Here is a 121522-nt window from a genome sequence, read left to right as displayed (position 1 = left end):
AAAACATTATTTGTCTGGGATAGTTATGTAACTATCTGTAAACAATATTCTTGTAACCCATTTCACCCATTCAATTCTTTGAGCAATAGAATAACTAAAGTTTCTTAAGCTTTATTCAAATAATCCGTAATCCGTAAATAAATAAATTAATAAATAGTTATATATATGTATACATATACATAAATGCGAAAGTAACTCTGTCTGTCTGTCTGTTACGCTTTCCCGCTTAAACCTCTCAACCGATTTTGATGAAATTTGGCACAGACAATCTTTAGACCCTGAGAAAGAACATGGGCTACCTTTTATCAAAACACCACGCGGGAGAAGCTGCGGGCGGAAGCTAGTTGCGAATAAAGCTGTTGAACAGATAATCTTCATTCAAGAAATAACGAGATAAGTTCTTTGGTTGTACATTGTTAGAGATTTCTATGCCGCTGCTTCACTTTAAATGGTGTGAATAACTGAATTTTATCGGAATTTTTAAGAGGATTTTCAATCGTTAGATGTAAATTGAAGAATGTTTTTATTATAGTGTTTACAAGTTAAGTTTATTGGGATTTTATTATTTCATAGTAATTACACAAAATAACATACTGTAAAGTTGGATATACTTTACAATAAAGTATTATTGAGGATACGTACGACAAAATTAGTGTTTCGTACTACTAGCTTTTATATCGTTGAATATCGTTGTATCTGATTGTTTCGATAATATTTTTTCTAATTATTGGTATTTAATGAATTTTATTTCACTACAACAATTCATTAACATTACAAGGAACATCAGAGCCAACAGTTCCAGAATCAATCAAATCACTGTAAGCTATTACCCAAAACCATACTGCATTTGCGCAGTTGGTTGATTGCGTCCAGCGACAAATACTTCAAAAGGCGGTTCCACACAGAGCAAGCAGCCCCGCGAGGCAATTGCTGCGCGAAGCAAACTTTGTACACTTACCAAGGCGGTGACAATAAAATAATTTCAAGAGTATAGATAGCTGCTTCGCGTAGCGATTGCCTCGCGTTCAACGCACATGCTTTTGTCAACTGTGCAAATGTGGGTTTGGGTAATTGCAATCACGGTAATTCTGAAACTGTTAGTAGAGAGAAAAGAGAAGGTGATGCTTCTTGTAATGTCATTTATTTGTTGGGTAGGAATAACATTCATATTACATCATTTAGAATTATTGGCGGTTATTCGCAAGACTGCTCGCTGTGTTGACTGTTGACCCGCCTAATGGCAACTTCAAACGTAGTAGCAATGAACACCAAACGAGCCCCATAACGACATTGAAACAAAGGGTTCCGGAGAAACTTTTTAATGAATCATTCAATTTGACCCAGGGTGTAACATGCTAAATCAATTTGCGTAATAAACTTGTTTTTTTTGTTTGATTTGCGTGTATACTTCATTTTTTTGATACGTAACAATAAACCTAATTGTAAAATAGATTTATTTATTTTCTTTTCTTGCCCAATTTGCTGTGTGTTCATAGTAATGTGTTATTATATCGTAGTCACTACATAGTATAAAACAAAGTCGCTTTCCCTGTCCCTATGTCCCTATGTCCCTTTGTACGCTTAAATCTTTGAAACTACGCAACGGATTTTGATGCGGTTTTTTTTAATAGATAGAGTGATTCAAGAGGAAGGTTTATATATGTATAATAACATCCATTAAATAGTGGAGAAGTACTGTTATTTTTGAGGTTTCTAATGTGATGTCGTAAATTTTTACATTGTTTCCGCTTACATTGCAAACGCAGGCTGAACCCTACGAGTTTTATCAAAATAATGTACTAAGTATTATACACATTGAAAAGGTCTACAGAAAAGTCCGCGATGGTATATGTCTATCTCTTATGGATAACCCACATTACCTTTTTTTTGTCATTTACTTTTTACGACAAATAATGGCTAATTTTCGATGCGATTTTAACCAATACAGCATTAATCCTTAACCAATTAAATACCTTGAATACATTGTTCATTTAATATAGATCTATCCCTTTACACCGTATGATTTAAGTGAATATTTTCGAAGATATTACAGATTTAAAAATTGCGGGACGTAGCGTTTGCGGCGGTACCGGCCGGCCGCGCCGCCCGGCTATCGGGCGAGTCGAGCGGGCCGCTATGTTTTTAATTTTATATATATAGGTACAACGTTCACAGTTTTTCTGTAGTGTATTTAGTATCAGCATTGCACCCGAGCGAAGCCGGGGCGGGTCGCTAGTATTTAATAAATAGCATTTAACTATATTCTATACATTTTATATTGCATATTTTACCCCAATTGTATAAATTCTTATTGATTATTTTTCCGACCCAAATATCGACCAATAGAATTGCACCATTCGACGTCACGTGGTACAACCTGATAATATTTGAAAATTTTCTCTGGTAGTTGACGTCAAACTGACAGGTTGAATTCAATTGTGAAATTATTGGCCGACATTTGGGACGGAAAAATAATGCCCCGAATACCACACGAGCTTCAAAATTATCTGGCATTTCCCTCAAGGTCATTTGCAGGGATGCAAACAAATAAAAAATAATAAGCTCTTGTGGTATTATAAGTGAATACTTATTACTTTCGCACTATTCACAGAATTCTCAACTCACACCTCCATTTCGCATTATTTCTAACTTCTAGAAAAACTATACGAGAAATAACAAGATTGTCTTCCATTGAGAAAGATATATCTCTTATTCCTAGAAGAAATAATTCATTCTAAATGCAATTTATACTGAATGCAGAATGGGACCATTCTGCAAGGGAAGTTATTGTTAGTGCCCGCTCTATTTCGAAGTAGAGCTACAATTGTGGTTGAAAAACGTTTAATATGTTGCTATCGTTTATTTTTCTATTGCAATGAGTATAGAAATGTTGTGAAAGATAGTGTTTTCATATCTAATTAGAATGTATTGTAATGTATTGCTTAGTTAAATTATTTCTTTACATTTTCCTATATGTTATTAATATGTGGTGAAAGATAAATAAATAAAATAAAAATCATTTATTGATCAATTTGTGGGTTAGGTACAAACATGTAACATCAGAAAACAGAATACAGGCTGACCCCAAACTAGGACAGCCTGTATTTTGGGGTCCACCTTCCTTAATGACACAATAATAACAAAACTATAGCATAATATTAACTTAAATAATGATTTAGGTAATTTAGCTATTTTTTTTATACAAAATAATACAAAATAAATTTAAATTATACATTTTAAATCAAGTTTAGTAGATATACTCATATGTTGTGCGTGATTCAAAGATAGAATGTATCTTCATTTTTAAATAAGAAGCAATTCTAAAGTATGACTTAGTTATTTTTTTTCAATGTGTTATTAGTACGTTAATGCATAGTCCTATATATGTTAGTTAAATTCTGTGATGATTTTGGTGAAGAGAATTCACTTTATCCGTTATCCTTCCGCGAATTCCGTAACACTTTTACAAGTATTATCATGAGTAAAGAAAACATATCCTATTTGAGATACGGTACTAACAAAATATATTATACTTCTTAAAGAGACACCAAAAAATCTCAATTAAAATCCGCTTTTTTACAAAATTCACAACTAATTATTCATACAAATTCACTTCATTATTTCAGTGCAAACTAATTGAATTCTTTACCTTGGAGACCTGACCTGCCGAACACGGAAAATGCGGGTAGAATTTAAAGAGCATTTTACTTCCTGCTGTCTCGGCGTAACCTAGAAACCGACTGCCATATATTTCGATAAAAGTTTTAAAAATAATACCGATAAAAATGTTTTTTGACATATTTCATTTTAATTGCTTTGGATTTAGAGAATAAGGGTGCACTCACACACATCAGTCACCGTCAAGTCACCGATGACTGATCGGTGACGGTTCGTGTACGTATCCACAAACACCAGTCACCGTCATGTTGTCCGTCAGTCACGTCGCCGGTTTGACTGAATCATTGAACACATACATCAGGTTAGTCAGTGATTAGACGTGTGTCACGCTAGAGAACATGTAGCAATTGACGGTAGCATGACGCTGACTGAACTGAGACGTGACGGCACCGGGTGAGTGGGGATAAAAGTATGATACATGTATGGAAAGATTATTTGACGTGCCTGACCGGTGACGTCACTGATAGATTTCGTGCCGGCGACTGTCGTGTGGGAACAGAGTCATACTAGAACTATTGATACATATTTTTTTAAAATCCTGTCCGGTGACGTGCCGTGACGGTGACTGATGTGTGTGAGTGCACCCTCCTCGTAACTATTGAGAGAGAAATGTCTTTTAAATTCCGCATTTACTGCATTGCTGTTTAGGGTGCACTCACACACATCAGTCACCGTCACGGCACGTCACCGGACAGGATTTTAAAAAAATATGTATCAATAGTTCTAGTATGACTCTGTTCCCACACGACAGTCGCCGGCACGAAATCTATCAGTGACGTCACCGGTCAGGCACGTCAAATAATCTTTCCATACATGTATCATACTTTTATCCCCACTCACCCGGTGCCGTCACGTCTCAGTTCAGTCAGCGTCATGCTACCGTCAATTGCTACATGTTCTCTAGCGTGACACACGTCTAATCACTGACTAACCTGATGTATGTGTTCAATGATTCAGTCAAACCGGCGACGTGACTGACGGACAACATGACGGTGACTGGTGTTTGTGGATACGTACACGAACCGTCACCGATCAGTCATCGGTGACTTGACGGTGACTGATGTGTGTGAGTGCACCCAGACTTATAAATCTATTTTGAACTTCTATCTAGTAGATAACACATAAATAAGGTACATTTATTTATTTACATGGATGCAATTCAATTCCTTAAACAAAAAATATGTACCAAAAAGGTATTTTAAATGTATAAAAATTGTCTTTTATGTGCAAATGTGTAATTCAATTATACAACATATCAATGTATCAGTCAATTAATTATGACAAACTAGCTTTCCGCCCTCGGCTTCGCCGCGTTTTGAAAGAAAAACCCGCATAGTCCCGTTCCCGTGGTGTTTCCGGGATGAAACCTATCCTATGTGTTAATCAGAGTTACCCTCTTTATGTGTGCTAAATTTCATTGTAATTGGTTCAGTAGTATTTTCGTGAAAGAGTAACAAACACACACACATCCTAACAAACTTTCGCATTTATAATATTAGTAGGATACGACCCAAAACTATTAATTCCCCAACTAACGAAACATGTTGACAGTATAATTACAACAAAAAAAGCGTACAAAAATAGTGACCTAAAAAGTTGTTTGTAATTGTCTAGAGGGTTCTTTCAATTCTGTGAAACCTAGATTCTATTGAAGTCTCTTAAAGACAAACATTGGAGCGTAGCTTCAGAATAGATAGCCTCGGAAGGTGCATTGCATTATAATTGGATTTTACAGGTATGAATGGAGTTGGATTTAGTTCCTGGTTCTGAGCAAAAGTTGATCTATTGCCAGTTGTTATATGATAAAAGTTCTTGAAAGCTGTCTGATTAAAAATATGAAACATAAATGTTATGGTAAATCCTACTAATATTATAAATGCGAAAGTTTGTGAGGATGTGTGTGTGTGTTTGTTACTCTTTCACGCAATTACTACTGAACCGATTACAATGAAATTTAGCACATATATAGAGCGTAACTTGGATTAACACATAGGATAGGTTTTATCTCGGAAATCCCACGGGAACGGGAACTATGAGGGTTTTCCTTTGAAAACGCGGGCGAAGCCGCGGGCGGAAATCTAGCATTAAAATATGTTAACATGTGTTATCTTTTAGTTACTAGCATAATTGTATGAATCATCTTTAAAATAAAGGTTGCAAATCATAGCCTGATAACAAGAGTGAAAAGTAAGAATACGAAATTTGTGAGTACAGAGAGAAATGCAATAAACGGATATTTGGTGATTTAAATGAACCTAAATGAACTTATAAAACAACCATAACGATAAGATCTCTAACGTCGTTACAATTACGTACACTACAGAGGTCAAACTAAACTGGTTGTCTTTACATGCCAAAGAAGCTAGTCTTAAAATGCCTTTTTGCGTTGGACTTAAGATTTACGAGGACATCTCAATAAGGAAGGTCTGGTTCCCGGAATACCGGTGGCTGTGAGTATATAAATTACAGTCTTGTTACATAAAAATGAAATATCTGTACCAGAGATTGTGAGGACCGATCATAATTTTAATAGCTAGTTCAAAGCTTGTAGGTGTGTTCTGTTTAGGTTATCTATTAGTTAAACAGGTATTTAAATATATAGAAACAACATACTAACAATTTATATACTACTAGAGATCCGCCCCGGCTTCGCCCGTGGTACATATTTCGCAATAAAAAGTAGCCTATGTCCTTTCTCGGGTATCAAAATATATCCATACCAAATTTCGTGTAAATTGGTTCAGTAGTTTAGGCGTGATTGAGTAACAGACAGACAGACAGAGTTACTTTCGCATTTATAATATTAGTATGGATGTGTAAAATTTACTAATATTGACATAGAGATTTTGTAAAGCTTATGTGAAGTTATGACAGTTACTATCTACGGTAGTTGGTTAAAATATATCTCCTATTATAAAAACAATAGCTATAACCAGATATAAGTAACTCAAAATTATATAAAAAGATACAGGAATACATAGCATAAAAATATTTTGTGAATTTAACTCAATACTGCACGCACTTCATCTTTATTTTCCTTTTCAATTTTAACGAACTGATATAAAGTTTGTTATATTTATTGGACTTAGAAAGTGAAATACAAGTATGTTGGAAACATCCTTCCGTCACAACAAAATTTCATCAAGATCCGAATCTTAACGTCATCGAAAGGAAACAACCCCACTAACTTTTATTTATTTATTTTATTTTATTTAACACTTTATTAGTTGTACAATCAGGAAAACTTAAAATTACTTACAGCTAAAAAACAGAGTACAACTAACTTGGCGGCCTTATCACTACGTAGTGATCTCTTCCAGGCAACCACGGTAAAAGGTAACGAGCAAAAAGGTACTTTTTAAGAACTTATAAGAAAAACATTTGTATTTTCCAGCTGCTATTGACCTTTTCTGGGAAATTTATCAAAATTAAGAACAAGAAACTTTAGAAACCCATAAATCTATTAAAAGTTCCGATTAATTTATGCTTCAAGTAAAGTTGTGTATTTATAAGAAAAAGGAAGAAAAAAGCTTTTGCTATGGTTTTATGATAAAAAAAATTGAATGAACATAATCTTCAAAAAATATTGATATTTCACCTATAACCATGATGGAACCATTTATAGAAGAAAGACCTATTTCTTCTCGCGTCCTACATCCAATACGAACTCTAAAAGTGGTAGTTCTAGTGCCAAAAGCTCTTATCTAAAAATGCCCTAAAATCTAAGCTCTGTGCAAATTTCAATAGTCTGGTGATATTTCTGATACCGCCTTTCTAAGGTCTGACGTAACAATGACAACGTATCACGTCTTCAAATATAAGGTGGCCTAAAATTCTAAAATGAGCCGCGGCTTCATGTCAAGGCTTGCTTCTATCGCGCGTATGGGGTCATGTTTTGTTATCAGAAACTTTAAGCGGGTGCCTGGATATTTCTGGATGTAAATTTACAGTTAAGATGTCGAGATATCGAACTATATGAACATAATTTTCAAATTTTATAGAGTATTAGAATTAGAATACCTACATAAGGGTAAAAATCTACCAAATATATTTAGTTTTCTTTTTAATAAAATGCTTCCTTAAACCATTTCTCTTCTTTAAACTAAATCTGGGACTAACTAACTGAAAATACTAACTAACAAATATATTCAATATTTTTACCGAATGTATAATATTCCTTTATATAATGCCTATAAAATGCCTTATCAATTTATCATAGATTTTTTTTTCACAATTCTTTTGAGTCACATTCTTTTTTATAATCAGTAAAAAATTATAGCCAATTCAGATATAATTCACAATCGTTTGACAGGTTAGCCGTGATAAGGGTCAAGATTTGGGTTATATTTTAAGAAATATTAACGATTGTAAGGTCTGAAAGAGAAGTATGACTTCGCAGAATAAGGAAATATAGGGCATTTATCATGGTAATATGTCAAATGTGATAATCTTGTAGATTTGTGACGAGATTTGCCTTTATTTGTGGTAATAAAACCGAACCGGCACATGTTTGATTTTACTTTTATTCAAGCAGATGTTTCCAATTGTCTACAAATGTATCTCAAGGGAAGAATTTATAAGCCAATAAAATAAAAATCCCTCGTCCCGTTATGTTAAAAGAGGTGAAGCTTCATCAGTTTTTGGGAATTACAAAGAATTCAGTGGACTAAAGTCCATATGAAAATTACAATTATCATTGATTCACATAAACAATCCTGCCTTAAAACAGTATTGAATATGTGATTGAAGTTGACATACCAAATTCCAAGTTTTATTCCGATATACACTTTTTAAAAGGTTTCGAATCGTAATGGGATTCTCTATTTTAATACTACCTATTTAATAAAAAGAAATCTAACGGCTCTATCACTATTTAGATGACAATTTTTTTTTCAAATTTAGTGATCAAATTGTTATCCCTAAACACATCCATGCATTTAATTCAATCCTTTTTTATTAGACTTAACACTGAGAGCTTGACAAAAATAGCTCCAACTTTTCAATAGCTGTAAAATCGGTAACGATTTTCAGGAACCTCGTACACAGGTTTAAGCTGCAAATTGATCTAGACAGATGTCACAGGCACGAAGGAAAAACGCGTTAACACAAGCTTTTAGCGTTGCTTTCAGAATGTGGGATTCTGTTTGATTTTATTGATAGAGTAAATGCAACCTTATTTCAAAGATTACTGGGTTTAAACTGTAATGGCCATTTTAATTGATAATACATTGATTCATTGATAGTATTACATGGTATTCTGTTTAATTTTTAAAGACATAATAGGTATATTCAAATATAATAATACAACCGCGTCACTTAATGTTCCTTTTCATATGTGTGGAGGCTCCACACTGATGAAGAAGTTAAGTTAAATAAATTGTTTATTATTTATGCAGAATAAACATCTTCATCTTGTTACCTTTATTGTTACATAAAGTAGTTTAATTTTTATTGTCATATGCGATCGTATATACCATTAAGAACTAGCAATGCAAAGTATAAATTAAATTATTTTGACTAAGTATATTCTTATGTTATTTTGGGCATTATTATAAAACTTAGTAATGGTTATATAAAACATAAAAATAAAAACAGAACCAAGCTATAGTATGTAACGGCCGTGACCCACACATTAGTACCACAAAGTGAAAGATCTTGGCTTCACACTTCGATGGTTTTCTTGATACGATCGCTTTTATACTTGAGCTTCCATTGAATAATCTTAAACTATGATGGTTTAATGTGTTTGGAATTTAAAAAAGAATGTTATTCAAACTCAAACATTTATTCATTCAACGAATAATCAAATCATTCATTGAATTATCAAATAGTTTAATTGTTACCACCGGTTCTAAAAGAGTAGTCGGAAAGATACTTTGTAGCTGCCCTTTTAAAATCATATCAATCATTTTTAAAAGCATTGTAGAAAGCGTTCTACTATAGTAGATAGTTCTAGGTCGTTGAACTTGTTATTACATAACGACTGTCACCTGCGTTCCCCTGCACTACGATAAATGTACAATACCTTTGACAAATTTGCACTGAACTTCGCAAACATAGTGTAAAATAGCGATATGCAGAGAAATCTTTTAAATTATACGTGAAAACAATATTAATAAAATAATTTTTATTCCATTTCATGAATATTTCATTGTATTCTTCTTTTTATAAAAAGAAGTTAAATCTAAAATTTTAATATATACTTATATCATAATTGTTTATTTTTTTGAACACACTAATCTCAGGAACTACTGGTCCGATTTGAAAAATTGTTTCGGTGTTAGATAGCCCATATTACTGGAGCGGAACAATGCGGGTAAAACCGCAGGGCACAGCTAGTGTTATATAAACTCGTACAACCTCAAACACAATAAAGTTTTGTGGATCGAACGTGCCGCAGGATTTCGGAACTTGTTAAAAATTTCCACCCGAAAACAAACTTCGAATGTTATTCTTTGAGCAATCGTAGAAGTTTTGATATATTGCAAACATATACTGCATTATTGAGCAAAGAATTAAAAGTAGTTTCTGTTATAGTTTAAAATAAAAAACTATACTTAACAGAAATGAATTTAGAAGAAGCATTAGAAAAGAGATTTTATTTGTTCTTCACGACTATGTTAAAAAGAAGAAATGCCCATCGGAATGACATAAAAGCCTGTATATAAGAACAGACAAAAACCCGAAAAACATATAATTAGAGCATCTATAGATATAGGCTGTCTTACAAATCGACTCGGTCGTGAAATCAAACGGTCCTATTCACGAACAAAAAGCGTCATTCCTTCAAGAGTGCTTCAAAACACAAATCTGACTTTGATTATTGTCATCTTAGTTGAGGACGCTTCAAGTGACATAAACATATGGGTGTCGTAAAGTTGACGTATCGTAAAAAGGCTTTTCGTGAACCATATACGTTAATGGCGCAATTTCATTGGTTCAAGAGATTTCTGAAACGCATGGTACATGGTACATGGAACCGTTTTTATAGTTGATAGGGCCTCTTAGGGCGGCTATTGGGGACCTCAAGTCAGATGCAAGAGATTTCTTGCATTCTTTTTAAACAAAGAAACACTCCCGAATGAAATGAAAAAGTATTTATTTAGCTGTATATCGATTTATTTCATTAGTCGATGTCACGATCGATACGTCACCGTCGATTGATCGACTATACGAATGACTAGCGCGTCCATTGAATGACGACATTTAATTGAATGACTAGGCTGAACGTTGATTTAACAAGCATCACTCAACACTACAACTAGTTAGTAGATTGTAACAAAGCGGTTATAATGCTCGGTATACTGTTGAATGACTGGTGCCTTCATTTGACGACAGTTCTTGAGATTTGACTTTTTCCAAAAATCACACAAAAATGGATGATTGCAAGCCGAAGCTTGTAACTTTCATTGTTTGCTATCCCTCCTGCGGGGACTCCTCGCATATTATACATATAACGAACAAATTAACGACCAATGAAATTGCGCCTTAATACATATTATAGTCTGTAGGTAGGTATCTTGTTTTGAGTCGCGGCTGTGATCAAAAGTTTAAATGGTATTTTTTATTGCCTCGCTTAGATAAAAGGCTTTTGTGTGTAAAGTTTATTCGAAGGATTTATAGCTGATATGAATTTTATTACCAATGACCTAATGTTGTTTGTTTATGCAATATTGCCCGGTTTTACTAGCCATAAAGCAGGGAGAATAAGTAATCATGTATTTATTTGTGTACTTTTAATGAATATATTAATTTCTTGTTCCCTATACAGAGGAAATATTCCGTTTTGACGTCACTTTTACAATTAAAAAAAAAAGACGGGTTGCACTCCGGGAGTGCCGGCAGAAATGAAAACTTGATTATTAACGTTGAGCATGTTTGATATCCATCCGTCTTACGCTTTTTCGATCAGGTCACGTGTCCTGACGCGAGTTTAAGAATTTATACCCAACTCCGCTAAAGAAGTTTTCACTTCAAAAATAATAATTTTCAATAGTATGCACTGAAACAAACTGGTATTTGATATTAACAACTATCGCAAAATAATGCATTGAATTTTAAATTGTTTTCTCAATTTTTCACAGTTCATAACTTCTAAAAACAATGACTGTGATTTCTGTTAAATTTACCATAACAATTAGAACAATGTTTTAACGTGATCCTTATGACCTGATTCCATCAGATTGACCTAAAATCACCGCAAATTTATCAAGCATAATACATTTGAGAGATTAATGGGGCGGTTCTCTAAAATATATCTTGTGCCAATGATAAATCTCAATGACGTACAGCTTCCCTAATGAAAACCACCTTGGGAAGATTCGAGATTAATTCAACTTGAACGTCTAATCTTTAATTAAATTTGTAATTTCTAATTAGCATAAACACGACTGAAATGCTAAATATATCAAGAATTTACGAAGTTGTTTAGAAGGTTATTCGAACAAACTTAGAACGAATTTTGTAAGAGAACGATTTGAATATTTATATATAGAAAAAATAATGAGAGAACATGTTCATAACTTTTTTTGCTTCGGGCGTTTTTGGTATTTTTCATTATGCTAAAAAATATAACAAGTACAATTCTACGTATTTTGATGATATTTTTATAAAAGCCTTTTTTTAGATTTTAGTAAGTTAATAATACAAGTCTAGATATTGCAGAATAATATGGAAATCTGGAAATCAATAAAAAATATCTAAGAAATCAATACAATATTTACTTTAATTCTGAAGAACTGCTTCGGAAGTGTTTGGTTATGCAGCTTAATCGATTTTTAGGACATTTTTGTGTACATTTAGATTATGAAAAATGATCCAAAATCGCTTGATTTCTCTATATACGGATTTCATAGCATTTATTCAAATGTCGGTACGGGTTAAGCTGCAAATAAAAAGGCTCTAAGTCGCTACATGGACCCCGGGTGACTGTAACAAACGGCTAGCGGTTTCCCCTGTGTGCCCTCACTGTACTTGCCTTATTTTCTTGTAGGATTGAAGGTAGATTTGTAAGTAGATTTTGTATATAGCCTTTTACGTTTTAGTAAAGATGCAAGGAGATTTTTTTTCAATTCATTATTTTTTTTATTAGTTACGAAACATATAGGTATATATGTTTTTTATAAAGTGGATGGCGACGATTGAGAGGTTTTGCAACAATAAAACACAGTATATTAGGCAATAACAAAAAAAAGATCATAACAAATTGAAATCATTATTTGTGGATATATTAGGAGTTTGTGTCCTTTGTGCTAGTGCATATAAAGTGTTTCATTCATTCATTAAATTGATTCATTCAAAAATAATTGTAAACAAATTTACATCCTCATTCAGAAAAAAAATAAACAACAACGATATATTCCATAAGGGCTAATTTTTCAATCCTTAACCAAGGACCTTAACTTATTAGGGCCGATTTTTCAATGCTTGGATAAAACTTATTCGTCGAATAATGTATAAAACTACCATTTTAAAAACGTATTCAAATTGCCCGTATTTGACAGTTTACGTGACATTTGAATATTATCGTGTAATAGTTTATTGAACGGATAAGTTTTATCCAAGCATTGAAAAATCGGCCCTTAGTCGAATAATGTATAAAACTACCATTTTAAAAACGTATTCTAATTGCCCGTATTTGACAGTTTACGTGACATTTTAATATTATCGTGTAATACCTATACTTTATTGGACGGATAAGTTTTATCCAAGCATTGAAAAATCGGCCCTAAATTTCAAAAGAAAACGACACATTTTAAACATCAAACTCAGGTATAAGCCACGTATAAACTTTACAGAATAGTACCTATATTTTTTCAAGAATTAACAAGAAAGAAAAACAACAGATAACTAGTCGGGAATTTCATGCTGAAATTTATCTTGTTACCTCAACTCTATCTTTGTGTGTTCATTGTTAGCACTTATTCGGTTTCAAATAGTTGAACTTATGTTCAATTATTTATAATTTAATTCCTTCCACGAAGGTACATTTTCACGAATTTGGAAGCTTAAGACGGCGTTAATTTTAAAATGTGCGTACATAAATTTCCATATTTCGACATAATATGTATTTATAAAAATACGCACAAAATAAAAAAAATCATTTGATAAGCCCAACCTAATATCATAAATTTTAAGGAACCTATCTATGAAAATAAAAAATAGTTCGTAAAACTACTCATATTTAAAATTTCTTTTGATAAAAAAAATAATAAGTAACACCGATACATAACTTCTCGTCTTAACTAAGCTAGATTAACTTTTTAAGAGCGTCAAAACATCAATTACCCATGCAATTAAAACCACTAAAAACCAGACACAACACATCCTGTGAAACAAACGTTCAAAAACAAGGACATACTTCAGAATTCCCTTTAATCTCCACGTTACAAAGGATACAGGACAGAGTCAGAAAAATTTCCATTTCAGTACATTTCTTACGAATGTTGTACGTACGTGTGACACGCCTGTATATTTATGCTATTATAGTATCTGTGGTATTAATATCGTAGAAATGCTCGAGAACAGAATTAGGAAGCTGATTTTTTCAATTAAACTTCTTTAGGCGCGTTGAGAGTTTCATGGCCGCGTCATGACAATACCGTCACGTCATTGAGTAAGACGACGATTTTGGTATCTTTGAATCTTGCCAAAGAAGTTTCACTTCTGACGCTATTTTTGTTAAATACAGATATGTTTTAGTGTGTAGTATGTAGGATATTAGGCATTTCTGTGACGAGAGAAATACAGTTGAAAATATATGATACATAGACGTTTTAATAAGCTTATTATGTGTACTTGTTCAATTTTTTTATAATCTTTACGTTATTTCTTTGTATTTATATAATGTAATAAATGTAATTACGTAATATAAATACAAAGGTTGTGGTTGTCGAATCAATTAGAGTACGTTTGAGTATAAAACCAATTCGATATTGGAATAAAATTAAGGAGTAAATCCACAAAGCAATTTAATTAAAATGTTCGAAACAAATTGCGACAAAAAATAAATACATCGCAGTATTACAAATCACAATTCGCTTTGATAAAAAGAAACGGAAAATAAGAGGCAATCAGAAAAATAAACATTGCTTGTAGTATTAATGTCTTAAGTTGCTCGGCGTTTGTTTTTATAAAAGTTACATTGTTGATTTCAGAAAAGAATCGTTTTATGTATAAATCAAAATATAATCTGGAGATATCGCTCATTTCATTTACCTTTGATTACCATTTCATATAAAAAAATGCTTTCTTAACAAGTATTTATATTGATAAACACCTACGAACCAAATTTACGATCCGATTTTGAAAATAATAAACTTATAAAAATTCATTTTACCAGAAAAGTGCTATTTTATTTCTAAGGCATAATCTATTTTCAATCCTTTGAGAAACAAAAGCGGCGTATAACTTTAAAAATAAATTCCCAAGTCATTAATTATGATATTAAAATACAGTTAATTAATCTGTCAAAATTCTCGCAAAGATAAACGAAACAAAATTTAGAGGTGTTTTTTAAGCTATTGCATAGCTTCTATCGCGGGCCTTGAGCGCGGGGACCGAATCCAGAAATTCCGCAACGAAAAAACCTCACGCTCAAAAGTCTCCGATGGACACGGAGGTGTGGCTTGAAGGCATGCTATGCAATAGCTTTACCGCGGCAGTCCCCGAGTGCCACACGTCTTTTTTTTTACTTTATTTTATTCAAAACTTTTTCAGTTTCTATCTTATACAATATCTAGGTTATATTTGTCTATGACAATATTAACTTTCCACGTAAAACTTGAATAATTCATATAACATACATGCTGCTCGAAAATACAGACTTGCTATCATACATAATGTAGGTCTGTACGCCGCGCTGTAACGTTCGATATAGATTTTCTAGTTCCCGCTATTTTAGGTTAAAAATCTGTCAGTTTAAAAGGAAGTAGTTCAAAGTTCTCTCTATGTTTTAAATACATATTAAATGTGTATGATACGACGTCATAATTTTGCAGAGTGGTATTTCTTTCTTTTGTAATAATAATTAAGTGAAAGTATTTTTCTGTTTCAATATTATCATATAATAATTATTGTCCACGCATATACTTGTAAAAAAAATTACGGTTTCTTTAAAAAACTTGTTGATTAATAAATAAAAAGGTACGTAAGTATTTTTGTTGTAAGTATAATATAACTTTGCTATAAATTTAAATATTCAATAATACACAAAACTGTGCGACGATGAGCAGTGTGCGAAAAATATATGAGATGTCACCCATCGTACCCATTAAGGCTTTTACATGCGCTAATAACCTTGACCATACTTGACGGATCTCAAACCTCTCCCGCTGCACCTTCTTTTTTCCTCGCATTTTGTATTTAAAAAGATACTAATCAGTGAAACAAAATATCCTCGTCAGGGACTGTTGTGCAACTGATAATTTATTAAACATAAAATTTTCAGAGCTCTAAGTCAGCAGGTTACGAAGTTTATAGAGTATTTGCGGAAAAATCGATGACCACGGCACATTTTTTTTCTAGAAATCTATTAACTTTGGAAAAAAGTCCTCGCGAGCAATTAAAGATCAAAGACCATCCTATTTTATATATTTTTTTCGGTATTGTGCTTTATGTTGTACCAGACTTTATAGAGGTTGAACATAGTCGAAATTGCCGGGTAACGCCTTAATTAGCGAACTATCAATGTTTTTACACAGATGCAATGCACTCGTCTCTACGATGTATCATTTACAACGACCCTTCATAATCTTTTATTTTCTACACATTGTAGCATGTCTGTTATTTAACTAATCTGTGTCTAGATTCTAGAATAAATGGTTTATGGGAAATAGATTTTGACTAGAAATTATGGAATCTTAATTACATGAATAGCATACTAATTTATTAATGTTGTATACCTACTTAGAAGATTGTATGTGAAGTGAAAAATAATGCAAGATTTATATAACTATAGCCAGATCTAAAAATAGATGCCCTAGTCAATAATATTTCGTATAAAAACTATATTGATTAATTTTATTACGTTTTATATCAATCCGATAACAGTTAACACATACAGAGAACCTAACTCCGTGTATTTCTTGTATCTTATTCTAAGCCGTCGATATTTTAAGTTTAGCACTTATTTAGAACACGGCTAGGTCTGCTATTTTTGCCTAACCTAAATTGATGTAGACTTTTACAAACATACAGTTACAAACTGCTCAAACTCTTATTCGAACTGAAAAATATCGCAAACTGAAATACTATATTTAGAACCTTCCAGGAATATTTCATGTGAGAAACAAAGTTTACATTGATTGATTGATAAATAGAAAAGTATAGTCAAATTGATTGATTGATAAATAGTGAAGTAACTAGTTAATATTTTATAATCTTTTACACTTAAGAAAGCTCTGCAGAAACAAGTGTCTCACAGCGACCAAGATTTTAATATTTTATGAAGTTCTTTAATATACAAAATGAATTTGAATAAAGAAAACTTTTAGCAAAGGCATCCCAAAACAACGAGTATAGTATTTTTCAAAATAAAATAAATATCTAATTAATAAGTTCTTCATTTAGTAAGATTTCTTTAATTTCAATTGATCAACTATATTGCAAAACAGTAAAATTAAACAATTGAAGTCACGGATCTTGAATATGTTTCGTTATTATAATAGGCAAGAGAATATTTGAACAGCTCTAGAAAGTTCGAGCACATTTCAATAAGACACGTAACTCCATATAAAGGCGCCATTTATCAAATATTTCATATAATATTTGTATAACGGATTCGATGTTACATACGCAGCATAAATATGAGGATATAACGAGGGACAATTTATTATGGCTCTTCAGACGAGCGTCAATAGCTACCTATTAAGAGCGTCAATCTCATACTAAATGTATGGGAGTGTTTAATGCAACTTTTTTGGATATTTCCTGTTTTATTTTTTAAAAGTTATTATTGTAATTTTACTCATTAGGTAAAGGGCTTTCGATATCAGTTTAAAGTTTTTTTATATGTGCAATAGTTACGAAATAATCGCCTGTGCACACTTAACGATTACACCCTGTATATTATCATCACGCTAAGACCAACCAACAGGAGCGGCAACTTATATTTCATTATATAAGTTTTTTGCATCATCATGTTATAAATTATCACGTAGTAGTTAAAACTTTTTAACGGATTTTAAACACGATTCAACGTTTTGAACACTACAGCGAGTGAGGTCATGAGGAGATAAATTATTATTATCAGTTAGGTTCCTCGGCTTCGATTGTAGTCAAAATACGAACTTAAATCTATGCAATTGTTTAAAATATCGGAAAGACTGCCCCAATTCTTACAAAGCCAAAATGAAGTCCATTTCCAAACACAAGACATTTGATTAACATCCATATGTAAATCGGAACAAGACTGCGAACTAATTCACCCTATTCTTCGCATCAAAAGAAGCCATTGTTCCTGATTTATTATAATTATAACCGATTCCCTCCAGGCACTCGTTTCCCGCACACAAATCTTATGAAAACTCCACAAAACGTAGCACTCTAAGAGCCATTCGCAGCATCTGGGTTCTTCCCGCGGTATTCAATTTCTAAATTTACTCACAGATACTATAAGGCTTTGCCAGATGGAACGCGAACTTAGTGCGCATCAGAGCGTCGTCGCTCTGTTTGACAGTAGGTATATCGCGCGACATAGCGCTAACCTGACGGCCCGCTATGACGCCAAATAGTGTTGTACTACGCGCTTTCAGTTAGAACTTAGAACGCGTACATAGTGCGAGTACATAGTACGCGTACGCGTACAGAGCGTTGGCACTTTGTGCGACAGAAGATAAGCATGTCATACAACACAGTTCGGTGTCAGGTTACCGCTCTGACGCGTGCTATGACGCCGACAGTTATTAAGTCTTTGTCAGATAGAACGCGAACTTAGTGCGCGTCAGAGCGTCGTCGTCGCTCTGTTTGACAGTAGCAGAGCGACGGGGATGTTAGCGGGTACTACAACAGAAATCGGCAACATAGCGTGACATCAAGTTAGCGCTCTACCACGCGCTAAGAACGCGTTCTATTTGACAAAGCTATAAGTCGGCATAAGGCCGATCGTTCAATATGTATTACTATATTATACTATCTGTATTCTGTTTTCGTAACAAAAGAATTTCTTTCAGTAACAATCATCGATATACAATGGAAGTTTGTTTTGTTCGAATGGTTTTGGGTGAAACTTTGACGGCTGATTTTCGATTTGTGCGAACCACTTTTGTTTGTTATAATGGCGGTATATGATACTTTGTTATTAGTTTCATGTCCTTGAATTGAAGAAATAGTTTGTACTTATTATTGTAAAATGCTACGACGACGTTTCTTGTGAAGAAATTTATAATTTTAACGAACGTCCAAATACCTAATTAAAAAAAAAAAGAATCAATAGAGCTTATTGACAACGTAATCTTCTATAATATAAAAATGAATCCCAAAATATGTTGGTAAGCGCATAACTTGAGAACGGCTGAACCGATTTCGAAAATTCTTTTTTTATTATATTCCTTGAAGTACGAGGATGGTTCTTATGTAGAGGAAACGTAAATATGTACCACGGGCGAAGCCGGGGCGGACCGCTAGTTTTTAATAAAATCACATTACGAATTTTATAATGCCAATGTCATATATAAAACCCATCCGCAAGTATAAATACATTGACGTACCTAAATTTTAATTTATTAATTATTTGCCCTAGGAAGAAATCTTATAGCTTTGCGACCACATCCTTATTTTCTTCCGACGTCTTATTTGCAAACTATTGTTTTAATTATACAATAAACCAGAGATAATACTAATGAACCGCTATATCTGTGTCTATTATCTGGCTTGCGACCAAAAGCTATGAATTTAATGCTTCTACAGAGTTCTGTGTGACAGTTTCGTAACCTTAATCTTATAATAATGATGTGTCACTGATGTGTGTAATATACTAGAAACCTAACCACTTAATTATTCTGGTTAGATTTGTAATATATTATGTATCAAATACTACTTTTGAATATATTTTAAACGATTTAATAATGAAGCTTTTAATGGGTGGAACAATTTTAAAAATACCATAGTTTGTTAACAAAAAACAACCAATATTTTATCATGATTTTATCTTAATGATCTTATTTTAAAAACGTTTTACATACTACGTATAAGTAGACAAGTGTCGTCATAACAAAAATAGATTTAAAACAGATATTTAAATATGAAATGCTAAAATAATTGAGAGTGAGTTTACTTATATTATTTGAAAACATGAATGAAAGAATGATAAGACTTGTAAGAATTAAGAATATTGTAAGCGAAGAGATACCTTTCGAAAAATATATCCAAAACCTGACATATTCTAATACATTCTTTTCACTTTATTCACATTCGCGAAAACAAATCGCAAAATCGGCCATCTTGAAAAGATTGAGGTATACAGATGAGAAAGTTAAAAAGGATTTCCAATACTACCCGCGGAATAAAGAAATATGAAGTCAAATGCTTTCTTTTAGGCTTTAGGCTGCTTTCAGAAATGAATTTAGGTTGTAAGGAGGATTCGACCGGTGAATCTTTGGTACCTTTGACACAGAAATATTTTATCACTTAAATAAATATATAAATGAGAAAAGAGTTTTTATGACGATTTAAAACTTACTTTTAACACTTTCATCTTATACTAAAAGCCTGTTTCAATAAGTATTACAATTTATTATTTAATTAAATTGTAATACTGACATTATTAAAAAGAGCAACTATGGAGTTTCTTGCGGGTTCTTCTCCATGCTTTCCGAATCGAGGGTAAATGTTAAAAATATGTAAAAATATGACGTATCAAAAGTGCTTCTCGAAGAAGTCTAATTGAATCACAGACATGTATCAAAAATAAATGTTTGAGTTTGAGTTCAATTGTCTACTAAGTTAAGAAATATGAGCAATCCAGTGTGACTTGTAGGTAATATACTCCTCTAATTGTAAGCCTAAACTTTATTAGAGTACAGAATTCTAACTACGCCATGTAACTGCATTCAGTTCATCCGTACATTTTATTTCCGCGACCTCTCAAGTTAAACGCTTGACTCTTTAAGTGCCAGCACAAGGCGCCGAGCTGTAATTACGAAGAACAATTACTTTTGTAAGGGTATTCTGCCTTGTAGGACAAAATCTTTGCTTAGAGCTTTGAGTTCAGACTTTTTGGCGGTGTCGGATGTTACGCTCGACTGTTTTGAGGTTAATTTAAGTGGAATAAAACATGTGGACTGAACATTTTTAAAAAGAATGTTAAAAAATCGCTATTGATAGTATTAATAATTTAAAAAAAAAGACTCAAAAACTCGATGATTATGAACGATGCTCTTTTTAACCTCCCCTTGAATGATTCGGCTTTCGTAGCGTATTTTTGGTTATTGATTCATAGTGTGTCCTATTTTTTCTTTGTTGTTTCGTTTACTGTCTTTAATAGGATAATTATGATTATCTTTAAGGACCCGATAAATTTTTGGTTAGGCTTCTGTTTTAAACTGTAATTATTTAGGAGCCTTCTTGTGTCAATGTGCCTTTATAAAAATAAAAAAACACACCATCCGTGTATTAATATCCTATTTATAAAAACCTTATACTATTATATTTTAATCCTGAGCTTCTATAAAACCTACTACTATAAAATATATACGCTAATACTTGTTCAAGCTATTCTTTCCCAGATAATCCCTTTGAGGGCAACACCTTCACAAAGTGTTGCGGACGTTTAAGAGCTACTTGTGTTTAAACCGTTCGCTCGGTTGCCTTCCTGTTCATGTATAAAATATAGTAATAGAACTTTGATTAAAATTATAATTATAGACTAAAGCGCGTCACACACGGTGAAGATGATATTTTGTCTTAAGAGGCCATATCGATTTTAGAGTGATTTTGACTTGTTTCTGTAATTCTTTAGGCGCTCGTTTAACAAAACTAAATTAGTAACAATGTGTTTTATTATCTTAAATTAAAGATTCATTCAATATCTAAAATATGTTCCAGACAATTTATTGATATTCATTGTCCAGTTTGTTTAATAGCCAATAACCTGAGGCGTGTTTCAATTTTTTCCATGCGGGACGTTCGTGTCTTTGTAGTTTACACGGAATTTAAAAGAAGAAGTTTTCATATAAAATATACAACAGTAAAGACACTGAGACATCCTAAAATATGCTCGAGGCAATTTAAATACTTTTATTCAAAAATTCAAAGAAAATCTAAGTTAAAATAGCCTTAAGTACTTTGATGAAATTTTATGTGTATTTGGCGTCGAATTTCTAAAACATACAACAGAGTAAAAAATAAATAAAAAATACACATTAAATGATAGATTTATGCTTAAAAATTTGCAATCAAAAAAATACATATTATATGATTTATGAAAGTAATGGAATATTTTAAAGTTCTCTAGAATTTTCGATTATATACGGGAGCGCAAACGCTGTTACGGCAGACCGCGCTCCTCGCTTTAGGGAGTAGGACGTGTTGCGCTGCTCCGTCAGACACAAAATTACTAAAGTACGTTTTTCCCGCGCGTAGTAGGCGGGAAGCCCACGATATTAGATTAGAATTGGTGGAGTAGACGATAACGAGATAATAAGGTCCTATAATGTTTCCACTTTGAGCGCTTTCAGCCTTTGCTACTCGACTACACCATGATCGCGTTAAAACGTAAAAATACTAGCTTTCGTCCAGCGCAATTTTGTATTAGGACTCTTAAGATACTGTTATATTTTATATTACAGTATCTTAACGCATCCGGTATCAGCGTTCGGACAATCATTTATATATTTTTTTCTATTTTCCAGGAAAAGTTTCAAATTTATTTTCCATCAAAACCTAATTCGAATTTTACTTAGAGCATTAAACCAACAATTGGGAAAAATGAATTGATAAGACGATAAGACGAAGTTAGAGCACGTAATTTTCATAATTACACATTTTTATTTTTCATATTTTTATTCAACCATCGAGAAATGTAATAATTGCCAACAAACGTTTATTACCATTGCTATTATTAAATGTATTAAATAAAAAATGAGAATGTCAATAAGGCTTGCATATAAGTGTTTCTGAACTAAAACGGGGTCTGGGTTCTGAATGAGTTTTAAGCCTTGTACGTCACATACAAATTAGATGACATCTATTTGCTTAAAACGTGTGTAATTGTAATAATAATTCAATCTAAATATTATATCTATACATACTTTAATACATTTCAAATATAAATCTTAATTGTTACGATTTGGGGATCATTGTAACGTTACAATTTGCTTTTGTTTCAATTCAAAAATAGAATAAAGCATATAAAATATACAAATAAACCTAATTAATATGTAAATATTTGATTCGATGCCGAGTTAATGTTAATTAATCAAAATGGGGCTGTGTTTTCTGAAAATCACCAAATTTTATGTACTTGTTAAACAATATTGATGTAACATTAATTTAATTCTGTTTTAAAACATTGAGATAATATTATATGTATATCTCAATGTTTTAGAACAGTCTTTTCATTTTATACACCTGTTAGTTCATTGGAATGTATGTTTGTTTTACAATCACCTAGGTACATACTTATGATCACTGTTTGCTACAGAAATATGTTGAAAGCTAGCACATCGCCTTTTTATCACGCAAGTAACGCCGCGGACTCCAACAAGTTTTGTGATAAAGGTATATCGTTCTTTCAAAAATAAAGAATCTGGTAAGAATGATATACAACTCCATAGAATATATTAGCATATTTAAGACGGAGCTTTTGTCTCGCTTTTTATATTCAAGTATTCAGAATAAGAAATTAAGAAGAGCGAACGAAGGTAAGACTGATAAGAAAGGTAAAATATAAACAAAAATAGAATAATATGTACATCTTTTGAAAACTAAGGATATTAGAAGAGATTTATTTTTCTATTTATGTAATGTAAATTATATCTCACACCATCTGAAATCGCAACTTCCTATCGAAAATATCCTATCCTACTAATATTATAAATGCGAAAGTTTGTGAGGATGTGTGTGTGTGTGTGTTTGTTACTCTTTCACGCAAATACTACTGAATCGATTACAATGAAATTTAGCACACATATAGAGGGTAACTTGGATTAACACATAGGATAGGTTTTATCCCGGAAATCCCACGGAAACGGGAACTATGCGAGTTTTTCTTTGAGAACGCGGGCGAAGCCGCGGGCGGAAATCTAGTCTAAAATATAAAGCACGGTATTTATGTATTAAGAAATAATCAAATCAATTATTAAAGATGATTAACGTGTGGTTGATAATAGATAGAATACCTATAACAAATTCAATTAAATTTACTAATCCTTAGTGTTTCATGTCAAAATGTATCTCGTTAATTATTAATAAGAGTATTTGTATCATGTTCGCGTAGTCCTCTTATGGAAATTAATAATTTATCTGAATTTACTCGCATAATTATACGTTATAATGATGAAAATATAAATTAATATCGTATCTACTTTAACAGATTTAGAATTTTTCATAATCACTAAGTATAATAATTCTTCTCTGTTTTTAATATTTATACACAGCATATTTAATTTAACTTTCTGAAAAAAAAAGTCAATTTTGTAGTAGAAAATATTCAGCATTATCTAAAAAATATTAAATATCATTTTCATACATACGTCCTCTGCACGAATTGCAACACTCAAAGCTTTGCACGAATACCAACTTTAACGCATTACTCGCAAATCGCGATATGTTCGGAATTTGACAAATTAACTCATACCTACGCTACGTTCTCAATTTAAAATAATTTAATAATATTTTTTATCTGTGACACTCTTTATTGCAACCTTTTTGGCACTGGTAAGATGCTGGCCGAAAAGAAAGACACGAAAAAAAAATTTAAAAATCGAATGTGTCAAATTCAGGCGCGCTTCGCGCGTTGATTTCCCGAACGCGCGAGCGGTCTTCACGGATGTAGGGCGGGCACTGCCTTTGCGGCAGGAGCCTGCGTCATAGTAAATGGACCTTGGCGCCTTTTTGTGGTATCCTAATTAATGGCCAAGCGTGACGTGGACGCAGATGATGTCAAATATCACAGAAAAACGATTTATTTTAGTGAATTAATGAGCCGCCTCCTTGCTGAAATTGCTGAGATAAATATTTTATCTTCTAAGCATATTGGCGTAAACACTGACGTAAGTTTTTTTTAAAATCTCGTAGCTTATATAATAATACATGTATATATACAGGGTGTACCAAAAAGTAGTGATGAACGGAAGCTGAGAGGTAGAGGACCTAAAGGGCTATCCGAATCACCCCCATGTATGTTATGCGATTTTTCGTATTTTCGGAGTTATGACGTTTTTTTCAATTTTTCACCTATCGCCGAGTACGATGATATTTTCACTCATGCTGACGTCAATGATTGCGGAAGATGCTTGATTTTTTTTGTGTGCTAAGCTGAAAGATAGGCCAATTCAGTATGGTAACATTTACTATCGTTAGATCTTTGAATGGAATAAAAAAAAGAATTAAATGGCAAGAAAGATAAAATTACCCAGTATGTTCACCACTTCAAGGGCCCGTAAAAAAATAAAATCACATAAAAAAAGTTTTCCGTTTGACTTTTAAAAACTTGCTCTATCTATCAGATAGCTACCCTGAAAATTTCATTTAATTATTCAGAAGGCTTCAATCGAAAAATTTAAATCTAAATGTGGTAAGTGCAAAAATTGAATTAACTTGATGATCATTAAAACCAATAAATAGGTGTTTAATTACCAGAAATTTTTAAAATAACCCCGCTGTTGCTCAATGCAAGTGCGACATCACCGTAAAAAGTTGTCTTTTAAATGTCTGAATGCCCTTTTATCATTTTTAATGGTTTCTTCTGCTACTATGAATTTCCGGGTTATTTCGTCCAAATTGTGACATTTTCTCAAGTAGCCGAGGTCTTTTTAGTATTCTCATTGAAACAAATCAATGGGGTTTAGGTCGAGGGACCGTGGAGGCCAGGCTTTAAGGCAGGCATCACCGGCGCATGCGCAGGCTGCAACGACCAATCCATCTTTCAGGGTATCTTTGCCCTTTAGCCTGGCCTGCACGGTCCCCGGACATAAACCCTATTGATTTTTTTCCTTGGGGATACTACAAAGACGAGAGACTGCCACAATTTGGACGAAATAACCCGGAAATTCATAGTAGCAGAAGAAACCATTAAAAATGATAAAAGGGCATTCAGACATTCAAAAGACAACTTTTTACGGTGATGTCGCACTTGCATTGAGCAACAGCGGGGTTATTTTAAAAATTTCTGGTAATTAAACACCTATTTATTGGTTTTAATGATCATCAAGTTAATTCAATTTTTGCACTTACCACATTTAGATTTAAATTTTTCGATTGAAGCCTTCTGAATAATTAAATGAAATTTTCAGGGTAGCTATCTGATAGATAGAGCAAGTTTTTAAAAGTCAAACGGAAAACTTTTTTTATGTGATTTTATTTTTTTACGGGCCCTTGAAGTGGTGAACATACTGGGTAATTTTATCTTTCTTGCCATTTAATTCTTTTTTTTATTCCATTCAAAGATCTAACGATAGTAAATGTTACCATACTGAATTGGCCTATCTTTCAGCTTAGCACACAAAAAAAATCAAGCATCTTCCGCAATCATTGACGTCAGCATGAGTGAAAATATCATCGTACTCGGCGATAGGTGAAAAATTGAAAAAAACGTCATAACTCCGAAAATACGAAAAATCGCATAACATACATGGGGGTGATTCGGATAGCCCTTTAGGTCCTCTACCTCTCAGCTTCCGTTCATCACTACTTTTTGGTACACCCTGTATAACTAGTATGTTCAAATACAAAAAGAAATATAATTCACAACAATGCAAAATACGAGACAACACGTAGGCCGTAGTCATTTGATTTATTGCGTACATGTAAACGACGTATATTGTTTTAGAGCCAAAAAGAATGAACTACTTATACTATGATAACTATTTAGTAATATGCGGTACTACTTAAGTCCCTTTTAACCGTAAGAGTATTTTATGGGATACTCTAATAACTAAGTTAAAAGGAGAGATCCTCTACCTATATTTATTATTACATATAATGATAGCTTTTACTTTATATACTATCTTAATATATATAAATCTTAATATATATAAATCTCGTGTCACAATGTTTGTCCTCAATGGACTCCTAAACCACTTAACCGATTATAATAAAATTCGCACACCATGTGCAATTCGATCCAACTTGAGGATAGTTAAACATGTAGGTACTACGGGCGAAGCCGGGGCGGACCGCTAGTAATATTATAAAGCTGGGAGTTTGTTTGTTTGTATGTTTGTTTGAACGCGCTAATCTCAGGAACTACTGGTCCGATTTGAAAAATTCTTTCAGTGTTAGATAGCCCATTCATCGAGGAAGGCTATAGGCTATATATCATCACGCTAAGACCAACAGGAACGGAGCACTGCGGGTAAACTCGCAGAGCACAGCTTGTCTGTGATACTACTAAGGTCCCTATTAATCGTTGGAACATTTTATAGGTTAGGTTTTGCAGACTGGCAACACTAGCAGACGAGGATCGTGCCAATGAATCTGATACTTGTTACATTTCACCGAGTTTATTGCACTGCCTGTAAGTTTTATAGTTTTACTTGACCCCGTAAGATTTTATGGTAAAATAGATCTTATATAAATGGTATAACGTTTATTTTAGCGCTGTAATGTTGTGGACATTTAGCTTCGTAAAAAAGTGTTGGAAAGATTATGTTGTTATTAATAGCGTTTATTTTCAACTATTCATTCTTAACTTTTTCAGGATATATTGCTTCTGATATCCTAGAGCTTGTGAGATATAATTAATTAATAAAAGCTCTATGTTAAATCTTATATATAAAAATGAATCGCAAAATGTGTTGGTAAGCGCATAACTCGAGAACGGCTGAACCGATTTCGATAATTCTTTTTTTATTATATTCCTTGAAGTACGAGGATGATTTTTATGTAGAGAAAACGGAAATATGTACCACGGGCGAAGCCGGGGCGGACCGCTAGTGGTGAATAATTTTTTCAGTTTAAATATGACTTTTTGGAATATATTCAAGCAATTAAAACAACATAAAATGCTGACTGATTTGTATGTATAATTTAAATATTTCTTTTTTTTTCTAGAATACAAACATTCCAAGAAAGAAATCAAGAGTAAGAAAAATTAACAAGGAAGATAGTATAAAAATATGAAGATCACTATAAAAGTTGAAAAATTGTGTTTTTGTATGGAAGAGGGAAAGGCGGACGTGTCAGCTATGATAGATGTAAGGACTGTGAAATATTACTTTTGTCTTACGTTACAGTTTTCTTAGTGCATTTCTTATATGCTGTTATTTTTATATAGTAACTCAACCATACCATATTGTTCTTATTATAATGTTATAGCGTGTTACTATTATATTCCATATAGATACTTATTTGTTTCTACACATCAGATTTTAACTTATTAGGTAGTTATTAGTAAAATATACATTATGTATTTGATACACTCAAGTAACATGCCATTTTAAATTAGGTACTAAGCAGTACTAAGTGCATAATTGAATAAAGTATCTAATATTAATAATATATTATTAATAATACATTAGCTCAAGAGAATACTTTAACACATTCAATGTAATCCTGCAAGATCAATACTTCCCTCCGTCGGGAACAAACCCAAGACTGTTTGTTTACACCAAGTTGTAACACTTACACCAAACGCTTACAACACGAAATAAATGAAAAGCCATTTGACTGCCACAATTCTGTGAAGTTAATTTCAGCAGTTCAGCACGTAGTTCCCTGTTGTTTTGTAACAGTCTTACAAACTCACCTTAATTATTGTTCTCTTTAGTTTACTAAATATACAGTTTAGTTAGGATACACATAAATGAGAAATATAATTTCTCTTCATTCGAACCGCAAGGGACTGGAACGCGCTTCCTGAATCTGTTTTCCCCGACGAGTACAATATGGGGGTCTTCAAGCGTTGAGTGAACCGGTACCTACTAGGGAAGCGCGTACCATCTTAGACCGCATCTTAGCTTTCCATCAGGCGAGATTGTGGTCAAGCGCTTCCCTATCTAGTGTAAAAAAAAATTAAGGAATAGAAAAGAATCGATCACGAGGCGGGATTCGAACGCGCGTCTTTGCATTACCGGGGCGACAGCGACTCGTGATCACGCCAGAGCAATCGAATTTATTCCATCATTTCGTTTTATACATCTTAACGAATACCCCAAAAAATTCTCATTTTTAAAGCATTTGAATTTTATACGAAACTAGCTTACCACCCGCGACTTCGCCCGCTTTGTCTAAAAACTTCCTCTTGAATTACTATATCTATAAAAAAAACTGCATTTAAATCCGTTGTGTTTTTTTAAAGATTTAAGCATACATAGGAACATAAAGACAGAGAAAGCGACTTTGTTTTATACTATATTGTAATGATATCAAGGATACACATAGTTAAGTATTCCTTTTACACACATTTTTAGTCAGTACTAAAACTACTGGGTAAAGTGTACTTATAGTTTGGCAAATTTATAGCTATTACGCTTACGGCTTACGTGTACAGATTTTTGACTAGACTGAAGGCTATCCGCTGAATTCCTCAAATGTATATCACTAAAAATAAAATCTTGTAGGTACGAGGTAAAAATAAGACGATTATGACATGTTTCCATTGAAAAAATATGAATTCCAAAAACTAAATTTAAAAGTAGGAAAATAAGTACTTACCTACTGTACATTTTAATTATTAATGAGACAGAGGATAGAAATAAATTATCAATAAGAAATAAAGTATCAAAAGGAATAAAAAAAAAACTATGCACAATATTAGCTCTTATTTTAAAAATTCAAAAACACGTACATATTTTGTCTACTCAATAGATTTTTATGCTCAAAGAGATGTTTCGTTACATAATACAATAGCTTCTTACCAACATCAATTTTCCGCCCGATTATACATAAGTTGGTCAATTTCGGAACCAATTCCACCAAATAACTTATCTATATTGGAAAATTGAAGGGCTTTTTGAACAAAGATTAAACGTAGCAGTCTAGTTTTCTAAGAAAAAAATTCTTCCTCTCCTTTAGAATGAAACATAAGTAATAACAACGTGAAATAAGAAATAAATTTCAAATTATGTAGATTTAATCATCAGCATATAAAATAAATTTAATCAGCATCACTACATAGTATAAAACAAAGTCGCTTTCTCTGTCCCTATGTCCCTATCTTTAAAACTACGCAACGGATTTTGATGCGGTCTTTTGACGTGACAACGTCTTATAATTCGATAGAGCCGGCTGCACGCACGAAAAAACATGACTCATGCGGCGTTACCTCGCTCTGAGGCGTTCCATGTAAGGCTTGAAGTGCAAGCGAGAGCGCGGAACGAGCGACAAAGAAGCACAATCGGCCAGACGTTGTCACGTTCAACCATCGTCAGTAAACCGACTTTACAGACAACCAATTTTTTTAATAGATAGAGTGATTCAAGAGGAAGGTTTTAGTATATAATTTATAATGTTTTAGACAAAGCGGGCGAAGCCGCGGGCGGAAAGCTAGTCTAAAATAAACTCATTTGGATCATTTTCCATACATTTACTTTCCAAAGTCAAGCTAAACTGAGCTTTTGCCAGGAAATATGAAAAATTTTCAATATCAATAAACAGATTAAAATGTCAATAGGTTAGACCATAATTTACGTTTTTACGACTATAAGTCATGATATAAAAACGACATCATATTTTACGACGAATAGGAAGTTACCAACTTGAGCATTAGAACACATGCTTATAAATTTTGTCAATTTTGAGGACAATTCCAAATAAATTTTTGTAAATAACATGCCCCAAAATTTCAAAATAAAAATAGGAAAATTATTTTTACTTTGACGCCCATTGTAGTTTAAAATTAGAACAAAACTCTCTTTATGGATTAAAACAAGGAACCCTAGTTATTTTCTGAAATTCTCTTGTGTTGAATAAAATGAAGCCAGATTAGATCTACCGAGGTAGTACTGTAAAAAAATATAGTTGAACTATAGAAAACAATAAAATACGCTGCGTATAAACCTATGGTTAATTTTAAACAGCTCAAGTAACGCAATAAACAATGTTTAAAATAAAAGGCAATCGCTGGAGAGGAATTAATTATGGACTACTAAACTAATGAAAACGAATGAACTAGATCCTTTGTACACGGCGTGCGATTAATATATTTTATTTAGAGGTAATTTTCTTGTACTACGAGATAGAACTTTGTATAACTAAAGTCTCAGAGAAAGTTATAGTACTTCTACCTTCTTTATGAACATGAGATTTGTAGTTATACTAATATTATAAAGCTGAAGAGTTTGTTTGTTTGAACGCGCTAATCTCAGGAACTACTGGTCCCATTTGAAAAATTCTTTCAGTGTTACATAGCCCATTTATCGAGGAAGGCAATTGTATAATCACGCTAAGACGAACAGGAGCGGAGCAATGCGGGTGAAACCGCGGAGCGCAGCTAGTATCAAATAAAAAGAAAACATTTCGCTAAAAATGAATTAAAACTTTTTTATATTATAATTTTTATTACTACTAACACACAATACATGCAAAAACATGATACAAAAATTTTCGTACAAACAACAGTTTCTTAAATATTATTCTAATTTAATTTTACCCTAAAGTGTACCTAGTTTCTGCATTGTCAGCGAAGTTATATAATGTACGGGGAATTCTTGTTGCCAGCAAGTGCTTCAAAATTAATAAATATAAATGTGGCACTAATTTGTAGGAAAATGACTAGCAAAGTAAAATTACGTTAACCATATTTTAATTGCTTTATTAAAATATAATTGTTTGTTACATTTAGAGGAATATAATAGGACTGTAATTAATAATTAATGAAACAATGTAAACAAACGTTGGTATTTCTAATAAACTAGCTTTCCGCCTGCGGCTTCGCCCGCGTTTTCAAAAAAAAACCCGCATAGTTCCCGTTCCCGTGGGATTTCCGGGATAAAACCTAGCCTATGTCACTCAGAAATGATGTAGCTTTCCAACAGTGAAAGAATTTTTCAAATCTGCCAAGTAGTTTCGGAGCCTATTCAATTCATACAAACAAACAAACAAACAAAAAATCAAACCTTTCCTCTTTATAATATTTGTATAGATGTATAGATAAATAAATAAATTCATAAAATATCATAATTATTCTTTACCATTATTTGTATTACAATTCTGTAGAGTACGCTAAAAAAAATATTAGTAACGAAAGAAAGGAAACATAAAAAGGCTTGAAAATTGAAACATATTCATTATGCAGATACATGGAAATTTATAGTGAAACATAAGTTACTTTTTGTAACAAAAATAAAACTGCAAGCATAGAATTTGAATGGAATTTTAATTTGTAGTATCTCGCTCAAAGATTTATCTTTAAAAGTGAATCGTTTGAAATGTCTATTTTCTACACTTCTAGCAAAAGAGAAATCTTTTACTAAAGATAGAAAACACATTAATCACCAATGAAGGACTTATCAATGTGACCTTTTATATTTTACGTACAAAAACTTGTCTAATGTTATTTAAGGCAAATTGATGATATGGAAAAGGGATAATGTATAACATTTTACATTGTGATTTGTGAAACATTTGTGTGTATTTCTACAGATTGATACAATTTTCTGTATAGCCATTATTTGTATTATTCACTAGCTTTCCGCCCGCGGCTTCGCCCGCGTTTTCAAAGAAAAACTCGTTCCCGTAGGATTTTCGGGATAAAACCTAGCCTATGTCCTTTCTCGGGTATCAAAATATCTCTATACCGAATTTCATGCAAATTGGTTCAGTAGTTAAGGCGTGATTGAGTAACAGACAGACAGACAGAGTTACTTTCGCATTTATAATATTAGTATGGATTGCATGATGTCGTAGAGTCAAAGTCGAATGCCCATTTTCTTCAAAATAATCCTAAAATTATCATATTTTATTTAGATCCAATGTCCATACATACGCAAAAATAACAATAAAAAAATGTTGAAGTTGGTCGCCTGGAAGATATCACTTGTAAGTGATAAGGCCGCCTTCTGTACTATTTTAGTATAAGTTTTATTGTACTTAATCTTTCTTATATTGGCAGGACCATAGAGTTTGAAATAAAATAAATACCTGTATACCTAATCTTTTAGTTTGTTTTCTAGATATTATATTATCTACATCTACATCTACACTAATATTATAAAGAGGAAAACTTTGTTTGTTTGTATGTTTGATTGTAATGAATAGGCTCATAAACTACTGGACCGATTTTAAAAATTCTTTCACCATTCGAAAGCTACATTATCCACGAGTAACATAGGCTAGGTTTTATCCCGGAAATCCCACGGGAACGGGAACTATGCGGGTTTTTCTTCTCCGAAAATGCGGGCGAAGCCGCGGGCGGAAAGCTAGTTATATTATAGTTTATAAATTAGCCTCTGCCGATACTATTGGATATATTTGGCAGCACTTAACAAGTTTGAAACTTGGCCATTTGGGAGCCAGCGGTTAATTAGTTTACTGAAGTTAGAAGTGGGCTGACTTACCGTGGATCAAAACTGCCAACTTGCTTCGTTACTTGGACTACTAATATGTGATCTATTGAATATTAATGTTGAGAATCTTTTGATTATTGTAAGCAAGAAATACCTTCTCGGAAAACTATATGTTAAATATATAATATTAATCTTGGTGTGTGACATGATGACTATTAAGAAAATAATGTTAACTGTGATTTAACTTTAAGAAGACTATGTAGATTATCAACTCGTATCGCCTATTATTTATTATTTACAAATTACAATACTGGCTCTTATAATAGAGTTATTACTTGAATACTGATTGCTAAATTGCAAGTTTTAATTCTATCAAATCACTAAGGCGATAAATGCTCATTTGTATTGACTATAGATAATTAAAGAAGGTTCGTACCTATGTTCTTTTGTTGTAATATTCTATTCTTAATGTGTATTACTTTCGACGAAGGATGGTTACAAATAAAATAGTAAACATAAATTGTATCGTACTTTTAAGACGAAGTTACTCCAAACGCAAAGTCAAACATTTACTTATTCAACTAGTAGACTTCTTTTAGAAACTCTTTTAGAATTCCAATCGACATGTTACATACATATAATTATATATCGGTTACAAACAATGAAAATAGAGCCTTATATAAACACTAGCTGTGCCCCGCGGTTTTACCTGCAGTGCTCCGCTCCTGTTGGTCTTAGCGTGATGATATATAACCTTCCTCGATAAATGGGCCATATAAAACTGAAATAATTTTTAAAATCGGACCAGTAGTTCCTGAGATTATCGCGTTCAAACAAAAAACAAACTCTATTATTAGTATAGAATATAGATAGAAACAATACAAAGAATGCCAATGCATTCTAAGTTACATGTAACATGAAATTCAACTTTAAAAATTTCCAGTCTGCTTATAAATGGTGCATTTTGGATATCTGAATGGAACCACTTGCTAAAAATACGCTCACAAAAATGTATCGATCGTAATTATTAAAATTGCAGTCTTGTGTACAAAATCGTTGGAAATATATTTGAATGCCCAGAGCTATTCGTGTTCACTCATATTATGTGGATTTTATGTTATTTATAGAATTTTAAGTGTTTCAATCTGTATATGTGTGTATGCAACGTTGTTTTGTAGGAGCTTATTTATCTACCTAATACCTATGTATTTGTTTGTTATATTCGGTCTCTAACATATAAAGGGAAATTCTGTCAGATTTTTGTCGACTCTCGTGTATTGCAAGCGAATTTTCGGTTGAATGTTATTTCTTTCCTTTAAAAAATAAGTAATGCATTTTTTGGAACGTTTTCTATATGGTATTACGAACAATTTCCCTTCAGGTAGCATTATTGAATTACGCCCTATTTTCCTTCATTAGCAAGAAAGAATTCTCTCGCTCTAGCTCTGTTCTCGTTTGATGTAAATGCACCGTTTAATGTAATTAAACGAATGGTTTGTAGATGTCACATATCGTAAAACTAGCTGCGCCCCGCGGTTTCACCCGCAGTGCTCCGCTCCTGTTGGTCTTAGCGTGATGATATATAGCCTATAGCCTTCCTCGATGAATAGAATAGGCTATCCAACACCGAAAGAATTTTTCAAATCGGACCAGTAGTTCCTGAGATTAGCGCGTTCAAACAAACAAACTCTTCAGCTTTATAATATTAGTATAGATTTGCTTGTAACAATAGATTCTTTTATCGATTTGAGCCGTTATTTGAATATAGTAGGTATACAAATTGAAAACATTTATTTGATTTTTCACTCGCCTAGTCTCAGACCCTCATGATTTGATTAAAGTGAAGGGTCACTGTTAAGAAACTATTCCATTTGCTAACGGTCTGTTGACTTTACATAAAGTGGAAAATCTAATATGAAAATTCAGTCATTCGTAAGAAAGGCAAATAGTTTTTTTGTTACAAAGTACGAACATTAATCAAATATTTGTCTGGCAGACCAATGTATCGATTTCAATTCATTCAGGCTTATTGTATTTGATAAAAACTAGCAATGCCCCGCGGTTATACCCGCATTGTTCCGCTCCTGTTGGTCTTAGCGTGTTGATATAGTGCCTATAGCCTTCCCCGATAAATAGGCTACCTAACACCGAAATAATTTTTCAAATCGGACCAGTAGTTCCTGAGATTAGCGCGTTCAGACAAACAAACATACTATTCAGCTTTATAATATTAGTATAGATATTAAAATCATTATATCTACACCTTCAGTCCTTACACACTAATCTGATGGAGATATGATATTGTTTATTATACTCTAAATGTAAATTTTTGCAAAAAACATCGCTTGAAAATTTCAAAGTCAAAGTCACATCACTAATAAAACTTTAGCGTTTGTCCTTCCCCATAATATAGATAGTAATCTATACTAATATTATAAAGAGGAAAGGTTTGTAATTATGTATGTATGTATGGTTTTCACGCATAAACTACTGGACCGATTTCAAAAATTCTTTCACCATTAGAAAGCTGCATCTTCACTGAGCAACAATATTGCATTTTCAAAAAAATTAGAGATCTTTACCAAAAATGCAATACATTATTGCATTTTTGGTAAGGATAAGGAAGGTTACACCTACTGCGGAATCTATTCCTTGAAGTACGAGGATGGTTCTTATGAAAAAAAAAGACGGGTTACACTCCGGGAGTGCCGGCAGAAGTGAACTTGATTATTAACGTTGAGCATGTTTGATATCCATCCGTCTTATTTCGCTTTTTCGATCAGGTCACGTGTCCTGACGCGAGTTTGAGATTTTCAGGCTTTGTCAGACAGGACGCGTACTTAGCGCGCGTCAGAGCGTTAAGTTGACGCCGCGATATGACGCTAAGATGTGTTCTACTACCATCGTAGAATACCGTCAAACAGAGCGCCGGCGCTAGCAGTACGCAACGCTCTGTCGCGGCGTTAGGACGCTTTAACGTCGGGTGTTGTATTTTTTTACAAATTTTATTTTAGCGTCGGCGTTAATAGGCGTAAAATAATAATAAAATACTGCATAATGACCGAAAATTTGATAGAATTGGTTAGAAAATATCCATGCTTATATAATACGAAGGATAGTTCATATAAACTATAAAGATATATCAATGAAGGCAAAATTGTGGGCACAAATCGGAGAAGAAATTAATGAAACTGGTAAGTAAAAAATTCTTCCGACTCCGGAGTTAATATCGCTGTACCTTGTTTTGTTCGTAAGTAATAATTATGTAAACAACATGCAGCTTTAATAATATCAATTACTGTGTCCTAACGCGCGCTAAAGCGTTCTGTTTGACGAAGCCTCGCGCGACGTTAAAACAGGACGCTGCAGCGCTACTACGCAGCGCTAAAATACGCGTCCTATCTGACAAAGCCTTAATACCCAACGCCGCTAAAGAAGTTTTCACTTCAAAAACGTAAACATGTAGGTACCACGGGCGAAGCCGGGGCTGACCGCTAGTTCTATATAAAACTAAAATTTTATCAAAAACAAGCCAAATCGTAAAGGCATAAAAAATTCCTTGTGATCAATCTAAATAATATTTTTTGACATAGAGCTTTTAATATCCCTTTTATAAAATAACGTTGCTCAGAAAAATACCTAACTAATCGAGATAAAATTTCTTTAGAACCATTTCTAAAGGTTCTTTGAGAACGTATAATAAATCTTTAAATGTTAGCCTTGGGTTGATAAATTAAAGATAATTTGGGACTGAGTTTCCACTTTGTGAAACTTGCTTGAGAGAATTATCGTGTTACTACCCTAAACAATTTTCTTATTACCAATTCAATACAAATATTGTGTAATCCTACTTTCTACTAGTAATATTATAAATGCGAAAGTTTGTGAGGAAGAATGTATATGTATGTATGTTTGTTACTCTTTTACACAAATAGTAAAAATACTAAACCGATTACAATGAAATTTAGCACACATGTAGAGGGTAACTTGGATTGAGACATAGGATAGGTTTTATCCCGGAAATCCCACGGGAACGGGAACTATGCAGGTTTTTCTTTGAAAACGCGGGCGAAGCCGCGGCCGGATAGCTAGTATCATTATATACACAAATATGAAATGCATTGTTGCTATACATTGAATCGAATACTTATGTCCTTTTGCTTTCGCTGTACTCACATACTTTCTTCAATATCAATTTTCATAATAAAACTAGAAGTCAAATTATTAAACACAACTCCTTACTTCTATATTAATTCCCATTAAACATCCCTTTGAACATTACTTACCTTCCTTCCTCAATTATCTTAGTACATAATTAATGAAGCTGCTAAGATCTTTCTAGAAATAAACACAACACGGCAACATTAATACGCTTTCGTATAAAAGATTCGTGTGACTATCGCTACAAAAATATATGATGCCAATCCCGAAGAGACCCTTTCAATTTTGATGCTTAGGGTAGATGCACACTTGTCAGCTTATAAATTCAGCTAGAAATAAATACATATTATATTGATTTTTCATAGATTCATCATTCACATGATAACTGCTGTGCTCGATCCTACTGATGTATAAATGCGAAAGTTTGTATGTTTGTTTGTTACTCCTTGATTCAGAAACTGCAGAACCGATTTGGATGAAATTCGCTACAGAGACAGCTGAGAAAAAACAGGAAAAGTTTTATGCCGGAAATCCCACGGAACGGGAACTATGCGCGTTTTCTTTACTTTATATAACCTACACATTATTAACCTTAATGTCGCTTTTCAAAGTTTTATTATCAATTAAAATGTTAATAAGTTTTAATTGATAATAATTGTTTCTTCTTGTTTCTAAATGGTTTCACATTGAGTTTGTAACTACATTACTGTCCTAAACTTAACTGACAGTCCTCTGAACTGTTGCACAATTCAAGTTTATTAAACTATGCTTAATGCTTTTTCCAATACAATTTAGATAGAAATGACGTTCACCTAGTTTAGTTTTAGCTTTTCATTAAAGAATTCTTGTATAAACATTAAATTTAAGACAAAACAAACATCTCTTCCTGCTTCCATTTATAAGATTCACATTTACGCTCAAAACAGAAAACACTCAGTGAGCGATAAAATAACAGCAACAACGTGAAAATCGTGTTGTGATTCTAAAAAACCGGACACAACTTACATAGAGCATAACTATCATACCAAGTCGACGCACACCCTTTAACGGATAGCACTATTAACGTTTTCCTTTTCAATTCCTTTGAGGAGGACTAAAGCGAATATTTATTGGATATTTTTATTTAACAGGAAACAAACGAAATCCTGGTGTATTGCGCTATACATTACGGTTGATGTGTTTAATGTGTTTGTTAGTGCTTTTTGTGTGATAGGAATAGTTTTTGCTTTTTGTTTTTACACTAACTGATATATTTTCGTAACGCTTCATTATTATATTTTTTTTTTTATTTAAACTAAATAAAAAATATTCAAGATCTCAATAAGTTTCTGAGTCCATTGGCAACAAACACCCTCTTAAATATTCAGTTATCTATGCCTTAAACTAAAAAACGAGTTTTAAAACCCAATTCGTGTGGCTGATAAATCGATTATAACAAAGCATAGTTAAATCGATTTACATATTTCACTAGTATTCAAAACAAAATTTTATATTTTGCATTTTTTATTGATTCATTGGTTCGGTTAGAATTTGGAGCTATTCGTCCGTGTTTACAAATGAAATGAGATGTTTCAACTTTCAGCGCAGTAAAAAGTAGACGATTTATTTTTTAAGACTACCTACAGTCCCCAGACACAAAAATCAGTTATGGCGTGAAAGTCAAACAAACACACTTTCGCATGTAAAACATTATAAATTATTTATGATATAATATTTAATTATATAATAGGAAAGATATTATATTTTATTATATCATAATAACTGTATAATTGATACATGCGCAATGCGCATGCAGTTCACCTATATTTCATTAGTTATAACTTCCAACTCATAGCTGTTAATAACTCTATTGCTATAATCCGGATTCAATTTGAAACTTCGCGCACCTTCACAGAAATTACATACAAATACTCTAGAATTAAACATTTAAAAAAAATTGTTTGTCTGTAAAGTCGGTTTACTGACGATAGTTGAACGTGACAACGTCCGATTGTGCTTCTTTGTCGCTCGTTCCGCGCTCTCGCTTGCACTTCAAGCCTTACATGGAACGCCTCAGAGCGAGGTAACGCCGCATGAGTCATATTTTTCGTGCGTGCAGCCGGCTCTATCGAATTATAAGACGTTGTCACATCAAAAACAATTACAAACATATATTTATCTGCAGGTAACTATGGGCGTATTCAGAAAGAAAGCTTGAAACTTATAAGCGCTTATCGGCGCGTGTCATGTTCATATATTTTCCCGCGCGGGTTACCAGCACTGACAGGAAAATATATGAACATGACAAGCGCCGATAAGCGCTTATAAGTTTCAAGCTTTCTTTCTGAATACGCCCTATGAAACTGAAACTGACTGAGGTAAACATCATCACGGCTCGTATCGGTAAAGTAAATCATCATGATAAATTGACATGCCGTAAAACTTACGTAAAACTGTTCGACGACATACATAATTGTGACATCAACCATGAACCAACCCGCACATGACAGTTCACTGTAGGAATGAATTAGTAGTAGAAAAACCCGGCCTATTTTATATATCATTGAGAAAACACACAATAATAGCACAAAATAGAGAGACATAAAAGGATACAACACATTGTTACAAGTTACAACACAATACATTGAATATGTAGTTGGTCTTTTATCTGAATTCAAACAAATATAATAAAGCATTAAGGCTGCAGTCTAGCAAAATTGCGTTTTCAACAAGTTATTTGACAATTTTTTCCCGGCTAATGAAATGATAAACTGAATTTTTTTTTCTTGTTTATCAATTAGTGTTATATACGCAATGCGCGTGAATTTTTTCACATTTATAAAGTTACTTTATGTTACGTTAATCAGGCCTTCAAGATAAGTCTCTTTCCCCCAAAGACATTTCGATCTAAGTTTGTGCACTCACTACGTTGCAACCGATTACAATTTACACAATCTGATCAGCGCATTATTATCCTTATATAGTCGTTATTAAAAACTGCTGAATACAATTGCCGAAAAACTTATGATTTTCTTAATTAGAACGTTATAAATTCATTAAATTTCCCATTTTTTGCCTTACAAAATCTATTGATAAAAACTGCTAAAAGTTATTTTTTCCATTAATTTATTCGAGTTGGTTGAAGACCAATGAGTATTAATCCTTTAAAAAAATTTTTTTTTTGAATTTTGATAATTCTTTAAATATTAAAAAATATTTAAAATAATTAGGAAAAATCCTAGCGAATTTCTTTAGTCGCGCTCCTTGGGCCGGAGCGTTCTGACGTGTGCTCTACGCTCGATTTTCCTTCATACCGAAGTGAAAGTTGCTCTACTTCATTAAATTTAATATTTTTGTTAATTGATTATTTTTATCTTAGTTTTGTGGAAATATTCGTATTTTTAAACATTTGATTTCGATATGGAAAATAAACGAAAAAAATACGCGTGTAACTACTAGAAAAAAAATTATCTTCGAACATAAAGTTAATGAAACCAAATAGATTGCAAAGGTGATTGGCAACAATTTCTTTATTTTACGGGGTGTCAGTAAAGGGATGTATATTTCTTTAAAACTAAAGTAAGCTCATAAATTTTCTTATAATACCATTTCTAGTTTAGTCTACCAACTCTAAGTACCAATATTAAAACGAATGGATTATCATCACATCATCAAAACTCAGATGTGATGGAAGATCACAATAACATAGAAAATTCAGTGGGTGTTGAGAACTAAACAAACAGAAGTAACAGAGGCGCGAAGAATAAAAAAAGAGGACGAAAACGATAATTCGTTGATGCTTTCCCTTTTCGACGTATTGTTAGGGTACATCACCAATCTGCAAAAAACAAAACTGATGATTCCCAATTGCTGGTAAAAATTTGCTGATCACAATAAAACATCCTTCAGTGGTAGCAGATTTACTTATTTAAAATGTATCGGTGAACAGCGTAAAGGAGAGGAGGACAGGAAAACATTATGAATGTGGATGGTGGATTGTATACAGGGTGTAATCGTTAAGTATGTGCAGGCGATTTGACGTTATTATTGCAGGTATCAAAAAACTTAAAACTGATATCGAAATTACTTTGCCTAGTGAGCAAAATGACAATAATAACTTTTTAAAAGTATAACGAGAAATATCTAAAAAATTTACTTTATACACTCCCATATCAAAAAGGGAAAATGGGACTAGTAGAAGTTAAATGTCTAATTCCGGCAAAAGACATGAATGCGGAAGATGCGGTTAAAAAAAAATTTAATATTTGAAATACAATGCAAAAAATAACACTTTTGTCATAGATAAGAATCATGACTATTTTTTCCAAATTCAGGGACAACTTAACGTTGCAGAAGCAGAAGTCTGCTTATTTGCTGTTTGGACTGGAGTGAATCATTCGTTAAAAATAGAATATATAAAAAAGTATGTAACGTTTAGGCAAAATAAAATTATGGACCATTATCAAGATTTTACATAAATTGCCTAATGTCAGAATTGATTGATTCGAGACTTCAGCATTCGATGCCCATCAAGGACCCATCCTATATCATTCAAGCGATAGAAAAAAAAGAGATAAATCCAGTGCAACCGATAAAGCATCAGAATGCTAGCAAAAGATTTATTAGGTTTATAAATATAAATCTATATATTATACATAATATAATAAATCTGTAGAAGACGCGAAGACTGACATCCGCGCGGACGGAGTCGCGGGCGGAAGCTAGTCAGAATATCTTTTGTTTTCATTTGCGTATTTTTCTATTTTATAATTTTTTAACACAAACATTACATTTTTCTTATTATATACAAAATTTGTTTATCCGTTTTATTAGTTAAACTGAACAACTTTCACTAAGAAACTTAGGTCGAAAAAAATGTATAGAGTTATGCATTTTGTATGGAAAGCTTATTTTTTTTTATATTTCGTCCAAATTTCTTTGTAAAAGTTGATCAGTTATATAAACATGAAGTTGAAGATATCAATAGAAAGTATTCGCAAATTTTGTGTACTGATAAAAAAAATCACCCGGTGTAATTTTCACGAAAATTGTTTCAAATTGTCATTTTTGGTACTTATTACGAATATTAAATTATACGAATGATTTAATTTTTAAAAATTAAGTGGAGCAACTTTCCCTTAGTACATTTGTATTATTTACATATAGGATGACAGGATGCATTTGTTTGCACTACTAGACCAAGCCCTTAAACAAGTATAAAAAATATACGAAACACTAAAGACTATTACCATCCCGTTCTCTTATTATGTCCAAGTTTCGTTTCCCAAATACTCAAGGAAAATTAGAAGATTTTAAAATTCTCTTCGAGTAAAATAGGTAGAGTCACATGCACTCCGCATACAGCTGGGGATTTGCTTACGTCAGCGTTTTATAAAATCCTCTTGGATTCAATCCAAATTTTTCTATGCAGCCCACTGCCCACCGCAGTAGGAACGTAACGTTATTTATCACTGTGATTGCTTCCCTGCGACTGTTATAAATAACTTGATCGAAAATGAAACTCTAAATGTGGTAAAATATTATTGTTAAACATATAGGTACATAAACTTCCTCAAAAATACAAGTTGTAAGTAACGAAAATCAAGATGTACGAAAAATTGTATTCATATCAGTAGAATATAATTTCATACTTTAATTAGATAAGACAATACTATTATTGTTAACGTTAAAAATTAAGAAAATACTAATGAAAAGTTGCACAAAAATTAATATATTAGATTGATAAGGAGAATAAAATGATAACTGCCATTACCGTAGTTTTATTGTTCTGCCATATTTGAAACCTACGTAGCCTAATACAACTACTTACACATTTTTATTGTAATTATAATATTATATAACTTTTGTAATTATATAAACGTATAATAAACTCAACATGAATAACAGTTCGTTAATTAATAACAGAAAAATCACTGTTACTAAAAATAGCAGTGATTATTGCACACTGTTATACACTCAACCGCAGTAGATTGGTCGAAGGCTTTCAACAACCATATGGGAATTAAGTCTTTGTTACGATGCACATATTATAAGTCTGTAATAAAACGTTCTTACAATGGATCTTTCAGCTTTTGTACCTGCTTTTTTAATATAACGTCATACAAGGTAAGGAATGCAGTAGTTTGTTTATTTTATTATACAAAAGATAAAATGAATTCTATGAAACGTTATGTTAATATTTGTGAAGTACAATGAACTCTTTATGTCTATAAATGTATGTCTATGTTAGGACGATTCTTTGTGCTTAGTTTTCCAAAAATCCCTTTGAAGAAACACATTACATATAATATCTATACTAATCTATACTAATATTATAAAGCTGAAGAGTTTGTTTGAAAGCGCTAATCTCGGGAACTACTGATCTGATTTGAAAAATTCTTTCGGTGTAAGATAGCCCCTTTTACCGAAGAAGGCTATAGGCTATATATCATCACGCTAAGAACAACAGGAGCGGAGTTATAATTGTGACCGTCACTATGGTACAGTGGTTTATACGTGAGAACCGTAGGTCCTGGGTTCGATTCACGGTGTTAATTAAAAAAATGACCACAAACCTCGATCTATAATATGACAACGTATGTTATGTAGTTATATTTTTTTCTATTGATACAGATAAATATTTTCTATTCAACAAATTATTATTTATCTCGTTCTATCGTACACGGTCTTCTAAGCTCCCTGTAATTATAATCAACTAGCAAACCGGGCGAACTCCGTTTCGGCACCAGAGACACCTTTTCTTTGCTATAAACCTCACGGAGCCCGAGACCTTTTCAACGAATGCAAAACCGTGGAAATCGGTTCATGCGTTCTGGAGTTATAGCGTCAGGAAGAAAAACCCGACTTATTTTTATATTATAATCAATGTATGTCATACGTTTTAGGTGCATCGTGGCTTAGAAACCATAATAATATCCGTAATGCAACTTCTATCAGGCGTACTTCAGAAACATCTAGAATAAAACAATATTAAGGGAAAATTATGTAAATTTGCAGTATAATGTTTATTTTTTGAAACTGAAATTACTTAATTTGCGTGAAATAAAAATTTGCAAAACAAAAGAAATAACTACGCACAAGATAGATCACTTATTCGTCTCAGAAACTTGACATAATAATGTTTGTTCAATTGTTTTTCACAGTCCTATTGTTATCGCCAATGACAACGACTCAACAATTCAACATATTATGCTTTTTCAATTATAGGAAATAAAGTTTAACATAATGTTTTGTCAGACTTATTTTTTGTGCATAAACAGAATAGCACATTCATAAAACGGCCTACTTTGTGCCAATTAAATACAATATAACAACATACCATAGCTCTCGAATATTTAAAAAACTTTTCAGCCAATTTAGACAATGTTTCAACAACTTCTCAAACAAGTAAAGTCGTAGAATTTTCAAATTCTAAAAACGTAACGATATAACATATGAAAAGAGTTATGTAGATAAACAGTATTAAAAGTGATAGATATAACTTTTCATACGACATTTCAGAAAAAATCTTTTGACTATAGTACCTTCAAACTCATTAAATCATATACACTTTTGACTTGCTCTATATTTCTCACGTAACATTCACAGAAACACGTGTACTATAAATATGTCATTCAATAAAACACCTTGTACTCAGAAACGATTGTGCTCATTTTAATAAAGTGTAACCCTTGGGAGACACTTGAGCTACAAAGCGACGCACAAGTCAGCACTAAAAGCTCTCAGTGAACGTGTCATGTTACTAATTAGAGTTTATTTTGTGCTCCAAATGGATTGTACCAAAAAGGGTACAAGAGCAGGTATCCTATTTTAAGTGTTGCCAAGATATACCTTGGGCATACCGTAAATCATCGAAATGTTTTATCACTACATAGTATAAAACAAAGTCGCTTTTTCTGTCCCTATGTCCCTATGTATGCTTAAATCTTTAAAACTACGCAACGGATTTTGATGCGGTTTTTTTAATAGATAGAGTGATTCAAGAGGAAGGTTTTAGTATTTATTATGTTTTAGACAAAGCGGGCGAAGCCGCGGGCGGAAAGCTAACTACTAGTTAATATTATAGAGATTTCTGTCTTTGTTTATTGGTTTTTGCCGAAACTACTGACCTGTATTAAAAGTACTCTTACTACTATAAAATTCATTATTTCGGAAAAAATAAATCTTACTTTTATGTAGATTGTACCGCGATGCGGCTGGTATAGTAAATATCATATTAAGAGTTATGACACGAATATACAGGGTGTCCCACTGTTGGTATACTAAGCTCAAAGGAGGTTATAGTTTTGCATACGCTGAGTACGTAAAAAATAATTAAAAAATTCCAGACGCATTTTTTTTTCAAATAGATGAATTCTTAAAACTCTATGTGTACACCCATAACAAGCGAGCCGCCCAACTTTGCCACCAGCACGTGAGCTATCGTTTAAAATTATGTTTTCATAGATAAAATGCTCATATTAGAGAAGCGGTATATGCCGGCTACGCAAAGCTAGAGAAGAAAACATGGATTTTCAGGAAAAATTTAGCAAAAAATTTTGGACGTAATTTTTTTTTTAAGTATTTTTTACGTGATCAGTGTATGAAAAACTACAAGTTCCTTCGCGCTTAGTATACCAATAGTGGGACACCCTGTATAATCAACAACTATAGAGGAACATGCTTTCCTTCAACATGCTTTGCTTTTCGAACATGAAACTAGCTTAAATCCGTACTTTGGACACATTATACTGTATAGAGTCTATTAACAATAATGAAGGAGCATTCTATGAAACTTTAAATCGCGGCTTATACTATATTATGACGTCATACTCTTCTTTAATATATGAGAACATATTTGCACTATAAAATGAAACTCAGATCTTAGCTATCAACTTTTATTTAAATCTTCATCATTCGCGTGTGTTATTATTGTTGTCACGACTGGTTTGGATCCTGCAAAAAAATAGTTATTTTCAGTATTGTTTTAAATTTAAATGTACATATTTTATAAAATCGAAATAAGTTCAGTTTCATGCCTTAATTCATTGAAATCACTATCAGTGTACACTATGCAGTTATTGTAAAATGTCTGTAATACTCGAGAATCTTAATACTTTTCAAACTGACCTTCAGTATTAATAACTTTGAGGTCCCTTAATCTCTAATTAAATATCGTCTAGATTGTTCAGATCTGACTTGAAGTTTGAGTCAATATAACTTAGCAAGTACCTATAATTAACCGTCGTGTAAAATAATATGATAGATGTATAAACTATGGAAGAAACTTTGAAATTTATAAACAAGTTTCAAGCTAACTTCATGAAGTTGAAGCTAGAATTTCATATGGAAGCAATAATTTCACCTCGAATAATAAGTAATTAGTTTTCAAATATGTTCTATTGACTTCCCAGTTTCCAGTACTTGCGGAAACCTGACTAAAGTCTGTTTCATACTCAATTAGTTGGTAAGTTAGGTGTTCTCAATATATTTTAAATGAAACATAAAAACAAGAGTTTAATCAGAGATTGAAACATAAAACCTTATTACTTACGAGCTATAAAATCAGTAAAAAGGTATATTTCTTTACGCGTAATAAAATTTACTTTAATGTCTACGGGAAGCTATGGGCAAGAGGCAATTTTTGAAATAGAAAACATTAAAGTACTTATTCAATACATATTTTAAATAAGAATCGTCTGATTACATAAATATATTATTATAAAAACACAGAAATATTGCCATAAGTATGCGTACTAAATAATGGCACTCGGGGACTGCCGCGGTAAAGCTATTGCGTAATGCGTAGCATGCCTTCAAGCCACACCTCCGCGCCCGTCGGAGTGGGGAGCGTGAGGTTTTTCGTTACGCAATTTCTGGATTCGGTCCCCGCGCTCAAGGCCCGCGAGAAGCTATGCAATAGCTTAAAATGAATGAAAACAAATTTTATGTACCATCATTCTTTACCACTCTTGTCTCTTCAATCCTTGTTCCGTTGGGGTAAATAGTGATCGTTGTATTTTTTTCCAAATTTACTTTCGGTATAAAGAAGAAAACTGTATTTTTGTCTTTCAGTAACCTTTCTACTAGGAACCTTTCGTCTGATTGAAACCAGAATGATGATTCCGTATCATTATCAGGTAGTAGAGCAATGTTTGGAATATCTGAAAGATAAATTAATAATTATTTATGAACATTATCTTAGTACATATTTTATTTTCGCATTTTTTTCTTTACACTAAAAATTGTAACCGAATGTTATATCATTTTCTAAACAACTATACTTCAAAAACTTACTATTTTGCAACATACTTCTAAATAATTAACCCTTAAGCGAATATTATAAAAAATTACAATACCAACCAATTTTTGTATCTTCATCACACTTCTTAGTTTCAATTGGAGTATCTATACTGTCTATTAATTTTGAATCTGTTGTTTCATCTTTTGTGTCATTTTCTAATGCTATTTCTATGGTATAAATATCATTCAATGGAATAATAGCAGCTTCATCATTATTTTCAAAGTCTGGTGTAATATCTATAGTTACGACGGCATTATTTTCTGCTTTAGATTCATTAAGTTCATTCAATGGAATAATATCTGGTTTAATATCATCTTTTACATCTGGTTTCACTTCTATATTTTCCTCTGTATTATATTCAGCTTCAGATACATTAAGTTCATGAGGAATTGTATCATTTAATGGAATTATGTCGGGTATTAAATTATCTTGTAAGTCTGGTGTAATGTCAATTATTTCTTCGGCATTTTCTGTGTTAGTTTCATTCATTTCTTGAGGAATTGAGATTTCAGTAGTTTTCTTCGTTATTTCTATTAATATGTCACTTTGTGAATCCCAGTTCGGCATCTTAACACTTTGTGGTTCACTTTCTGTTTTGATACTTTTCACGTCACCTGTGTTATCGTTTTCTTTTGTACTGAAATTCGAATTTACTTTGTTCAGATCAAGTACAATGTTCGAGATATTTTTTTTATTTAATGGATTCCCATGGGCATTTGGATTAGCAGTGTTTGGAAGCAATAGATCAGTTATTATATCTGGCGACGATATAGGCTCAAAATCTTTGAGCGTGTTTGTATAAAGAATTTCACGTTCATTATCTTTCGGTAAAGCTGTTGGTACAGGTACATCAAACAGGGGTACTAATGTTGGATTAGCTATTGGATTCTTTGCATAAGCTTGTTGAGGTTTTATTGTTGCAGGATGTTGATCAATTGGCAACAAGTTTCTGTTGAATTCACTCGCTTTGACAATGGTATGAATTGGATACATTCTAATTATTTCTTCTAAATTATCAGCCTCTTCTGTTGTTCCATTTGGATGAATAATTGTGAAGGACTTCTTTTTTATTTGTTGACCAGTATTATGCAAGTAATTTGTTATGGGTTTTTGAGGAACATTTCTATCTGTAATACGACAATTAATCGAGATATTAAACTGCTAGTATATAAAATAAATACAGAAAATATTGACCATAACTATATATATCAAGACATACTTTATATGTATAATGTTACCACGATATACTTACATAATGGAGGTGGATTGTTGTTGTTAGGGACAAGGTGGTTTATATCCCTATTAAATATTTGATTGGAAGGCGGTGCTTCTCTCAGCGTTGGTGATATTGGTTCTTGTATCGATGTGGGCATCAGTGGGTTATCAGCATTAAACGACTTTACCAAAATCGGCCTTGGATATTGTAATTTATCGTTTATCCCTGATCCCAAATAACTTCGGAAGTTTGTTTGGAAATTTTGCGGTGAGTTTTGAACTCTAAGCCCTTGTAGTTGTTGTATCTTTGAATTTTCTTGTTGCACAGCTCGTGTTTGGAAATTATCTCGTAAATCGTGTTCATTTTGGTAATTTACTTGTGAAAGCGGCAGTAATGATGCGGATTTTGCTGGTGGAAGCGAAACTGCAAACAGGGTAGAGACATTTTAATGAAGATTTTAAAACGGAATATCTCGGTCAACGTTGATTTTCATTTTTAAGTGACATATTAAATGGATCTTGATGAACTGACGAAAATAATAATTTAAAATTACAAAAATACGCTCAAAAGAACAAAGCAGTTTTGCAGCAGCATAAATGAAAGCTAGAATAGTAAGTAATCCCAATAGTTTTAACAAATATAAATTGGTTCTCTATAAAAAAAGACATGTCTGAAAATTTATTATCCTTTGTTAACTTAATATTATAGAAACAAATAAAGCTTAAAGAATATCCTACTAAAAATCGTATCAAATAATAACTTACTCGCAAAACAAATATAGGACACAAAAAACACAACTTTTGTAAGCAACATTTTCGTCAACCGCGACGTCCAAACTAAATAAACTTATATTAAATTCGCGTAGTGGAACACAACCTGAATAAACACCCATTGTTGTATGTGTACATTTCGTCGACGTATGAAATATTAAACTAAATCTTTATTTGAAGTGGCCCTCATTCATAAATTATAATTATTTTTAAAAAAACAACAACGTCATTGTTCCAAAACATAATATTTTCTTGGCATTATAGAGAGGCACGTCAAGTAATAAATAAATACAATATTTATGTTTCTTTGCTGAAATCTGTTATTCGAGATCATTATGAAATATTGCTTTTTCTAGTACTTAGGTGCAATGCCGGTTCTTTCGTAGACATAAGGGATTTACTTCATATAATATTTTCATCATATTTAAATACTGAAAGATTCATGACATGAAAATCTTAGTTATTCCCATTTCATGAATGCAATAAATAAAAAACATTGTTAATATTACTAAGAAGAGTAAGAATATGATAATAAAGCGTCGATGATAGGAATTCATTAGAATATTCAAAATTATGTATCTTTGCTTTCGGCTCTACCCTCGATTCGAGCTACAGCCCGTAGAGCTACAGATTAATAGTAACCTCGTCACAACCTCGTAGTGCTTAGTAGGAAATATCCCATCGAGAAGTCAAACAGCAATTTTCTATGAAAATATAATTATAAAGATCCCAAATATTCATAATTCTTATGCTCATACAATATATACATAAGATATTACTATGCTCATTCCATAAAATATACCCATTACACAAAAAATAATGTTCCACAAGAACAAAACCAGAGGACACAGCTAAAAATAAATAAAATAAATAAATAAATAAAGCTTTATTTGTTCCATAAGAATATACAATTTTAGTTACAGTTATAGTTTGAGTACATAGTAGAACAATTTAGACCCTAATCTAGTTTATATAATTTAAATTAAGTACTCGTTAGGTTCTTATGGACCCCGTACGGGTAAAAGCCTCCCCCAAAGAATGCCATTTTAACATTTTTTTTATTTTTTATTTCTTTGTTGGTAACTAAGTTTGTATATTTTTTTAAGATTTTTTTTTTTATCGGATTTAATGTAATCTCTGTCTTCAATTATCTTTTCTCCTAGGCGACGAACCTCGCACAAACCTATTACTTATATCATGGTTAATATTTTCTAGTGCTGCTTTGAGCTCTGTTAGTTTTTGATCAGAAGATAATGATCTTACATTAAGGGTGCAAATATAAAAGGTAGTTTAAAAAAATTTCATTTTTATTTGGGGGGTTTTGGTCATACTCTCCCGCGGTGACCGGCCGTACTGGGAGAGTTGAGGTTAGGAGAGGGATATGGATTGCTATTCATTGTTCCGTTTAGGTGTCGTCATTTGGCGTTGTGCTGATCCTGTCTGGGCGACGGTTAATTTGGGCTTATGAATGATGTAATTCTTCATGTTTCCCTTATTCTTCTTAGGTGGTTGTTTGTTAGTTTGTTCAAGATTTTCGTTGGTAGGTTGACTAGTCTCCGGAGATTCTGATAGGATTCTTTTGCTCGGCTGTTTATATGGATGTTGTTGGTTATTTAATATAATAATTTTATCGTATTTTATAAAAGCGATATTGCCTGCATCTTTTTCTTTCTGTACTTGAGCTTGTAGTTCTTTACGTTTATTTAAAATTTCAATTGGGTAGTCTTCTTTTAAATAGTATGAGGTATTTTGTAAGTGATGTTTATTTTTTTGTATTTTTAGTTTTAATCCCAGTGTGTTGAATGTTATAACTATCGGTCTTACTTTCTCCCCCTTTTTTCCTAGTCTTCTCACAGCTTCGATGTTGTTAGTATCGCATGAGATTTTTATGTATGTATTTATTATGTTCACTACTATTATTTCAAGTTCTTCGTATGATTTTTCTTTCTCTTCTACGCCAAATAAGACTAAATTTTTGCGTCTTAACTGTCTTTCTAGGTTGCTTACTGTTTTTGATTGATCTTCAATTTTTTTCTCCAAAATTTCATTTTTTATTTCCAAGTTGTTAAATTTTTCATTGAGACTATTGATTATAGTGCATTTAATATCTTCCTTCATTTCTAACATGTCTTGTTTTTGTTGTTTTAAATCTTGCTGCATGTTAATTAACATATTTTTTATTTCCTCCATATCCTTTTTTATTTCAGCGCCCTCTATGAGATAAGGTGGGAACTTCTTATTTTATCTTCAATTGATCGGATCGAGCGGACTAAGTGGTGTCGCTACTTTCTGATAGATGGCGTAGTGCAATTCGACTAAGGAGTTCTAATGGGTTGTAATAGATGGTGCTGCTACTTTGATCGATGATTAATTATAATTATCATCAATCGTCATATTATATTGTTTACTTTTGAGGTTATAATTTCAAATGTTTTTGTTTACGTACTGTTATGGTGTTTTCAAGTTCCTTCTAATCGTACACACACTCCACTAGTTATTTGCACTCTAATAATGATGGATTCTATGTATCCAACGGATTCCGAGTGAGTGTTGACTTACGGGTATTGATAAGTCGTTTTTTTATAAATTGTATTGTTTGCGCACTTTGATATTTATATTGATTCGAAGCAGTTTATACAGTAGTTACGATTTTAGATAGTTTCACTTAGTTTAGATCACTTAAGCAATTTTAAAATTTTATTTATTGACGAGTACAGTATTGACAGTTGGACAGACGCGCCCTCTATCTATTAGTGCATGACTTACATTTCTTGGTACTGAATTGAGGCTGTGTCAATAATTTCGTAACTGACCATGTAATACAAAAACTGTGCATACAAAAATAAGGAAATTTAAAAAATATCTTGTTATTGGTTGTGTGGAAAATTTTTCATACATATTATGTTGTCATAGATTTTGTATATTGGTTCGGGGTGCCTGCCATTTTTTTACCCTACTTAAAAATGACTCCCTATCTACTTATACAATATAGGTAGGTAATCTAGGTGCAAGACGAAGACGTATTTGTGATTTGAAATAAAATCTGAATTTCTGTGATTTCACTTTCACATTCAACTAGTAATCATGATATAAATCACAATGGCACGCAGTACCTATAGACAACCTATATTTTATTTTTTATGTAAATTACAGAAATTCTTGTCAGCTCTATAGGAACTTTGTCGAACTTGTGCTGTGTTTTGATCGAATGTAGTTAACAGTAATTCAAAAAAATTATGTAATCTTTTATTGAACTAGATATTCTTTTGGGCTGACCTTAATAATAATCTCAAAAGTAATATAAAACGTGGTCACTATAGTTTTTCAAAGCAAATTAAAACATTTTTATTATAACGACATCTGTTATCGATCGAGAAAAATAATTTAAAAGTCCGAGTAACATTCAAGTTCATAAAACTATTAGCACGTAGTTTATGACATATAGACTAGATGGCGCTATAATAAATTTACAATTTCGGGGAAAATAATATATTACGACAATTTTTCAAGAATCATCACATAGTACTAACTGTCCTAATAGATTTTACAGAATCCTTCAGTTTACATTGAGATATTGCCTTGAGATGTCGCGTTTACAAACAGTTATTATTTATTCAGTGATCCTTGGTTTGACTCTAGGTAAGAAGTTTATACTAACTATCTATATTATGAAACTATTGTAAACTAATGAACGACTTTCTTAATTAGGAAACCATTAAAAAGATAATAATCGATGCATTTTAACTGAACTCATTTACCTAGATAAGAATTTTTTCAATAGATACCTAGTACCTATATGTAGATTTTTACTTCTTCACTTCAAAATATTTTCAGGCATCAAAACTACATTAAATTTGTTCGTGCCTGATAAAAAATAATGTATCTATAAACTTTATTTTTTATTATTACTGACAATACTGACCAATGAGTAGGTAACTAACTACCTAACTATTATTTAAGTAAATTATTTCTTAAGATAAGTAATACATTTACCTAACTATGTCAAGAAATATAATAATTTAAATAAAACAACGTCTATCGTCAACTTTTTGTTCAAAAATATTGTACAGATCATGTAATTATAATTATTAAAAATTTACGGCATAATGCCACCCTAAACTTATAAGTAATGGTGCGTGACTTCAATGAAATTGGATTACGCAGATGAAAATGATATTGCATTTAAAAATAACATATTTTAAATGTACTACCTACATATATATTTACTGACAATAGCAAAATTTTACTATTGTAGTTTTAAAGTAACGCTCTTTCAATTTCCACCTTTTTAATAGGTACTGTTTACAAATAAAATATTGTCAGCATCTTATTAATGACTATGAACATTATCCTATTAAATTTGAGGAAAAACCTATACGTGCACTTCTAATCGAATCTCAATAGGTATACCTACCTAATATAATATTATGAATTGGAATTTGGGATTTACCTCTAGACAAATTGCTGATGTAATTTATGACAAAGTTTGGATGACCGACACATTAGTTAATTGTAAGCAGGTTATTGATTTAATTTAGCTCATTTATTTATGGGATGGTTATCGTTATAGCAATAAAATGATTGTTTGTTTGAACGCGCTAATCTCGGGAACTACTGGTCCGATTTGAAAAATTATTTCGGTGTTAGATAGCCCATTTATAATAACTTAATACATAATAATTTTGGTAGTTGTAACTCTACATGTTATGGAGAGATTCACATCGGTTACACATTTTGTTTTCTTTTTTGAACCCTATTATCATAAAATTTTATTATACAAACTAGGTAGTGACCTACATTCAATTTAAAGAAAAAAATCTATAAATTGTATGAGGACTTCCATAAGACATGAATAGCCAAGAATTGAGTCAACATTTTTCCACAGCTGACCCAAAATGCGGTATCAACGAGGTACAAGACGACTGCCCAGCCAACTGTTCCTACGAGAATTGTCCCACAAACAACCTCCAGGATAGTGTCCCATGCCCCAAGCCCCAGCAATGTCCCCCCGCGGGGTGCAAGTGTGGCTTCAACTATCGACGTGCAGAGAATGGGACATGCATACAGACTACAGCGTGTCGTAAGTATTTAGAAAATAATAATCATTTATTGCTTATAACTAGATTTCCGCCCGCGGCTTTACCCGCGTTTTCCGCGTTCCTGTGGGATTTTCAGTATAAAAAGTAGCCTATATCTTATTCTGGGTTTTCAGCTACCTACATACTACCACACCTTCCTACCATAGTTAATTTATTATAGGTAAGATATAATTATAAGGTATAATTCGACATAATCTATAGACCTCCTGTACCCCTCTTCTGATATCCAAGATACAGGCAACAGCCTAGTTTGGATCTCCTGTATTGATGTAAGTAATTTTTTTAGTATATAAAGACTTTTTTTATTCCAGCACCATTCCCCTGCACGGGCCCCAACGAAGTATACGACCCTTGCCCCTCATACTGCCCGGGACAGGGCTGCGACTCCGCGACCCCACACGGGGAGTGTCCCTACTTCATGCTCATAGTCGTGGAATGTACTCCGAGTTGTCGATGTGTGAAGAATTACTGGAGGAAAAATGGTGTGTGCGTGCCGTATGAGGAATGTCGTGAGTATTCGTTTTTCTCCATAGATAGTGCTTTACGAATTGGTGGTAGGTAAATGTTAAAAATATGTAATGACGATGCGAAAGTGCTTCTAAAAGAAGTCTAATTGAATAAATAAATGTTTGAGTTTGAGTTGAGTTCTTCAGAAAATATACCTGTTTTTAAAAGATATAGATCTAATTCCATTTAAGTCTTATGCTATTGACCCTTCACTACATTAGATTCCAAAACTTTCCATGCCATTTGGTTTCTAAAACACAAGTGAAAAGCGGTATGCCGTACCTATGGGATAAAATCGTGCCGTGTGTGAAAATCTTAGACCATTAGTGAAAATTAAATATTATTAATGAAAATTGTACTGAAATATTTATTTTATTTATTTACTTCACTATAACCATAGATACTGTAGTACTATTACTATTAGGTACTTTAATAATTATTATCGTAGAAAATATTTTATAAATTTTATTTTTTGTTTCAGTCAAGTAAAATTCTTGGAGATTACATCAATGAGGAGATTATCAAGAAGACAAACAATACCAAAGTTATAATATGTACCTACCTAATAAATAGGTATAAACGCAATAGTCAACTGCGTAAATAGAAGACATTACAACAAAATAAATAGAAGACGCCATTTTATATAATTTTATGTGGTGCGAAAAGCCCGTGCAGCAGAAGATTACCATTTATTTTAATAATTTAGAAAGCTAAGAACGCAACTATGTTTCTAAATATTGTACTCTTACTATAAGTAGTACATTAAGGTTGGGTCGCCTAAGATCGGACGCATATGCCGAAAATTTTATACGTACTGTATTTTTTATTTTATTTCTCCTGATTCTGGTTCTGGTTCATGGTTTTTCTGTTGCGGTCAACTGTAAATTGATGACAAGAAAATGTTGTTTAACCCCTAATTTTTTGGTTTGCGTAGATGCTATCTATCTAAGCAAATTTAGAGCCTAAAAAGCAGACTTTTTTCGACTTACCATAGTGAAGAAAATAACAGTTCGGCCGAAGATCGGACTATGTAGTATCTTCACTTCTATGCGTTTAATAATAATGTTAACATTAGGAAAACATCCGGACTTACGTCCATACATTGAGCATCAATGATTGAGTCAGGAAATTCCTTAAAAAAATTTGACAAAGAAGTTTTTTTTTTATTGCGTTTTTTTAGTCCGGTCTTCCCTCCTCATCCTAATTAAGTTTCTCAAACTTTTATCCTCCGTGTTCTAGGACTAAATAATGAAAATGTACCTAAGGTCTGATAGTCATAGCGTCATTGGATAGTTAAATATATTAAAAGTTAATAATTATTGCGCATTATTGCATAAGGCGCAGTCAAGAGCTAAACTTCGGTCCGATCTTCGGCATTGGGAGGGAAGATCGGATCTTAGGTTGTGAACGTCCTAGGCGTAATCAAAGTATACAGATGGAAAGAGGATTCGCTAATTCTGCCCCAAAATAATTAATTACATTATTTCAATGAAAGTACTCTCCACAATGAGCCATCAAAATTTTGTAGGTAAGATCGGATCGACGATTTTCGCCACAAAATACACCTTTTCTGCTGAATCACCTGTGTACACGTCCCGTCTGGTCGCTGGCCGGCCGCAGAGTGAAGAGAGCAGAGGCGGCCTTAGGGGGTGGCGAACGGGGCAATCGCCCGGGGCCTCGCTCTTGCAGGGGCCTCGCGCAACAAGCAACCACCCAAGCAAATTTAAAAAAATGAAAATGTGTGCGTGTACTGAGTATGTTCATGCGTGTGTATGAAGGAAACGACGATATTATCTCGGTGCTGAAATACATAATAGAAAACAAATTAACTGAAGTTTACCCCACTATCGAAATAGCCCTGAGAATTATTGCCACCACACCTGTGACAGTTGCGTCTGCTGAAAGGAGTTTTTCGAGGCTTAAAATTATTAAAACATATTTGAGGAATTCGATGACACAAGATCGGCTTTCAGCCCTTGCTATGCTTTCAATCGAAAGTGACGTAGCTCATTCGTTGGATTATTGTGCTTTAATTAAAGATATTAGCCTTAGGAAAAGCCGCAAACATCAATTTTAAAATTTATCATCTCTGTATTTGTTAATTTGGTAAATCTTTCTATGTATAAATATACAGGGTGTCCCAAAAAGTAGTGATATACTGAAGCTAGGAGGTAGAGGACCTAGAGGGCTATCCGAATCACCCCCATGTATGTTATGCGATTTTTCGTTATTTTCGGAGTTATGACATTTTTTTCAATTTTTCATCTATCGCTGAGTACGATGAGATTTTTATTTATGGTGACGTCAATTATTGCGAAAGATGCTTGATTTTTTTTGTGTGCTAAGCTGAAAGATAGGCCAATTCAGTTTGGCAACATTTACTATCGTTAGATCTTTGAATGGAATAAAAAAAGAATTAAATTCCAAGAAAGATAAAATTACCCAGTATGTTCACCACTTCAAGGGCCCGTAAAAAAATAAAATCACATAAAAAAAGTTTTCCGTTTGGCATTTAAAAACTTGCTCTATCAGGTAGCTACCCTGAAAATTTAATTTTTTTATTCAGAAGGCTTCAATCGAAAAATTGAAATCTAAATTTGGTAAGTGCAAAAATTGAATTAACATGATGATTAATAAAAACAAATTAAAACCAATAAAAAGGTGTTTAATTACCAGAAATTTTTAAAATGACGCCGCTGTTGCTCAGTGCAAGTGCGACATCACCGTAAAAAGTTGTCTTTTAAATGTCTGAATGCCCTTTTATCGTTTCTAATGGTTTCTTCTGCTACTATGAATTTCCGGGTTATTTCGTCCAAATTGTGGCAGTCTCTCGTCTTTGTAGTATCCCCACGGAAAAAAATCAATAGGGTTTATGTCCGGGGACCGTGGAGGCCAGGCTAAAGGGCAAAGATATCTTGAAAGATGGATTGGTCGTTGCAGCCTGCGCATGCGCCGGTGACGCCTGCCTTAAAGCCTGGCCTCCACGGTCCCTCAACCTAAACCCCATTGATTTGTATCAATGGGGATACCAAAAAGACCTCGGCTACTTGAGAGAATGCCACAATTTGGAAGAAATAACCCGGAAATAATAAAAATGATAAAAGGGCATTCAGACATTTAAAAGACAACTTTTTACGGTGATGTCGCACTTGCATTGAGCAACAGCGGGATTATTTTAAAAAAATCTGGTAAGTAATTAAACACCTATTTATTGGTTTTAATGATCACCATGTTAATAAAATTTTTGCACTTACCATATTTAGATTTCAATTTTTCGATTGAAGCCTTCTGAATAATAAAATGAAATTTTTAGGGTTGCTACCTGATAGATAGAGCAAGTTTTTAAAAGCCAAATGGAAAACTTTTTTTATGTGACTTTATTTTTTATGGGCCCTTGAAGTTGTGAACATACTGGGGAACATATTTCTTGGCATTTAATTCTTTTTTTATTCCATTCGAAGATCTAACGACAGTAAATGTTACCATACTGAATTGGCCTCTCTTTCAGCTTAGCACACATAAAAAATCAAGCATCTAGCGCAATAATTCACGTCACCATAAATAAAAATCTCATCGTACTCAGCGATAGATGAAAAATTGAAAAAAATGTCATAACTCCGAAAATACGAAAAATCGCATAACATACATGGGGGTGATTCGGATAGCCCTCTAGGTCCTCTACCTCCCAGCTTCCGTTCATCACTACTTTTTGGGACACCCTGTATAAATATTATAAAACTCAAATTTTATTCATTTGTATAACTTTATCATTTCTCCTCAAATATGAAAAATACCTAAACCAAACAACCAGACCTACTTTCGCATCACATACATTTCACAAAGAGCAAAGGGCCTCGCAAAGGGCCTGCCGCCCGGAGCCTCGCAATGGGTAAGGCCGCCGCTGGAAGAGAGGGGCAGAACAAAATGGCGGATCTAGTAGTGTTGGTAGCAGTAGAGAATATTGCCTAGTTTGCGAGTTATTCCATGCATCCGATCTTATGTCACATCCGATCTTAGGCGACCCAACCTTACTATAATATGTTATCATTTATATGACTTTTGACTAATTCCCAAATAAAATATGTGCCTACAAGTAAATTCTTAATTTCTTCTACCTATAAGTATGAAATTGCATACAATATCAAAATTACATCATAATATTCCTGAGATAAGTGCGCGATATAATATTTTTACTAGCTGCGCTCCGCGGTTTCACCCGCGTGACTTCGCTCCTGTTGGTCTTAGCGTGATGATAATTATATAGGTAGTCTTCCACGATGAATGGTCTATCTAACACCGAAATAATTTTTCAAATCGGACCAGTAGTTCCTGAGATTAGCGCGTTCAGACAAACAAACAAACAAACTCTTCAGCTTTATAATATTAGTATAGATTGAGAAATACAGATTCAAATTGTGAAAAGTGCCTAAACCTCCCTAATTTTATAAATAATAATAGTTAAAAAAAACTAAAAAACACGCTTTTTATAGAAAACCGAACTAAAAAATAGAAAATTTTATCAAATTAGTGTATTGTCATCGGTCCTCAGTAAATCTACAAAGTTTGAACGATATCTGGCCGTAAGAAGTCGGTTACAAACAAACATACAGGTGAAGCTAATATAAAGCGTGTAAAAAAACTAAAATTTTGCTATATACATATAAAATTATAAACCTACTAGATATCCGCCCACGGCTTCGCCCACGTTTTCAAAGGAAAACTCGCATGGTTCCCGTTCCCGTGGGATTTCCGGGATAAAACCTATCCCGTGTTAATCCAAGTTACCCTCTATATGAGTGCTAAATTTCATTGTAATCGGTTCAGTAGTATTTGCGTGAAAGAGTAACAAACACACACACACACACACATCCTCACAAACTTTCGCATTTATAATATTAGTAGGCTGTAGGATAGTTACATAGTATTCCTCACAGACATGTATATACATGTCTGTGGTATTCCTACTATACAAATTTCCAGTAAGAACCCATACTATCCCGAACGAACCCACATGACTACATACATAAGTGAATATGAAAAAAAACCAACACCTAGCTGTTTAAGCAATCGGAACGTCTTTTCTCACTTTTATAAAATACATACCTATTAATTTTAATGAGACACGACTCAGTACTGTAGCAGACATCATGAAGGCTTGGCTTTTATTTGTTTTCACTGTTTTTCTCCCATTGTACGCTTGTTGTGCTTGTGGTAAGTTTTTTTTTTATATTGATTGTTATTTAATGATTCTCTAATTTTTATGTTTTCAACTCTTACTTAAACTGACACATTTTATGGTAATGTGTTGAAGCAAGTGTTTTTATTAATAATCCAAGTGGAAAAATTTTTAATAGTCTTTATTTCATACAAAACAACAGTATACGGTATACCTAAGTATAACGAACGTGGTATCTAAGGTCTACCCGTGGGCCGTGACCACACTCACCTATAGGCAGTATTCCTGTACAAATAAAAGTATTTTTCTTTCTTTCTTCATAATAAAATAGATGACGCCATAGTATGCGGTGACAACGAAGTAGCAAAGCAAAACCCGGACGATTGCGTCCCTGACTGTTGCCCCGTAGGAGATGATGCCCCTTGCCCCGACCCCTGCCCCCAGGGGCCTTGCCAATGCAGCCTCATGAGTCGTAGGGCAGAAAACGGTACATGTATACCGACGAGGCAATGCCGTAAGTATAACCTAGTATAACTAGTATCATAGTGTGTTGTTATTTTCACTACAAAACAAAGTCGCTTTCTATGTCCCTATGTATGCTTAAATCTTTAAAACTACGCAACAGATTTTGATACGGTTTTTTTTAATAGATAGAGTGATACAAGCGGAAGGTTTTAGTATAATAATTTATTATGTTTTAGACAAAGCGGGCGAAGCCGCGGACGGAAAGCTAGTTTTTATAATATAGGAATTAGGAATAATAAAAAACAACAATAAAAACATGTACTAACTACGTACCTACTCACACGTGTAAAATTCATTTGTTTAAATGGACACAAAAGAAACATATTTTTATATTATTGACTTATCGCTTAGTTACGGCATGTGGATAAACATAAGACATACATAACAAAATTTAACATAGGTACTTACTACTTACCTAATATAAAAATCCATTGAAATGTTACACGAGCTTTACATTTTTTAGAGGACGTAGTTATTTGTGAACTACCTAATATTGCTTATTATCTCTAGGGACATTTAATATGGCAATTATTTTAATAGCACCATATCCATGTGGAGAGAACGAACAATACGACCCCTGCCCAGTTTGCCCAGAAGAATGTTCCAACGCTTCCCCTGACGGAGAGCGGTGCCGGTCGATATTCAAAATCGGTATTACGGTTATATGCAAACCGAAATGTCGCTGTATCGATTTCTTCTGGCGGGATGGTAACAATAACTGCGTACCGTATGAACAATGTTGTAAGTTCAATTTGATATTTTTGGTTTTATGGCATTCAAATGCTTTTAGAAAAAATTCGATCACGAGGCGGGACTCCGACTCGACCCGCATCCTTTCACGCAATCGAATTTATTCTATTCTTTATAAATTAACAATGTTTTAAGTATTATTTTATCTCATGGGCGCTCTTCACAATGGACAGCGTTGGGCGAGTAGAGGCAATCGCGATAGTGTACTGTGTAGCCATTACGATTATTTGTTGGGCCAACGCTCTCAAAAAAAAAGAATTTGAAATAGTTTGTAGCAGATTTTCATATTGGTTTTACGAACTCAACGAGCTATAACATATAATTTCCAATAGTCAAAATGGTTAATCTGGTAAATATTTATCTTTTTTTTTAATTTAATTTACATAATACAGTTTCAGCTTGACCTGGAGAATATAAGGATATGCGCTTCAAGAAGAAGGAATAGAAACAAATGAACTCTATCATTTGAAATATAATAAATATTTTATCAAATTTTATTTTGTTTCATTTTATTACAACTCCTAAATGTTTGCTATTTGAACAGGTGTATAACGTAGGTATATAAGCATATAACGTAGGTAGGTAAGTTAGGTATAACTCTTCATCCTAATTAAATATTTATTTAAATTTATAAATTGTTAGTTTAATAAAATTGCAAGTCCCATCCGTATATAATTAATATTATCATCACTACATGGTATAAAACAAAGTCGCTTTCTCTGTCCCTATGTCCCTGTATAACTAGGTACGCAACGGATTTTGATGCGGTTTTTTTTAATAGATAGGTTCAAGAGGAAGGTTTTAGTACATAATTTATTATGTTTTAGACAAAGCGGGCGAAGCCACGGGCGGAAAGCTAGTACATATTATATAGATGAGTAGAGCGATTATATACCAACAACTGAAATACTAAAGGCTTTGTCAGATAGGACGCGTATTTTAGCGCTGCGTAGTAGCGCTGCAGCGTCCTGTTTTAACGTCGCGCGAGGCTTCGTCAAACAGAACGCTTTAGCGCGCGTTAGGACACAGTAATTGATATTATTAAAGCTGCATGTTGTTTACATAATTATTACTTACGAACAAAACAAGGTACAGCGATATTAACTCCGGAGTCGGAAGAATTTTTTACTTACCAGTTTCATTAATTTCTTCTCCGATTTGTGCCCACAATTTTGCCTTCATTGATATATCTTTATAGTTTATATGAACTATCCTTCGTATTATATAAGCATGGATATTTTCTAACCAATTCTATCAAATTTTCGGTCATTATGCAGTATTTTATTATTATTTTACGCCTATTAACGCCGACGCTAAAATAAAATTTGTAAAAAAATACAACACCCGACGTTAAAGCGTCCTAACGCCGCGACAGAGCGTTGCGTACTGCTAGCGCCGGCGCTCTGTTTGACGGTATTCTACGATGGTAGTAGAACACATCTTAGCGTCATATCGCGGCGTCAACTTAACGCTCTGACGCGCGCTAAGTACGCGTCCTGTCTGACAAAGCCTTAACTTGTTATGGTCATTTGGTCAGCGTCAGTCATGATATATCTTGTTAGATTTGTCTCAAAACACATTTATATTATACTTACTTACTCAATCACCATCGCTAGAACGATGAAAGAAAACATCGTGAGGAAACCGACATGTCGAATTACCAAAAAAAGTTTGACGATCTGCCAACCCGCACTTGGCCAGCGTGGTGGATAACTTAATTTTGATAAAATAATTCCAAATATCAAATTAAAAAATTAAAAAACCTTTTAAAAGCTAACGTTAACATTGTAAAAAATATTTTATTAGTTGAAACATGGTTCAAACAGTTCTTCAACCTCCATTGATGGAATTTCGTCATCTCTTTAAAATCGAATGTGTTGAAAAGGGGAATTCCTCTGAATACATAGGTAATATAGGTAAAATACGACTTCTATAGTCATGGTCTATTCTATGATTAATTTAAATGACTGCTCAAAGCTGCTAGCTGTGCCCCGCGGTTTCACCCGCATTGCTCTGCTCCTGTTGATCTAAGCGTGATGATATATTATAACCGAAATAATTTTTCATATCGGGCGCGTAGTTCCTGAGATTAGTGCGTTCAATCAAACAAACTCTTCAGCTTTATAATATTAGTATTATAATAAGAGTATTAGTATAGCATCACCCTGAGAGGCCTGAGACCAACTCAACAGGAGCAGAGCAATGCGGGTGACACCGCGGGGCACAGCTAGTAATTAATATAAGGAGGATTCTCAACGTCCCCGTACCAAAAAGGTGACGTAACAAAAAGGTGACCAATAAGATATATATTTATTACAATCTGCAAATCTGATCAGAACCAGTTTGACATTGGCAAGAATATGAAGTCCCTCGCTGTGTTTTGCTGTATTGTTTTCCTGTATAGTGTTCAATCTATGCATGCCGGTGAGTATCCATTTTTATTATTCAATCTTCTGAATATATTAGCTACAATCCTGCTTAAGTTTGAGGATAGAATGTAGGCGTATTTTAATTTAGTTAACCCGAAGGAGGAGGTTCGATTCGTAGGGCTAAGTTTATTATTTTTTTTTTCAAAAACTCAAACATTTATTTATTCAATTAGACTTCTTCTAGAAGCACTTTTGAATCGTCAGTAGTCATTACATATTTTTATTATTTAATTGAAAGATTTTAAGGTCATGGTCATGGTAAGTCAATTGTTTTGACTTTGATTAGCCTGCTGTTGTGACGCTGGTATAATAAGAACTCTACATTTGAATTTGAGAATCTTGAGCGTAATCTTGTAATTTCAAACATAACAGATGTAAAATCTTATAGGTATAGGTAGGTATACTCTGTTTGGCTCAAATTTGACCATATATGTACATATCGTACATATTATGAAAATATGTATTTGAGTTTGACATTGACCAATATAAAGGATGTGTAACATAAAAAATGATAAACTGACCTGTTAGCATGGCTGGTACTTGGTAGCGACTAGCGACCCTGCCTCCAAGAGGTGGTGGGTTCGATTCCTACCCAGGGCAAATATTTGTGTGATCGTACATATTATGAAAATATGTATTTGAGTTTGACATTGACCAATATAAAGGATGTGTAACTTAAAAAATGATAAACTGACCTGTTAGCATGGCTGGTACTTGGTAGCGACTAGCGACCCTGCCTCCAAGAGGTGGTGGGTTCGATTCCTACCCAGTTTGCTCTGTGTCTGGGTGTTAATTATCTATAAGTATATATTCTAAATGATATATACATATTTGGTTTCCATAACACAAGCGAAAAGCTGAGTATGGGATCAGATCATGCATGAATTAATGTGTGTGAAAATTTTCCTGAAATATGTAGTTATTTATTTATAATTTTAAAAAATATGATTACGCAGATCCAATGCTATGTAACCGCCAAAATGAAATCCTCGATTGTGTCCACTTATGTCCCCCGGAGCGCAACTGCAGAAACCGTAACATAGCGTTCAATTGCTTGGAGAGCGAATCACCCTGTCGACCGAAGTGTGTCTGCAAAGAGGGATATTACAGGAATTCTATAGGAGAGTGTACTAGTGAAGAAAATTGTGGTAAGGTTATTTAAAAAGTATTAAAATTAGTAATTAGTAGATAGTTAGGTATTGTACCTACTAAGCTTTATTGAATATAATATCGCTCTAGGTACTAGTGTAGAGCCGATATTTGTTTCTTTCGTAAGACAAGATTTTAGAGTCGATGTTCGACATCTATGAATTGAATCTTAGAAATAAGGTTTACTTGAATCAATAATATTATTATATCATGTAGGTAATCTATTCTTTTTTTATATCCATACTAATATTATAAATGCGAAAGTAACTCTGTCTGTCTGTCTGTTACTCAATCACGCCTTAACTACTTAACAAATTTGCATGGGTATAGAGATATTTTGATGAGATATTTGATTGTATGTAGCTCTACCTCTTGTGCGTTGTGAGTCGTTATTTTACGTAAGTACTAATATCCTTGCAATAAGATTATTATAATATTAATACTTAACATATTGTTATCTGTACTAGAGATCAATTCATAAGCACGAACAGTTTCCTTGTTTATAATATTTCTAATAACAATGATACTTTTAGCACTATTCTGCGAACTTTATCAGTAATAAGGCATAATAATTGAGACCATGACGTAGCTGTAGCGTACTACTAGAGCCTAGAGCGCGTTATTTTAATAAATAATAGCAATTAATATTCTTTATAATTAATTAATAAACGTTTAACTATGTAAATTCCAAATAGGTAATATAGAAATATATAACTTACGTTAACGTGAGTTACTTTTCGGCTAATATTAAATACTATTAGCCGAAAAGTAACTTACGTTTGAAGACTGTGAAAGAAGTCACATTAATTAATGATTTAACACGTACCTACCTACCTATGTAATTTTATATGAAAAGTTATTTCATTTTCATTCTTTTTTTATAAATAAATTGTTACTAACTTTATTTGGCGCTCATTTGTTGTACATTCGTATCAATGGAGTTTGTAATAAACGACTTAAAATCTATATACATACAAATATATTATATTCGTCCATGATAAAACTCAAAGGTGACTGATATAGTGAATAGTGATCTATCAACGCACAGCCCAATAACCACTGGACGTATCGGGCTGAAATTTGGCATGCAGGTAGATGTCATAACGTAGGCGTCCCCGAAGAAAATTCATCCCATAAAGGGGATGATGTACCATGAAAAATTATTTCCACGCAGGCGAAGCTGCGGGCAACAGCTAGTATTTTTATATTTTTACAGATAAATGTTCCCGCCAAAACGAGTACTTCTCCTGTGGTCCAGAATGCGACAACGTGTGTTCCGATCTACACTTACAAAACCAAACTAATTGTCCCATTGTGAATATTGTGTGTAATAATAAATGTTATTGCGATCCGGATCACGCCAGAGACGAAAATGGCAACTGTATACCTATTGAAGAATGCCCCAAAGGTAAAATAGGTAATCACTAATCAATAAAAAAAATTGTGCTTATGAAATTTTTTTAAGACGGTGACGAGACCCTAGGTATTGTAGCTTATCATAATGTGACTTACAGAACTATGATTCTTCTGAAATATCAAATTAAGTAATGGAATATAAAATGAAATGAAAAATATTACAAATTATATTATCTCATAAGAATAAAACGACAAATAAATTTATTTTTACAGATGCTGCTAGAGAAAAGCGTCGTGCTTATCACCATCACCATATTGAAGAAGCTTGCGATAAACAAGGTATGTACTAACTTAATTTTCATATTCAACTTCATATGTATTTAGATATGTATTTAGATATTTAGATATATTATGTGCACCGTGAAAGCTAAAAATAGTCTCAGGATATTTTTTTTTATATTGTTACCTACATAGCTATCTGTTTCAGAGATGGTTTTAACTTTTAACATTTAAAATATTGTTACAGGCATAGAATGCGGTCTAAATGAAGAATACTCAGACTGCAAGAAGTCATGTCCCCCAGAAACATGCATGTCTATTGTGGCCAGATACAAATGTGACGCTCAAGAGAAATGCAAGCCTGGCTGTGTCTGTAAATCTGATTATAAGAGGAAAAGTGAAGATGCACCGTGCACTCCGATCAAAGAATGTCCTCAGTTACAGGGGTCACCCGATTTTAAATAAATCTAGTCGTTAATTGTTAGAAAGGTAAACCGTAAAACCGAATTTAGAAGCATTACAACAAAAGACATGATAAAATATTTTATCTGCAAAAATAAATTGCGTTTTTCATTGCCAGTTTTTATATTTTATTTGATATAAAAACCATCATCAAGGTGTTTAAAAATCCCCGCTGCCAGCTGCTAGCACCTAGAAGCCACATTCTCGGCGGGTTTTGATTTTTGAAAACAGAACTAGCAGCTGACGTGATACCACGTCGAGTTACTAGATGGCGTTGTATTAAATTACATATAGTTAAAAAAAATAATTATCAACCTTTTATAAACTTTTAATTTTTTAAGCAATCGTTACTGATTCCTAAGAACGATAGAATTATGTTATCATTTTTTAGAGCTTTTTCACATTAAAGATGTTTTAATTTATTAATTACGGCACATTACGGTTTTACGGCATTACCACAGACTAATGCATTACGGTGTTTTCTAATATGGTAATTAAAATAAAAAGTTAAATGTTGGAAATCTCTTGTTTTATTTTAAAATCTCACAATTATAATATATTACTAGCTTACCGCCCGCGGCTTCGCTCGCATTGTCTAAAACCTAATAAATTATATACTAAAACCTTCCTCTTGAATCACTTTATCTATTAAAAAAACCGCATCAAAATCCGTTGCGTAGTTTTAAAGATTGAAGCATACAAAGGGACAGGGACAGAGAAAGCGACTTTGTTTTATACTATGTAGTGATGTACATATATTTGTCTTACAAATGTACAAAATCTGTAAATTTCACAAATCAGAAATAAAAAACCAAACTAAATAAAACATAATTTTATTAACATTAATCAACAACTTGTAAATGATAATACTTTTTGTCATCTTCACTTATTGTATTAGGGGCACCCGATAAGGGGTCTTTTCCCTCGTGGCTCTTTGGAAAAGCAATAACATCTCTGATAGACTCAGCATTACATCCTATAGACACTAATCTGTCAATACCTAACGCTATACCTCCGTGGGGAGGACAACCACTTTTTAACGCATCTAAAAAGTGTTGTAACGAACTAGAATCAATGTTGAGTATCTTCAGTACTTTTTCTTGTAATGTAGCATTATGTATTCTGATAGAGCCGCCACCAACTTCGTTACCATTTAGAACTAAATCATACGCTAGTGACCGGACTTTTAAAGGCTCCGTCTCTAACAAATGTAAGTCATCCGGATTAGGTGATGTGAATGGATGATGACAGGTTTCTAAACCATTTTCTCCTTTTAGAAATAGGGGAAAATCAACCAGCCATAAAGGCTTCATTGTGTTGTCGACGATTAACAAATCTTTCGATTTTAATAAAGATGCTAGTAATTGACGAATTTCACCCAAACATAAACAAGCATTTTCACTCTCACCTAGTGCTATTATGCATGTTTCATTTGAATTCATTACATTTCTTATATTGTTGCTAATGTCTGTCCCAAAATCCTTTTGCAAATTTTCTTCAAATACAACTTTTACATTATATTTCTTTCTAATCTCTTTTATTTGATCCTTGTATTTAGTGGTTAATTTACCTAATTTACTAGAATAAGAAATAGCATATGCTGATTCTGATATTTCACCAAAGAAATTAGTAATATTCTTTAGTTTTAAATCATAAGTTAAATCTGGTTTATCACTTCCATAATTTTCAATGGCATTTTTATAAGTCATTCTTGGAAATGGAGGTTTTGGTAGATCTTTGATGAATGTTTCATACATCAAGTTTTCAATCATAGATAAAATTCCATTTAAATTTGTGAACGACAATTCAATATCCAATTGAGTAAATTCTGGCTGCCGATCAGGACGAGTGGCTTCATCTCTGTAACATCTAGCTATTTGGAAGTATCTATCAACTCCACCAGACATTAGCATTTGTTTAAACTGCTGTGGACTTTGTACAAGGGAATAGAACAGTCCAGAATGATGTGTAGGCACTACAAATTCTCTGGCACCTCCTGGAGTTCGACAAAATAACGTTGGTGTCTCAACCTCACAAAAATTGTGTTTCTCAATAAGAAACCTGCGCATATTGTGAAGCATTTGAGATCGTTGACGTAAATTATATTGCATTTCGGGAAATCTTAAATCTACATACCGGTATTGAAGTCTAAGTTGTTCTTTAGGTTTCTGATAATTACGTAAATTAAATGGTAATTTCTCAACATTATTCAATACTTCTAGACGCTCTATGACAACTTCTATCTCTCCAGTAGTCATTTCACGATTAATCATATCTTTTGGTCGAGTAATCACTGTTCCTTCAACTTTAATAATGGTTTCAAGTGGAAGACTAGATATGTCTATTAAAGAATCATTAACAACACATTGTGTGAGGCCATACAAATCTCGCAAAAGTAAAAATTTGGAAAGTCGAGCAAATTGCACCCATCCACATAAGGTTACTTTTTCACCCTCATTAATCGGTCGAAGCTCACCACAAGTGTGTGTCCTATAAGTAAAAGAGCTACTTTCTTGTACTATTCCATTGTCAATTGGAATTTGTCTGGTTTGATGACTTTCTGTGGAAAATACTCTGGAACATGTTTGTGTGTACTTTTTACGGTTACATTTTCTTAGTACTACATTGTTTACGAAAGTTTTTCTGGACGATAATACTGGTTCAATGGCAAAGGTACTTTTTACGAGCGACGGAATCTTTCTTTTCCACATATTTGCAAATTTTCATAAGAAAAATTAAATTTTTATCACAGTTCACACTGTTTTCATTTTCAAAGTGTCAATTCACAATTTGTTGTCACTTGTCAAAATGACATTACAATAGTCGTTCAAAAATTATTGACATCTAGAATCACAGTAAATGAATCAAGGACTTTATATAATATTGTGAATAATATAGTGGTATTTGTGTAGCACTGGATATTTGATCGCGTGGTCAAAATGATGTAGATATTAATGTGATTTTAATAAACCTAAAAAAAATTGAAAAATGAAATGAGAGAATATTGTTAGCTCACCGGCTATACTCTTCATATACCAATTACCAGCGCGGCGGCCTGGTTAATGGTTTCATCAGTATACATACTAGCTTTCCGCCCGCGACTTCACCCGCGTAGTCGAAGAAAAACCTGTAGTTCCCGTTAGCCCGAACATACCTACATACCTTCTACATACAGACAAAATGTTGTGTGGTTTTATGAAACCACGGTAAAAGTAAAACTTAGGCACAAAGTTATCGTATTTGTACGATAATTATCGTACGGTTCCGAACACTGCTTTATACCTACTCGGCAGCCTACCGTCACGCGACATGCGCTACACAGACCAAAAACTAAAAAGTTTGAGACGATGTAATAAAAGTTTCACTTTAAAAATTCTAACTATATTTTTGGCTTTTCTATCGACTGTAGATCACGCTCCAACAGTTTTGAATTTCCTAGATACTATTTTATTAAATTATTTATATGTCGTGGCCATATCGTAGATTTGCTCATTTCATGGAATTATTGATCATTTCGTGAAGTGGTCGCATTTCATGATGAGGCCAACAAGTTTGACCAGATCGTTAAACCTAATGTTTCACGTCTTTGTCATCCACATTTGGCCAGATCGTATAAAATATAGGCAGTTAGTTAGTCCATAAAATATTTAAAAAATTATGAATATTTTAAGAACTTGTTTATTGACATTATTTCAAGTTAGTGCCGCGGTAGTGGCTGGCGAGTACCAGAAGCGAATCGTTTTTGAAATAGGAAACAATTATAATAATATAGCAGGATATATAAAATATTGTTATAGGATTTTAGAAGCATTTTTTCTTGAATATAAAATATCCGCAGTTTCCATAGTACTCTTCGTCATAAATTCTTTACTATGACTTTTTTCATATTGTAATTTCACGAATTGTAGAGTTTTTAACTGCGAATAATAAAATTTTCGCCAGCGGCCGCCATCTTCACACGTAAACACAGCGCATGTAGCACTTCCACCAATAATTATTAATGTAACTATTTTACGATATGATCAAATAATTTTGATCATTTCATGAAAAACCCACGTTTAGTTGCCCATATAGAGAAACGATTTCTTATCATTGATCTGCTCAAACCACACCATGATATGGCCAATAGACATTCAACCATTTCATGAAATGCGACCATTTCGTGAAATGATCAATCATTTCATGAAATGAGCAAATCTACGATATGGCCACGACATATAGAAATAGCACTCTTGAGGTAGTACATTTTTTGAAATCCATTCAAGATATCAGAAATTAACGTCGAGCGGATTCAAAAATCTCTGTGGTTAAAATAGATATAAAGTGAAACTAGTAACTAACAGCCTATCATATTATGAAATTGCGTCAAAATCTGTCCAGTAATTTTTACGTGATGCATTGTTTTGTCATGAAGGTACAAACCTTAGATCATTGTACAAACACATGCATACTGCTCAGCAACTACTCTATTTAGTATATTGTATAGAAACGATCCAATTGCCGTTTTATTATATTATGTATAGAATTTGATATAAATAAAAGAAATATATAAAGAATTCACCTATTAAAAAATCTGAATTGGATGAATAGTTGGAATCATATACTTAGTGACCAGTAGCATTATGTAGGTACAAGCAAATATTGTTGTGTAGGTACAAGAAAATTCAAACAACCACAATATGTTATCAAAAGTTTATTGTCAAAAAAAGTTACAGTCTCATATAGCTAGATTTAACAATGCATTCTCTCTGAATATACAATTATAAACACAAGGAAGCATTGAGGACAGCTTTACTCAAGTAAATAACGCCTTATAAAATCTAAACAATTAACAAGTCAAAATACTATTCTAGTTCTAGTCAAGAAAGGATTTTTTTAGTCAACAAAAAATTGTCAAAAAAGAATCAACTAAATTGCTCAGTGTTGCCAGTATTCAATATTACAATTTTCACAATTGTATCAAATTGAATAGCTTACACTTAAGCTTTTTAAACAAAATACAATCTTATTTCTTCAAGAATAAGATTATATTTCGGTTATAATTATTTCTTAAGGTAACTTAAAAAATAAGGAAATAAACCAAATTGCCTAGTGCTGCCAGTATTCAATATTACAATTTTCACAATTGTATCAAATTGAATAGCTTACACTTTAGCTTTTTAAACAAAATACAATCTTATTTCTTCCAAGAATAAGATTATATTTCGGTTATAATTATTTCTTAACTAAATTACTTAAAGGTAAAAAGGAAATAAATTTTTATTGGCTCAACAATAAAAATTAAATTTGTCCGCTTAAATCTACCACATAGGTGGGATGGAGACAGGTAGAGTTGGCGGAGGCCTAGTGAATAGATGGGGATTAATATAGTCGCAGGGTACACTGATGCAACTGGGCACTGTGGGCACTACAGCCTGGTACATCTGGGTAGAAACTTGTGTGGACCGCTGTATGAGGTTGGCTCGAAGCATCTGAAATAGAAATAAAGACAATGTTTGCATATGATCATAAGTACTTTAAAAATATTAAGATTCAATTATAATACTGCAGGAATTTATTACAAAAGATGATACAATTTATATAACCAATTCCAATGGACACAGACAACTCATACATTTGTAGAATGTTTTAGGTTCTTTATACATTCAAAACTACTTTACTTAGCAAACAATAGATTTATTGTTCAAATAAAAAGAAAGTCTTTAATTTAGTATAGACTGATAGTTAAAATTGAATTACCTTAAGTGAATGTAGCGCTATTTCAGCAGCCTCAACATGAGCTTGTTGTACCGAGAAGCAAGGCCTGGTGATCAGTGGGCCCATCACCCGCGGTGGGTTCAGCAGCGGCTGGCCGACATGCGGCAACTCCACACTACCAACCCACAAGTCATCGCCAGTAGGATCTACATATTTATGGTATTTGTACAGTGGTGACACCCATGAGTACCTGGAATTTTACAAAAATAGACATTAATTTATATTATGTAACTAGTGGTCCGCCCCGGCTTCGCCCCGTGGTACATATTTCGCAATAAAAGGTAGCCTCCTTTCTCGGGTATCAAAATATCTCCATACCAAATTTCATGCAAATTGGTTCAGTAGTTTAGGCGTGATTGAGTAACTGACAGACAGACAGAGTTACTTTCGCATTTATAATATTAGTAAGGATTAAGGTTTTTTTTTACATGAGACTGAATAGGCAGACTAAAAAAGTGCAATAGGTATATTGGAGGGTAGTCTAAAATGAAAATGTACCTATATGAAATTTAAACTTATAAGTACCTTTTACACATGGAGTCAAGCTTAGCTGGAGCCATGGTGTAGCTATCTGTCTGACAAGCCGGCTTATACTCAATGGGCGAGCAACATGGAGATTCCACAGCGCAAGCCGACCCGATGCCTTCGTCGTTAGGGCTGCTAGCATATTCCTTTTTCTGCAGGTGCTGTTTATAAAGCATCAAAGTTTGAGACAAGTCCAGATTATTATTAAACTTCGCATTGCCTCTCCCTAGCTTCTGTATACGGTACAAATCGCGATCGACCGGCTTGGCCCAACGTATCTCTATATTACTTCCGTCTATCTCCGCATTTTGCAATTTCGCCATAGCAAGCTCTGCGTGTTCGCGCTCATAGAAATGTATAAACGCATAGTCGTATATTTTCTTTACCCTTTCGACTTTATTATTTATCGCAGTTTCGAATATAGCTTTTATTGTGTCTGGTAATGTCCGAATTTCAAAGTTACGAACATATAACACTTTCACCTGCAATAGATAAACTATATCAAACGTTGTTTATTCAAACCGTGATACGCATCGCATTACTATTTAATATTTATATAACAATTAACAATGATCTTGCAATATAAACTTCTATAAACAATAGATACGCCATAGGGATAATATTGTATTATTAGTCCGAAAATTAACGAATTTGGAAGAAAAACAAAATCCACCCCCTTCAACTATTAAAAAACAATTCGCAAGAAATGGCTTTGTTACATAGATAAAAAAGTACGTAAATAATTTCGCTACAGTAAAAGAAAATCGCAAAGCAAATATAATTCTACTTACAAGTCTCATCTGTTCGTCGTCAATATCTGGCTCTGGTTCAGCCCAGTCCACCTGCAGCTCGCGGTCCCACAGCTTCACGCAGCCCGGCACCAACGCGCGACGAGCCATTGCTGCCGCCCTATGCGACGTGAACTCCACAAAAGCGAACCCCCTATTTTGCCGCCGATCGAAACAATTCTTGTAAATAATCACGTCCACGATACCGGAGACCCGATTCGACAGCTCTTCAAACACTTCCTCCTTGGTTTTGTTCTTCGGAAGGTTCCCGATGAAAAGGCGGCAATTGTCCACGGACTTCACCACCCCTATGTGCTTCCGAGGCCTTATCTCGTAGTTGTTCAGCTCGTGAACTGCAGCGGTGGCATCTGCTTTCGTGGTGTACGTGACGAAGGCGTAGCCCCTGTTGGAGCCGGAGAAGTCCATCATCAGGCGTAGCTCGTAGATCTTGCCCACTGATGAGAATATAGGGATGAGCTCGTCTTCAAAGATATCTCTCGGAAGCTTTCCGATAAAGACTTCGCAGCCCTTCGGTGGTGGAGGACCAGTCCAGTCTGGAGGCGGACCGAACCTCCTCTGCCCGTTGTGTTGGACGATAGGATATCCAGTCTTCTGCATCACGCCCAATAATCTTCTAGAAATTTCGTTCTGATTACGATCAACCATTTTTACAATCAACGCGATCAACGTCTCAAATCGAAGTAACGGCGAAAGAGCGGCGCGACAAAGTGCCGCCTGCTTTTATATTTGCCGACAAACGGTTCGGCGGCTGTGACGTAGTAAGTTTGTTTTGGAAAATAATTTTGAGCGACTTTTTATTTATTAATTTAGAAAATCGTATTAAAATTTAATGCTAATATTTTAAATTATTTGTTAATATTTTGTAAGATTATAATATTTGAGAAATTGTTTATTTAAAAAGATTTATTTTATTATATGAAATTACCGAATATGATATAACGGAATTGGTTTATGTAGTTATATTATGTTTATTAATCATGCAAACAATTTACCAATATATTTAAAAAAATTATGAATAATGCAAGGTGTAGAATTTCGAATATTTTTCAAATTGAGAAAAATATTTAAATTGAAAGAGTACCATTTAAGCTTTCAATTTTTTACAAAAGATGGCGTTGATATTGATTTGAAGTTTTTGCATTTTTTTTTCATCATACAACTTTTTTGTGTTGTAAATATTTATACTTAGTTACTATAAAGACGTGTTATTATAAAGATTAAAATTTTAAATTGTTAGAAATAAAAATGAGTAATCAATAATAAACAATACGAGGTACTAACTAATGCGGATAGATGGCGTGCAAACATATTTTTGTAAATTTTATACTTATCGGTCAAGTATTTGCCAATCATTTTCTTATAATTTCGACATGCAAAAGAGTATTTTTTTCAGGGTTTTGAATAAAATAAAACAAAATTTAATTCATAAAATCTATATCATCACAGATATAATGGAATTAAAGAAATATAACAACATAAAATACAAACTTATAGACATACATTACTACAACTGCAAATACATGATTTCTATACATTTGCGAGGCTTATCAATATAATTATACAGTATATTTCCTAAAAACTAATAAGATTTTACATGTAAAAATAAAAAACAATAGTTGGGTAAATTTATTTTTGAGCTTGATTTACAACTACAAATTAAAATTCTTTCCTTGTGCATATTTTTTAGGTTCAGCAGATATTAAATACTAGCTGTGCCCCGCGGTTTTACCCGCATTTCTCCGCTCCTGTTGGTGTTAGCGTGATGATATCAATAGACTATAACTATAGCCTTTTTCTATAAATGGACAATCTAACCCTGAAAGAATTTTTCAATTCGGACCAGTAGTTCCTGAGATTAGCGCCTTAAAACAAACAAACAATAGATAGATTTGAATACAAAACCACTTTTTATGTATTTTCTCAATTTTCTTTTTCAATTCACCATGCTTTATATAGATTATCAAAATATACATAAGCTTCTAATAGTAAAATCATATAATTTGAAAAATCTACTTATCTCAATATACCTACATATTTTAAAGAATTATCTACAGTGGTTAGCCAAAAGTACATTCTTACATTAATAATATAATATGCATAGTAAATAATTAATTTCTTCTGAAGTGAAACTTCTTTGGGCGCGTTGAGAGTAATTTTTCAAGGTCGCGTCATGGCAATACGGTAACGTCATGAAGTGGCGACGAATTTGGTATCTTTGAATCTTGCCAAATAAGTTTCACTTCTGACACGTGTGCTCGGCACACACGCCCTTTTTTCTATATAAAATAAAGATCTCAAATTGAATCAACGAAATACTACTAAAACATAAATTCAGATCTCACAAAAGACAATAATTGAAAATTTGTAGAATTCTTAAACATATAAAACAGGTTAAACGTTAAAAAATTTCAAAACTCATGTTTTATTTTCTTTAATAATAATGTATCTAACCTATTTCAATTTATATATAAACACAATGGTCCTCCAAAAATTGGCTTTTTAAATCAAAGCGTCATAATGAAATTAGGTACACATTCTTTGAAAAAACATCATAATTTCAATTCGCTTCAATTAACAATACTATTAAAATCAGAACATACATTGTTACTGGTTTTAACTTATTCAATAATTTGGACAAAAAATATAGTTAAAATTATACTAATATACTGAAGAATATTACAGATTCTTAGGATTTTTTTTAATTTTCAACAAATTCAACCACTTCAAATACATTTATTTCTGAATACTTGCGACACTAGCGCCACTGTGGTGGGTTTTACAAACTATTAATTTCAACCATTCTCGTACAATAAGCGACCAGTCAACAATCAAAAACTGTCCTAGGCAAAACTCTGCTCTCTAGGGAATTAGGTAGAGTTTTTAATTAACAACAGAACTAAGGTGTTAAATTCAATAATTGTTTTATTCAACGCAACTGACATATTTGACATTTTAATTCTGAGTCTTGCTATAGTACGTCAATGGCTTAAAACAACCAACTATTTTTAAACTTTTCTTCTTTATTCCATGCTGAGTGTACACCACACTTTATTTATTGAAGTGAAACTGAAGTGAAGCAAAAAAATTTAGTGTAACATTTTTTCTGTTACGCGCCATTTTCTTATCCCTACCACGCGTGATTCGACGTATTTCTGTAAAGTTGCATATAGTAAATTTTTTAAAAATAAGGTCATAAAGAAGTTTCACTTACGTGTGTACACTAGTACACGCACACATTTTTTATTTATTTATTTATCATTAATTACATTTCAGAATGTGTATCCATAGCTTTATTATCATATCCTCTCGCAGTAGTAACGGAAGCTGCGTCTGTATCGAAACTTGCATCGTTATCAATTTCGAGGACCCACGGTTGTTTTTCCGCGGAACAAAATATGTAATAAATAATTGCTCCCAGGAGATATATAGCACTCGATATGAAGAACACTATACGCCATTGTTCTGCGGACTGTAAAGATAAATTTTTATTAGTTAATGATTTTGTTTTTTATTTTACACTAGCTTTCCGCCCGCGGCTTCGTCCGCTTTGTCTAAATCCTAATAAATTATATACTAGAACCTTCCTCTTGAATCACTCTATCTATTACAAAAAACCGCATCAAATTCCGTTGCGAAATTTTAAAGATTTAAGCATACAAAGGGACATAGGGACAGAAAAAGCGACTTTGTTTTATAGTATGTAGTGATCTATACTAATATTATAAAGCTGAAGAGTTTGTTTGAACGCGCTAATCCCAGGAACTACTGGTCCGATTTGAAAAATTCTTTCGGTGTTAGATAGACCATTTATCGAGGAAGGCTATATATCATCACGCTAAGACCAACAGCTGCGGAGCACAACTAGTTAAAAATAAATAGGGGAAAAGAAGATATTTGCCATCCTTTTGTATATTTCTTAGGAAGTTATATTACCAAGCAACGGTGAATGGTTAAATTTGAATATTATAAAGAGACAAAAGATACTAATATTCCAAATACGAAAGATATATTTTTCTGTATGTTTGTTACTGCATACACTTAATAATTTATTTATTAGTGGAAAGCTGATAATACATTTCTTAGTTACATTAGACTCTTGTGTTCTTGTCATATGATTGTTCAAATTTTTATTTTTTATATTTAGGGCCGATTTTTCAATGCTTGGATAAAACTTATCCGTCCAATAAAGTTTTACACGATAATATTAAAATGTCACGTAAACTGTCAAATACGGGCAATTAGAATACGTTTTTAAAATGGCAGTTTTATACATTATTCGACGAATAAATTTTATCCAAGCATTGAAAAATCGGCCCTTAGAATATAATTATTTTAAATAATTTACCTTATCAGTAACAATAGATCCAGCAAGTGGTGGGCTAACTATACCGGGTAAAGTCGCGATGGTATTAGACAATCCCATTAAAACGCTTGCGTGAGGCGGGGCTATGTCTAAATGGTTCACGCTGAAATAAATATATTAGTTTTAATACCAAAACACATCTTATTTATTACTATAAAACTGGCTGAAAGTAGTGAAAGGTTAAATAGTTAATTTAGTATCATGAAGCAGTTTGTAAGAAACTATAAGATGACAGATAATATTGTTTTGTATTTATTTTCACAGATAACGTAAATAAAGCAATGGATAGATAACTAAACTGATTTTTGACGTGACAACGTCTTATAATTCGATAGCGCCGGCTGCACGCACGAAAAAACATGACTCATGCGGCGTTACCTCGCTCTGAGGCGTTCCATGCAAGGCTTGAAGTGCAAGCGAGAGCGCGGAACGAGCGACAAAGAAGCACGATCGGACGTTGTCACGTTCAACTATCGTCAGTAAACCGACTTTACAGACAACCAAATTTTTTATTATTTCATTGACAGTTAATTTTCTTTGACGACGCGAGCAAAGCCACAGGCATCAACTAGCTAATATATAAGTATAATAATAAAATATATAATATTTATACCTAAATCCAGACCAGGCGAAACCTCCCAGACCTACGGCTATAGTAAGACACACGATGCAACCGATCACACTGCCTGCATACGCCGCTGCTACCATGAATATCGTCTGAAAATTTATTTAGAATAGAATAGGAAACATTTTATTTGCCACCATATAAAAAAAAAGACGGGTTGCACTGGGGGAGTGCCGGCAGAAGTGAAAACTTGATTATTAACGTTCAGCATGTTTGATATTTGGGAATGATATCCGTCTTACGCATGGAATATAAGGGCTAAAAAGAAAAAAAAAAACATCCGTCTTACGCTTTTTCGATCAAGTCACGTGTCCTGACGCGAGTTTAAGATTTTATACCCAACGCCGCTAAATAAGTTTTCACTTCAAAAATATAAATCTTAGGAATATAACACACAAAACAGAAAAAAAAGATAGCAATGGAGGCAAAAAGGACTCCCCGTCAGCAAAGCAGCAACCATTATTTAAAATGTATTGCTGCACTGATTTTCAGAGGAGACCACGTGACTGTACAGATGCAATGATTCAGTACTAAAATATGATACATATAATTTTTATGACAGTAGGATAGGTAGAGAAAAAATATAATGTGCACCTTAATTTTATTTTGGGAACAGTGGGAGAGTGTTGGATATTATATAAATACACACACTAACACATTTAAATAGTTATTAGTTTCATTATAATTTATTAAATGGATGTTAATATGAGACTTGGAAAAATTACTCCTTTTATCTATTATAAAGAGGAAAACTTTGTTTGTTTGATTGTACGCATGTGTACCTACTTAAATTGTACACTTAGTTTTAAGATTTTTTTTTGTATACTTGCTTATTTGTGTAACAATTACTGGTAAACCTAAATAAATAAATAAGGGCCGATTTTTCAATGCTTGGTTAAAACTTATCCGTCCAATAAAGTATTACACGATAACATTAAAATGTCACGTAAACTGTCAAATACTGGCAATTAGAATACGTTTTTAAAATGGTCGTTTTATACATGATTCGACGAATAAGTTTTAACCAAGGATTGAAAAATCAGCCCTAAATAAATTACTTTAACAATTCCTGACCTGGGATAAAAACGCGCCACAGTTGAACAGTTTTCGTATGTTTGTTCGCGATAATAAGCCAACTTTTAGCATCCAATCAGCCACGTGGCCCGCTATTTGGAGCACTATCGCCATAGCCACATATGGCACGGCGGACAGCCAGCCCGTTTGGGACGTTTTGAATTTGAATACGTCTGAAATTGTTAAAAATAACTTGTAAACCAAGTGTATAGAATGTTTATTTTAATATGTCTGAAATTTATTAAGAACTAGCTTACCTCCCGCGGCTTCGCCCGCTTTGTCTAAAACCTAATAAATTATATACTAAAACCTTCCTCGAGAACCACTATCTGTAAAAATTCTATCTATTAAAAAAACCCGCATCAAAATCCGTTGCATAGTTTTAAAGATTTAAGCATACAAAGGGACATAGGGACAGAGAAAGCGACTTTGTTTTATACTATGTAGTGATAGTGATATCGTGTTAAGGTTGATGTTCCGACCGTCCCTCCATACATTTTTGATTACCTCTAAACACTTAACACAGACACTATTTCTTTAAAACTAATCATTTTATCACTTCTCTATAATGAAATGTGTGCGCGTTCGACCTTTTTAATCAATAATTTACAATATTTACTTAGAAAAACAACAGTAAAATACCGGAAAAATTTGACACTTCTACAGTAGTGTGCGTGACTTTTGCCAAGCGAAACACGACATAAAGCACGACATCTAGCGCATAGACTATATACTTATTACAGATCTAGCGCGTCAATGTCTAAACGAAAGGCGATGTTTAGACATTGACGCGCTAGATGTCGTGCATTCGCGTTCGTTATCTTATGCATAATGAGCATAATTCTAATAAATCAAAGTTCTGTGTAAAATTATAAACAGACGTTCGAACTGGTGCGACCGGACCACCGTACTCGTGCGGTGCGATCGACTCGCCACACGACCGCACCGCACCTAGGGTTGCCAGTATTTAAGATGCCAGGATTTAAGGGTTAACAGCATCAAAAATACGAGTTTTAGTTATTTTTTACGGGAGATAATTAAAACAGCAATGTTAAATAGAGAAAATTTATTTTTGGCATTTATATTTGCTGTTGGAAGAAACAGCTTTTAATAGCTCTTCATTTTCTAAAGCGAATGTATAAAAATCTTTGCACGATAATTTAAAATTACATTTAATTAATTTGCAGCTTCGCCTTTACAGTTTCAATATTCAATTGGTTTCGGCTATCCGTCCAGGCATTGCCGCACAAAGAAAATATTCTTTGTTTAAAAATTATGATTAAATTTACGATTTTTAAAAAAACATTTAAAATATTGGAATTTTCGCGGCCGACTGAGCTAAATAAATTCGTATAAAAAAATAGATACACTAGTGACTAGATAATTTATTACGTTGCTAATATATGAAGTGATTAAAGGCGCAAATTATCCCTTTTTGAAATTTTCGATATTGTCGATAGAGGCGAAAGTATTGTAATTTTTACTGATTTTCGTTTTTATTTTTTTTTATTATATGCAGGCGTTAGTAGAAGCTCTGTTTAGTACCAAAAGAAACCTTGAACTGAGTTCTACATGTGACAAAAATACCACATTCTAGCCACGAAGTTATTACGAGATATAGATTTTCAAAGAATGTCAGGGTTGTCCCTAGTAAACAAAATTATATATATCATCTATCTATTACCAAGTTTTTGTTTATGTTTTAGTCGTTAGTTATAGTCGATATTTCAATATATGTAGGTACATAATCTTTATATGTAATAAATTAACTGAACAAAAAAAATATCTTAGATTTATAAGACAATTCAATAATATCAAATTAATACAAATTAATCTCCTTTTTTTGTGAATATTTCGAGCATTGATCATAGTAATCTCATTAAAAGTCAAACCGAATTCCTTGAAAATCTATTTCTCGTAATAAATTCGTGGTTAGAATGTTGTATTTTTTTAACATGTAGACCTCAGTTCAAGGCTTCTTTTGGTACAAGTACAAGTACAAGTTACAACCATTGAAAAGAAGAAAACGAAGAGAAAAGAATGGGCAAAATTATATTTAAAAGACAGGGATTCATTCAGACATATGCAGTCATATCATAAATCTTTGTAGAGTTCTAAAATTTATATTATTAATCTTTTTTCAGTATTTGCCACGTCATCCGACGCCATCGCCATTGATAACGATCGACCGACGTCCGTTTTGTTTGGCGGTAGAACTATGACTAAAGCTGTAATAAGTATATAGTCTATGACCAGCGTTGCCAACGTCCGAAGTCAGGATTCCCCAAAACTCTAACCGAAAATCCCCAATTTTGGGGAATAAAAAATCGATAATCCCTACATATTCCCCACACGTTTTCAGACAGTGAAATAAAAGCCATATTCACACGATTTCATAGAAATAAGAATTTAAATCCAAATAGGTACTTTTATGTATTCGAAATTACATTTCCGCACCCGGCTTCGCTCGCGTTTTCAAAGAAAAACCAGCATAGTCCCCGTTCCTGTGGGATTTCTGGGATAAAAAGTAGCCTGTCTTATTCTGGATTTTCAGCTACCGTCATACCGAATTTTATTGTAATCGGTTCAGTAGTAGGTACTATTTCGCATTCGTAAACTTTCGCATTTATTATATTAGAAGGATAAACGTAAACTTATGTAATTACTGCTCTGCATCTGCATCTACTTTGCGGCATATTTTTTTTGCAAGTCATTTGTTGGTTCGAATTTTAAACATCACCTTTCTTCTTTATCTCTTCTCTAGTCGACATACGTGAGACCCTTAAACTAACCCTTAAATCATTAAGTAGTCTCGTTGGACAGTCTCGTCTAAGGTATCAGGTATGTCACGTCAATATCTTACGTTGAGAAATAACCGTGCGCCTACTTGCATCGTCTACGTGCATTGTCTACATTCTGAGATGTTACATCATTTTCCAGAATCAGAAATTGCTGCAGCACTGATTTAAGTGATTTGATTTTTAGTTGCTGAGCTTCTGAAGGATTCACTATCGATATTCATAATGGAATAATGTGCCAGTAAAGTCGAAAAACTTTGTTGTGTTGTAGTCAGTTCAATATAAAAGGCTAGGCAATACTTATAAAAATATGCGATAACATAACGGGGAACATTTACTTTTATTTCTTCTATTTTCAGTTCAAGAAATGTCAAATTGTCAAAATGTCTAAATTCCCCGCATTTTCCCCACACCAACGCTCTCCCCACAAATTCCCCAATCGGGCTGAAAATCCCCACAGTTTGGGGAATTCCCCACACATTGGCAACCCTGTCTATGACTAATGCGCTGTCCGGTGCGATCGCCCGTCCACACGCGCGAATTTGGTACGGTCCGCACCAAGTTCGGATGAAAAAACCATCGAACCAACCGTACCGTCAATAATAATAATTATGTCCGGCGGACCACTGTACACACGATCGAATATGGTCCGGAGCGCACCAAGGTCACGGTGCGGTCCGTACCAAATTCGAACGTCTGTTTATAACTTAAAAATTGAGTAATTTCATTTCCAATCGTTCAAAGAAAATAACAATAAAATAAAATAAAACTAATGACCTTAGAAACTATGTTTTTTTTTATTTATTACTCATTATTGTTCGTCCGTCGTAGGTCTGTAAACTGTATTGTATAGTGCCACAAACTTATCTGACCCGGTGACAGTGTCACTGATGTCGCTTTCTTTTATATAAACAAAATATTTCGTATGAAAAGTCTGTGAAAATGTGACATTTCAAAATGGCGGCACGTAGTTCCAGTTTTTGCCACCGGGTCAGATAAGTTTGTGGCACTGTACACTGAAGGTAAATGGTACTGTAGGTACTTTAGTTCGGCGTCGTCGCTCGTCGGCTTGATATAAAATTACATTCTTGATTTCATTGACACGCGCTATGATTTGCGCGCGGAATTTCTTGTGTTGTGAATTTATTTTTGTATGCTATGCATTTTAATTGATTCAAATTGCAATGTTTCTCTAGTATGCATTTGAGACTATATTGTAAATTGTAATAATTGATCGTGGGTATAGTAATTAATTATTCTAATAACGCAATTAGTAATATATGTATTTTCGGTGGGATTCAAAACAAAAAATTGGCCCGTGATTTTTATGAAATTTCACCACATTGCAAATCACATCAATCATAGTTCATACACATGTATGACGAAAGTGATTAGTATTGTGGCTAACATTGACTCATCAGTTCATCACTGAAACCAGTGATAAATCAGTACCTATATCATATTGTGTTTGAATATTTTTAAACAATGATATAAGTATACAATTATTATAAATCGGTAAACTATCAAAGTAATCACAAACTTGCAAACATTGGTAAAATGTCCAGTACCTAGTTTATGAGCCTATTCATTACAATCAAACAAACAAACAAAGTTTTCCTCTTTATAATATTAGTGTAGACAAACACTATGAATACGATCACGAATGCAAATTCGGGGATTTTCTAATTATTGCTAAATAATAATTGAATTCGTTTTGAAATACTCTATAATTTTTAGTGTATAAATAGACATTTATAATGTGGTGCTCATTTTTTTTGTACTGCTAACGCTATTGTAGGTACCTATTTTCGTTGTTTTATTTCAAGTGAACACGGCCATACAATTTTGTCACGAGCCGCCTATGATTGTAGGTACTTTTGTTAGGCTCCTTCGTCGTCCGCGTCGGTCGGCTCGAAAGTTCTTGATTTCATTGTCACGCGCTATGATTTGCGCGCGGATTTTCTTGTGTTGTGAATTTATTTTTGTATTATTATTATTTTTTATTTTTTATTTTTATTTTATTGATTCAAATAAAATATTTCACTAGTATGCATTTGAGACTATATTGTATTATGTATAATTTATCGTAGGTATAGTTATTCTTATAACGCAGTTATATTTTCGGTGGGACAATTTGACCCGTGATTTTTCTGAAATATCACCACGTTGCAAATCACATCAATCATACACACGTATGACGAAAGTATAGTGGCTATAATTGACTCATCAGTTCATCACTGAAACCAGTGATAAATCAGTATATCATATTTTATTGTGTTTGAATATTTTTTAAACAACGATATATATACAATATTATTATAAATCGGTAAACTACCAAAGTACTTCCGAATTTTCAGACAGACAAACAAGTAGTTTGAACACGCAGTTTTCTTATACTAGTAGCAAAAATCAAAACCATAATATTATGTTTACCTACTATATTTTACTAAAAGTCGAGTGCGTCGAAATCGTAAATAATAATATGTTTTTCACCTTCCTGGTTATTTTCCCATAGTAAATAGTGTTTTAGGTTTGTTGTTGTAGGTAGGAATAATAATAATTATTCTTACATGTTGGTTATGAAATGTATATTGAAATAATTTACTTTTACAAATCATTAGTGATATAAGTTTTGAGTGAAAATGCTTGGATCAGCATAATATTATATGGTACTTCAAATACATGTTTTGATAAAAAAAACAATAGTGTAATAAAATAAAACTGCGTTTTATTGTAATCAATGTTGACAATTTTAAATTCCAAAATTATTGATCAATAAAATAGTTTACACCAACAAATATAACTTTTATTTTTATAACAATCGTTCATAATATAAACCGTAGCAGGTGGCGTTTTGAAGTTCTGTCTACTCATACAGAAAAATGGAAAACTTGTTTTTTTTGTAAACAATTTATTACTCATGTTGTTTGGCAACTCGAAGCGTGGTCGTCCGTCGTAGGTACTTTTGTTCGGCGTCGCGTCGTCGTCCGCGTCGGCTTGATATAAAACATTCTTGATTTCATTGACACGCGCTATGATTTGCGCGCGGAATTTCTTGTGTTGTGAATTTATTTTTGTATGCTATGCATTTTAATTGAATCAAATTGCAATATTTCTCTAGTATGCATTTGAGACTATATTGTAATAATTGATCGTGGGTAGGTATAGTAATTAATTATTCTAATAACGCAATTATATTTTCGGTGGGATTCAAAACAAAAAATTGGCCCGTGATTTTTATGAAATTTCACCACATTGCAAATTATATATTATACAATTACAAATTTTACAATTACATATTATAAATCGGTAAACTATCAAAGTAATTACAAACTTGCAAAATATGCTTTTCCGAATTTTCAGACAGACACACAATTTTATTAGTTTGTTTTAGCAAAGTAGGTACCTATACCTATACGCTTACGTCGCGCGTCGCGTCGTCGAAAACGGTGCGCCCAGAAACAAACATACCTAATTCAGTTACAATCCTTTTTTTGTTCCGTAATTTATTGTATTTATTCTAATACGATTTTTTTTATTCATCGGCCAGTTCTACTAGGTATAAAAAGATAAAATTGAAATATAATTATTGTAGCGACAGCCATATTATGTTACTATGTTTTCGTAAATATGTTTTTCACCTTCCTGGTTATTTTCACATAATCTTATCTTATATATAAAAATGAATTGCAAAATGTGTTGGTAAGCGCATAACTCGAGAACGGCTGAACCGATTTCGATCATTCTTTTTTTATTATATTCCTTGAAGTACGAGGATGGTTTTTATGTAGAGAAAACGTAAATATTATGTACCACGGGCGAAGCCGGGGCGGACCGCTAGTATATATATATAAATGAATCGCAAAATGTGTTGGTAAGCGCATAACTCGAGAACGGCTGAACCGATTTCGATAATTCTTTTTTTATTATATTCCTTGAAGTACGAGGATGGTTCTTATGTAGAGAAAACGTAAACATGTACCACGGGCGAAGCCGGGGCGGACCGCTAGTCTAATATAAAAATGAATCGCAAAATGTGTTGGTAAACGCATAACTCGAGAACGGCTGAACCGATTTCGATAATTCTTTTTTTATTATATCCCTTGAAGTACGAGGATGGTTCTTATAGCTAGAGAGCTAGTTAGTTTAGTTTTAGTGCAGTGGCAGTGTAAATGTTGTTGTTGAGGTTATGTAAATTTAACACTTTAGTTAACTACCAAGATATAAAGAAATGAGGATAGGACACAATAACTATTGGTTGAGGTATTTATAAACTCATAAACTTTTAAAAAAATCACGTTTTAATAAATTTCTAGAATTAAATTAGAACAGCTGATTCAAAATAGCCTAAAAAATCTTAATAATAATAATTACGCTTCACAGCAAGAAGAAATGTACCATATGTACCCGCACAAAGTCGATATTGTGTTGCCTACCGTTCGACTCAATGGCTAGGGTTGTAACTACCTTTAATAATTATTACCAAACTAATAAACCGAGTGATGCGAAATAACCATAATTCTTTTAGAGTTTGATAAAATGATCAGGCAGGTATTTTCTTTAATCCTCTGAATTCTCGGTTACTAAATTGTATCGTTGAAATTATTCTTAATCGCGTAAATTTAATAAATAATCATATGGAAAACACTTTTCATTTGTTTTTTTACTTTCACGCCCAACTACTATACAATAATTACGTTGTTTCGGTATTTTGACGAGAAAACGCAGGAAACATCCGTTGTATCATTTTAGATAGATTGTATATTTTGTATCTGTAGAATTGAAATCAAAGCTATGTATATGTTGTCTCCATTCTTTTCTTATCGGATTGTTGATCCCAATGCGAATGCGTCACTTAAATTTTATAAAAGACAATTAAGAACATCAAAAATAAAGTGATACGTAAATATTTCACAGTGCAATATATTATGTAATTAATAATAATTATATATTTATGAAAAAATAATTACATCAGATTTAATAATAGCAATTGTTTTGAATGTACATAATATGAATAAATGATTACATCATAATAGTAATAATCACAATTGTTTTATTTCCCATTTGTTGCAACCCTAGCATATTTTCATGTAGCAGCAGAAGTACCTACACTGGCGGCGCGGCGGCATCGTGCGACATCAAAGGCATTGCCTTACTAGGTAAGTTTATAATGACTCATTTCTTTTATTATATAATTTACGTTTTACTTTTACAGAATCCGATTCAATGGATTATGAAGACGAGTCACACAACGCCATACGATAGTGATGATGAATGAACATTTCAATAAATGCATGCGTGTTTTTTTATGTTGTTTTGTAATTGTTAATTGTTTCTTAAATAAAGAAATAAACTAAATATTTAAATAATGATTTGTTATTTGCAACACAACTTTATATTTGAGATTCTTTACAAATGTATATTTAGTTTTGTATCATCAAATTTATAAATTTTATTCCATAGTTTTCAAAATTAAATGTAAATGACCATAAAAACATTAATAAAGTAAATCATTGATGTAAGGTCAGGGAACGTAATACATATATACATCTGACCATGTAGAAGCTAAGTCTTGTTGACTGCTGAAGTCTGTAAAGTTTTGTTGTCTGCTGAAGTCTGTACGCAATGAAAATGTCTGCCGTTTCGAAAATAAGTTTTTAAGACCCTAATAAATAAAATATATGAATGGCAGATCTGGTCAAATACTTTCAAAATTGTATTTTTTTCAGCACTTTCATAAGTGTCTGCCAGAATGTTATCCGCGTGATAATGGTCTGCCATTGTTATTTTCCGATAGTAATAATAATCTATTTTCAAATATCAAAATGGCAGACGTGGTCAAATGGTTTCAAAGTTCGCCAAAAATTTCCACCTGTCTTACCTAAGCGCGCGCCCCGTCCACCACTCTGGGCTTAGTGACTCCTCATCTCATGTATACTGTATAGTAGGTATAGGGGAATCAACACACAAAAATCCAGGTCTGGTCAAATACATACAGGTAGCTTTGCGCTAGCTCTCTAGCTATTACTTGTTATGGAGAGAAAACGTAAACATGTACCACGGGCGAAGCCGGGGCGGACCGCTAGTAAATAATAAAATAATAAATAGTGTATTAGATTTGTTATTGTATCTTGTATACCTACGAATAATTATTCTTACGTCTTGTTGGGAAATGTTCAAATACCTACCTATTGAAATAATTTACTGTTACAAATCATTAGTGTTATTAGTTTTGAGTGAATAGGCATGGATCAGAAATTCAGAATATAATATGCTACTAACTACTCAAATACATACATGTTTACACAACAAACACCACTGACCTCTATAACTATAAGTTATAGAGGTCAGTGACCGTCAGTGACAAACACTATGGATACCTACGCTCGCGAATGCAAATTCGGTGATTTACTAATTATTGATACCTAGTCATTGAATTCGTTTTGAAATAGCCTGTACTTTGTAATTTTTAGTGTTATAGACATTTATAAAATGTGGTGCTCATTTTTTTGTAATAAATCATCCCGAACGCTATTGTATTTTCGTTGTTTTATTTCAAGTGAACACCTATACAATTTTGTCACGAGCCGCCTCTGGCCTCTGGGTGAAATAAACAAGTCAAATGATTTTTGTTCTAATTGTATTTTGGTAGTAGTTTGTTTAGAATTTACATTACCATTGTTTAATTTTTATTTTGTATTTGCAGTAAAATAAAAAGATGAAAAACTTCATTAGGTATATTGAACGACACCTCACTCTGAATCGCGCTAGCGAAATTTTTTCGTTACAGAGCACATATACAACTTTCGGACAATCTTCATTGAGGCCGGCCGGCAAATCGAGTATGTCGAGAAACTTCACTTATTCGATGGAGGTATTCTACCTTCCTTCCTCCACAGTTGTGGGACCCCGACGTGCATTGAACACGCAGCTTTCTGATACTAGTAGCTAAAATCAAAACCACAGATATGTCTGTGATCAAAACCATAATAATATTTTTACCTATTATTTTACTAAAAGTCGAGTGCATCGAAATCGTAAATATGTTTTTCACCTTCCTGGTTTTTTTTCCATAGTAAATAGTGTTTTTGATTTGTTGTTGTATGAATAATTATTCTTACTTGTTGGTTATGAAATGTATTTTGAAATAATTTACTTTTACAAATCATTAGTGATATTAGTTTTGAGTGAAAATGCTTGGATCAGCATAATATCATATTTGCTACTTCAAATACATGTTTTGAAAAAAAAAAAACAATAGTGTAATGTAGGTAATAAAATAAAACTGCGTTTTATTGTAGGTAATCAATTTTGACATTATTTATTTCCCAAAATTACAATAAAATAGTTTACGCCAACAAATATAACTTTTATTTTTATAACAATCCTACTTCCTACTAATGCGAAAGTTTGTGAGGATGTGTATGTGTGTGTTTCACGCAAATACTACTGAACCGATTACAATGAAATTTAGCACACATATAGAACGTAACTTGGACACATTGAATAGGTTTTATCCCGGAAACCCCACGGGAACGGGAACTATACGGGTTTTTTTTTGAAAATGCGGGCGGAAAGCTAATCGTTCATAATAATATAAACCGTAGCAGGTGGCGTTTTGAAGTTTTGTCTACCCATACAGAAAAATGAAAACCACAGGAGATTGCCCAAGTGACTATGGCACTTGGTATCGCAATCAAACTTATTGTGTCAAGATGAAATATAGCTCAATTTAAAGCTTGATGTTAGTACTTTTAGATATGATTAAAGTTTTTATGTAAATAAGCCGCAGTTCGCGACAATAAAAATAAAACAATAGTTTTATTCAACACTTCAAAAAACTACTTAATCGAGTTTAAACTAACGATGAACGTTAAGTTTTACATTTATTACATAGGTAATATTTTAATTTACAAGACAAATGTGAAAAGTAAATCGTAATTTAAACATTATTTCAAAATAACATCGAACAATGCGTCGAACACATTCATTTGACATTTCAAATAGAAACTATGACATATGACGTTTGCAAGAGAGATAGATATAGGTATGTGTCAAAACAAAACTTTTACTTTTATTTCTATTTATTCGGTATAATTACAACTTAATAGTGATAAATATGATCATTATAAATACAAATAGGAATTAACAATATCACGAACACGTGACACAACTAGTATTTTACCGATTCCATACGTAGTCATACATGTTTCAAAAGAAAAACTTTTACTTTTACTATTATTTCAATTTATCCGGTTTAATTAAGACTTAATATTGATACATATGATCATTATAAATACAAATAGGAATTAACAATATAACGAATACGTGGCACAACTAAAATTTTACCGATACCACCCGTGGTCATTCTCCTTTGTGGGTCATTTGTAACAGGATGGCGGTTCTACAGCGAAAAAAGAAAAAAATGATGGTCAGAACGCTGATACCGGATACCTTAAGATACTGTAATATAAAATATTACTAGATTAGATAAAATATTATAGGTAGTATCTTCACCGTGTGTGACGCGCTTTACATTCACGCCATCTAGAGTTAAATCTTTATCATTTTTGTATACGTCTGTGTGTGTAAACGACCCTGTATGCAATGACAGATGTTAAAACGCATAATTTTACCGAATTGGGTGGATTTTAAGGCAATGATATAACATATTTCAATAAAATATAATATTCAGTAACCGCCATGACTATTCCTAGGTTTGATGACTATTCCAATTACGCAAAAACTCAAATAAACTAGAAATGTAGAATTCAGCGCCATCTAGCGGGATATTGGCTGGGAACAGATCGTTGCAATCACCTTAAATAAGTTTGTACAATGTCTTTTGTAAAATTGGTAGCGGTTTCTTGTGAAAAGTGTTTTGATCCCCTAGTTCAATGCTAAAAAAAACAACTATATTTGGCATTGAACTATTTTTCAAGCTCTGGAAACGTAATAGACAGACATACTTTTGAATTTATAATGCAAATATTCAATAGTTTTATATTACTCCTTGCACAAATAATTATTGTTCATACTTTTTTACGATTTTAGTTATTATCATAATATCATATTATAAGACAATCCAATGATTTATTATTGCCTATTGGCTATAATTATAAATTCATATCACATTTTACGATAAATTCAAGAACATAATAAAATACCTTGCATAAAAGTAGGCAGAAACGTCAGTAAAGTGTAGAAACCCCAGTTTTCACTGAAATGTGCGGCGACTATTGCCCAAACGGGGCCCGAAGTGAGCATCGCCCGCCACGGGTGTCGAACCTGCGACCCCGATACTGTGGTGCCTCGGGACTCCTGGAAAATTCGGATTAAAGTTTTAAAAAGGAGATTATTATGTGTTAACAAAAAGAGCGTGTGTGCCGAGCACACGTGTCAGAAGTGAAACTTCTTTGGCTCAGACTTGCCAAAGATACCAAAATCGTCGCCTTACGTGACGTGACCTTGAAATTTTACTCTCAACGTGCCTAAAGAATTTTCACTTCAAAAATAGAGACAAATTTGATATTGATGTTTAATAATGTAACTTTTAAAAATCTATTTGTATCCTTCATCATCATATTTCTTCTAACAAAATTGATGCAAAATTGCATGAGTGTTATTCTTTTTAAGATGCTTTAAATTACATGTATATTAATTCCTTTTATTAAGCTATTCCATAGCTTCTATCGCGGGCCTTGTGCGCGGGGACCGAATCCAGAAATTCCGTAACGAAAAATCCTCACGCTCCCCTCTCCGACGGGCGCGGAGGTGTGGCTTGAAGGCATAGCATGCAATAGCTTTACCGCGGCAGTCCCCGAGTGCCACACGCCTTTTTTTATTATTTACCTGTATATATTTAAGTTCTGCAGCTGTTATATGCGGATCCTTTTCGGGTGACTCTTTGACTACGATCCACCAAATTGTGGTCCACACCAAACCCATTATTCCTGGAATATAGAAAAAAAAACAAATTAATTTTGACAATTCTTTTTTTTTTATTTCTTAGGAAAAAAAGTGTTTCTATTTCTCTATTAGGAAATAGACTTCAAGAACTATTATATGGGCATCTTATCAACTTTTTTGTTTATTTTTAACAAATAAAACTAACTGTTTGTGGCAAAAAGAGAAAACAAAGTAAAGCTTTTCAGATTCTTGCAAACGAAAACGAACCTTAAACACATGAAATACTTACCAAAAACATAACAAATCGCCTAACTATGTGTGAATTGTTTCCATGCATTTTCCATGCAAAGGAAAATAATCCATAAGAACACAAATTACTTACCAAAATCGTAAAAAATCCCCGGCCAACCAGTGCGAATTTAACATGCAATGAAAAATAACCCTTAATGACACGAAATACTTACCAAAAACGTAAAAAATCCCGGGCCAGCCGGTATAATGTGCCAACAGAGAGCACACAGGCATAGCCACTACTGTTCCTACGTAACTACCACTAAAGGCAAACCTCACAGGATTTTTTGGAGTTTTACTTACGCACAACCGAAAATGGACCTTAAAATCATCAAATACTTACCAAAAACGTAAAAAATCCCCGGCCAGCCCGTATAATGTGCCAACAGAGAGCGTACAGGCATAGCCACTACTGTTCCTACGTAACTACCTCTAAAGGCAAACCACACAGGATATTTTGGAGTTTTACTTACGCACAACCGAAAATGGACCTTAAAATCATCAAATACTTACCAAAAACGTAAAAAATCCCCGGCCAGCCGGTATAATGTGCCAACAATGAGCATACAGGCATAGCCACAACTGTTCCTACATAACTACCGCTGAAGGCAAAAGTGGCTAGCCTTGCTCTTTCACCGCTCGGTGCCCAAGATGACCATACTGCGTGTATACATGGGTATGTTACACCCTGGAAATTTATAATGATTATTTTAATTACAAATATACATTATAAAGCAAAAGAAGTTTTTTTATAAGAGTTTATCTTTATTTTAATTTATATAATAAAAAGTAATTAACAGATTTTGCCACTAATTATAAATCTGGTATTGATTCATATATTGAGAAATTATTGTTTTGGATATTTTATTTGTCGAGGGAGGTATATACCATACGTTACGACAAAATAAGCGTAAATAAGCGGAGCAGAGCGTGAATCCAAAATGTTCAAAAAATGTTGCCATGGGGACAAAATATGGTGACAATAATGCTGATAGACTTCAGCGTCCTAGTGGACTCGCAGAATCGGTCTCGAATCAAATTATAAATATTTTTTAATTTAAAAACGGATCAAATTGACATAAAAAGTTATAAAGAAGAAAAGTTCTTAATTTTCTCACCTCAAACAACCCTTCTATAACTCTAACAGCAATAAGCAGACCGGTGCTGGTGTGCGCTAGGGGTGGAGTAAAGAGAGTCAGCAGTGACGTCATACCCACGCCGATCGCGAACATTCTAGAAAAAATTTTTTTTTTAGATTTTGTCGGATTTTTTTTTAAATAAGTTATAGTTTAGTTAGTTTTTAGTGATAAAGAGTTGCCTAATTATTATTCATGGTATTGAATTGTTAAAAGGCATCTTTATCATTAGGTATTTATGACTTAATTTGTAAAAATGCTATCGTGAGTTTAAATAAAATCTACTTTTAATACAATTTTTTGAAAATGGCTACAAAAAGCCTATGAAACATTTTTTTAATAACATTATCAGATATTTTGCTTTCAATCTTAATGTTATTTTGGCGAATATTATTCTTTATTCTGAACCATAACATATTATCAGTTTATTTTTCCAATTTTTTGTGACTTTTTCATTCTCTCACACATTCATTCGTTTTACAATAAGGAACGAACCTGTTACCTCCTATTTTAGCCGCCAACCATCCACCAGGTAGCTGTGTAATGATGTAGCCATAGAAGAACGAGCTCAGCACTAGACCTTTTGTTTGGGAACTCCAGTCGAATTCTGGCACCTGAAATTATTTAATTATTTATTTGTAAGGGTGTTTATGTCGTGAAAAATGACAAAATTGTTTATTAAAAATGGTTGTATGTTTTTATTAACATAATTCTTCGACACTATTAAGACGATACACAAAAAAAAATCCACTGCTTGGCGGGCGGAGTCTAATAGCTCGCTATCGCGAACGCCGGTGTACGCGAAGTCATTCATTGCAAACTCGCCGCGCTGCCGCTGGCCGACTCGGGACAAACATGTATGGAGTCGTCATACAGTTATAATATTGTTATACATTTATTCAATTGTTGATTTATTGTTTTTATTTTCTTGCTTATAAACAAATAATCTTCTTTCCAACAACTACTTAGACATTATTAATAATTATTATTATTTCGTAATGTTTACTTTATTACAAAATAATACAGGTTATAAATAATCTTTAAAATAACAAAAAATATTGTTACTCTGAAAAAATGAAATGGTACTCAATAACTGAATTGATTTAGATAGAATTTGATGCTGACGTAGATATTACATCATGCCCAGAAATGAAAGGTACTATTTCTGAAAGAAGTTATAAACCCTAATTCTTCTCAGTCAAAGTCAAGAGTGGAAGATATCACTAATACAGTAAAACTGATGCGAAACTTTGGATGTTAATTTGAATATTTTTTTGTTAGTTGTTACTTAATCACGTCAAGACTACATTACCAATTTTGATAAAATATAGCTAATTGCCTGGATTTACACATAGGATACTTTTTATCCGAACTGAACACTTCTGTGGGATAAAACAGGATTCACGATATAACCTAATTCCACGCGGGCAAAGCCGCGGTCGGACTGATATTTTTTTAAATAAAAAAATTGTTAAAAAAAAAACACAAAATATATTGACGCATGTATTTATTTTTTGCACTCTATTATAATTGTAATTATTCATTACAAATAATCAAAATAAAATAGCCAGAACAAAGTTAGGCCCTGGTAGGGTAGGTAGGCAGGTACAGCAATGTGAGACGAACACTGGCTTATTTATACCAATAATAATGTATTATAAACATTAAATTAAGTTTACTTTCTAACAACAAAAATACATAATATTAGCTAATGTGAAAGCGAATCAACCAATCATCCCACAAAAATGAAATGTGCACACAAATATTCATCCAAATCGGTTCATGTCATTAGGAGGAGTGACTGCAGCGCCATCTTCCGGGCCCAATTGTGTTTCCAGATCACCCAGGAACTCAATTTAATATACTTATACAAAATTTTTCGAAATGAAAACTCACATTACTATGTAAATATGAATATAAACCTGTTTTATTACTAAGCAATTTCCCGCACAGGTGTAGTAAGTATAAATGAAATAAATATCAACATCAAATTCTTTATACAACATACTTATCTACCACCTTCTAAGAAATGTAATTCTTGAAATTATTTCGTATTTTTTTAAATATAATACTACTCCAATGAGCTCCTGTTCCATATTATGTCCGCCATACTTCCACTAAGTTCACCATGATTTTTTATTTCTTTGCACTTTGTTGCTTTTTGCTAAAAATGGAATCATGCGATAAAACCAGTAGAACGTTGATAACATACATTTTTGACTGAATAAAGGTACTTACGAAGGAGTGGGTTCACATTGTGAACAATCAGTGGGTTTATTTTCCTTCTGGATTCCGGAATTCTGAAAAGATTATCTATGCTATAAATGAAAAAATCTTACACATTCGTTATGTACTTAAAACAGGGGTACATATCAAACATCGTCTATAATACAATTACCATCAAATTTAAAATAAAACCAACTTACTTCATTAATTGGTTCCAATTGTAAGCATTCTTTTTCCTCCAACCTTTATGTTTCTTCTTCTTATTTTCTTTATTGTCCCCATTTGTCTCATTTTGTCTTATCGTGTTGTCACCCTTTTTTACGATTGCGCCAGCGACACAAGTTCCCCGTGTGACGGCCGTAGCGGGAATGACTCGTGCAGCGATCGGGGTAGGAAGGTACAGGGCGGCTCTCGCTATATTGGCTGGTCGCGCGTTAATTTCAAGTATTTCTTGTTTATTTCAAAACCATCGCATATTTCAAAATTCTAAATCGGTAGACGTATAGGTTGTATATTTTATAGTTAATATCCAAAAAGTCGTAACTTTACGTTTGTTATTTTGAAGATGCCAGAGATTATAAAAAAATAACAATGAGAACTTTGTATTTTTTTTCTATCGAGAAAATATCATGGAATCATGTTTCTAAAACGGTAGACGTATTGTGTTACTATTGAACTTTCTTGTCAAGAATTTTCATCACGACAACTTTAATAATATAAAAATTACGAAGGTTTAAAAAGGGCCGTAAATGTTAGAAAAATTAATTCATCACCTTAATAACAAACTGTTAACAATTAATAATTCTATTTTACGGTTCTATACTCAATGATAAGATAATAGCGCTCCGGGAGTAGCGCGTCAAATTGTGGCTACTTAGCCGCAATTTATTGTGTCTATTGTGCCATTTACTTTTACTAACCAACTTTGATGAAATCTCTATACTTCCCTTTTAATATGTCTAAAACTCCCATCTAATAAAAAAATTACCATTTATTCCCTTGGTATTCCCGCTGACACAAAACAACAACACAAGTATTCATCCTCTTATATTTACGACATAAGTATACCATAAAGTACTATTCAAATTATTCAAAATATTATTTCTTTCTTTCTTTTACATTAGGTCTTTAACAAATTTGTGATTAGAACCCTCCTAATAAGCAAATAAAATGCTTGTGTCAGGAGGTTCCGCTCTTCCTTAACACTAGTACTAACTAGAACCATTAGCATGACCACAGATAATTAAATAGTGCTCACATAAACTATAGTCCCGTTCTCGAGTTCCGTCTCCATCGGCTCCGTCATGGCCACCACAGCGACTGACAGGTTCACCCTCAGAGCGTACACGTTGAAAAAACCGAAGAACGCCAGTAGAGAGACCACCAACCGCCTCTTCCTCCAGAACCGCCATGATGTGCTTTGTTCAGTATGCTCTTTGATTCTTGGTTGATCTCTGAAAGGTAAGATAAGTACAATTTTAAAGTAAGAAACATTTATATATTTATGTATTACTAGCGGTCCGCCCCAGCTTCGCTCGTGGTACTTACATGTTTAAACTATCCTATCTCTCAAGTTGGATCGAACTGCACATGGTGTGCGAATTTTATTATAATCGGTTAAGTGGTTTAGGAGTCCATTGAGGACAAACATTGTGACACGAGATTTATATATATATATTATTAAGATAAGATGATGTGCTAAAACGGTGAAGGAAAAAATCGCGAGGAAACCAACATGTGGCCAGCGTGGAGGATTATGGCCTGTACCCACATAGGAGGCCCGTGTCCGGGTTCCCTGCAGTGGGAACGTATGTGGGCTGATCATGATGAACTTTTAAGTAATCGGTGGTATTATGTACAATACATGCGTATGTAAATGCTACTCGAAAATAAGGTTGGCTATATTTTGTTAGCTCTTTGATTGGATACAAAAAAAGATTATTTTTTAATTTATTATTTTTGAAAAGTAAATTTTTACTAACTTTACGTTTAACTACAAAAATAACATGAATATGAATAAGTTCATACATTACATTTTTTTGTCTTAAAGTTAAGTGTCTTAATTATTATTTTAACAAATGTTTGGCTAATTAAAGCGTAATGCATAGCCATAAGTTCCTTGAATTTCAATTTAAAATGAATGTAGTTGACATATAATCTTCCCAAGGGCGTCCCAGATTTACGGCCAAAAGTTTCCCATTACATTGGGGAAATATATCATAAGTCAACTCGTAAGACCATTAAAATTTTGTGACCGAAATTCCATGATCTAAAAATAGACTAGTGGTGTATATTAAAGTTATTATAGTAAAATTTAAGCATTCAAAATGCATTTGAAGTCTGAACCGATTGATCAAAAGTGTTTCATTCTTTGTAGATTGATGTTTCATTATGAATTTTGATCTTCATTCATTAATACATATATTATAGGAATTAATGATTAGGTAAGTCGATTATAGTTATATATTTAAACTAGCTTCCGCCCACGACTTTGTACGTGCATACTGCATCCCCGTTTTTCCCATCGTTCCCGCAAGAATTTCGGGAAATCCTTTCTCAGCGGATGCCTACGTACTAACATCTACCTGCAAGCCAAATTTCAGCCCGATACGTCCAGTGGTTTGGGCTGTGTGTTGATAGATCACTGTATCAGTCACCTTTGAGTTTTGTATGTATATATATATATAGATAACGATAATCGATCGATTACATGAAACTGAGTTAAAATAGGTCAATGAAATGGAAAACAAGTGCATGATTGAGCATTACAATGGCGTAATTTCACGATTGTAAATAAATATCGTAGGTATTACGATACACGCCGATACGGTTATAAGGAATTTATATCGATTTCATTTTTGCGTTTAAAAGCTCATGTTTGTGGGTAGGAAGTTGGAAATCATCGGCGTAAAAATATTAATATTGGGTATGTATAAAGTGCAAGTTGCTCCTTGCAGTTGAAAAATCACTAAGGATACAAAATTAAAATTAGTGTGTACGCGTGCGTGTAAAATTTGATGCATTTGTTTTAATTATTTTTGTTTGACATTAAAAAAAAGAAACCCTAATGACACGTCTTTATTCAAAATTTTTATTCTTTATGTGCGGCTCTACGGCTTCTCATATTATGAATATCAATAAAAATGTACGTAGTAACACTTAATTCCTAAGAACAAAAAATTACAGCTACATTTGCAACAGAATATTTAACGAGGTTTAAATATAGCGTGTGCATTGTGTCAATCTGTTGCTCCTAAGCAGGCGATCTGATTACAATGCATGTATTTCGAAGATCTTGACTTTCGAGGTTCTTAGCTATGTTCGGAGGAAATAGAAGCACTCCGTAACTCAAGAATATATTCATGTTACAGTGGAATTAACCAGGAGTTAGGTCAATACTTTAGCAAAACCAGATTAACTTCAGAGAACTTCCTTTGTCATAAAACTATTTATACTGCATTGTTTAGATCGTACGTGTCCATGTATAAATCAGTATACTTGATAAATATGTATGAAAATAATATGATTATACCTCGTTCTCACTACGTATATTATCCGAGCTTTTGTCAGCAATATTTTAGTGGGCGTGCAAATTACGATTTAGGTTTACGATTTTATTTGTGAGCCGAATATTGAATATATGAATAATTTACCAAATTACCGACTCTTTATGTTCCTGTCTAGATATTTAGGAGTTCTTAACTTCCAAGTTTGTTCATGATCGAACTTCAAAACACGTGACGCTGCGCCTTTTTAGGGTTCCGTAGCCAAAATGGCAAAAACGGAACCCTTATAGTTTCGTCATGTCCGTCTGTCCGTCTGTCCGTCTGTCCGTCTGTCACAGCCGATTTACTCGGAAACTATAAGTACTACAGTGATGAAATTTGATGGGAATATGTGTTGTATGAACCGCTACAAAAATATGACACTAAATAGTAAAAAAAAGAATTGGGGGTGGGGCCCCCCATACATGTAACTGAGGGATGAAATTTTTTTTTTCGATGTACATACCCGTGTGGGGTATCAATGGAAAGGTCTTTTAAAATGATATAAAGTTTTCTAAAAAACATTTTTCTTAAAGTGAACGGTTTTTGAGATATCAGCTCTCAAAGTCGTAAAAAGTATGTCCCCCCCCCTCTATTTTTATAACTACGGGGTATAAAATTCTAAAAAAAATAGAGGTGATGCATGCTAATTAACTCTTTCAACGATTTTTGGTTTGATCAAAGTATCTCTTATAGTTTTTGAGATAGGTTGATTTAACTGTAATTTATTATATTTGCTGCTACGGAACCCTTTGTGCGCGAGCCCGACTCGCACTTGGCCGGTTTTTTATGTAAGTTCTGGCTGGGTTCTATAAAGACTTCGAACAATATATTTAGGCGGTTTTATGTGAAGCACTTATTAATTCTGAGATGAACAAAAAAAGGATTGTACCTATGGGTACCCACACGCCAAAGCCACTGAATCGATTATAATGAAATTTGGTACATAAATAGTCATAAAGGATGAAGCATAATATTGACGACATAAAAATAAATATGTATAAACATAGGTGTATGAAATATATTAAGTAAATATTACGTACGATGTACATATACTAATAGAAAGGATCACACAAAGGTCATGTTTGTTAAGATTGTAATAATTACCATCTGAGCGATAATTTTGTACTCTAAATGAATGCAAACACACATGTCTTATAGTAAGTTATAAGTATCTATTCTCCTTCAAAATATTGAGCTTACAAATATTTAATTAATTTTTAATACGAAGCTCGATAGGTTTTATTTATTTTCATTTTGTTTTGTTGAAACCATAGGTATCTACACATATAGGTAGTAAATAGTAATCATAGATTAACACTAGTAGACTCGACAAACGTTGTTTCATCAGAACACCCTTATCACTTAAGGCAATAAAAAATAATTTACGACCTAATATCAAACCTACACAAAAAGTTATAAAAATCGGTCAATTCGTTCGAAGAGGAGGTCGTTGACACGTAAGTTATGAAAAAGATAATATTTCATAACCATTCTTACTAAATTCATCCTAAATCACGTCTCCCAGTAAATCCAAAACCTAAAGAAATACAAAAAGAAATTTCAATCAAATCCATGTAACATGGACGAAGGCGGCGAATGAATACTTTTTCTTATAGATCCCTCATGCCTACAAGTTTACGAGCAAGCTCAATAATATGGACACAATATATTTAATGTAGGGCTACATGGGTACTAGGGCTTCGCTTGTCGCTACCTAAATAAGTGTCCTAACTACAAACCAGCTGACATAAAACGTAAGTCGTAAAAATAAGGGTTCAGAGCATTAGCTTTATGTAGAGCTTTATGTAAACAACCTTTGAGTAATGAATAAAAAACATTTGATATTTTTTCTAGGAGTAAAGTTTGGTAATCAAACTCATAAATGCAAAAAAAAGTAAAATCTTTGAGACGGAAAAATACACTAACTTAGAATAAAGGTATCACTATTCGTATTTTATCACGCAAGATTAGATATACACTACGAGTAATTTATCGTCTAGCTAAAATCATACAATTATACAGTTAAAAATATTCAATCATACCAACCCAAAAAGGATCGACTAAAGTTATATAATCTGTTTTGCCAATAAGGACAGTTCAAGCGCGGATCCAGGGGGGGGGTCACGGGGTCATGACCCCCCCCTGGGCTAGGTCCACGACCTAAGTGGACCACTAATTTAATATTAACTTTTTTAAATTAACAAATTAATACTGTTCAACATGATGTTTTTATTGAATTTTGAGACATAAAAGTAATATAGAACAATGAAATCAATTACAACGGTAACGGAAGAGAATATAACAAAAATTATAGAAAAAGTTTATTAGGGTCGACCTGTGGTCGTAATTTAAGGACAAAAAACAGGTATTTCGATTTTTGAAAAAATCTATAACTGCGGAATAAAGTGTAATGGTAAAGTAAGTAATTAATTTTTTTTCTACAACTTTTGCTGTTACACTTTTCACACAAAACCTCAAATATCGAAATATCCCAGTTCGTGGATAAGACATAAAATAGAATTTTTTTTTTAAATGAACAATAGAAAATACAGTCTAATTACAACAAAAAATCGGCCAAATGCGCGTCGGACTCGCGCACCGAGGACTCCGAGCAAACATATTTTTTCATTATGTTGTATCTTACAATTTTGTTTAAAGGATTTTTTCTTTATCTGTGCTTGTAAGTGCTTAAGTCGTTGCTTTTAACCAAATTTCAAGACTGTGTTCACGGGAAGTACCTGGTAGGTTTTGATTGATGATTCCCTTGCAAGTATAGTTGCGAATAACAGAATATGCGGCTCTAATTGCTTTTTCTTCAGATTGCGTTGACATAGAATTTGAATTAAATAACAGATTTAAGTTATTATAGACTAGTTCTGATGTGAATATCAAATAAATACATGTAGACGTTCATGAGTAAAGGGATAAAAAAACTGCATCAAAATTCGTTGCGTAGTTTTAAAGATTTAATCATACATAGGGACATAGGCACAGAGACAACGACTTTGTTTACTAATTGCGAAAAGCATGAATTTTTCCTTAGATTATAATATAAAAAAATATTTTTAAATTTTTTTAACTTAGGTACAACCCTGTTACTCATGAACGCTGTATTAACTGACATGTATTAACTTGATATTCATACCAAAAACTCAAGTCTATAATACCTTTACGCTATAATAAAATCAAACTTCTATGTCAACGAATCAGAAGATACAGCCGTAGATGCCGAAAAATTTCGCAAATTTCGACATTCGCAAGGGAATCAAAACTCAAAACCTACAGGGTACTTTCCGTAAACTCAGAATCTTGAAATTTGGTACAAAGCAACATCTTATAGTACAGATACCTACAGGAATAATTGCAAAAAATATATATTTTTCAAGTTTGTCTGCCTGTCAAGACCCTTTTTCTCAGGAACGCGTGGAGGTATCAATCTGAAATTCATACCGAATACTCAAATCTACGGTTCCTTAAAGCTGTGAAAAAATCAAACTTATAAGCCAACGCAATCAAAAGATACAGCCGTTTATGCTGTAAATTATCGCAAATTTCGACATTATCGCAAGGGAATCAAAATCTATAGGTATTGTGCTACCTGTGTCAGCACAGATGGAGGAAAAATTGCTAAAACATACATTTCATGCTTATCAACATTCGCAAGTGTTGCCAGGAATCAAAACCTACAGGGTACTTCCCGTGAACACAGAATCTTGATATTTAATCTTTATTTAATAGAAACTTACGTCTTATAGCACAGATAAAGGAAAAATTGCAAAAAGCATAAATTTAATATTAAAACATATAAAAATGTTTGTACGGAACTCTTGGTTCGCGAATCCGACTCGCACTTGACCAATTTTTTTTAAATCTACGTATCAATTAAATTACCAAAATATAGCTTTTGAAAATTGCCCACGTCTATGTGACCCCCCCCTGGCACTAAGGCTGGATCCGCCCTTGGGACAGTTATGGCAGGTTAATGCACTGACTTGACCCCACGGAACCCATACACTTAGTGTTTTCGTAAGCAACTTATCGTAGAGGAATGTTTATTAGTTCATTGTCGAGTTATTCCAAGGTCCACTCCCTTTTACTATTCACTGTTACGATATGTTTTTCCATTGTTGTAAAGGCATTGTTACAGAGAGGTTCTACGCTCTGTGAATGCTGCGAACGAATCTATGTTGTATCGAAATAAATTTGATTTGAGAGCAGGGAAATACTTAAAATAAATAAAAGAAAATATGATCAATTGTTACTGAATTATTAGCTTATTGTTTAAGACGATAGGTAATTAAAAGAAAAACCAGAACATACATTACTTGTATTATTTCATGACCTATTTTTAACATCATATTTATACAAATAATGTAATTATACTTTTCTTAAAACGCAGATCTTACACAATTTCAAGAATATTAAAACTAATAAAACCCAATGCACGTTGTTTTTAACCTTTCACGTCTAACCTCCAAATTCAGAACTTTATTTGTCGGAGTGTCGTTTCAATTAAAAAAAAAAAAAATAGACGTACCACCTATACACATAAACTTTAAAAATACATTAGGGTAGTTACCTAATACCTATAATCTATATTGTAAAGGTTAAAAAGCAGGCTAATAAAACAAAGCATATTACAGGATACAAACATTCAAAATATGTGCTCCAGTTAACTCTAATTGATATAGCTTACTACAAATACTATTTCAATAAACGATATGATTATCTTAGTAGGGAACTTTGGTTTGTTTACATTGTACAAGATAACAACTCACTGTGTAGACATCAGGGAGTTACGATGATATGAATATATTCAGCTTAATGATCCATAAACGAACTAAGAGAATATAAAGGACGTATTTTCAGATTAATATGAATAACTGCAACTGTTATCTCGCCATACTATTTACAACAAAGTTCGGATGAATTGGAGTTTCTTCGGAAGTTATGATATAAGTTTGTTCGAATGCCGCCGTTGAAAGTTGTACAATGTACAGATATGCTTGGAGAATATTATATACTAGATTTCCGCCCGCGGCTTCGCCCGCGTTTTCAAAGGAAAACCCGCATAGTTCCCGTTCCCGTGGGATTTCCGGGATAAAACCTATCCTATGTGTTAATCCAAGTTACCCTCTATATGTGTGCTAAATTTCATTGTAATCGGTTCAGTAGTTTTTACGTGAAAGAGTAACAAACATCCATACATCCATACATCCATACTTACAAACTTTCGCCTTTATAATAGTATTAAGATATTTTATGTACTTATTTGTATGTGCTCTATTACACAACTATTTTTTATTTTGAAGGTTGAAAATGTTTCGATAAAGATTAGATATATGTTTAAAAGTCACCTTCTATTCAAAAATATATAGACATTTTAATTTTATATTATTTATTTTGCATAAAGTAAATGCAATTTATAACTAACTAGTCTTAAAGAATAAGTAAATTGTGATGGCCTTTTCAAAGTATTTTATTTTCAAATCGTGGACAATATAATTTAAATACGACATATAATAAACAACTCAAACCATTCAAAGAAACATACAACACATTACCTTGACAATTGACCTATGCAATATGCATTCTCTATAGTTGTAAGAAATAGTTTGGAAAATCCAAAAGTGCACGCCTCATAATTTTTTTTTTAATAATTATTTATTAATTATTATTTTTGTTTATTTAATAACAATTAAACCACATCGAATCAGACCCTGAAAAATGAAAGGGTTCTATTCCTGAGCATACTCAAGCGTAAGAGAAAAAAAAAGACTCGATTAGTAAAGTATTTCGGTCGCTATCGTGTTAACAAGAAAATCCTCCGCACATACAGACACACGGACGTCCAAGACAGAACTTTTTTAAACTGTTTTTTAACTAGTTTAAATAACAAAAATGACATCAAAAATATCATGAATGTTAAAAATAGTGTTTTTTCTTAATATGTGTGTGTATGTATTATCTTACAAGTGCAATGTATGATACATAAAGACATTTTAAGTTTGAAAAATCAGATGTTTTGCGCGAAGTGACAGTAGTACCCACCTCAACGCTTCGCTTATGAGGCGTGCAATACAGGATTCTTATTCTATCATATCTCTACTTCTTCAATATTTCATTCCAATTTGTTCAGGTATTTTAGCGTGATTGACATATAAGTATGCATAAAAACGAGTACCATAACTTTTAATTCGCCTATTATTTATCAGGTCTATTACCCTTACGTTACACTTATATACTAGTTAGGTTCCGCTCTAATTCCATTGATCAATTACAAATAAAAACTCTACCTACTGTTTTCCAATAGCACAATTAAGTTTTTTACCACATTTACGTTTTTGATGCACCTATTATTAAGTAAGGTCGTTTTAGTTTGTTTTTCGAGTGTTTTTTTTTAATTACGATCGGATTATATCATTATTATTTTAAAAATTTATCGAAGTAATCTGCACTTCTATTATAATATTACAAAGAGACCAAGTCTCAACTTTGTAAGTTTATGGAGAGATCTTTGGAATCTGATCATGAATATTATTTTTTGTTATATATCTGTTTAACTGGGATAAATGAACTCCGAATGAAAATTACATTAAAACATGAATACTTCTAGTATTATAAAATTAGTCATCCGAATATATTAAATTACTTCAAATGAAAAACTATCCGTTCCGCTTTCACAGCACAACTTTCTAACAAATTCGAAATTTGACCAAATAAACTACCACCGGTTTTCAAAGTTAAGTAGTTTTTACAAGATTGATTGACAAACAAAAATAACGTTGAGTACCTTTTTACAATAATTTTCGCATCATAGAATACGTGAAGATCAATAATTTTTGGTCTTTCTTATTATAATATTGTTTTGAAAAAGCTTTTGAACTCAAGTTATCTCGCGGTTATTGTTTTTATTCTCTGGCCATGAAACCTTCAATGTTCGGAGTCCCTATTAAATACTGTGTCACCTAGAACTTTACTTATTACTATAGTGATATTATATTATGTAGGTTTTATTATCATAATATGTTTATCAAAATATGTCTACCTAAAGAGTTAATTAAGAAGTTATCCCTCATCTGCCAAGCCGAAGGTCGTTAGAAATGCCGAGCTGAATAGCCTAGCTTGCCCTAATATTTGTGAAGGAAAAAATGATAAATCTTTTATTCAAGCTGTGTCTTCAGATTCCGTTTAATGAATAATTTAAGATAACCTTGTATTTCTCTTTGAGACTGCTATAAACAACATCAAAAAATCTTCGATTCATTCAAATGGGTATGAAATAATGTTTATAATTTACTTTCTGATTTAATTTCGGTACTATAGACTCTATTCTATTACCTAGATACCTATGTATTATGTATGTTATGTGTTGGTGAAGTCGTTAAAGTATATACGTAGTGCAAATGCAAGTAGGACCTAGTACTTTTTGTCATTTTTTTCAGTACATATTTCCAAAGTATCTCTACTCTAATCGGCATAATTCGTTATTCATTTTGAGTATCACAGGGAATGGGTCCCTTTCTGATATGTATATCTTTTATGTGCTAGCAGGTAATTTAAATTCTCATACGTGGGTCGTGTAATACAGAAGTCACGATGCTTATAGCGTCTTTGAAAATTGTATTATGTAATCATTCAATTGACATACGGAGCAATGATTGTACATATAGATATAAACCGGCCAATCGTGGATTGACTTCCCATAGTGTTCACACTTCATATATGAGGTCCTCAGTTGTTTTAGTCAAATTATATCTTTTATACTTTAGTTAATAATGGTCACCCTTTACGGTACTATTATCTCTATGGGATTTTGAAGGACAAACGAGCAAGCGTGAGAGAGAGTGAAATCCAAAGAGTATAGTAATATAGAGGAAAGTGAAACCTTTGCCCTTTGTAACAGGATTCCATTGTCACCATTGAAGTAGGTATGTGGGTGTATGGAGCTTCTAGTTTTACTATTTTTAGATATAACATTTATTTCATGGTATAAACATTTCTGTACTATATACAATAGCTACTAATATATGAAATTCTCGTGTCGTGTTTGCAGTTAAACTCCTCCGAAACGGCTTGATTATTATGTATAGAGAATCTCTTCGAAGGAGCGAAAATTGTCATCTGTAAATTGAACTAGTATTTTCTGTTGTTTCTAACAAAAATATAAAAGCCTATTCAGTTAGCGACATGTAGAAATATAGGTATACTTTAATATAATTGACTTCATTCGCGTTTCAGTAAACAAGGTTATTTCGAAATATAGCAAGCATTATGTTATGTATTTACCAAGTATTGTTACATAATATAAGTATGTCATGAATATTTTGACAAAAAATTTACGTAAGATCAATGTGTATATCAGTGCGTATGTAGAATAATAAATGTCCTATACATATATTAGCAATTGTAATGCTCCATAACACCATTGAAGTATTTTGGTCAATTACTTAAAGTATGTTCACATCTTATTCATTCACCGGATTTCCATTGTATTATTATTTATTATTTATCTGCAAAGTTTGTATTTTAATGAATGGAATTGTTTTACTTAAACTGTTTATTAGGCGTGTACCTATATTTATAAGATTATAAAAACTTCGCAAGAAAAATACAACTTCTCTATTATTTACGTAGAATGCAAATGCAAAAGCAGTCGTAAATCGTAATAAACACCGCCTCCAGAATCTACGCGTACAATGCTGAACGGCACTCAAGCGAAATTGCATTATCTCGCTTATAATACGTTGTTATGATTGAAGTATGATAACCGACTTTTTGCCCAATATAATCTGCAATGATAAAGCTCTGTGAGGGGAGATTTCGATTTAGCAACCGCAATCCTACATAGCTCGAACACGGCAGGGACTTGTAAATCGAGTGGTTTGCTCGTAACCAAGATGTCGTTAAGAAAAGCCCCCGTGGGACATTTATTGGGCCAAACATTCGTGCCGATGATGTCAACCGACCTAATTAGGTTGTGACCCAATTACTTATTTTAAGGATGTTGCATTTCTGATTTATTTGGACCAAAATTTAATAGAGATAGCCCATCAATATTTAGTGGAATAAGTAACGTACATAAAAAATCTTATCCTTATAGATGCTGTTTTTGGGATAATAATAGGTAAATACCTAGTGATAAAACAAAGAAAGAAGTAGTAACTATCGTACGTAAAAAAGCTTAGAGATGATTCATATGTATGAGGAAAGCCATTAAAATGTTATGAATTAAAATGCATACGAATATAAAACAGCCAACAATAAGGAAGTCAAACCTTTGAATAATTTAATAAACACCAAACGAGGTATACATACGAGTTTTTAAGATTCATCAAGCCATAACGTTTAATTGTGGTTGGTAAAATTAATTATAATAAATGCTTGAATTATGTTAACAACAAAATTAAGTTAACGCCAAAAAGATCTACCTATATCTCTTGAAAATGCAAAACCTTAAGCTATTTGCGTATATGGGAAGATCATAGATAATTTCATGATGGAATCGTGAATGTGTTTCAGTTTATAGCTGCAAGACCAATTCCAGAGAATGGGATAATGTAATAGACAATCGGGTACTTATACCACATGGATATACCTATGGTACATGTACCTTACGGTTTGCTTTATCTGCATTCCTTAACTTGGTGAATTTTGGGGTAATCGAAAGTAGTGTGGCTTTGTTCTGACCATATTAATTTCCGTCTCCAAACACTATCTAAGCGAAGTAATTGCATTAAATATTGTTTTGAATGGGTCGACCTTGTTATGAAAATTTAACTTATGTAAAGACCAAGTATCTGAAGTATCACATTCGAGCATTGAATTGCAAAATTATCCGTGCTTGATTTTTATTTGCTTTATTCAGTACTTCCTAGGAAGTTGATGTTTTTGTTAATTCCCGCTCTCATCTCTTCATCTCACTCAAGTCATGGCTTAAATAATAATAATAACAAATAGACAGTGCGCGCACGAGCAACTTTGTCTCCGCAACTATTTTGTCTCTCCCATCAATTTGTATGGGGAGTTGCGTCGCTACGTGCGCGCACTTTCATACTAGCCCATGGGTGGGAGAGACAAAATAGTTGCGGAGACAAAAAAGTTGCGGAGACAAAGTTGCTCGTGCGCGCACTGTCTTAGACTACAATTTGTATTTTGCTTCAATTATTCCGTTGACTACATCATTATTATATATCAAATCCGCATATTATTTCATATCCGTTGTCCGATTCACGAAGTTAGAGCGGGGGCACACGATGCGTTGCGGCGCCGCACCGCAAAGATTTCACCGTGTCAGTGGGCACACGAGCGGTGCGGCGCCGTAACGTTTTTATGTCGCAGCGGCGTCGTAGCAGCGTTGCACAGCGTGTCCTTCCTTATGATGCAAAACAACTGAGCGGTGCCGCTCCGACGTCGCACCGCATTCACCCCTCCCCGCCTCGTCTTGGTGGTTACAAGTCCGGTGCGGCGCCGGAGCGCATCGTGTGACATGCCACAGATATTTCTATGTAAGACGACGCAGCGACACCGCTCCGGCGCCGCACCGCCGCCGCAACGCATCGTGTGCCCCCGCCCTAATGGTCAAAACTTTCACTACGCAGCTAATGATTTAAGCGTTTAGTTAATAAACTCTGTTTGCCCCGGGTGAGCCTTAATAATTCTGGTCAGAAATAGTTCATTTCACAAAGCCTCCACTTATCCTTTATCCTGCAATCCCGCTATAACTCGTAGGTAAGCCTCATCTACAATGGAAACGGAATTAGGTCAAGAAATGACATTTGATGTGGCTTTCTTTATCACGGAGGGGTGCGAAATAACTATACCTAGAGAAAGCCAGAGGATTGTGCGAAATAGCACCTATAGATGGAGACAAATCAAAGGAGGATTGCTCCTTGATGCAACCTATAATTCTGCACCATATACTTGTTATATAATATCTTTTGTAGTAAAAAAAAACTTGTTTCGTCTAGGAGTGTGATATTATGTGACATTTATAAGATAAGGGCATTTGAATGCGTAACATCTTGACTTGTTTAAAATATTTGATATGCTCATTTTCTCCTATAGACCTAATATGTAGAGGTTTTCTTACGGAAACTTTTACTATCTGCGTTTCTTCGTATAGTCCATGGATAGTTATACATAGTTTGAATATATTCTCACGTGAAACTCTTTGTCATATAATATTTATCCGGATGTGCTTTTCTGGAGTTGACATTTCGAAAAATCACTAATAAAAGGAACGCTTCGTGATATTTATTTTGCTCTCTATGTCACTACGCACTGCCACCTGTTAGGTACTAGATAGAGAATCTTTTGCTGATATATTATTGCCTATTCGAAGATTACCTACCTTAATCAATATATATTTTTGTTATAACGAGTTCATTTTTGTAATTCTTATATCAGAATAAAACTAATTGAAGGGAAGTAACTACTCCCTGACCAGTTGAACCTGAATAGTTTTTTTTTTGTAAATTCAGCTACGTTTTTCATTACTCCAGTCCTCCTCCTTTTATTATTATTATTATTTGCTTATTTTTACTCGTCAATTCGTCATTTAATAGGGCCTTCTTTTTTTCTTTCTTCTTGACGATACAAGGACTATCCGATACTTAGCGTTTTTAATTAATTCTTAATTCTTCGTTTTGAACTAGTTCTTCCTGAGATTATCGCCTTCAACCAAACAAAAACGCTTTATAATATTAATCATTTCATGTAAGTATGTATAAAGTCTGTACTGGTACGTAGGTACTATGTGCATAGGTATTAACTATTAAGATACATGATTAAAGAATCGTATTGAATCGAACAATCTTATCTAACAATCTATTGTCACGGTTAATGCTTATATCAATGTGTAGATTAATGTTAAATAAGTGCTTTACATGTACAAACATTGTGAGGACATAAGTACAAACCAATTTGAAAAATAATCCTTGTGTGATGTTGAATATAGTGATAACAATAATTCGACAAAAAATGTGTTGTGGTTTGCTGTGTATGTGTAAACGACAGTCACATTTTTAACACATAACACATAAACAGTTAAATTTGACTAAACTAAAAATAGAAAAAAATAAACACTCGAAATACGAAAAATCAAGTGCAAGTTAAATCAGTCATTATGAAAATAATGAATGCTGTAATTGCAAGAAGTAATTATAGTAGAAGTCATTAAATCCTTAATTGCTGTTATGTGAAGCCATTTATATATATATTTTTATGTAACTGTATGAATAAATGTTTGTTTGAATGTTTTCAAGTTTCCTTTGACTTTTATTAATTGCGGTTTATCTTTCATACAATTTAAAATAAAATATTGAATCTCTTAAAAATATACAAGTACAAAAGTATGCAAATTGATATTATTTGTAGGTATACAAATATACTTCTTTTATTATATTTTTATGAGACTCATAAACTGCTTCGTATTTATTGTAACATTTGACGATAACTGTACGATTTTGCACAATTAATTTTGTAAATTTAAATTTTTTATAAAGAATCCAATCAGTGACCTTTATAGCAATATGGAATGTCCAAATAAATTACCTTATTGAAAAATATAACCTTGTTCTTTGTTCAGCTTCATATGTATTACTATTCAAACTATATCATAGTAGGTTCAACAATAATATAACACATTCAATTCCTTGGAAAATTTCTGCATAAAAAACACCATTAATACAAGATGTAACAAGGCGATTAATCTTAAAACTGTTATTTTACGACCGTCATAAACCGAATTAAACCGCACATATTCTTGGATCTTCATTACACAGGTATTTACATAATGATAGCATAGTTCATTTAGTTTGTTCAGAAGCAATGTTAACTTTGAGTCACTATCAAAGTTGCTCTATGAAGTTTATCGTTGTGTTAATCATGCTTGTTTTGGTATTAAAGTAACGACTTCCTGGTTAAATATTAGTTTCTTTTCGGTTTTGGAAAGTCAATTTATCCAACGATACTCTATGAATATATATATCTTATGAATTATTCAATAACTAAATCTATACTAATATTATAAAGCTGAAGAGTTTGTTTGTTTGTTTGTTTGAACGCGCTAATCTCGGGAACTACTGGTCCGATTTAAAAAATTCTTTCGGTGTTAGAAAGCTCATTTATCGAGGAAGGTTATAGGCTCTATATCATCACGCTACGACCAACAGGAGCGGAGCCACACGGGTGAAACCGCGGGAGCAGCTAGTATGTAATATAACGTTCCTTTCGGATTGCGAGAATAAATTGTCGCGGAAAAATAATGGCAAAATTGTCACCGTCGCAATATTTCAGACGGCCTAGTTCAGATACATCAATAAATGCTATGAAAAAGGATGTTATTCACAAATAAAATCAATGAATTCTTTGAACTAATATATTTAGATAATAGAATTAGCAGCGCTATAGTATATGGTAAGCAAATAATCTATGTATCTAAATTAATGAATGGCTAGGTTATCTCGTATAGTTATCATGAAATATGAACAGTCAATGAAATCGATAGCATTGGTGTGTGCACGTAGAAATAAACTACCTTTTGTTTGCCTTTTATTTAACACGAACACCTATTTCCTTTTGTCATCCTTCTTATATATCAAAGACGATATGATTATACTATTTTCAATAGAAAAGTAGCATTAGTACTACTTCTATGGGCTTTCTGTCAGTGACATTTTCGTCAAATTGATAAAAATTCGTATTTTGTGTCATGTTGAAATTACCTAAAATGCTGTATTTTCAACATCATAAATGTTGGTCATGCTTTAATAATAATCAATTTTAGAGTCAAATATTTTATTCCAATAACCTTTATGATGAATCAACTAAAACATCATTGATTTTGAATGCCGCCTTTTCCTATAATCGTCGTCTTTATTATCTTATTAAATAAGGCTGAAATATTTTTGAATACAAATTAATTCCAATCCGGAACGTGTTACATTATAAATGATATAAATCAAACGCACTAGGATAAAATCTGAAAGTAAGTAAATCTAAATAAGTAACTAAGTTACTAAGTTAATCTAAACAACAGGATAAATCCGACAAAGTGACGGATCCACGCTACAACAATGACCCACTTCTTCTATAATGTGAAACGCAGTTTTATGCGAGCTAAAAACCGATCTGAATGACAACATTCATTGTAATTACAGAATCTATAATCTGTTTCAGACAGGCCTCAAAACAAGCCAAATAAACAATTATTAAAGATAATAAAGCTTATACGAAATATATTTGTGTATAAGCAGGCATATTTATTAATTACTTAAAAACAATAACGCCATTTATAGACAACTGTAGTCTGTAACAATCCAAAAGAAAAGAAAACCCATTTCTGCGGAGTGTCGTTACTCGTTGCTTTGATGTCATGTTACAATGGAGGTTATTACTTTTTTGGAAATATTAAATGTATCAAAAGGAGTAAGCTTGACTATAATATCATTTCACAGAGATCATGATACACTTTGTTCATTACAATATATTTAAATAAAACTGTAAACGGCCGGTATCTGAATTGAGTATTTGAAACTATGTTTAAATGATGCTTAAATATTTTCATGTATGTGACATAAGCTTTCTCAAACCTTTTTCAAAACAATACCGGCTGTAACTCATTGTAGTACTGGATATAACGTTTTATATTCGACTGAACGGTTGGCTTGGTTGGTTGTGGCCATGCCATCGACCATACAACCGGGTTGTGTGGTCGATGGGCCATGCCTTCCAAGCCAGAGGTCGTGGGTTCGACTCCCACCCGGGGCAAATATTTGTGTGATGAAAATAGATGTTTGCTCTGTGTCTGGGTGTTAATTATCTATATAAGTATTTATTTAAAATTATATATGCATGTTTATCAGCCATCTGGTTTCCATAACACAAACGAAAGCTTAGTATGGGATCAGATGACAGATCGTGCCGGTGATCTGTGGTGCCGTGTGTGAAAATTGTCCTGAAAATATAAAAAATATATTATACTCTTTATCTTATCCATTCATCTAGTGACCGTTTTACTCATATTCATCAACCCGTATCCAATCACAATCCGTAAATCAAGTAAACCAATAAAAGTTCCCCGTAATTTATATCGGACAAATGTTTTGCTTTTCGACTATTATCGGCAAGGTTATTAATTGGGGTTTTTATGACAAATGACTACAACCTGTACAATAATGTTTCTAAATAGTATTATTTCCGCTGTAGAAAAATAAAAGCGTTATGTCGTTTAGTGCCATCACTTCCCAAACTACAAATAATACTGCTCTATGGTATCATGGTAGCCAGGTTTAAGGTCAAACCTTATTTTTTATGATAACTGTGAGCTGGTTCTCTTAAAAATCTTGTAAATACATAATACATGGTGCTCTACATTATTTTCCAAACCCTTGCATCTGAATTTAAAATATCGGGATGCATTATTTATATTTCAGAAGCGAGTGGGTGAGATATTTGACGATAAACATCCATTCTTGTAGGTTCCAGACGGGACAATTTTTCCATCTTCTCATACAAGAAATATATGCAGGGATCATATGAATCTTTGCGTGGGTATTCACAATAGTTTCATTAACTTGTAAGCTATGTGTGTGGGAGGTTCGCTAAGTCTTATTACAATTGCATTAAAGACGAGATTAGAACAAACTACGAAATACGAGAGTGTGGGTGTAGTACTGAATTCATTTTTCTATTCTAAATGAATAATACCCTCATCCTATACAGGGTGTCCCACTGTTGGTATACTAAGCTCAAAGGAGGTCATAGTTTTGCATACGGCGAGTTTTTAAAAAATATTATAAAATTCCAGACACATTTTTTTTCAAAATAGATGAATTCTTAAAACTCTATGTTTACAGTGTACACCCATAACAAGCAACCCGCCCAACTTTGCCACCAGCACGTGTGCTATCGTATAGGATTATGTTTTCATAGACAAAATGCTCACATTAGCGAAGCAGTATATTATGCTGACTGCGCGAAGATAGAGAAGAAAACATGGATTTTCAGGAAAAATTTTGCAAAAAATTTTTGACGTAATTTTGTTGTTTAAGTATTTTTTACGTGTTCAGTATATGCAAAACTACAAGTCCCTTCGCGCTTAGTATACCAATAGTGGGACACCCTGTAGATGAATTGTTATATAATACCATTATTTTTCCTAAAAGCGTTTGAAAAGTACCTGACTTCAATTAAAATGAATACAAGTCCATTAACAATGTACAATTTTAAATAAAAGTTAATGACCGGATATTCCCACGACATTCTACAGCTTGTCTAGATAGGCTTTAGGAATAATTTAATTTCCGACTCTAAAATGAATGCTAATCATGAAAATGAACAGGTTAATATCCTATGTGAATAATATTAATCGAGCATTATTAAATCTTATTTAAAGAGGAATATTTTTTGGCATTGTAAGCTCCAAAACTATACTGTTGAACCAGTAGAAACTGTAGAAAGTAAGTAACTGTATGAACTATGATTTTAAATTATTCTGAATATAATATCAGCTTCTATCACATTTTGTCTTAACATTTATTTAATAGCAATAATATTGAGGCTTCTCTGGCCTTTCAATGTCTACTAAACTGCATATTCACTGCATACAAGATTAGGTCCTAAAATACATCTTTTCCTCGTAACAAAACATTGGCATCTAAGAAATTGCACATTTATAACCATTATATTAAATGCTGGATAAATCCGAAACATTTCCAGAAGATTACTACGGTCACTAAAGCAATTAGTTGCTTGATGGAAAAGTAATTGTGTGCAATAATTGAGCACTTAATAATTGAGCATCCATGGCATCGTAACAAATTGCTTTGGGATTGTGAATATATAAGAATGTATACGGAAATGTGATTTAATTATAGACTAACATTATCTCTTATATAATACTATTTAGAATTAGATAACATTAGAGCATCTGAATAAATTACAATTATTAATTAATAACATATTCGTCACTGCTGTGATAGACCTTCGTGGTTTAGGCAATAACACTAAATATAAACTGTAACATACATATTATTAAGTAGAAAGTGTAACATTCAAATGGCAAAATATTCAGTAGGGATCCGAATAAGAAGTATTTAGAGATAAACTACGATAACATGGCGCGCCCCTCCAAATTACTGTTTCAATGTGTGTAGTGAAATACAAATATTTAAATATTATATTATTATTATTTATAATAATATAATAATTAAATTATTAATTTTTATTATTATATTATTTATTATGAATTTCACAAATACTTTCAAACGTTTTGAATTTTGGAGGGGCGCGCCATGTTATCGTAGTTTATCTCTACCTATTCTATACAATCTAGGCATAATTAACGTGAATTTGGAGACGAGTTGTGATTACGTATGTAATATGTGACTGTAATTACTTCAGTATGTAATCAGTCGAAGTAGTATTAAGTTTTAACTTAACTGACAGGTACTACGATGTACATTTAACACAATATTGTATTGTAGGAAAGTTAGCTCTACGTGCTCACATGACTTGCACTAGATTTGAAAGTGACTCCTATCACCACGTGGTATCTTTGTGACAGAATGTCATTTATTTTTGCATCACAGTGAAAAATAGGTTAAAAGAAATGAAAAGTTGTTATTGTAAACAGAAATATGCTAAATATAATTAATTTCCCTTATAGCTTGGCATGTTGTTGTATTTCTTTTTGTACCTACATAATTTACTTGAATTCAATTTATGCAAGAACGTACAGCAAAATAAAGAAAGAATGTAAATTTTTTGCTCGTTTTTCCGCAGAATCCTCGCCAACCACAAAGTATAGATAACAATATGTAATTAATATTCATGTGTTCAGTTTTCAAGGTTCCAACGTTTAACCATGATGGGAAATTCATATGTACTTATTTTGCATTGGCTTTTATGTAGGTAATTTATTAGTTTATATTTATGCATGACAAAATTGCTTGAAACGAGCCAGTCTCAGGAACTACTGGTTCGAATTGACAAATTATTAGGGTGCACTCACACACATCAGTCACCGTCACGGCACGTCACCGGACAGGATTAAAAAAAAATATGTATCAATAGTTCTAGTATGACTCTGTTCCCACACGACAGTCGCCGGCACGAAATCTATCAGTGACGTCCCCGGTCAGGCACGTCAAATAATCTTTCCATACATGTATCATACTTTTATCCCCACTCACCCGGTGCCGTCACGTCTCAGTTCAGTCAGCGTCGTGCTACCGTCAATTGCTACATGTTCTCTAGCGTGACACACGTCTAATCACTCACTAACCTGATGTATGTGTTCAATGATTCAGTCAAACCGGCGACGTGACTGACGGACAACATGACGGTGACTGGTGTTTGTGGATACGTACACAAACCGTCACCGATCAGTCATCGGTGACTTGACGGTGACTGATGTGTGTGAGTGCACCCTAACGTTGTATATTTCTATAGAGCTAGTCTATTTATATAGAGCAAAGTATTTATAAAATGTAAAAATGGAAAAAAATTAAAATATTATAAAGCTGAAGAGTTTGTTTGTTTGAACGCGGCAATCTCAGGAACTCCTGGTCCGATTTGAAAAATTCTTTCGGTGTTAGATAGCCCATTTATCAAGGAAGGCTATAGGCTATAATATATCACCACGCTAAGACCAACGGGAGCGGAGCAATGCGGGTGAAACCGCGCGGCAAAGCTAGTATTAATATAAAGCGAAGACGAATTTAAAAGGTTCACCTTGTATTATACAAACGTGATTTTATAAACGATATTCTACAACAATATTTAACCACTTACAGATATTCTGTCGGTCTAGAATTTCGATTCTAGATCCTATTTCTGGATCGTCATTCGTCAAAATATATATAAGACCTCGACAAGACTACTCAACCGAGCGTTAGCTGCAGCGGAAACTATATTATGGAGGTTGCACCTAAGAGTCGAATAAACTTCAAGTTAGACGAAATATTAGTTGCAAAAACTCTATGTATATCTTAAGGAATTTTATTACTGCATTATCTATATAAGAAATGCTCTAGGATATAGAGTATTGCAGTAAAGTAGAGGTTATCATCTGAAATGTTATTCTATGTCCCGTATTTTTTTGTAAAATTTTGACCAAAAAAAACATTCATTTTTATACCTATATTATTTTTACGCTCAACGGCCTATACCTCGGTCAAGAAGCAGAACACTTTACAAATATTATGATTATTCATGTAAATTGTAAACAAATAACAATAATATTCATGTGACGACAATTTTACCGGTATCTCTACATTAAAATCGCTCTACCAATTATCGCAAAACAAACCGCACAGTTTATTCGTTCTCCTTAGTAGCTTATCTTTCAGATAAAGATTGAGTAACTCCATTAATAAAATCCAAACAAATAAAAGGAATTGAGCGTATAACATACACAACAGTTTCTGTTAAAGGTTCTTTACACTGAACTACATCGTGATTATAAAACTACGTAAACTAATAAAGATAAAAGTATGCATAAAGTAATAGAAAGAAGTAAAATATAATATACCAGCTGTGACCCGTGGTTTTACCCGCATTATTCCGTGATGATATACTAATATAGCATTCCTCGGTAAATGGACTTCAAGCAAACAAACAAACTCTTCAACTTTATACTTAATCCATACTAATATTATAAATGCGAAAGTTACTCTGTCTGTCTGTTACTCAATCACAACTAAACCAATTTTCATGAAATTTGGTATGGAGATATTTTGATGCGAAAAAGGACATGGGCTACTTTTTATCCCGGGAAAATGACGCAATCCCGGAAATCCCACGGGAACGGGAACTATGCGGATTTTTCTTTGACTGCGCGGGCGAAGCCGCGGGCGGAAACCTAGTATTACTATAATATATTAAGATCCGTGTGAATGTAGAGGCAATATAATCAAACGTGTTGGGAAGCTTCACCTTTCTAATATGATAAGTCAAAGTGTACGCGTATAATGTATTTAGGTGATATTTCTCCGTAAGTTCAAGATAGATTGTAGAAAAACGAGTTTGCGACCTTGTGCCGAAGTTCCTTGTTTTTTTAATCGGGCTCACGAGGAACAAAAATATTCTTCGCTAGATAAGTACTAAGTAGGTATTATTTCTTCTAATTATGGGCAAAAATAAATTCTATGCGACGTTTCAAACCAATAATTAAAACTAATTACCGTGAAATTTTTAATGTGTGCATTAGTTCGTAAAACATAATTATAATTATTTGAATTGTGACTATAACAAAAGTGTGTCATTTTTTAATTATAGTTCATAAGAGGAATTGTGATATTTGAGTTACTAATTCATAAACTTTTTGCAATTGCAGTTTATAAAACACTGTAAAAACAATTGCACATAAACTTCAAACTGGCTTTCGCATTTTCTGTCTCCAAAACATGTTGAACACCGGGCGTCAACCTCAAGCGACTATAGATATTATCAACAAGCAATTTCTAAACGAAATGAAAACAAACCTTTCCGTGGAATTATAAAACATAGCCGCCTGTCGTTTCAAATCATCCGACACTGCGTTCTCTTCACTCATTGTTACACAAACACACACACTTATGTAGAAATTATTATTATTTTTAATTGTATTGTATCGAGGCCGGCAAGCCTTTCGACGCCCGCGCCTCTCGACGACTGAATGTGCAGTCGGGCGACCCACCCCGCGTATACGATACGTGACGTAGAATAGCAAGTTTACTTTCCAAATATTATAATGACCGCTCGTATCTAACAGGTGTTGAAGGAAATATAAATTAGACTTTGGACCTCTATGAAAACAGACTAATGCTCTTTCTTTGATACTTTTCCACGCGGTGCCCAGTGCTTATTTATTTTGAGGAAGTTTTTGAACAATTTTATTAAGTATTAGGGCCAGCGTCTCATATTTAGGAATAGTTTGTTTTCATTAGCTCTATGAACTTTATTATTTTTATTCCAAACCTTAACAAACTTTAACAACAAGCAAGTTTAAGTAACCACTCATAACTCTATCAGA

General features: G+C 33.0%; 9 protein-coding genes across 10 annotated transcripts; 3 read left to right on the top strand and 6 right to left on the bottom strand.

The window, feature by feature from the left end:
- Positions 1 to 46311: 46311 nt before the first annotated feature.
- Positions 46312 to 49764, bottom strand: LOC149904865 (uncharacterized). Its single transcript, XM_090107529.1, has 5 exons — positions 49705 to 49764; positions 48977 to 49363; positions 47784 to 48851; positions 47375 to 47584; positions 46312 to 46376 (listed from the first exon to the last, which is right to left on the bottom strand). The coding sequence occupies exons 1-5, from the start codon at positions 49751 to 49753 to the stop codon at positions 46312 to 46314; spliced, it is 1779 nt and encodes a 592-aa protein (XP_089963655.1). The 5' UTR covers positions 49754 to 49764.
- A 1147-nt stretch (positions 49765 to 50911) lies between these two features.
- Positions 50912 to 52446, bottom strand: LOC149904864 (uncharacterized). Its single transcript, XM_090107251.1, has one exon. The coding sequence runs from the start codon at positions 51898 to 51900 to the stop codon at positions 51100 to 51102; it is 801 nt and encodes a 266-aa protein (XP_089963377.1). The 5' UTR covers positions 51901 to 52446; the 3' UTR covers positions 50912 to 51099.
- An 824-nt stretch (positions 52447 to 53270) lies between these two features.
- On the top strand, positions 53271 to 55894 carry LOC149904863 (inducible metalloproteinase inhibitor protein-like). The gene is made up of 4 exons (XM_090107559.1): positions 53271 to 53349; positions 54596 to 54790; positions 55121 to 55318; positions 55798 to 55894. Exons 1-4 carry the CDS (start codon positions 53295 to 53297, stop codon positions 55803 to 55805), a joined length of 456 nt encoding a protein of 151 aa, XP_089963685.1. The 5' UTR covers positions 53271 to 53294; the 3' UTR covers positions 55806 to 55894.
- Positions 55895 to 60460: 4566 nt separating this feature from the next.
- Positions 60461 to 62201, top strand: LOC149904862 (uncharacterized). Of its 2 annotated transcripts, none has more exons than XM_090107594.1 (4): positions 60461 to 60527; positions 60824 to 61006; positions 61558 to 61758; positions 62160 to 62201. In XM_090107594.1, exons 1-4 carry the CDS (start codon positions 60464 to 60466, stop codon positions 62168 to 62170), a joined length of 459 nt encoding a protein of 152 aa, XP_089963720.1. In that variant the 5' UTR covers positions 60461 to 60463; the 3' UTR covers positions 62171 to 62201. The 2 variants fall into 2 exon arrangements, with proteins under 2 accessions (XP_089963720.1, XP_089963721.1); XM_090107595.1 differs by having other exon boundaries at positions 62166 to 62193.
- Positions 62202 to 64107: 1906 nt separating this feature from the next.
- Positions 64108 to 67468, top strand: LOC149904861 (inducible metalloproteinase inhibitor protein-like). Its single transcript, XM_090107531.1, has 5 exons — positions 64108 to 64191; positions 65153 to 65344; positions 66562 to 66753; positions 66975 to 67040; positions 67228 to 67468. Exons 1-5 carry the CDS (start codon positions 64128 to 64130, stop codon positions 67443 to 67445), a joined length of 732 nt encoding a protein of 243 aa, XP_089963657.1. The 5' UTR covers positions 64108 to 64127; the 3' UTR covers positions 67446 to 67468.
- Positions 67469 to 68284: 816 nt separating this feature from the next.
- Positions 68285 to 70217, bottom strand: AspRS-m (aspartyl-tRNA synthetase, mitochondrial). Its single transcript, XM_090107079.1, has one exon. The coding sequence runs from the start codon at positions 70151 to 70153 to the stop codon at positions 68285 to 68287; it is 1869 nt and encodes a 622-aa protein (XP_089963205.1). The 5' UTR covers positions 70154 to 70217.
- Positions 70218 to 72544: 2327 nt separating this feature from the next.
- LOC149904859 (putative RNA-binding protein 46) lies at positions 72545 to 75195 on the bottom strand. Its single transcript, XM_090107260.1, has 4 exons — positions 74516 to 75195; positions 73725 to 74206; positions 73182 to 73389; positions 72545 to 72913 (listed from the first exon to the last, which is right to left on the bottom strand). The coding sequence occupies exons 1-4, from the start codon at positions 75176 to 75178 to the stop codon at positions 72743 to 72745; spliced, it is 1524 nt and encodes a 507-aa protein (XP_089963386.1). The 5' UTR covers positions 75179 to 75195; the 3' UTR covers positions 72545 to 72742.
- Positions 75196 to 77650: 2455 nt separating this feature from the next.
- Positions 77651 to 121172, bottom strand: MFS9 (major facilitator superfamily transporter 9). The gene is made up of 11 exons (XM_090106843.1): positions 120993 to 121172; positions 98214 to 98409; positions 95225 to 95343; positions 94712 to 94826; positions 94107 to 94281; positions 93246 to 93346; positions 92561 to 92714; positions 80596 to 80768; positions 79510 to 79613; positions 78879 to 78999; positions 77651 to 78002 (listed from the first exon to the last, which is right to left on the bottom strand). The coding sequence occupies exons 1-11, from the start codon at positions 121061 to 121063 to the stop codon at positions 77796 to 77798; spliced, it is 1536 nt and encodes a 511-aa protein (XP_089962969.1). The 5' UTR covers positions 121064 to 121172; the 3' UTR covers positions 77651 to 77795.
- LOC149904858 (uncharacterized) lies at positions 96220 to 97927 on the bottom strand. The gene is made up of 4 exons (XM_090107016.1): positions 97876 to 97927; positions 97156 to 97378; positions 96968 to 97029; positions 96220 to 96893 (listed from the first exon to the last, which is right to left on the bottom strand). The coding sequence occupies exons 1-4, from the start codon at positions 97925 to 97927 to the stop codon at positions 96853 to 96855; spliced, it is 378 nt and encodes a 125-aa protein (XP_089963142.1). The 3' UTR covers positions 96220 to 96852.
- Positions 121173 to 121522: the final 350 nt, after the last annotated feature.

Source organism: Colias eurytheme, chromosome 11 (assembly GCF_061535395.1).
Source record: "Colias eurytheme isolate Ceu_HAF_F1 chromosome 11, ilColEury1 Martin Lab GWU primary, whole genome shotgun sequence".
Taxonomy (NCBI): domain Eukaryota; kingdom Metazoa; phylum Arthropoda; class Insecta; order Lepidoptera; family Pieridae; genus Colias; species Colias eurytheme.
The sequence above is the reverse complement of the archived record's forward strand: the minus strand, read 5'-3'. Positions and strand labels throughout refer to the sequence as shown.

Bases quoted from the DNA above. Each gene is read 5' to 3' on its own strand.
- LOC149904865 (XM_090107529.1), bottom strand. From the start codon at position 49,753: ATGTTGCTTACAAAAGTTGTGTTTTTTGTGTCCTATATTTGTTTTGCG. The intron at 49,364-49,704 runs GTAAGTTATTAT...CCCTGTTTGCAG, and splicing joins GTCCTATATTTGTTTTGCGA to TTTCGCTTCCACCAGCAAAA. The intron at 46,377-47,374 runs GTACATAAAATT...ATTTTTTTGCAG, and splicing joins AAGAGTGGTAAAGAATGATG to GATCCAAACCAGTCGTGACA.
- LOC149904864 (XM_090107251.1), bottom strand. From the start codon at position 51,900: ATGGAGGAAATAAAAAATATGTTAATTAACATGCAGCAAGATTTAAAA.
- LOC149904863 (XM_090107559.1), top strand. From the start codon at position 53,295: ATGTCGCGTTTACAAACAGTTATTATTTATTCAGTGATCCTTGGTTTG. The intron at 53,350-54,595 runs GTAAGAAGTTTA...ATTTTTCCACAG, and splicing joins GATCCTTGGTTTGACTCTAG to CTGACCCAAAATGCGGTATC. The intron at 54,791-55,120 runs GTAAGTATTTAG...TTTTTATTCCAG, and splicing joins CATACAGACTACAGCGTGTC to CACCATTCCCCTGCACGGGC.
- LOC149904862 (XM_090107594.1), top strand. From the start codon at position 60,464: ATGAAGGCTTGGCTTTTATTTGTTTTCACTGTTTTTCTCCCATTGTAC. The intron at 60,528-60,823 runs GTAAGTTTTTTT...ATAATAAAATAG, and splicing joins GTACGCTTGTTGTGCTTGTG to ATGACGCCATAGTATGCGGT. The intron at 61,007-61,557 runs GTAAGTATAACC...TTATTTTAATAG, and splicing joins TATACCGACGAGGCAATGCC to CACCATATCCATGTGGAGAG.
- LOC149904861 (XM_090107531.1), top strand. From the start codon at position 64,128: ATGAAGTCCCTCGCTGTGTTTTGCTGTATTGTTTTCCTGTATAGTGTT. The intron at 65,345-66,561 runs GTAAGGTTATTT...ATATTTTTACAG, and splicing joins TACTAGTGAAGAAAATTGTG to ATAAATGTTCCCGCCAAAAC. The intron at 67,041-67,227 runs GTATGTACTAAC...ATATTGTTACAG, and splicing joins AGAAGCTTGCGATAAACAAG to GCATAGAATGCGGTCTAAAT.
- AspRS-m (XM_090107079.1), bottom strand. From the start codon at position 70,153: ATGTGGAAAAGAAAGATTCCGTCGCTCGTAAAAAGTACCTTTGCCATT.
- LOC149904859 (XM_090107260.1), bottom strand. From the start codon at position 75,178: ATGGTTGATCGTAATCAGAACGAAATTTCTAGAAGATTATTGGGCGTG. The intron at 73,390-73,724 runs GTACTTATAAGT...GTAAAATTCCAG, and splicing joins CTTGACTCCATGTGTAAAAG to GTACTCATGGGTGTCACCAC. The intron at 72,914-73,181 runs GTAATTCAATTT...TTTCTATTTCAG, and splicing joins TAGCGCTACATTCACTTAAG to ATGCTTCGAGCCAACCTCAT.
- LOC149904858 (XM_090107016.1), bottom strand. From the start codon at position 97,927: ATGGGAGTTTTAGACATATTAAAAGGGAAGTATAGAGATTTCATCAAA. The intron at 97,379-97,875 runs GTTAGTAAAAGT...ACGCGCGACCAG, and splicing joins TAGAGATTTCATCAAAGTTG to CCAATATAGCGAGAGCCGCC. The intron at 97,030-97,155 runs GTAAGTTGGTTT...TAATCTTTTCAG, and splicing joins AATTGGAACCAATTAATGAA to AATTCCGGAATCCAGAAGGA.
- MFS9 (XM_090106843.1), bottom strand. From the start codon at position 121,063: ATGAGTGAAGAGAACGCAGTGTCGGATGATTTGAAACGACAGGCGGCT. The intron at 92,715-93,245 runs GTAAATAATAAA...CGAATTTTCCAG, and splicing joins CAGAACTTAAATATATACAG to GAGTCCCGAGGCACCACAGT. The intron at 78,003-78,878 runs GTAAATTATTTA...TTATCTTTACAG, and splicing joins GATCTATTGTTACTGATAAG to TCCGCAGAACAATGGCGTAT.